Source organism: Podarcis vaucheri, assembly GCF_965113315.1.
Source record: "Podarcis vaucheri genome assembly, chromosome: 4".
NCBI lineage: Eukaryota > Metazoa > Chordata > Lepidosauria > Squamata > Lacertidae > Podarcis > Podarcis vaucheri.
Window position 1 is genome coordinate 60003054 of NC_138762.1, and position 144179 is coordinate 60147232.

At 42.3% G+C, this 144179-nt stretch overlaps 3 protein-coding genes and 1 long non-coding RNA gene across 7 annotated transcripts in view; 3 read left to right on the forward strand and 1 right to left on the reverse strand.

The window, feature by feature from the left end:
* Window positions 1-2438, forward strand: part of FUNDC1 (FUN14 domain containing 1) — a 9531-nt gene extending 7093 nt beyond the window's left edge. The window contains exons 4-5 of the mRNA XM_082221369.1: window positions 831-959; window positions 1823-2438. Coding sequence (XP_082077495.1) covers window positions 831-959; window positions 1823-1900 — 207 coding nt within the window. The 3' untranslated portion in view covers window positions 1901-2438. The remainder of the gene's footprint in view (window positions 1-830; window positions 960-1822) is intronic.
* A 17256-nt stretch (window positions 2439-19694) lies between these two features.
* On the forward strand, window positions 19695-75617 carry EFHC2 (EF-hand domain containing 2). The gene is made up of 15 exons (XM_082219831.1): window positions 19695-19847; window positions 25096-25284; window positions 30256-30406; window positions 41269-41492; window positions 49026-49277; window positions 50939-51049; window positions 51348-51486; window positions 55614-55779; window positions 57384-57526; window positions 60768-60964; window positions 62062-62195; window positions 64880-65077; window positions 66470-66562; window positions 73587-73692; window positions 75431-75617. Exons 1-15 carry the CDS (start codon window positions 19806-19808, stop codon window positions 75527-75529), a joined length of 2244 nt encoding a protein of 747 aa, XP_082075957.1. The 5' UTR covers window positions 19695-19805; the 3' UTR covers window positions 75530-75617.
* A 1025-nt stretch (window positions 75618-76642) lies between these two features.
* Window positions 76643-81393, reverse strand: LOC309530789. The gene is made up of 3 exons (XR_014218891.1): window positions 81306-81393; window positions 79876-80110; window positions 76643-77120 (listed from the first exon to the last, which is right to left on the reverse strand). It is a non-coding gene; the product is annotated as an uncharacterized lncRNA (long non-coding RNA).
* Window positions 81394-117163: 35770 nt separating this feature from the next.
* NDP (norrin cystine knot growth factor NDP) lies at window positions 117164-142481 on the forward strand. Of its 4 annotated transcripts, none has more exons than XM_082221294.1 (4): window positions 117164-117215; window positions 117865-118010; window positions 136216-136574; window positions 141590-142481. In XM_082221294.1, the coding sequence occupies exons 3-4, from the start codon at window positions 136356-136358 to the stop codon at window positions 141815-141817; spliced, it is 447 nt and encodes a 148-aa protein (XP_082077420.1). In that variant the 5' UTR covers window positions 117164-117215; window positions 117865-118010; window positions 136216-136355; the 3' UTR covers window positions 141818-142481. The 4 variants fall into 4 exon arrangements, with proteins under 4 accessions (XP_082077420.1, XP_082077418.1, XP_082077417.1 ...); XM_082221292.1 differs by having other exon boundaries at window positions 117176-117369; XM_082221291.1 differs by having other exon boundaries at window positions 117176-118010.
* The last annotated feature ends 1698 nt before the right edge of the window (window positions 142482-144179 follow it).

The following is a 144179-nucleotide window of genomic DNA, read 5'->3' on the forward strand; positions in this document are numbered from 1 at the left end:
AACATGAACATAGTTACCTTGTAACATCTAGCATCAAGAGTTTTCATGTCTCTTATTTAAGTATGAGACATTGAGGGGGCTATTTTGTAAAATATAACATAGCAATCATAAGTGGAAAGTGCTATTTGCTCTGGCCAGGGTGGAACATGGAAGGCATTTTTTGTTATTGGGGAGGGGGGTGTTCCCCTCACTGATAGTTTTAATCCCTACCCCCAGTGTTGGGAATGAGTTTCAGGCTGGCTCAGTTAAGGAGACTGACAAGGAAGAGAGAAGACTTTGGATTCAGCATTCCAGGGCAATATGATATGCCCCAGAATGCTGCTGAATGAGTCTCACTGCTGGTGGTACTTCTGTGCCTGTTGAGCTCTGGGTGGATGTACCAAGGGCCTCCAGTGTGGATGGACCATCCAACTAGTACAGCTTTTCCTTGCAAGTGGAGCCACACTTCCACCCCTTCCTAAATGCCTCCTCCCCCCACGCTGCAAGCTGGCCTTCAGCAAGGATTAGGATTCCCGTATGTAAATATACCATTAAAGACATTATGACTGTAAGCCAAAAATAGATTCTATAAACAAACTGATAGGTTTTAAGTGGCATGCCCATAAATACTATTCTAGCCTTTAAATATTTATTGCCGTCTCTCTGCTGATTTATCTTAAAATTAAAAGTTTAAAGATATATACAGTCTAGGGGGATTATGTTGTTAAAAAATGTGGAAGGTGACCTATTTTTAGCAGATAATAGTTTCCTAAATGAGTTCATTTCCTTAAATGCATTGAGAATTTTTTTTTGCTCTAGGTCTTCAGATGTCTGTCTTTTATTTTTCCTAGATTGCTAGTCATAGTGGCTATGTACAGGTTGACTGGAAAAGGGTTGAAAAAGATGTAAACAAAGCAAAGAAGCAACTCAAAAAACGAGCAAACAAGGCAGCTCCTGAAATCAACACATTGATTGAGGAGGTAAAGCATGTCTTACTTGCTTTTAAATATTGATTTTGCTGCAGCCTTGATGTGATGTTGGGTTTCAAGATGTTCCGTATCTTAACAACCTATGGTATGTTAGATGACCCTTGTCTCCAGGAAAAGGGGTTCTGAGTAAAGCTTTGGGCTGCACACTTCAAGTGCTGTGCCCCAGATGGCCTTTGCTTTACCCTGGACTTCAGCAAGAAGGGAGGGAATGCAGTCCCCACTCCCCATGGGAAGAGTCCTTCACTTGGGTATATTGCCTGACTTGAATGTTTGACTGTTTGGTGCCTGGAGGCCTTTTGACTGGTTCTATAGCATATTTTATTTATTCAATCTTCCATTGGCCCTTAAAGAGTCAGATGTCTGTATCCATGAAACAATTATATTTCCTTAGAAATAGGTTTTTATTTGAGAACAAATGCCACCTTAAAAAACTAAAAAAATGTACTTTGGCATAAATTCTGGTGCATCAAATGCACAAAACTGTATGCCACAATACATTTGTTAGCCTTTTAAAGGTGCCTAAGGACTGCAGATTTTCTTGCAACAGACTATTCCTCTGGAATTTTTATTTAGGGGTTCATTATTTAAAGTATTTATGATAAAACATTTTAAAGCATTTGAAATGTCACCGGGTGGTTGCAGATGCCTTCTACACAAGACTAAGGTAGATAGTTCCTTTTTAAAGCAATGAACAATCTTTCCACAACTAACAAAGCTCTACGTAGAGTTACAGTACTCCATAACTCTGGTGGTTATCCGAGTGCAAAAAGTATTTGTTTATTTTAAAAATGATTTTTTTATTTTTGCTGTAATGCCATTTCCACAGTCTATAGTGAACTCTCTTTCCTTTTCAGACAACAGAATTCCTTAAACAGAACATAGTTGTATCTGGCGGGTTTGTCGGCGGCTTCTTGTTGGGCCTTGCATCTTAAGGACATTTCTCTTCCTGCTGGCTTAACCATGATAATGAAGAAGGGTAGCAACACACAGTTCTTAAGTGAGGCAGTCTGAGTCGCTCTCTAATCACTCCAGAGCAAGATGGATGGATTTGCCAGACAAATCTTGAGTATTTTGCATTTTAGGCTTTTGCCTCCTTAAGCTTGCTGAAACAGGTTTGCTGAAAAATCTACAGTGTGTTGCATAGCATTCCTGAAGGAACAAGAACTGGCTAACTTTTGTCATGATTTTTATTATTGTATCTCCATGCAGAATTCAGCATATTTAATAAGCTATCTTTTGGCTCTACATCTTTTTTCCCCAATTTTAGGGATATATTTTTATTATTGTTTAAGACAATCCCATGCTGTGTTTAATTATGCCTATGACTAAATGTGTATATTGTGCTTCAAGCGCAGAACTAGCCATCTTCTGTAGAAACCACTGCAATAAAAATACTGTATACATCTGTAATACCTTTTTGCAAAGATGAAGTAACAGGCAATTGTGAACCTATTAAAGAGTGAAGATCAATCAATGTCTGATCTTTGCTTTTGTGTGTTTTCATATGTTGTATCAACTTGATGTGGTTCCATCATCAATCACACAAGCAGATTGTGGGCAATAGCAAATGTAAAAATCAGAGGAACAGAGGATCGTTTATAAGCAAATTGGAGGAATGACCCATTTCCAGGAAACATTTTAATGGTAGCAGCTTTTAGGATTGCTCCAGGAACAGCTTCAAGATGCAAACAAGTGTCCAGTGGAGAAATATATATGAAAGAGGGTTGAGGACTGGGGTGTCTGCAACCAGGCTGTACAGTTTACTTTCTCGGGTGCAGTACAGTGAGGGAGCATTCTTATAAAGGTGGCTTGGTCAGGACAAGTGGTGTTGGAAACTGCTGCCAATATACTGGGAAGACAAGGAGCAAGTGTTCAGAATACAAAAGGACATATAATGGACTTGCAAGCAAAGATGCAGTAAATGGACCGGTGACCAAGGATGCAGGTAAAACTGTGTTTTGTGTATGTAAGAATTGGCTTCTCCCCTGCATCTCTGTGGGCATTTAGCTTCAGCAGGGGGACCCAAGAGCTCCAAATCACACACTCCTTTTTAACTCTCAGAAGCTAAATAAGGATTAGCTGTTAATTTTGGGAAGCTGTAGTTCAAGAATCCAAGAGGACATGAAATGGTTGAGAGTGCAAGCTTGCAACAAACCAAGAATCTTCTGCCAAAGGACTTGTACAGAGCAAGCTACAGGCCAAATTATTATTTTTTAAGTCTACTCTCCAGCTCACAGTGATATTAAAGGGTACTGCCCCATTCTCTATTCTAGTGCTGCCATTGAGTTACAGTTCTTGTGAAGATGAAAAGAAAAAAGAAAAACAATCTGATGCCTTTGCTTAAAAGTTTTCCAGTTTCATATGCCACTTTTGCTGGGCACTCTTCATTTTTTGGTTCTTTGGGGTTTACTGGTCCTTTCTTGCATTTGCTTCTGTCTTGCAATACATTAGCAAATACTTTAGAATAATATAACGTTGTTTTCCCAGTTCTTGTCTCTGTTACCGTCCCTCAGGACTCAGTTCTTGGCCACCTTTTCTCTCTCTGGTTTCTCTAGTCTACAGACTTGATTAATTTATTTTGGCCTGCAGTATCATTGTGATGCTGATGAGAATTCAGCTCTTTCTCCTCTTCCTCTGCTCATTCCAACTGTCTTGCAGTTATTTCTATTGGGATATTGGATAATGATTTTAAAATACTCAGAGGAGAAAATTTGTGCCATCATCCTTTCTCCCCACCAAACCAATGGTTGGAACTCATGATAGGAACCTGGATAGCTCAATTGGTTAGAGCACAGTGCTGATAAGGCCAAGGTTGCAGGTTTCATCCCCATATGGGACAGCTGCATGTTCCTGCATTGCACGGGGTTGGACTAGTTCAGGTACCCCCAACCTTTGGCCCTCCAGATGTTTTGGACTACAGTTCCCATCATCCCTGACCACTGGTCCTGTTAGGGCTCATGGGAGTTGTAGGCCAAAACATCTGGAGGGCCGCAGGTTGGGGATGCCTGGACTAGCTGGTCCTCAAGGTCCCTTCCAACTCTACAATTCTATGATTCTATATCCCTCCAATTGCTGGACTCTTATTTACTATCAGCTGCAACCAACATTAGCAATGGATGATAGGTGTTGTAGTCCAAAAACATCTGAAAGGCAACAGACATTCCCTTGCTCTAAACACTTAATATGCTATCCTTCTCCCTCATAAGATAACATCCCTCTTCAGTTTCTCAGCAAGTTAAGACTTTAGGGGTGATAGCCCTTTCATTCTTGCATCACATTACTCCTCTGGTTAATATTGGCTTGCAGGTATCCCATAGGCATCTGGTTTGCCACTGTTAAAACAGAGTACTAGAATAGATCAACCTTTGGCTTGATCAGCAGGGCTCTTATTTCTTAAGAACTTGGAATGTTAGTTCAGCTCCCAAATATTAAAAATTACAAAACATGTAAAGGTAATATTTTATGATGGACCTACACCACAAAAAGATAGTTGATTAATAAATGCTTGGGTTTTTCTAGTTACTGAAAACCTATGGAAGTGTACACCATCACCCCTTGAATAAATACTTCTAAACTATCAATTGCAATCAAATGAAATATTTCAAAATACAAGTTATGAAATCCCAGGAGCCTGGCCTTGCAGGAACAGAAGATAGGATTTTGCTTTATAACTGCAATATCCCAAAAATTGGGATATGGTTTCTTGGAGAGGAAGTTGAATTTGGAAATCCTTATAAAGAGCAAATAGGCAGTTAGTACTACCGCTAGTTAATGAAGCACCCGGACTAGGTTGATCAGTATTCTTCAATGAGCTTCAAATGGAGAGAATTCTGTAATCTTTTAATTAACATTCATTTATTGCCCTGAGGAGCTCAGTTCAGCAGTGATGAGTCCATGGCTGCAGACCACCTGCTGAGTATTATTGTGCAGGGATTTGAACTTGTTTGAACCCAGTACTTAGCTGCTGCACTATCCAGGCCGACTGATGGTGAAACACACGCACACATGCACACACACATCTGAATTCCACATTCTTTCATCTTCTGGAGTAGTAGCTGCCTTGACTTGTATGCATCAAAGCAGAGAAATGGATTCCTGATGGGCTACTCCACCTTCGCCATCTGTCCATACTAATGTTCCCAACTGAAGGTATGAAAGGCTGCTGTACAATCCTGCATTTTAGCTGTAAATCTTTCAGTAGATAGCTGTTCTCTTGGTGGTTGTGACAATATCTGTTAAAGTGGAAGGATGCATCTGTTGTGTCATGTTCCAAGATTTTTAGGGTTGGAAGGGAAAGAACTTCCATCTTCCCGTGATATTTTGCATCTTTTGGAAATCCGTCTTCATCTCTTAGAAATTACATGTTAACTGCGCCATTTTGAAAAGTTTAGATTTATCAAGTAAGACATTTCCATTTCCTGACAAACTTGCCTGTATTTTTTCAATGAGGAAAGGTGCTGACATTCTAAGGCGTTTCTTACATTGAGCAATGATTTTGAGAAAGAAGCATTCAAAGAAATAAGACAACCATCATGTTTCCGAATCAGTGAAGCAAATCTGGTTACCAGATATTGGCCTCTGAGCACAGCTGCTTTTTGTTTTTTCTAATCTTGGGTCATTCAGATTACCACATTTACCACTTGATCCACATGTGAAGGAAGTACTTGGATTTAAGTTGCTTTAGCCCAATTGAAGCCGATGGGATTAAACTGACAGAGTGCCAAGTACTAGTTTAATTGGGCTATGGACTGTGTAGAAATCACTCATTCTGACTGCAGATAGAAAATCTATTGTATTAATAGGCACAGTTTACTTGAAGAACCCTTACAAGACGGATATGCCCTTGCAAGTTCAATCAAGGATTCTTATTACGTCAAAATGTGTAGACCCTGAGTTCATTGGGTATGATTCATGGCTTATAAGTGACACTGATAAATGAAGTGCAAAATTAATGTCTGACATACGCTTTCTTGGGAAACACAGTGTTGTTCTTCCAGAGTGGGATGAGGCTGGTAATGAACTAAATCTTTTACAGGACCAATTGTTGAGCTTCACTGTTTCCATTCATTTTGCAAGACTCGCTTACAACTCCTGTGGAAACTTCAGTGCAATTAATGGCGGCTTTACAGCGACAGTGCTCTCTGAACCCCCAACTTGTGTCCTTTGTGTAAAAGAGCGAAATCAAGAACAGTGTAAAAAATGTAGGAGGTACAAAGTTGCAGTCTTCCTGGACAACATTAATGATTCCACCAGCATGATGTCTACTAACGTTCTTTACATTTGAAATAATTTTCTCCCCGGATGCATAAGAAGAAAGGGCAACTCCTCCTGAATAAGACCAGGGGAGCATCTAGGCCTGCATCTTAGTAGTCAATTATCATATTTTTTGCTTTATAAGACTCACTTTTTCCCTCCTAAAAAGTAAGGGGAAATGTGTGTGCGTCTTATGGAGCGAATGCAGGCTGCGCAGCTATCCCAAAAGCCAGAACAGCAAGAGGGATTGCTGCTTTCACTGCGCAGCGATCCCTCTTGCTGTTCTGGCTTCTGAGATTCAGAATATTTTTTTTATTGTTTTCCTCCTCCAAAAACTAGGTGCGTCTTGTGGTCTGGTGCGTCTTATAGAGCGAAAAATATGGTGATTGAGTCCAGCAAGTCCCCAAACAGGGCTCAAATGTAACAGTCCTCCCCTGAGGTTTTCCCTCCAGCGATGGGCATCAATAGGGGGGAGCCCCCACTCCAGTTGAACCATAATCCCTATATCCCCAGCTTTCATGAAACCATTCTCCTTTTTAGCAATTCGGATTTATGATATGGAACCAGTGCTACATACAGTCTGGATGCAAACTGCTACTGCAGCCCACACCTTGCACACTTGCAGATAGGGCCACTTCCTTCAACTATTGCTCCAGCTATCTGAGAATTATATGGACTATCAAGGCCCATTGGTCCTTGCCAGTGTCCAGTTTACACATTTTTGACAAGTGATGGGAAGGAATGCTAACTGCCCATTGGGCGCAGATGTGTGTTGGAATGTGTGATATACGGGCCCATTTGTATGGATTCCATGACTTGCTTCTATTTCATGACCGCAATGCTCTGATTAACACCAATGTTAGTTAACATTGTCCTCCATGTTGCTTTCATGCATAATCCAGCTTTCTAATTTCAGTGCCTGCCTAACCCCCCCCCCTGGCTCTTTTATTGAAGCAGGAGAGAAACAAATATTTAATTAAAATTGCGATTGAAAGCGCTGCCGAGCTTGGCAGAGGCAAAAGCCCCTCAATTTCAGGTTGATGGTATCACATTAAAAACAAAGCAGGTCATGCGTGCCACAGCTGAAGCCACAGCTAGTCTTCAGCACAAACTGCTGTGAGTCATGTTTGTACTGACAGTGAGCAGTGTAATGTATTAATTGAATCTCTCACCAATTTAATTTTCAATTGACAAGCTAGTCTGCTTTAATAAAATTATGTAATAGGAACGGGAGGGCAAAAAACAGCTGACATTAACACTTCACTGATAATCTACCACATATATATACACACACACTCTCTTCTTCTTTGGCGATCACTCGTAGCCCAGTAAGATTGTCTTCCATAAACACGGTTTTAGCAATGAGTTCATAAGGGGACATTGGTTTCCGGGTGGGAGTTGATCACAGTGTGGATTTGCCAAGCATGCCTTCCTTTTAGCACGTTTCTCCCTTGCGTCCTGAGTTTGAGTGTCTTCAAAGCCCATGACACCTTTGGTAAAGGCTGTTCTCCAACTGGAGTGCTTGCAGACCAGTATTCCCCAGTTGTCAGTGTTTATACTACATTTTTAAAGATTTGCCTTGAGACAGTCTTTAAACCTCTTTGGTTGACTACCAGCATTACGCTTTCCATTTTTAAGTTCAGAGTAGAGTAGTTGCTTTGGAAGACGATTATCAGGCACCCGCACAACATGACCAGTCCAACGAAGTTGATGTTGAAGAATCATTGTTTCAACACTGGTGATCATTGCTTCTTCCAGTACACTGATATTAGCTCGCCTGTCTTCCCAAGTGATGTGTAAAAGTTTTTGGAGACACCATTGATTGAATCTTTTGAGGAGTTGGAGATGGCATTTATAAGTGGTCCATGTTTCACAAGCATATAGCAAGGTTGTTAGTACAATAGCGTTGTAAACAAGCATTTTTGTTTCCCTGCAAATGTCCCAGTCCTCAAACACTCTGCACTTCAGTCGGGAGAAAGCCACACTCGCAGAGCTCAGGCGATGCTGGATTTTGGCATCAGTCTTGGCCCTTGTGGAAAGATAACCGCCTAGGTAGGAGAAGTGATCAACGTTTTCCAATGTTACACCACTGAGTTGGATTTGTGGCACTGCAGAGGGGTTATTTTGTACTTGTTGGTGCAGCACTTTGGTTTTTTGGATGTTGAGTGATAGGCCAAGCTCTTCTTAAGCTTCTGCAAAGATATTGAGGATGGTTTGGAGGTCATACTCTGAGCGTGTGCACACTACTTTGTCATCAGCATGCTGAAGCTCTATGACGGAAGTTATGGTAACCTTACTCTTTGCTTTCAGCCTGCTCAAAATGAAGAGCTTTCCATCTGTTTGATATATGATTTCTACTCCTGTGGGGAGTTTCCCTTCGACAAAGTGTAGGATAATGAATAGAGTTGGGGCAATAACACAACCCTGTTTAACTCCTGATCCCGCTGTGAATGGTTCACTTTGAGAGCCATTGTTATCTGCGATTGTTGCTGTCATATCATGGAGAAGCCGAATGATGTTTACAAATTTACCTGGGCAGCCAGTTTTCAGAAGGACAGTCCACGGGGCATTACAATTTACAGTGTCGAAAGCCTTAGGCAGGTCAATAAACGCCATATACAGGAGTTGGTTTTGCTCTCTGCATTTTTCTTAAAGCTGTTGAGCGGTGAAAATCATGTCCACCATCCCCCTAGAAGGCCAAAAACCACTTTGGGAATCAGGAAGGGTCACCTCAGATATTGTTACGAGACAGTTTGCTAAGATCCTTGCAAGAATTTTGCTAGCCGCAGATAATACAGAGATGCCTCGTTAGTTTTCACAATCAGTTCTGTCACCTTTTTTAAAGAAATTGATAATTTCAGCATCCCTAACGTCTGCTGGGATTTCTTCTCTTTCCCAGATTTTTTCGATGAGCTTGTGAAGTTGTTGTGTAAGTTCAAGTCTGCTCACTTTGAATATTTCAGCAGGTATCCCATCAGGTCCACTGGCTTTGTTGTTTTTCATTTGCTATATTCCAAATATACCGTATATTCCATGCTCCAAAGTTCAATTGTCTTTTACGACTCCTAGGTGGTGACCACACTGGGCACGGTAATCCAGTCAGGGAAAAATGGAGGCAGACTATGTTTAGGGCATCTTTTCTAGCCCCTCCCCCTTTTTGGGGTGCGCAGAGTGGGTCCTAAAAAGGGCTGCTCAGTCATGGACACAGCTGCTGAGCTGCTCAACTGCCTCGTTCCTTGAGTCAGAACGGCTGAATCTGTATCCACCGCCCATGTGCCGGTTCATGACTAGGGGCTTCCAGATTTCATGATCCTGCCCCCGTTACCATTTGCCGATTGCCATGGGACTTTTTTTGGGGGGGTTGGGTTGGGTTTTTGGAAGACGCCTCTGCGTGAATTTGTTTTATGTGTGTAGACCAGTGAACGTTGACCAACACACAGCCTTCGTGGTAGGGCTCTGTTCCGATGGCATGAAGTAGTCATGACAAACCGGTAGATTCCTATCTGCTGCAGCCTTAATCTGCCTTCACAGCCGTTGTAACATACCACTTGTTATCATCCACCTGTTCTGCCATTGAGGACTTCTTGGGTCATACTTGGTCTAGCTCCTTCCCTTTGACCTTACCGCCTTGGGTGACCCTGCTGGGAGTACGAGATTCCTGACGGCTTTGCTCACAATGGTCATAGGAACATGCAAGCCCACTCATCACGACAAGGTGATGATCCAGCGTTAGGGACATACACTCCTGGTTTTAATCCAGCCTTGTGTGCAACTGTCAGATGTTGCAGAGGATGTGAGATGGTATTGAATGCATGATTATATCAACAATCTGGAAATCTTAACAGAATTTCAACTCTGACACTAATACCAGTTGCATTCTTTTTAATTTTCCTAAAATTCTTGCATCTTTAACCCAGGAGCTGCAACTTGAGATGGGGTGGTGGCGGCACATTATATATTACATAACAAAATTATTCCATCCAAGTTGCAGCAAAGCAGCTGCATTCTAAATTAATTTAGGCTTGAGGATGTCACTGATCCTGGTTTTCTTAGTCACATAAAAATTATTCGGCTGTAAAAGACCCTTCAGCTTTTGACATTTACAGCATCTATCTGTATGTCCAGTATATGTCTTATAAATTTCCTTAGGTCATAATGACTTGCAGCCCAATTCTATGCTTGTCTGCTCAAAAGTAGTTCCTGTAATGTTCAATAGTGTTTACTCCTGGGTATACGTGTATGTTGAGTGAACCCTTAGAACCCTTTAATGGCATCCAAGTGCAATCCATGGTTATCCCATAATTTTATACAGCACATGTTAAAGCTATTAATTCTCCCTGCACAAATACTATGCCATTTAGCTCAAAGCGACGAGCCAAATATTTGTGCAACCATTTGTAAGTAATATATGCACAACACGTAACATATTGACTCCCTTTTATTTAACAAGGATAGTTTTAAAAGGAACAATGTCAATCCCGCTAAGGTTTTAATGTACATTAACTTGTTTCATTTAACTGGAATTAGCCCTAAGGATTCTTTGCAGTTTATACGTATCAGAAGAGCTAGACCAAGTAACATAATTTGTTGGTGGTTTTTTTTTTGTCAACCTCCAATCTTGTGACTGTGTACAGGAAATAGTCGAGTGTTTTCACACCCACAAGAAGTGTGGCTTGGCTCTGCTGTAAAACGGAACTGTGAGAAGGAGTGCGGTGTGGCTTGTTGTGCTGACAACTCCACCCCAGAAACCTCTGGGCAACATTTCAGTGACCTGAACAAGGCAGCCCAAATTAACAGTGGTATTATATCACCGGGACAAATTGCCATTGTCAAAAGATACCCCAAAGGGCACAAGGAAGTCGCGTCAAAGATGATAACTTTAAACATAACCCTTTTGGCATGACACAAAGAAAGTTATACATGCACTGCCTTCTAGCTAGTGTCAAGCAAAGCTGCAAAGTAAACAGGTGTGTCTGTGGAAGAAAAGGTTGCTAGAGCTGATGGTCGGTCTCACCAGAGGTTCTGTGGCAGTTAAAGCAGTCCTTGGGTGTTTCAGACAAAGAAAGGAAGAATGCAACACAAGTCTTCAAATCTGGGGAGGGGGGAGTTGAACTTACCCATTAAGACCTTGACGTGGCTTGATGTACCAGGTTCTTGCCCCATGTCTTTCGTCTTCCTGTTCTCTTACAGTGCTGTCCTATACCAAGTCTCACTGAGTTCATTTGGGCTTTCTCCCAGGTAGGTGGAAATAGGATCATAACTTTATCCCCTCCATTTCTTGTATGTCTGCGACTGTCAGCAGGTTCTCCGCAACTCCCTGCGTTTCTCGTTTTCTTTATTCATTTAAACATTGGGAACAAATAATAAAGTCATTAATAAAGGTCATAAAGAACTTCTGGTTTAAGAAGATACCCCCACCCCACCGCCATGACGATGTTTAACTGGGACCAAAAGATCAGTGCTGAACCCATACACATCCCTAAGCAACACGACAGAACGTCTGGCAGTGGTAAAATGTGCAACTCCAAAGCAGATTTAAATCAAGCAATCTGAGTTGAAGGTGGAAACGGGAAAGCACAAAGCCCATTTTAGTAGCCCCCCCCCCGCCTTGCTATCAGCAAGGCCTGGAAAGGCCGTTGGAGTTTGTCTATTTGCCCATTTTTTAAAGCGTATGGCCACTTTTTACATTTCAGCCACCAGGTGGAGATGCTTTTCATTCATTCTCTGTGCCACCTGGCAGACCCTTCAGATCAATAATGCACAGGGAGTTGTATTATTAAAAGCAGTTAAAGGCTGTGTTTTCATTTTAGCATTGCATTTTTAAATATTTTGCTTTTAAGTTGTATGCTGAAAGTTTTGTGCATGTATATTGTGTTAAATGTCAGGACATTTACTTTTGAGTGAGATGTGGGATGGTATGAAAACTCACTATCAGCCCTGCAGCAATGGTCCGAATGGAATAGTCTTGGGGATAAGGAAAGTAGCCAGTGGGGGAAAACAGTTGGAGGCTGCAAGCATGGAAGATGTATTGTTTTACTGGGTGCTCTCTCTGTACCTATTTTTAAAAGTTCCACATCATGAGCTTCCTACGTGGAATGATTGAGGCTTCTTTTACTATGCAGCTCCAAATTGCCATAAGGAGAGATATACGGAGGAATTGTGAGAGCCACTCAACCTGCACAGTGTAAGCTCTGTTAGCAATACAGTGGTACCTCGGGTTACAAACTTAATTGTTCCAGAGGTCTGTTCTTAACTTAAAACTGTTCTTAACCTGAGGTACCACTTTAGCTAATGGGGCCTCCCATTGCTGCTGTGCTGTCGCCGCACGATTTCTGTTCTCATCCTGAGGTAAAGTTCTCAAGCTGAGGTACTATTTCTGGGTTATCGGAGTCTGTAACCCGAAGTGTTTGTAACCCGAGGTGTTTGTAACCCGAGGTACAGTACCACTGTAATGCTCACTACAAAGAACCATCTAAAGTTGTCTTTTTAATATAATGTGGCAGCTATAATGTATAAACCAAAACAAAGACTCTCCAAAGATGCCTAAATGGTTGCCTCAGCAGCTACATGAAGCATGTTGGAGCACCTGCATACCCTCCAACATATCTCCAATGAGAATAGGGATGGATGTCCTATTCCTTAACAACAATGACAACAACAACAATTTTATTATTTATGCCCCACCAAGCTTGCTCCAGCCACTCTGGGTAGCTTCCAACACATATGAAAACATAATAAAATATTTAAAAACTTCCCTATACAGGGCTGCCTTCAGATGTCTTCTAAAAGTTGTATAGTTACTTCTTCTTTTTTTTGGCTTGGGGGTCACATAGCTCCATACCCTCCAGCATTTCTCTGATGAAAATAGTGATGTCCTAAGGAAAACTGGGACATTCCGGGATCAAACCAGAAACCGGGGCCGGTTCTGTAAATCCAGGACTGTCCCTGGAAAATAGGGTCTCTTGGAGGGTCTGCCACTGATGGTCAGTAATCCCTTTAGCCCCTTTTATCTGAGGTAACCAAAAAATGGACACAGGAGACGATAAACAATGTCACACCCACCCCAACCTCAGAATGGTGAGGGACTCCAGGGGTTTCAAATGCTTACCCCGGGTTTCGGTTTCCTCAGAATGAAAATCAGTAGAGACCAGGATGTCTTTGGGATATATGGTTTTATTTACACATATATACAACCTGAGCATAGGACTGAGGAGCTCACACCATTAATACCCCAACAGAGTTCCCCATTGCTTTCCAGGGATGCCCCAAGCCACAGCTTTCCAGGAGATAGCAAGACATGGCTCTCTGTCTCCAGCTCCCTGCCTTCAGCATCCAGCTCTCAGTCCACATGCACACACAACCTTGGCTGTTGTTTGCCTACATAGCAACCAGCTGAAGAGGTGGGGGAAAGGCACCGCCATTTGCTCAACCTCTCGTGGGCCAAAGATTCTTCACCCCTGCTTCCCTATGGCATGTAGGCAAATGTACTTTGCCCTTCAAATGAAGGTGCATTCACCTAATTGCTTGTTGTTATTATTAGAAAATGTGCTTAAAAACCTAGTAAACATTCAGAAGGGAGGGGAAGAAACAAAAGAGAAATAAAAGAATGAAGAATTAAGGATCAAAGCCTTTGTTTTTTATCTAGCCCCATTGAGTTCAGTGATAAAAGAGCCTTTTGACTCTCTCTCTCTCTCTCTCTCTCTCTCTCTCTCTCTCTCTCTCTCTCCTATCTCCCTCCTACTTCAAAACACAATGTATATCCACTGTATGAATATCTTACATTGCATTATTGCATTATGCTGAAAATAGACTATCATATTCCAGGTATAAAAGATGATTTTTTAGAGCAGCTTTGATCAACAGATCCTCAAAGAGGCCTGCAAGGGCAGCTGAAATGCTTTTTATTAAGAAAAATAAGGCTGTTTCTCTCCTATTTTTCTTAATTGAAATAGATGCTGAATGTGGGACAGAACAGTAAAGCGGCCCAATTAGAGAATACTAGCACATCTTTGAAGAACCCTTGATCAATATTAGATTTTAAGACAAATTAGCAAAAGAAGACTTAATTTTAAAATTTGAGGGGATACTTCCCTTCTCAGAAAGATTAGAAGAGGAGGAGAAAGGGAACAGATTTTTTTAGTCATTTCCAGGGAAAATTGGGGGTAATGCCTGAGGGATTTTCAAAGCAGAAAGCAGCAGGTTAAGAGCTCTTTCTAAGTGGAACCAGCAACTGAGCTTTCAGTACTATACAAATAAGTATTATGTGTCTGTCAAAGTAAGCAGTATATAATTCAGGACCAGATTCTAGGCAAGTTGATTGTCTGGGCAACATCTATTTTTTGTTATAACAAATGCTCCACACACATGATTGACGAGTGGTCACTTATGCATTGTCGAAAAAGGGGAAACACAGCACCAAAAAAGAGAGGACACATATTTGCACATGCTAATCTATATGTAATAATAATAATAATAATAATAATAATAATAATAATAATAATAATAATAATACTTTTATTATTTATACCCCGCCCATCTGCAAGGCAGTAAATGCTATCATTTAAATATGAGAAATACCATAAATCTCATCACACTGGGGAAGACTGTGACTAGTGTGCTGTCCTGGTGCTAATTGTTAAGGTCTCTGGTCCGCTTGTAGTTCAGTTTCTTTATCTTTAAACTGAACTTGGAAGGGCCAGCCCTTGAAACAGAGGAGCTCAATAAAATAAAGTTCAGCTCTTCAAATACAGAACCTTTGGCCCTCCAGATGTTGCTGAACTAAACTCCCATCATTGCTGGCTATTAGCTATGCTTCCTAAGGTGAAAGAGAGTTATAGTTCAGTAATATCTGTGGGCCAGAGGTTTCCCATACCCGAAACGTGATAATCCTCTGTAAGACAGAAGGACACAGGAGTACCCCGCACACATCTGAACAGTAAATAACGTCACCAAGTATCTGTCACTGCTTCGTAGTCAGGGATGTCAACTTGAATAAAATATTGGGGGCCCCACCATTTGAATGGCAATGCCCATCAACTGTGGGGGGGGGGTCATATAATTTGTGGGAGCTGGATCCTATGACACCAGGGTTGATTCGGCTGATAGAGGAAGATTTTGTTCCTTATTTTACCAGCTGCCATTTGATATGATGTTTTACCTTACTTGTTGAGCTTTACCGATACAAAATTAAATCAACTCTTGTGTAGGATACATTCTTTAGTATCCTTGCTAAGCCTGTACAGTACTGCTTATAAAGCAATCTATTTAATTTAACAATTGGGGGGGGGAATAGTCACATCTTTTTCAATAACAACATTTGTGAACTGGAATTTGCTTTCATGCTGTTATCACCTGTCTATAAAGAATCAGATCCAAGCCCCCAAGGAAACAGACCATACAGGCGGTGGCGTGAAAAGAGACTTATTTGAGTTGGATTGTGTCTGAAAGGAAATGATTACTGAACTCTGGTTTGGAAATGACGCTGATATCCGAGGGCGGTTTTTTTCACCTAGACATTGTGCGAAGATGCTGAACAAGGAATAATGGCTTCACTGGCTGCAAAGGCTGGACATGAAATAAGTCTATTTGTGCTGAAAAGGTAATGAGTGAAGAGGGACTGCGAAAAAATAAAGCTAGTAGCTCAGTATGGACTAAAGTTGTTCCCTGCTTCATTGTCACTGAACAGGAATCTGTATCCTTCTAGCTGCTTTTCACAAGGCTCAACTAGTTAAACAGTGTCTTTTTTCTGACAATGTAATACAGTCAGATTCTTAGACATTAATCTGCAATTGGTTTAGTCTGGGGAAATACCAGTGCAAGTAAGGTGGTCGTTATTGCAAAATAAATATTTTTTTTTAAAAAATCACCTCACACATGCACACATCTGATTTCAAATCACAATGATTTCAAAATCAAGTGATGAAACAGGCTTCCCAGGATAGAGACACAAAGGGTCCACTTTTTTAATGTGTTGAGGGGGTGAATCTGATAATGCTTGATGTGTATTAGGCATGTATGCAATCATCTCCTAGTCTTTTCAGTCTTTCCGTTCATTGTAGAAAACTGTGGCCTGGATTTTGTCTATTAGTTCCTCTTCACTAGGATGAGGAACAAATATATTTCTAATATTGAAGAACGGATAAAGAAAAAATGATTGTTCTGATATGGTTTATGATTCATGCTGACTTGAGCTGGGGACATCTTCTTCTCTGGCAATCACTAGTAGTCGAGTAAGATTGTCTTCCATGAACACAGTCATAACCGTGAGCCCATAAGTGACTGTGAGGCCAATTCTGGATCCACATGTCCTTCCACAGTGGGGACGTAAGTTTCCGGGCGGGAGTTAATCATGGTGAGGGTTTTCAAAATGTGCCTTCCTTTTAGTGCATTTCTCTCTTTCGTCCTGAGTTCGAGTGTCTTCAAAGTCCATAACACCTTTTGTAAAGGCTGTTCTCCAATTGGAATGCTCGCACGCCAGTGTTTCCCAATTGTTGGTGTTGGGGACATAAAAAAGTAGCAGAAGGCATGCCTTCCATTCCGGGCCATTTTGTTGGCTTGTTTGCTACGAAGGGTTTTTTTTTTAATTCAACAAAAAATGGCAGCCAATAAAAATGAGCAAAAACTATGGTTAGCACTTGGCCAACTGGTTGTAAAGTTAGATCCTGTACAGCTGATCCATCCTAGGAACAAAACTACTGAGCAGTCCTGAATTACCGAATAGGCAGATTAAGCACATGCTTAGTAAATCAGGGGCACAAAAAGAGAGAATTCTTTTTCTTTTTTTAAAAGATATTTAACAAAAAGCACTGAAGGAGTCATCCTGGGGAAAATCAGAATTTTGATACACTTCCTTACATCTGCTCCAGCTCTTCTGCCATTTTTCTTTTCTCTTTTTATTATTTCTCCCCACCTGAAGCAGAGGGCTCCCTACTAATGTAGATCAAAATAATGTGAGAAAATCAGAGTCTGTCATTTGTTGCACATGACATACATGAACCTACATTTCAGCATATATGTAAGTCTTGTGTCATTTTGAAAAATAAAATTTTATTTTACAATTTAGCATTGTTTTTATTTTGAATCATATATATGTTCAGTGCTTAGGGCCTCAAAAGGTCTTGATCCAGCCCTGCTGCTGACTCATAATTCACATCGCAATGTCTTAGCATTATGTTCTGTCATGACCTACTTTTCTGGTAAAAAGCAAGCCTGAAGAGGCAGGGGGTTGGGAGTTGAGGAGGGAGAGGAGAAGTCCTTTGCATAGCCTGAGATCCTTTGGGATCTGCATTCTCTTTCCGTATATCGATACAGAGAGAAAAGAACCATATGGGCCCAAGCAAATAACATGTTTTTCCAGAATGTTAATTGTTGCAATGATGGCTTCTATAGTCTCACTTGCAATTTACTTAATAAGATGCTGACAAAAGTATATGTTATTTCTGTTTCCTGACAGATGAAAGCACACATTTTTCAAGTTGTTAGGAGGAAACTGATTTTTGTAAAAGCAAAAGGGTTTTTTTTTTAGCAATTTGACAATTTGCAATTATTAAGTGATGGATGTTATTGCAAAAAGGAGAAGTGTGTATGCAAACTTCATCTATAGTCTAGGTTGCTTCAGAACTGTGGATATTTGAGAAAGCACTTTTAAAAAAATGTTCAAATTCTGACAGAATTACTGTCTAAACATTAAATTCACTCCTTTAGGCATGTTATAGTCTCTACAAGACCAGTTTTGTAGTACAAACACGAAAGAGGCTTGTGGCATCTTCCAGGGATCAGAAACCTGCGGCCTTCCAGATGTTGCTGGACTGCAACTTCCATCACCATTGGCTATGGCGGCTGAGGCTGATGTGAGTTCTAGTCCAACATCTGGAGGGCTTACAGGTACCTCCCCCTTGTTATTGCCAAACAAATTTCATTAGGGCATAAGGTTCTGTGGATCAGAGTCCACTTCCTTCAGATGAGGTGCCGGTTGGGTTAAAGCTTGTAAAGTTTACATGGTAAAAGCCACCATTTACAGCAGCAGCATTAATTGCTGACAATGCAGACATGTTAGGATTCCTAAATTAAATAACACCTGTAGCAAGGTGTGGGCGCACGCATGTCGTTGTAGTTGTTTTAGAAAACCCCAACCGCTGTTACCATGATTCGCTTCAGAGGTGACAGAACTTGTGGCACAGAAGACAAATGTGTATTGATCACAGTAATCAACTAGAGAAGGCGAAACTTTGTGGGTTCCAAGGTCATGTAAAAACAGCTCAGGACATATCGCAGCTTGGATGATGACGGGAGACTAAGTGATGCATAAGAACAGCATCCTGTTCTTACAGTGGCCAACCAGATGCCTCTGGGGTAAGGTTACCAGAAGTCCCCGTTTCCGGGGACAGACCCCAGATTTACAAAACAGTCCCCTGACAAAATCCATCTATTCAGTAGGAAGTTGAAAAGTGTCCCCCGGATTTATTGAAAAAAATCTGGTAACCTTACTCTGGGGAGCCAGCAGGCAGAAGAGCACAGCAGCCCTCTCCTCCCTTGTGCTCCCCAGCCGCTGGAATTCAGGGCATACTGCCTCTAACAGTGGAGGGAAAGCATCAACACGGAGAGCCTTTTATTCTGCAAATATGTCTAATTCTCTTCTGAAAACATCCAGGTGGGTGGCCATTACTGCATTTTCTGGAAGCAAGTCCCATAGTTTAATGACACATTCTGTGTCTTTATCCTGGCTTTTGACAAGTGAGATGTATTGGTTTTTTAAAAAAATATTTTGATGATTTTACGGTAAGTTGCTTTACCAGGCAGAGGGCCTTTTCGGTAGCGGCGCCTGCCCTGTGGAACGCCCTCCCATTAGATGTCAAGGAAATAAACAACTATCTGACTTTTAGAAAACATCTGAAGGCAGCCCTGTTTAGGGAAGTTTTTAATGTTTGATGTTTTACCCTGCTTTTTAATATCCTGTTGGGAGCTGCCCAAAGTGGCTGGGGCAACCCAGCCAGATGGGCGGGGCAGAAATAAATTATTATTATCATCATTGTTATTAGTTTTTGTTGTTGCTGCTGTTGCTTTTATACCGTGTTTCAATACTCTAACCCACCCTGGGACCTTAAGAGTGAAGGGTGGGGAATAAATACAGGACGAATATCAACAACAACAACCTCATTTGTACAAAGGAAACCCTGGCCACTTGGCCTGAACTGCATTATGCTCTGAGACTGCCCGAGTCTCTGAGGTAGCTTTGGCAATACGTATTTAACGCGCGGTGAGAAGGAAGAGAGAGACTTGTTTCGAAGTTGCGCGTGGGACCTAAGCTGCGAGGGGAGCTGCGAGGGGAGCAAAGCAGCCGCGAAGTGAGGGGCGCAAAGGCTTCCCGCGTTGACGAGCCTGCAGGGGGCGGCAGAGAGCAAGGGCGGAGCGAGCGGCGGCCCCCCCTTCCCGGCCGCCCTCTGTGACGTCAAAGGGGGGGTCTCCAGGCAACCGGACTCCAAACAGCGCGCCGGCGCTTGCTCCGGCCTTGGGCAGCGCGGAGGGCGACCGGCCGGGCTCGGGCAGCAACACCAGCCCGAGGCGGCGGGCGGGACCGGGGCAGCCATGGCGCTACCGCTCCTGCCCGGGAACTCCTTCAACAAGAATGTAAGTGGGGGTCGGCTTGGTTCCCGCCGCCTCCTCCTTCCCCCGCCCGGGGGCTCCCCAGGTTCATGTCCACGGCGCCCCCCCCCCGAAACGCGCAATGCCTTCCTCCTCGCAGACGCCGCGCCTCCACGTGCTCGCGCGGATCCGGCTCAGGAGGACCCGCCACGGAGGAAACACGAGGCGTGATAACAACACCCCCCCTCCCGCTGCATTGGGCTCCCACTGCATGGCAGAACCACTTTCCTTGTATTCCCTTTATGAAGCTGGACCGGGAATGCCCGCCCCCCCCCGCCCCCAGCTTGTCATTTTAGCAGATAATGTGGGGGTGGGGGTGGGGCAGCACCAGGAGGTGAAATTGATTAAGACGTGGGGTGGGAAGGAAGAGAGAGGGATCACTTATCCCCTTCTCCTTTCACCCTCCCTGTGTGATTTGTAGCATCACTTTTACATACGACCTCTTCTTTTCTACGAGGAAATGCCTCATGTTGAGATAGATCTCCGTAGTTCATCTCCTGCTGTCTCCATGTGCTGGCTGCCTGTGGCTGTGCAGAGGCAGAGAGGTCTTTCCTTAACCCTCTTACACTTTATAACAACTTCGGTTGCACATGCAACATGCATTTTCAGCACGTGGTTCACATCAAAGGAATGGTCACTTAAGGGCGCTGGAAATTGTGGCTTGGTGAGGGATGGACTGCAGTTCCTGATATTCTTTGGTGCGGTGACATCTGCTTTAAATGCATGGCGTGTATGGGGCCTTTTGCAAGCTCAGTCTTCAATATACCCCAAGCATTACTGGCCACTCACACCTCCATATTCAATACAAAGGTACATGTATCAAAGGAATACTTCAGCAAGGGAGGAAGGTCCATTAGGGTGAATGAGGTACTGCCTTACCAACCTCAGCCTGCCCCCCTTTGTATTCCTTTTTACTTAAACATTCCAGGCTCTCATTTCCTTCTCCTTAGTATCATTGTTTCCTCTGTAGAACGAACCAGGGAAAATGATGGGGGCAAAGCTATAATTTGTTGGCTCTGTCTGTTATTAGCTCTGGCTCCACCCACTGTTTGTCTCCCTGCCTTCTGCACTGTCAGTCCCAATGGGTACCAGTTACTATTGGATTAATGTAAGGATTTTTGTGCCTTGAAAGCAGCATCATTTGCATGGGCATAGAATCATAGAATTGTAGAGTTGGAAAGGATCCAGAGCGTCACCTAGTCCAACCCCCTGCAATGCTGGAATTTCAACTAAAACATCAATGACAGATGGCCATCCAACCTCTGTTTAAAAATCTCCAAGGAAGGAGAGTCCATCACATTCCAAGGGCATCTGTTCCACTGTCAAACAGCTCTTACTATCAGAAAGTTCTTTCTAATGTTTAGTCAGAATCTCCTTTCTTGTAACTTTAAGCCATTGGTTTGGGTCTTACTGCCTGAAGCAGGAGAAAACAAGCTTGCTCCATCTTCCATGTGACAGCCCTTTAGATGTTTGAAGATGGCTATCATATCTACCACATTCTACTAGCTGTTCCACAATCTGGGGGACTGTGTCAAAAGCCTTACTGAAATCAAGATACAGTACATCCACAGCATTCCCCTGATCCACCAAGCTTGTAACTCTATAAAAAATAAGAAAAGAAAAAAAGAAATCTCTGGCAAGATTTGTTTTTTTGAAGCCCAAGCTGGGTCTAAATATGACAACATCCTGTTGATTTCAGTGAGCGCTGAAGTCAAAGTCATAGATATATTTGAGTGTGTTCCAAGAACATATTTATGAATGGATTTGTACTATTATTGGAAGAAGCATAAATCTGCAGGAACAATTTATCTTCAGGGATTATTTGTTAAATGACAGGTTCAGGAGTGAATCTTGCAAAATATGGGCTCAGCCACAAGACAATTATTTCTAGGGTTATCCAATACAGTAAGGGCTGGATTTAAACCAGGCTTCTGCTTTGCTCTTTATTGAAGTGTATTTCATCACTCTGTTCCTGAAGTTTGGAAGAAGTTTTAAAGGAAATGCTGCTTTTCCAGACTTTTTGTGAATACTGTAGTTTGTCTTGGTTATTAAAAATAGTTGGTTTGCTCAGCAGAATGCAGAATGCATTGTAAGGAACTGTTAAGTGTTTACTTGTGTTTCCACAGGCGCCTTGGTGATGGATTGTTAGCTAGGCAGCCACTTAACATTATTCCCTGCTGAATAGAAACTTCTTACGCCTTCTGTTTAGGCCAGGTTTGGGGCACTTTTAGATCCTGCCCCATTGTACAGTAGCAACAAACACCTCTGAATATCATATGCCAAATCCAGACAAAACAGGACTATTATCTTTGTGTTTTGTTTGTGAGTGCCCAGACTCAGAGACATCTGGCTAACTTCTTTCTGTTGGAAGCAGAAGAGGAGGCTAAGCCTTAAAATGACCCTGAAAAATGATTCTTTATCAAATAATAATGTTTCTTCCCCCTGAGGAAGGTTACCATTTACCAAAATGTGTCAGAGCATTTTATTGTTTCCCAAGGGGTATTATTATTTGATAGAGATTTATTTTCCAGTACCATTTTGAAGCTTTGCCTCTTCTTTTGTTGCCTCATGTCACTGCTCCTTTAGTATCTGTTAGAAACAGAATGGTCTTGGGTCAGATCCCACAAAGCAATTCTTACATTTTTATAATAAACCAAAATTACTAGCAGTCTGTTAGACCAAAAGCTGATTTTGGCCAGTTTCATTGACCATGAGAGCACTCATTCTTTTACAGTTCATTTTACAGCAGCCATTGACCTTGGTGGCAGCTTAGTGGCTGTTGGCCAGGCCGGCTGAGGCTGAGGGAAGATGGAGTCCAACAATGTATGGAAGAAAGACATATCTCTCCCCAATGAGCAATAATGCTGTATTGACAACTCCATAGGTTTCTAATGAGAAGAGCACTAGCTTCGTTTTCATAAGATACAACTCTACACCACTTCAGCAACAAAGTGGTGGTAGATCTCATTTTAAGATTGCTACTTCCCCAGCGAGTGTATTGCTTTTGTGAGTAGCGGGCATGCTGGTGTGATAACATGATCAACTTGTGTCTCTGGATGTGCCGGTCTTTGTGCTGATTGTTGCTAATCCAAATGTAACAGCCAGGACCAGCACTATTTAAAAATTCTGCCCCATGACCTTGCAAGCATGATCTACACATTAAATCATTTTGTTATTGGATGCTGCAGCTTGGTGTATGATGGTCATGCGTAAATGAAACAGCTTGTGCACACCCACCATCAGGATGGGGGTGATATGATGGGGGTGAGATTCTCATCCTCCTCACCTGCTGTTACCAGTCACTACTACCCATCTGTTACTACTTTCAAAAACTGAAGGCATAAGCTGCCCTTTACTTCCTGATATCAGTTCCTAGCCATTGGGGTAAGGTCAAGCGCTTGCTTAAGTCCCATTGTTTAAATGTGGCCCAGAGCTTTGTCAGCCTGGGCTGCCTGTGTGCAGTACTGTACTAGCCTTCTTATGGAAAAGCATTGTGATGGATGTGATAACTTTCAGAAATCATGAAGCATTAATGCTGTCACAAACTTGAACCAAAAATTGGTAACTGAATCTGAGGAAAATTCCCATGTTCCAGAAGGAGGTGCTTTGGCGCTGTGCCATCAAAACCAACATGCTGTATATTTTGAGTGTTGTCTGTGCTGGCACTACAGCAAGACCAAGCTGAAAATAAAGCATGTTGGTTTTGATGGCACAATACACACGCATCTCCTTATGGAGCATGGACACATGGCTCCTGCTCTTCTGCAACGCTCTTCTTTTCCTTTGTTTGTTATTCTGTCAGTATGTCTCCAAAAATATAAGCACACAGCTCTTTTTTATTTAACCCAGGCATAGGCAAACTCGGCCCTCCAGATGTTTTGGGACTACAACTCCCACCAACCCTAGCTAACAGGACCAGTGGTCAGGGATGATGGGAGTTGTAGTCCTAAAACATCTGGAGGGCCGAGTTTGCCTATACCTGATTTAACCCTCCTCCACCCTGAGTTGCCCAACAAGCCTAACCTGCATGTTCTGAAAAAAATAGCATTGACCATACTCCTCTGTAGTATTTAAGGTAATGTGTAGTTTGACTTCAGGTTGCCTCAAAGCCAAGTTTGGAGAGGCCCTTTGTCAATTTTAATAGTTCAGCTAAAGTCTGAAGGGAAAGTCTTAAGACTCCCTGCTGGAAACAGTGGTGGTGGTGGTGAAACTGACAAATAACTACTGTATGTTGTACTTTGAGGCTCCATCCATCCATCCATCCATCCATCCATCATTTTATTTGTATGCTGCCTTTCCATAGTTCAAACCATGCTCAAGGTGGCTTACAACATGAAAAAGATTACATAATTACAAACATAACCAAAGAAGTCAAACAATAAACGAAACATCAGAAAATACACAATCAAAATGAACAATTTCCACACAAATCGTAAGAAGATTTAAAATATATATACGGAAAGTTAAAATCAATAACAGCAACAACAACAACCCCCAATAACTCCGCCTAGACAATACCCATGTCCCAGAGTCTGTTCAGCAGCCTCAGCTTTTGCAGCTGGAGTCAGTCAGGGCCTTGCTCTCCTAGGCTAGGTGGAAAAGACTGCAAGACAAGAAGCAGGTCTTCCAGGGCTCACAGCCAAGGTGGCTAGCCAGATTTAGCTCCAGTGCAAACCCCCCATTTGCAGTCATAAATAAGATGCCACTACTTTTTCCACTTGTGATTTAGTTTTTGATGTAATGCAGTTGTGCCCTACCCCATGCACCCGATAATATGGAAGACTTTAAACTAATAATAGAGCTGAGTGCTTGTGTTTTGCCATCTTTGCTTTACTCAGAGCCATAGATTCCAGAGCTACAAGCACAACACTCAGTGGTTCCATTTATTTTTTCCTAAAGAGGGCAATCCCATTCATTTCATGGCATTCCATCTCAGTGCCACAGAAATCAGTGGAATTGTTCGGCAGATATGCCCAGAAAAACTACTTCCAAGATGGACTCATTCTGTGTATCACATCTGAGTCAATAAAATGTCCAAAAAAATTACATGGGTATTTAGATTGAAATTAAAATAGATTTAAAGCCCTTTAATTATTATTTTATCATGATTAATATTGCTTCATGGATTCTGAATTGTGTGATTCAGAATCCATAGGTTTTATTCTTGTAACTGCAGTCTAAAAATGCCCTTTTGTGTTTTCTGAAAACATTATTTATTTCCTCTTGGTTGCAGCTAGGGAAAGAAAAGTTCCATAAATCTCAACACTGGAGTTACTGCAATAAGGTTTCTATGTTGGTGGGAGAAGACAAACCTGGAATAGGAGGCGAACCTTTGCCTGGACAAAAGCTGAAACCAAAGTACAGTGTGTTTCCTAGAGGGGCTGGATGTGATGCGCCTTCGTGGGTAGCATTTGATAAACAGGTACAGCGAGACAGATTTGTTGGTTCACATTATTTGCAAGTTTCCAGTGGCTTGTGTGTTCCTTCACCCCAGCATCCTTAGGTGAAACCTGAAATATGCGTAGCACTTAGAAGGGTGTAAAGGGTGAGCAACACACAACTGGGTGATGTTCTGTTCTATTGACATCTGACAGTTTCATGCTCTTGGATTGGATGACATTTTAGGGAACAGGGGACCTTTATTTCAAATTATTTATTTGATAAGGTTTATATACTGCTTAATTGCCTAAAACCTCCAAGCGGTTTACTCTCTTGAGCGAGGGATTCCAAAAAATCACAGAATCATAGAATTGTAGAACTGTAGAGTTGGAAGGTACCCTGAGGATCATATGGTCCAGCCCCCTGCAAGGCAGGAATCCTTTGCCCAACATTAAGAGTCTCATGCTCTACTGACTGAGCTATCCCACCAAAGAGATGGGCTGCAGGTAGAGGGGTCTGGATTGCAATTTACCTGCCAGATCTTGTGCTGCAGGCTTCTAGCATCTTTGAATCACCAGAATGCCATTCCTGAAATTCATTTTGTCTCTGATATTGTGGCTTATTTTCAGAATTCAGAGGTTGCTTTTCATCTCATAATTGTCACCTTCAGAGAGAAGCATCTGTCTACATAGAAAAACAATTCCAGAGAGTATTTGCCATGTTATTGGCTGCTGTTTTATGTCATTCCCTGGGCACTTGCCTAATTCCAAAGAGCCCTACACACCTCACCTTGCCTTGCAATATTTTACACAATGATTTATTCCAAGGAAAACAATAAAAATGAATGAATTCCAATTTTCCCAAAAGTTCTTTTTGTCCCATATAATTTATTTCAGCTTCGAATTTACCCCTCCAGTTTGTAAAGAAATCAGAGGTTGAAGAGAATTTGCTATTTCAGATAAACTGATTATGCAAACATAGTGGCATAAATTTGCTGTAAGACTGACCCTGTGCTTTGTGAATGTGAAGGGCAGCAGCTGCTGGGCCACCCCATCCTGTGTACTAATATTAAGACACCTCTAGTCTTGGAAACATGGCATAAATGAATAACTGCGCTGGGGTAGTGGAGCAGTCAAGAGCCTCAACTGTGAACCTCACTTTAGTGTGAATGAATTTAGTGGATTTAGGCAAGCCACAATCTCTCATCCTCAGCCCATCATCTCCAGGATGAGGGCAATAATAGTGATATCCATTCCTATAGCATTTTTTGTGGGGATTACTTAATGACAATTACTGCATTGAGACATCATATTAACGGTTTGAAGGAGGATTGGGAATGAGCTCTGTGCTCATCTGCTCCCTGTGGTTTGTGCAAGAGCTCTAGTCCAGGATTGCTAACCAGGATCCAACTGTAGTTTGCAATCCTGGCCTTGACGGCTCACTTAGACAACCATGATTTGCTGTTACATCTAAGCCAGGAAGGCTTCTGTTAAGCTATGTATACAAGGAGAGAAGGGAATGGGGAAAGGGAGATCACATGTGGAAAGTGCAAGACCTTTGGTTGAATGCATGAATACTTATTTCTTATCCTCCAAATAATAGAGATGAGAGGCTTTGAACACTGAAGAAAGTGTAATGTGAGTGATGAATGTATTATTATTATTAATTTATTGAATTGATATTGTTACACTTATTAAATATTGCTATTAATGTGTGTTTTAAAAAAAACACAAAAAATGTTAAGTACCATAGGCATTGTGCTGTTATTCTTATGCCATCTAAAGGTACTTTCACTTCTAGGCTTGGTATTTCAGCATTGTAAATTTGTGGTTTATGAAGTAGTTATGCATTAAAAGAATTGTATCTCTTTGTCCCTCTTTTGTAGACTTCCTGAAAATTTAAAATGAAACTGAAGGAGAAGCGCGTGCTCATATTTCATTTTAATAATACATAAAATGGTGTGTTTAGTTTTTCCATTGTGTAATGCTTGCTACAAGGCTATAATGCTTGCAGCATGATCTACAAGCCAGTTCAGCCAACGTGCTTTGGATTTAAATCCTATCCTATCCTGTGAAAACCAGTGAGGCACAATCAGCATAAATCCAAATACAATTACTTAACTGGGCTTGGGATTAGGATGTTAAATAGTTAAGTTGCATATGGGACAATTCATGCTTGAAAATGTTCCTCGTAAAATTTGTTCATCAAATTATACTGTCCAAGCAAGCCAAACATAATGCATTTTCCAGAGTGCCCCACAGGACTTGGCTAATTTCCATTCTCTCTCCCCGCCACCCATCATCTCTACTTGATATACAACTTCTGTTAATTTTATTTAAAGAGAGAGAATAAACATTAACACAGAGACACTCCAAACACCAGGCAGCTGGTGATATTTTGTCACAAAAGTTATATGCGTACATGAAATAGGAATATTGCAGAAGTTCAGAGATCGGAATCGGAAGGTATAATCTGCAACATTCAGTTCTTTGCTAATTTGAAAATTCTTCTTGCTGAGGCTTATGGTTGTTCCCTTTTGATATTTGTAATGTTAGCCATATAATCAGTGTTTAATTATCTATGCACAGCCTATCTAATTAGGAGATTAAATCTGCTCATTAAGTGCAAATTCAGACGAGACTTTACTCTGCATTAATAGCTTCTCTCACCCCCACAGCTGCTGTCACTCTGTCTTGCTAGCAAGGCATACTTTGGCATTTTTTTGCAGTAAGCCATGCTACAGGATTTCATCTTTTCTGCAACATGGATATGTTTACTCAGAAGTAAATACTTCTGTGTTGAAAGGGATTTACTCCCCAGTAGGTGTCCATGCTTGGGGTCCCCTGTTTTAGGACTATATTAATAGATTTTCCAATGCACATTTTCAAAGCTGGAAAATAATCAGTGCTACACATCTCTGCAGCATCAGAGGAATCAGGCCTCACTGTGAAATTAACATCCCATAAACCTCCTGGGGAATTGCCAGAGTTCATACAGCACTATATTTATGTATCTCTGGCTTTTAGAAAGTTACTTTCCTACATTTATTTTTCAAAGCACAAATAGGAAGATGTAATGTTGATCACCATCCTTAGAGAGAATCGTCCACTCTTCTGTACCCTGATGCTGTCCTTTCTGGTCTGGATTCAGGAGTATATAGTAGATGCCAGTGGGGACTTTGAGGAGGGCTGCTTCTTGTGTGATATGTGTGGACTTTCTTGACAAATGAAAAAAGAAAATTACTGGAGGTTCTCTGCATACAGCCCCCCTCACAACTCATAACAGTATTATTGATTGAAATATTGGACTAATAATTCAGTAAATTTAATCAGAAAACAAATATCACTCTGGCTCACTCTAGGTTGCTGCTTTTCTTCTTGCTCACACCACTCCATTCTGGCTTTGTCCTTCTACCTGCCTTCTGACTAGCTGCAATTTGTGGGAGGGGCCTCGTACATTTGCTGTCTCACACAGAGCCCCTTTCCATTGTTCCCCCTAATGGCCCATCACCCAGGTGATCACCTCATCAGGAAGCTAGCCTGGATTACTTTGTAACACTTGTTGGCTCCAGAAAAGATCTGATTTAGGAAGGACCATTAATCATGTAACTATAATAAATGCATTTTTCTTATAGCCTTCCCTACCTCTCAAGAGAGCCCATGGTGGCTTAAAATAATAATAAAATGGCACACTAAAACAGTCTTAAAATTGCAATTAAAACCACAGATCAGTAATATGTACAATAGCAGATTGTACAGGAAATATTTCTTAAGTTACAAAGGCTTGCAAAAACAACTAAGAGTTTAGCTGATGCCTGAGCAGAACTAATGTGTGTTCGTGTGTGTGTACGGAGTGTGTGTGTCAAAATAACATTATTTTGTAATTTCTATTTTGTAGCATTTCTGCACAACTTTCACATACTTGCCAATCTTTTTCACAGTATGTGTTAGCTTGCAGACTGTTGTAATCCCACACATGTCTACTCAGAAGTAAGCTCCATTGAGTGGCATTGAGGCTAGGGATAGGAGAATCTGTGGCTCACCAGATGCTGTTGGATTCCCAGCTGCCTCAGCCAGCCTCTGAACAGTTGCGGGTTCCCCATCCCTCGTTTCAACTATTTTCTCAAGTGATATTCTCATGTCCTTTGTGCCATGTGTGAATGTTGTCAACGAGTGAAGCTGGGAAACAGCACTCGATTGTACACTGTTACAGGGATGTTGCAGAAATTGTCCAGATTTGCATCCATAAACAAATGTGGGGCTTCTGCCCTGCAACTACCCACCTCCCCAATCTCATATGCTCAATCATGGGGAATTAATGAGTGGTTTTTGGCTCCACGAAACATACACATACACACAACATAATTAGTGTATGTTATGTTGATATTGTTGCTTCCAAACAACGTCACTGACTATGGCAACACATCACCCATACTCAGCCAACTCTTTAATTATGCAAAGTTAACAAAAGAAACTGGTTTGTAACCCTCCTCTTTTTGGGTGATAAATATAAGGCCTGATTAAATGTGATTTCTTACGTAATGAAAGCGTGATGAAGATGAGTAAATGTAAGTATGATGATCAGTACAAGAATACAGCATAATTCATTGCGGGGGGGGGGGGATAAGGACCAGCAAAGCCCTGCTTTCACATACAGCATGGGAAAATAGAAGGGAAAAAATGAGTCTACACTTTGGATGATGAGGTAGGGATGAGCACATCACTACACTCTAATCAATGCAAGTTTTACAAGTGTATTGGACTTCTCTAAGTAGAAAACAATTCAAATCACATGTGTGACAGGATGACTCACACTGCAGTCCTACACGCAGAATTTAATTGGACTCACTTCTGAGTAGACATATATAGGATTGCACTATCAGAGAAAGCTCAGATGTTGAAATCCAAATCTCTGTGCTTACATTTGCTCAATGCACTGCTTTGTTTAATTTACAGCTTCACATTACTTGTTTACAACTAGTGCTTGTTGATTTTAATTTGTGTTTTTTGTATAGGTATTGTCTTTTGATGCTTATTTTGATGAAGAAGTTCCTGACAAAAATCAAGAGCTGTACAGAATAAGACATTGTAAAATATATTTTTATCTGGAAGATGACACAATTCAGGTGGTTGAGCCCCAAGTGAAGAACAGTGGAATTCCACAAGGTATTTTTTAGTTACAAATGCTCTCCTTGAAGCATCCCTCTTCATAAACTGTAATCTTTGCCTGTCTGGTACAGTTTGTTCTTTACATAGTATTATTATTGCTTACAAGCGGGAAACAGTTAAATGTTAAGAAGTTCAAGTTTAGGTTCAGCTACAACACAAGTTCCAGTGACTCAGGTTGAGGCCAGCTGTGAATCAGTAACCAGTTTGGTGTCTCCTAAACTTATTTGAATGAGATCATAGGCGCCGACTCCATGGGGCTTGAGGGGGCCCGAGCCCCCTCAAAAATTCGTTTGGGGGGGCTCTGCCCCCCCAATAATCTCGGGCGCCCCTCCAGCAGAGCGCCGCCGCCGCGCTGGCTCTGCCTGTCGACGCTTGGCGCGTCCGCGGCTTTTATAGGGCGCCCGGCACGCACCAGCTCGATAACGGGCACCGGCGCGGCGGGGGGCGCCGGGCCGGGGGAGGGGGGCGGCCGGCCTGTCTCATTGGCAACCCCATTGAGCAGCGCCGGCTCCCCCGGAGGGCCATCCCCCCGCGCCGCCGATCGCCAACTCCGCTGACGCTGTGGCTGCCCGAGCCCGAGCCCGTCAGTCAGTCAGTCAGTCTGTCAATCAGGAAGGAAGGAAGGAAGGAAGGAAGGAGAGAGAAATGGGGAGGGAGACGAGGGAGGAAAATTGCGCGCAGGGTGAAGAAAGGAGAAGGGCGAACGAGACGAGCTTCCAACCCAAAAAAGGGCTGGAAGACTGGGAGGATGAAGGATCGGGAAAGAAAGCGACGCCTTCCCCACCTGCGACGTCGCCCACTTGTCATTGGCAGCGCAGCGGGCGCCCAGAGGGGCTGGGTACCGGCGCAGGGCCGCTTGGCAGCCGCGGAGGACAGCTGCGCGGCTAGCAAGGTGTGCCGCGTAGAGCGCGGCACTTGTGTGGCCCGGTGGCCACGCAAGCTCGGGCGGGGACCCCCATGCGAATCTAAGACGGGAGAAGAGGGCAGAGCAAAGGGGGTCCCTTCCCCAACCTCCGGCTCTGAGACTTCCCTGCGCCCCAGAAAAGCGAAAGGATTTTCTCTTTTTTTATATATAAAGATTTTATTAAGTTTTCAAATACAAAGTTAGAAACATACACTGAAGAAAAAAGTAAAAGAACAAGAAAAAGAAAAAAAGAAAAAGAAGAAAAGAAAACCAACCATTCAACACATTTTTTCTATAACTAACTGGACTTCCTCGCATCTCCCTTACCCTGCATTCTTTATAATAAAGATATCAGCAAATTATTACCTTGTTTCGTACCTTATTTTGTACTTTTCAAATACTATACCTCTAAATTTAACATACTTTTCATCAGTTACTTATATCTTAAATTAAACATAGTATTACCTTAGATTTTGACCTTTTCTTACTTAAAATATAATTTCCTGTTTCCCAAATCTAATTGCTGAAGCTATAGTTTCCGAATCGTGTAAATTTTTAACATTCATACAACTTATATTGTTTTTGTAAATAGTCCTTAAATTTTTTCCAGTCCTCTTCCGTTGTTTCTTCTCCCAAATCTCGGATTCTGCCAGTCATTTCAGCCAGTTCCATGTAGTCCATCAATTGCGTCTGCCACTCTTCCAGTGTGGGCAAATCTTGTGTCTTCCAATATTTTGCGATAAGTATTCTTGCTGCTGTAGTTGCATACATAAAGAAAGTTCTATCCTTCTTTAACCCTTTCTGGCCAACAATGCCCAAGAGGAAGGCCTCTGGTTTCTTGGGAAAGGTATACTTAAATACCTTTTTTAACTCATTTTAGATCATTTCCCAGAAGGCCTTCACTTTTGGACAAGTCCACCGGAGGTGAAAGAATGTCCCTTCAGCCTCCTTACATTTCCAACATTTATTATCAGACAGGTGATATATTTTTGCAAGCTTGACTGGGGTCATGTACCACCTATAAATCATTTTCATAATATTTTCCTTCAAGGCATTACATGCCGTGAATTTCATTCCAGTGGTCCATAACCTTTCCCAGTCCTCAAACATGATGTTATACCCAATATCCTGAGCCCATTTTATCATGGCTGATTTGACTGTCTCATCCTGAGTGATTTTCTCTTCAACCTGCCCTCCATGCTCTTGCGGAAAACTCTTTGCCTGCCCTGCCCGTATCTCGTTTTTGCTTTTTAATTCCACACACGCACCCTTCGGACCTCGTGGCAATCGGGCGCACGGGTGCGTTTCCTAAGAGAGTGAGGACCCCCGCCTCCTCCCCACCTGCTCCCTCGCCAGCCAGCCAGCCAGCCGCGCGCCCTAGCTGGAGAGCCCCGGCCGTCCCCGTCGCGCAATCGGCTGGATCTCCCTTCAGCAGGCCGGGCTCACAACTCGGCCCAGGGACCCCCCAGCAGCGGATCTCCGGCCCAGCTGAAGAATCCGGCAACAAGCCCCCTCCTCCCCAATCGCTCCGCCGAAATACGCTCCAAAACCCCCCAGATAGGCCGCCGGCCGCCAAGTCTCGTGGCGCCCTGAGCGAGGGTCTCTCCCCAACACCGCCACCTCGAACTGCATTCTCCCGGCTACCCGAGCAAAGCAGCGGCAGGACCCCGGTATGGCCCCCCCCCAATATTTTTTATAAGTTGGCGCCCCTGAATGAGATAGCATGGCCCACACATTTCATTCACTTTTTTTGGAATCTTACCCAATCAGAACTGAGGCTCTTGATTGAAACTTTGCCAAAACCAAGGAGAGAGATTTATTTTTGTGTGTCTTTCCCAGTGGAGATATAAGGCTGCAATGTAGTGCTATGTTTCTTTCAGTGTAAGGATTTTCTGTGAGTGATGGAACCTTCTCTTCCCTCCGTGTACCCTCTACATTTGTTCCTGGGGTTTTCCCAACCCACAACAAAAGATTTTGGGGATGATGCAGTGGGAGGAGGGGTGAATTTTTGTCACACTAATGGGAATCCTTGTACTGGTTTCCACTAGTGTAGGGATTGAGATGAATACGGCCCCTTGTGCTATGGTTTGGCATCAACTCTAGGTGAGAGAGATGTCACCTTCAGCCTCTCTGTTCTCGTAGGAAACATTTAGGCAAAAAATAAAACATAACCATATGAAGTAAACTAGTTCAAACTGCAAAGTCAATGTGGGACAGAAATGTGTGTAACCTTGATCAGGACTAAACCACTGGGCAGAAAGAAAGCTTCAAATAGTAGTTCAGAACTACAGAGGATGCAAGATTCTGGACTGAAGGGGAGAATGATCACCTTGAAAGATAAATTCAAATCTCTATTACCTTCCTAAAGACAGAATGCATAACATAGTGGTAACAAGAAGGCGTCTGTGTTCAGGGATTTGACTGAATGGAGAAATTTTTGCATACGTATACTGTTTATTCTTGTTAACTGAACACTGGCTGGCTAATGTTTTCTGATATGGAAGGGTTATATCTATCCCTTAGGGTTAACGTGAGTTTCTGGTGTAGTCCAGATCCCACAATCCAGAGCACAGCTCAGAAGCGGCTGGCCAAGTTCTCCAAGGTCAGCCAGTGGAACAGGAGAAAGACGCGGCCTGCTGGCGGGCTTCCCTAAGGCCAGCTGGATAGGAAAGAAAAGTGCAGTCAGGCACATAAGGCCTCGGTCACATCCTCCAGCTTCAATGAATCACTGATTGTCTCAAGGCATCGGATGTTCCCAAATACTTTAGAAACTTGGCACTGTGTATACTCATGGTCTGGTTATCCTAGCTGGAAGAGGGCGATAGGGCATAAAGGCTGTTGGGTGAACAGGAAACATGTTCCAAAGAAATTGTTGTTCCACTCTTTAGGAACTACTCCTTCTCAGTGAATTTAGGTAGGGAATATAGCCGCCACTGACCTTGAGCTAGATGTTCTCTGCAAAATGTTCTGCAGTTTATTGTCAGGATGTATCTAAAGCCACAGATTGAAAACTGTGTTTGTGGTATAGTGGGTTAAGAGTTTAGGGCTGTAACTTTTTGCCTAATTTGGCACTGAGAGCACTGAAAATTGCTGGAGGAGATACAGATGTAATGAAATAATTACTGGAAGAATTGTGAAAAGATGCAGACTTGATGTGTATAACAAGCATTAAAAGTAAGGTTGTCTCTAATGCTCAGATTTTGCTTATGGATGAAATTGTTTATGGGGCCCAGAGTTTTGTTCATCTGCTGCATATTATACACCAGCATTTTCCCTGTTTGACCTGCTGTCAGTACTGTATAGTAATCAGTCACGTCTCTATTGACATCATGTTTCTGGGTCAAAACATTGCCCCTCTCCATCTTTGCCTATTAGCACCAGTATATTTCCTTGCAGATTCAAGTGTATGCAATTTAATAGAGAAGAAATGCATGAGTATTTTTTAAAAATATATGTTTTAAGGATTTATCCTTGTAAGATCCACCATTAATAATTGGTTCCATTAAGACTGTGATTTTATATTTTTCTATTTCATATTTTGTACATTGTTTGTTGGACAGCCTACCATAATAAATACTTTGCTTTGATTTACTAACTGGTTCATCCATCCGTGTATATATAGTGGCAGCTGTAGGTTGCTCTAGAACTGCAGTCCTTTATTCATTCAGTTGTTGTGGAGAGTCCAGGCAGTGCCATTGCTGTTAATTTCTGAATTCTTTTCTCATTCTTTTCTGATTTTTGTTGATTTTTCTGATGATGAGCATGATTGCTACTTTAGCCCATCCTGTGCAAGAGCACTGTTGAGGTACCTTGTGGGAGGAGTGCCTTGTTGATTGCACAATTGGTAATGCTCCAGCATTTCTATTTGCAATACTGCTACCTGTTCTGTAACGGTCTTCCTGTTACCTTTTAATAAAGAGTTTTGCCACTTAATGTATTCCTGTGATCCTGTGTCTCTTTGGGTACTGCTGAATACAGTAGGACTTACTTACGCATACACATGCATAGGAATGGGCTGTAAAAGTGGCTTGAAGGAGCATGAGTCAGACATAACAGGCAAGGAGAGATCCATCCAGTGCCAAGGGAGATATCCCCACATGTGTACTATTGCTTATTTGAGAACGGAGGTACAGTGGGATGGTAAGAAGGCAGTATTGCTTACTAGACAGTTATTTTATAATCCGTGGGACTTAGTTCCAAGTAAACATAGGGAAAGCTAGCCAGAACACCAGTGATTTTAATTGGTGTTTAGCTAAATTTGGAGGAAGAACATCTGCTTCAGAAATTTATAGGTTACACAAAGCACCACACGGCACTGTGCACCTTCTTAAAAATTGTTCATCCAAAGGGAAAGTATTGATTTGCAGCCTTGCTGCGAGGACATCACAAAACAATTGGGTCTGAGTTGTGTTGAGTCCCCTGCTCTTCCCTGGAGCCAGAAGAGCCAGAACGATCCCCTTTGCTTATCCTGGCTCCTTTGTTGCAAAGCAGTTCTTGGAAAAATGTGATGCAGAGTGTAGAAGTGTAGAACAGCATTCTGCTACTAAATGTTAAAAATAGTTTAAAAGAAAACTCAGAAAGTGCTCCATTCCTTTTTAGCAGAAGGCATTTTCTCCTTTCTTTGCTATGTGGCTGGCCACTTCAGGTTTTAATACCACTCGAATTCCCCTTCCAGATGATTGTAGACTCGCAACACCCCAACAGTGTTAAATGGAGTAGTAGGGATGGAACCATAGTGTACCCAGTCATAAGACAAGAATTATGATATCATGAAATTGATAGTTGAAAGACCTCACAGTCTGCGATCAGATGTATGCATTTCTCTGAGAAACAGCAGACAGATTTTAATCATGTTGATTGAGACACAGTAGAAAGATAGCATTTTGTACTAGATTAAGTTTTCTTGTTTTTATATTTTACGATCTCACGATACTAAGTCTGTCAGTTGTAAAGATCTTCGGATACCTTTGAATTTCAGATGTGAATTCAGGTGTGAATTCTATTGATATGGTGATATTCAGAACATAATTCATTGGCCTTGGGCAATAGTTTCTGATTTACGCAAGGTAAAATGTAAAATGTTAATTGGTTTTCCCCTGGTTCAGAGGGGGGAGTAAAGTTTGCAATAAATCTCACAGTCTCAGATGCAGAGCTCAAATACAGTCTGCAAGCTGTGAGTGGGAGAGGAGAGGGGGTTTTTTTTGCTGAAGTTTTTCCTGTTTTAATCGTGTAATGTGTACTGTTTAATGTTTTGCTTATTGAGTTCTCTCAAAATAGAGGACAAAACTTTTCAGGAGTTCACAACTGAAAAGTGCTGTCAGATATCGCTGAGGCGAGTTTGGCAGGGCTATCTATTTGTTTTTCTGCTTTGAAATGCAGAGTTGCCTTGAACAACTAGCTCAGTCTGAGTTTTATTTTGGTGTGCGATAGGCAGAAGCGGAAGAGGGGGGTTGATTTCCCCTCAGGCTCACAAGCTGGAAGTTTGCTTGTTTTAGTCTGTGTCTGCAACTAGGGAGGAGATGTGTAAGGCCTTCGACAGGGCATCAATCTCACTCTAATGGGACTGATGATGACTGGCTGGAATTGGGCCAGATTCAGCTACCTGACGTTTCTGGACTGGCTAGTTCCAGGTAACAGCTCAAATGGTTTCAGTTTCAGACCATGGTAAAGAGCTAGTGTCATCATCCGCACTCTGCTCAGCAAGGAGCAGGTGCTACTCCCACTCCCAGAGGGGAGAAGTATTGTCCTGAGGGGTGTTGCAGTTTGATTAGCTGGTGATGTTGTCGGTGGTTGACAATGTTTATTTAAAGTCTGTGCCAAGTAGATCTTGGGGTACCCAACAGGCGGGGTAAGCTTGTACAAGCTGTGTTTTCTGGGCTTAAGCTGGATGCTTAGTGTTTCCCATTTCCTGAGGTGAATTCAGGAGGAGCTGACTTGTGTTTTGCATAACTAGTTGGTCAATGGTTTTGCCTATGTTGTGGTGTTTATAGTCTAGTGGCAGTGAGTTCCATGGATGCTGTGTAGATGGTAGATGGTTTGCTCCATCAGCAGTCTAGTAATGGTGGTTAGCCTGAAGTCAGTTTCCTGCAGAGTTGAAAGCAGGAGTGTTTCGTATCCCTCTGGAGCAGTATGGGATGCAAGCGTGCAAGCTGTGCAGTCAAGTTTTGAGTACAGTGCCCATAGCTGTTAAATCTCCAGGAACATAGGGAGTGATGTCTGTTATTTACAGAGGGGGTTCTTGCTCTGTGCCAGTAGAGTGGACCCGGTATTCTGGGAGGAGAATTCCCAGAAGGGGAGCAATTTTCTCTGTGATCATTCTTCTTAGGCTAGTGAAGAAGCCAAGAGGTGTTCATCTCTTTCCTCAAAAGGCAGAGTCCATTTTCTCCCAAACCTGAAGTGAGGAGGGAAGCCAGCGAGAAAGAGATGGAAAGGTGGTGTTCTGTGTATCACAAGTTTCTATGTATTGTTGTAGCCTGGAGGGGGCTGGAACATGTTTTTGTTATTTGTAGTTACAGTGGCACCTCAGGTTAAGAACTTAATTCATTCTGGAGGTCTGTTCTTAACCTGAAACTGTTCTTAACCTGAGGTACCACTTTAGCTAATGGGGCCTCCCGCTGCTGCTTCACCACCGGCGCACGATTTCTGTTCTCATCCTGAAGCAAAGTTCTTAACCCAAGGTACTATTTCTGGGTTAGTGGAGTCTGTAACCTGAAACGTCTGTAACATGAAGTGTCTGTAACCCGCGGTACCACTGTACTGTCTTAAGTGGTCATCCTCAAGACCCGAGGAGCTGAAGTGCTTTGGATATAATGACTGGTCCTGCTTGCCTGACTGGGAGTCAGTGTCTAGTATGGTGTTTCAGTTTGGCGATTCCTTGGTGTGGTGGACATCCAGGAAGCAAACTGATCGCTGCTGGTGTGTAACCAAATCTTAGTTTTTCAGAGACATGCTGAATTGGTTAAAATGTTGGGGTTTTGCAGTGCATGATGTGTAAGTACTCCTTACATGGTCATGGTCTCTATTGTTTCTGTAAAAATGAGAGGGGGTGTTGATATTCTCTCTCTCTCTCTCTCTCTCTCTCTCTCTCTCTCTGTGAGAATCCTTTGTTCCAGAAACAGAAGAAGTTTCAAGAAGCAGCAGAAGGCTGAGATTGTTTTGTCTGTGCAAGGACAGTTTCTGTGGGAACTGTTCTTTGGGCAGGTGCAGTGTGACAGGAAATGCTGATAACAATGATTCTGTGTAACTTGTTGTGAGTCTCTGGCTTGCGCCTTGCGGTGAGAGAAGCAGAGAGAAAGTCTTGGACTCTTGTTGGACTCTAAGCATGCCTTGACCACGGCAGTGGTGAATGCCTGTATATATTTGCTACCAATGCGCTTTTATGCCTGTCAAGTAAACCTTCTACACTTGACTGAATCGTTCTGGTGTCCATGAGTGTTTATTGCTTACTTCAACCCTGAAGACACTTCCAAGGAAGGAGCTGCATTGAGATGTAACTCTGCTGAGTATGGGTACAGGCACACACAGGCAGCGAAAGTGATGCCGGACTCAGTCCTTCTGAATCATCCACCAGAACTTGATGAATTGATCCAACAATCACAAAGTCTAGCGTCCCAAAATCCTTTTTCCAAGCACATGTAAAAGAAACAAAAGAAGTGTGGAATTCACCAATAAATGCTATCAAATATCTTGTATAGCGTCTGCCCCATGACTAACTGTTCTAAGGCACTGTCATTTAGTGTCTCTAGAATATTTACCACTTTGTCCTGACTGGAACACACATGTACCCAGTCTATGTGAGGGTAATTGAAGTCACCTGTTACTGCAGCATTTCCTCTTTTGGATGCCTCCCTGATTTCATTCTCCATCTCAATATCACTCTGAGTGTTTTGGTCAAGGGGTGATAGCACACCACCAGTAGTAAATTAATCTTGGGGGGCTGCATCACCAACCACAGTGATTTTATGGAGGAGTTTTCCCCTTTGGGGATTTTTAGCTTGTTGGACTCTATATTGTCTTTTGATGTACAGACCAACACTTATTGCCTGTCTGTCCTCTTCCTGTAGAGTTTGTATCCACAGACAAGATGTCCCACCATTCTCTTCATTCCCCCACTATATAAAAACTGTATTCTACGACCAAGCATTCCAGTTCATCCATCTTGGCTTGGAGGCTTCTAGCATTAGCATATATACACTTACATATAGTATATCTCTCCAAATGTCTTCGGTGCTTGCGTTTTAGGCTATTGAGCTTTGGCCTCTCTGAATTGCTAACACATGCCCTGTAATCTGAATGCCTAGTTCTATCCCTCCGCCATTTAAACTATCATAAAGTTTTCCATCTTCTTTCTAAACCACACCCTCCTCAGCTCTTGTTGGCTTTCCCCCTGCAAGCAGTTTAAAAGCTGCCCTGCCACCTTTGTGATTATTCATTGTGTTCTTCATATTTTCTCATTATTCCGAAACCTTTGTCTCCTTGGCAAAAACCATGAAAGCTTTGTTTTGATATTATTATCAATTTTAAGTGTTGGAGGTTTATAGAAAAACTTAATGGATAATTCTCCCTGACAAGCGAGAGGGCCTTTTCAGTTAAGCTCCTCATCTGTAGAATGCTCTTCCCAGTGAAGTCCACCCAGCACCTTGGCTGACATATTTTTGGTGCCAAATTTAAAAAAATCACATTTTCCCCTGTGGTTTTTGATAGACTGTGATAATGATGTTGCAGTCAGTATGCTGTGAAAGCTTCCAGCAGCTTTTTCAGAGTGGGATTGCCATGTATAATTTTTCTGTATTGGCATGTGTTTTTGTATGAATGTGTCAATAGTACTGTAATGTATTTATGTTTTTGGTTTTTAAATATGCTGTATGTTGCTGGAGACCAAATAAATAAATAAATAAATAAATAAATGCTCCTAAATACTCTTACAAAATTATATCTTTCATAATCATTATGATGACTTATTCCCCCTGCCACTGCCATGAATCTCCTCCCCACTCACTGCAATGCTAATATTTCAGACACAGGGCCACTTTTTCAGAGCTTGGAGTTATTCAAATATCAAGCTGTAAAACCACTTCTAGTTGCATGTGGATGGTTGCATTTTATCTATGTGTGTATTCAGTTATTGGATTTATAACACGCCTTTCTACTCTTAAAAGGCAGCTCACAATACTATCTGAAAAATTCAGTTTAATGCAGTTTAAAATCAAACTATACCTTTACAAGCTAAACTAAAAACATAGCACAGCACCACTGTACATCAGGCAGATTAAGCACTCTGGTAGAAGGCAAACCAAATGGTTGCCTAAATGAAAACTTATGAACTTGGCGATAGAATGTCATAGGAGGTGGGGCCAGATGAGTCTCTTGAGGCAGGGAGTTCCACTGACCAGGAGCAGCTACAGAGAATGTAAAAGAAACACGCTGCACAAAGAAAAACAGCATGTTAATAATGAACCTAGGCTAAATCCTCTGATATGTTAATTTTATATGTTTTTTTCTTTTTTTAAGATGGAGAAGTATTCAAATATGTGATACTGTTTGAATTTTCTGATGAAGCCTGAAAGAGATTCAGCAATTGATTCTATCAAATGTATAAACTGGTCCGGTGATTTTGGGAGTTAGAATTAATTTCTTTTATTTGGCTGTGACTACTGTTAGCTTTTGGTTCACAGTTCATTTCTTAGGAATGCAGACTGATAGATTTCAGTAAAAGTACATATTTATAATATGTTGGAATACAAGTATTAAGAGAATATCATTTTTTCTTATCTCTTTGAAGTGCTATAACTTTATTATTTTTAAAAAACTGTTTTGTTTTCTGCTTTTAGAATTATTATTCTTTCGGGGGTCTCAATTTTTCATATCAGTAACAGTATTTTCCATATCAAGTAACTTTAGTGTAATGTTAGAGGTTGGAATATATGATATTAACTGCATTTCCTCTTCAATACAGGAACAATTCTTCGGCGTCATCGGGTTCCACTTCCGCCTCCTAATGAAGATCAGTTCTATACTATAGATAATTTCAACATTGATACAGAACTAATCTTTTATGGTCGAAGATATAGGATTATAGACTGTGATCAATTCACCAAAAACTTTTTGAGGAAAATGGGAGTCAGATTGAACTGTCCAGTAAAGTGTCCAGATGATCCCTATACCAAAGAACGTCAGAAGGTTCGCTCTAGCAGTGCTGGTTAAGTACATGCTTGGTTGCATTGCCCAAATAATCGGAATGTTTTTTTATAGCATGCTTATGATAAAACCCCTTCTCGTACAAGTGACAGGATGCTGTCAGCGGCTCCAGGCTGGTTGCCCAGGAAAGTATAAAGACGAGGAAAAGTTTCTTACCTTACCATACTTTTTTATTTCAATCTTTACAGAGAGAGGCTATAGAACCCAGTCTCTTGGATAATGTTGTTGTCCTGAGTGAATCTCTACCCCCCTGTCTCTCCCACTTCCTCATTCATCATTCTCATCATCTCCTCTATGGGTGCTGCTACATGCCCTCTGTCTTTTGCTTTCCTACTTTTAAGGCTTGCCAGGTTCTGGGAGATGGAGGGTCTGGAATAACAGCATGTCAGCTGGGTATTTTTCTGGATCTCCCATAATTTCCCAGCTTTCCCCCTCATCTGCCTCTGAGCTGCTACAGTGGTACCTCTAGTTATGGACTTAATTCATTCTGAAACTATTCTTAACTAGAGGCGTGTTTTCGCTAATGTGGGCTCTTGCTGCCGTTCTGATCCTGGGGCAAAGTTATCAACTCGAGGTAACTCTTCCAGGTTAGTGGAGTTTGTAACCTGAAGCCTTTGTAAGGAGTTTGTAACTCGAGGTACCACTGTACTTCCCTCAAACCCCTGTTGTAAATCTGTACTCTCTTCCTCCTCCTTGCGAGGGCCAGGGTGGGGAGGTGGTCTCCATCATTCCTCCTCTGCCCAGTCCCTGACACCAGGGGATTTCAAATGCAGAGTTGTTAACATTGTGAATTTATTTTATTTTAGAAGAAAAACAAATCCAGAATGTGCCGGTTAAGGTAAAAAGCTTATCTGAACTGGCCACATAATGTAATCATTGCACAATCCCATGCCTATTTATTCAGACGTTAGATCCATTGTATTCAATGGAGCTTACGCCTCCCAGGGCGCAGTAAGTAGTATGGTGGGGCAGAGCTGCAGAGCCATCCTCCTGACACCATCGTCACTGCTACTGGAGGGTACTGGGATGGGGTGGGATGGCAGTGGAGTTGAGTGAGCCGCTGAATTGAGTCTGCCAGTACATCCATGCAGCCCTGGCCTCAGCATCATCTAGGCAAGCTACAGTGATGCTTGTGTTGAGAAGGCTCTGCCCCATCACACAGGCCACTGCTGATCCCAGATAACTGTGCATAAGATTTCAGCCTAAAACTGTTGAGCATATTTCTCGACTTGAATTCTGTTCTCTTCATAATGGAGAGCAGAAGATGGAAGCAAAATAGCACACAATTTGTGTCTGCATAGTGTTGTTATATTTACCATTGATGTAAAATCCAGTGTTTTCAATACATCCGGTGATGAATCAGACTGTTAAAATCTGGTTTCCTTCTTTCATTTTGCTTTGTGCATAGCGTACTACTGTAATCGGTAGACATTAGTGGCTATTGTGAAATCCGGTGCATTTATGTAGTATACTGCTGTCATATGTAAATAAATATTGAACAGCAGATTAGTGAAAACTGTAAAAGTAGAAAAGAAAATGCTTATAATTATTTTTTAACACTGCAGCTCTGTGTACGTACCTGGGAATAAACTCCATTGAACACAATGAGGCTTCCTTCTGAGTTGAACTTCACAATCTTGTACAGTACATGTTATGTGAAATTGTTTTTCTTTGAATTTATTTATTTAAAATGTATATACCATATTCCCTGCTATGAACTTGTCATCCAAAATGGTGTTTAATGAACAGTAAACCCAAAGCTCCCTGAAAAAGCAATATGATTTGTTACTTTAATCAATTTATTGCTCTGGTCAAAGGCACACACACACAGACCCTATTCCCCATCTTTTTGAGACCTTTCAACCAATGATCAAAAAGGTTTTTGCAGTTTATTATTTAAGCTCCCCAGAGCCTTTGCAGAACTGGTTATGTATACAGATCAGTGCTATTTGAGCTGAAAATCTTGATTAATTCAGTAATAAATGTGACTAGTTGACATATAGGTGTTCTCATCTCATGTTCGCATAAATACCATTTGCAGAAAAGAAGGAGAGCAGACACAGGGATGTGCTCTCTTTCTAGTAGAGATGAATTCTAAAAAAAATAATCTTGAATGTTTACTGATGTCTAATGCCTGCTTGTCTATAATACCATTATATGGCAAGGGTAGCCTTGTCAGATAAGCAGTCATTTAGAATATAGTAACCCATATGGTTGAACTGATGGAGATTTAATGTGGGCTCATAAGATCTGGATTCATTGGCCTTAAGTGCTGGAGAAATGATGGGCTGTTGGCAGGATGGTGGGGCTAAGAGACTGGAGCTCTGGATAGGCAATGAGGCTAAGGAGGGGACACTGAATAAGGAGGGGACACAGGAGGTAGGGAACTGAAAGACAGTCCAGTGGCAGAGTGGGTAAAAGGATGAGGACCTAGTAGGCGACCCTTGGCCTTAGAAGCAGAAACCTAAGGGAAAGATGGATGGAAGCAAAAGGGGGTTGCAGTAAGGGGGGCCCCAAGGAAATGAGGTTGCTGAAAGAGCCCATCCAGTTCCCAGGGATAGGAATTGTTGTGTTCTGTTCACATGGGATAGAGTAGGGATTGATGAATAATAAATCTAGGGAGATGAGTGAGATTAAAGGTGCAAGTCAAGTAGCTGAAGGAAGAATGGGCTGATAAGCACAATATGAAAAAAGGAGAGATGAGGAAAGGTCACATGTCATGGCTGAAAACCACTCATTTCACAAATGCGCTAGTTTATCCTGCAGGATACCTGTAAGGAATCCGAGGGCCTGTGAAACTGAGGGAAAGGATACCTAAATTCCGTGGATTGGAGTATGGGACTAAAGATGGATCCTGAAGGGGAAATAAAAAGGAATTTAGCAAGCAGACACCAAAGGAAGAACAATGATGATGAAAAGGGTGAAGAGGGACATAGGAAATGGGTGTCAAGGGAAGAGGAGTAAGAGATAATGGAGTGGAGGAAAGAGGAGATTGGAACAGGAGAAAGTTCAGGATACAGAGCTGAAGTAATGGGAAGTGAGATATTGTTGAGAGGAGGAGGGAAAGAGATTCTTTGGTAACAGCTAGACAACACATGGTTGGGAAAATTGAACAATTTATGAAGAGGTACATATAGAAGCAGAGAGCTAAGGAAATAATTGTGGGGAAATGGGTTGTAGAGACGCGGGCAAGAAGCAGCTGGAATTTTTCCTACTGTTTCTGCAACTCGCTTGTGACCAAAGGTTGAGTAGCTGTGATGTCAGAGAATATTCTCATATATTCTTATTCCTGAGTGGACAGATTAAGTCATGGAATGTTGAAAATCAGGGTAGCATCCGCCAGGAAAAGTAGATAGTCATTGCGGTTTGCGGAAAAGCATACCTAGGTTCTAGGGTGCAAAAACCAGAAAGGCAGTGTAAAGTTGTTATGAAGATGTGAGATAGATTTTACTTACTGATGCAAAATTAGCTGCTGAGTGTAGGCCTTCAGGTCTCTAAAATAAATTAGAAAATTGCAAAAAAGCCCCCAGTATATGAAACTTTTGCTTTGTCCATCTATATATCCCTTGTAGTACAATTCCAATTCAATTGTTTCCCTGCTGATCCCACTGAATGTTTTGGTAGACATTTTGTTTTGCTGAATGAGGGTGTAATGTATTCATAGCAAGTTTGTTTTAAAGCCTGGGAGAGAAACACAGTGATAAATAAATACTCCAGAGAGAGATTAAGTAGAATAAATCTCCTGATCTGTCATATATTGGCCAAGCTTAACCTGCCTTCTATATTTTACTGATGACCTTCAGTGTCATTTGTCAGAAACCTAGCTGTAGTCTAAAACATTAGCATGAACATGCACAATTATTATAGTTCCAATTTGTAATATATTTTGGGATGGCAACAATCTAACTTTTGAATGGCAACCTTCTGAATGGCTAATTCTTTTGTGATCCTAGTTTAAGCATATTGATACTAGTAACGTTTAGATGCATTTAAAGCCACTTTCTGTGGTATTGTTTGTCCTGTCTTATGCCAGCATTACAGTTCTTTTGCAGGATGACATGAGGCAAAAGGAATCAGAAACTGTAGGAAGAGGGTGGTGATCCTTTGTCCTTTGCGAACTGCAAATTTTGATAAATAAACAAAAATCTTTTGCACTGCAAATGACAATAAATATTGCCTTAATTGGATTACAGTGCAATCTCCTGTATGTCTCTTTACTTCTGAGTAAGACATGTAGGTAGTTATTAGTAGACATGTATGGAATTGCATTGTTAATCTTCCTCCCTTATCCGTTCCTCTGTCTCTAAAAGGAATTGTGATGGAACTGTTTTTAGTTGAACTGCATATAACAACTGTTAGGGAAGCTATATTTCTATTTATATTGCCATTGTTATTTATTTACCATACTTGGTGTTTTAGCTGGCATGTAAAATAACTGACTGGGAATGTATATCTTAAGCCCAGCTAAATTGGGCAAATCTAACTGTGATCTATTCTCCAGGAGGACTGCTGCGTCAGTCCATGGCAGATTTAGAGAATTGTTCATCTCTCTGTTGTTATAATAATGCACTGTAGAATATAACTCCTTCAACAGTATATTTCACTGATAAGTGAGTGGCGCCTGTAATATCTTTTAGCTCTGTGTGTTGGCATTTACACTCCACTTTTCTTGAAAACTAAACTTAAAGCTGTTATCAATAAAACAGGCCCGTTACAAAGAACAATCCCCCTGAAAGACAACATAAAAATTAGCCACAGAAGAAAGACATGAAAAGCATATAAAGGTAAAGGTAAAGGTACCCCTGCCCGAACGGGCCAGTCTTGACAGACTCTGGGGTTTGTGCGCCCATCTCACTCAAGAGGCCGGGGGCCAGCGCTGTCCGGAGACACTTCCGGGTCACGTGGCCAGCGTGACAAAGCTGCATCTGGCGAGCCAGCGCAGCACACGGAACGCCGTTTACCTTACCGCTGGTAAGCAGTACCTATTTATCTACTTGCACCCGGGGGTGCTTTCGAACTGCTAGGTGGGCAGGCGCTGGGACCGAGCAGCGGGAGCGCACCCCGCCGCGGGGATTCGAACCGCCGACCTTTCGATCGGCAAGCCCTAGGCGCTGAGGCTTTTACCCGCAGCGCCACCCGCGTAGTAGTCAATAACACTGATGTGGTGTGTTGTTTAGGAGTGTTAGACTAGGATCTGGGAGGCTCAGATTCAAATCCCCATTTCACCATGATGCTCACTGGGTGAACTTGTCCCAGTGATCATCTCTCAGCCTAAACTACCTTACATAGTTGTTAGGAGGATGAAATGGGGTGGGGGTAAAAGCCATGCATCATGCCAACTTGAAGGGAAAAGTGGAGATGTACATGTAGCAATGAACAACGAAATAAACACATAATGGGAAACTTGCTCTGTGTGTCCCCACCAAATGAAGTGAGGGAAAGGGTCTTCTCAATGGTGGCACCCTAGATTCACCTTCTTTATGGGTTGTCCCCCCCCCAAGTGAACACCTACCATATTGTTACTTTTTATGTCTTCATCTCTTTGTATCTTGTGAAATATTTGTTTAACAACAGCAATATCGGTTTGTTATGGTCATCTATAATACAAGGTATAATGATTTGTCTGTCTGTGAAATTAAAAGTCCCTGCACTCTGTATACTCATTCCCTTTAGCAGCGGCATGTACTTTTAGGTCCCCAGGCCCTGTGAGAAACTTTCCTCAGAGTACTGACATCTTCTAGGTTATTACTTGCATCATGCTTTTATTCCATCTTTCCTTCAAGGAGCATAGGCTGGTTGACCTGGAATTTGTCCCACTTTTGCTTCACGACAACTTTGTGCAGTGGGTTAGAGTTAGACAGAGAGATAGTGACTTGTCCAAGGCCACCCACTAAGTTTCATGGCTGAGCAAAAAGATTTCAGTTCAGCTTCTCCTGGCCAAAGTCCAGAGCTCTTATTTACTACACTGCTTTGGCTATTAGCCTGCTATATCCACAGCTCTCCTACCACTTACGTCCTTCCCAACTAAACTAAATTCTCTCTTTCCTCACAGCTGTTGCATTAGTTTTTAATGTTTTATGATGATTACTTTTCGAGTTTGCAACATCAAGGCAGATTAACCAGTGGCTGGGACCCATGTGTTGATAGGGAGGCAAAAAGATCTCCTTTTCCATCCCTTCTTATCTTGGATCCCTGCTTCCTCCTCCACTCCTTTCCCAGTCTTCCTCTTGCCCCTTCTGCATTTTGCTTCTGTGATGTCACAATATCAGCAGTAAGTGTTCTAAAGAAATTAGAAGGTGGAGATAGTTCTCTTTGCTTTGTGCTTCCTTCATTCTTCCTTTCCTCTGCCCCCGATTCACCCAGGTTTATTTCATTGTAATTTGCAGGTAAAAGTTCAGCCTTCTGAAAGTACACAAGCTTATTCTGATGCTACTCGTACAATGCCTAGGGAAGGGGTAGGCAATGTGGTAACCTTCAGGTGTTTTGGATTACAACTCTCAGGTTATAATTTGCTGATATTTTTATTGTTAAGAATGCATTGTGAGGGAGATGTGGGGAAGTCCGATAGAATACTGAAATAAGCTTTGAAATGATCCATTTTTTTCTTCTTTCTTTTCTTTGTTGTTGATGATTCTTTGTATAAATTGACTGCATATATCTATCTGGAAAAAAAGCAATAAAAATATGGATTACAACTCTCATCCCTGGTGTTGACCATGCTGGCTGAGGCTGATGGGAGTTGTAGTCCACAGCTTCTGGAGGGCACCACATGGACTTCCCATAGGCTGTTTTGTCTCATCACTAGGATGTTCCAGCTCCGGACATGAACAATTTCTTCTTCACATATTTTCTTTGCCAGCCCCTCCACCCACCACTCCTGACTCTCCTTTGTCCTTATCTCTGCCATCTCCATATCATGCTCTCCCTGATCTAATAAGTTAAGTTAATAATTTTAAAGAATACTAACAGGTCCCCTTTGAGAACAGAAACACCCCCCAGTTGATTAATAAGGACTGAACAGTTTAGTTTATTGTTTAGTATTGTTTTATATGGGGAGGACAAACTTCAGGAAGAAAAAAAGCCATACTTTTTACCCCTTCCACAGGTAATTACATAGATAAAAATAAAAAGTCGCCTGGTGGTAAGGTAGTCATAGAAGTATTGCTATTTACTGAGGGTTTTCAGTTTTATAAATTGGTGTTAAAAGTGGATTTCAAGTACCTCACTTTACAGAAACTGTTTTAATGGTGAAAGTGCTATTCAGATGCTTGTTTACATTGAGCATATATTCTACCTGCTCTAACCCAATTGACATATACCCCAGCATTGTGAAAATCCTGAATGACTTGTCACAAGGGGCAACAGAGAGTGGGCGTTCCTGACTCTAACCCTTGTGGCTCCTGTAAGGAATACATTTTTAAAAGCTGCTGAAATGTTTAGAAATAATGCTTATTATGAAAACTAGATGTTTCTGTACATAAGAAAAGCTTCCACCTCTTCTCTCCTGACCTGCAGTTGATAGATAGTATGAAACCTTTACGTCCATATGAGCGCTTTGATACACTTCAACAATTTCTGGAGCATGACGGACACGTTTTACGTTTTTATGGCGTTTGGGATGACACTGAAAGCATGTTTGGGGATGTCCGAGAAGTGGTGCTACATTATTTTTTGGCTGATGACACCATTGAAATAAAAGAAGTGATACCACTGAATTCAGGTCGGGATGCTGTGCCTTTATTCCTCAATAGGAAGAAGCTACCCAAGGTAAATTATATATATATATCTGAAAACTATGGGTGGTAGTCATTATTCATTTGTTTCCTAAGATGATGGGGGTGTATTAGGTGCCAACTACCCACCTGTGGTCCATGTTTTATTCATTTCCATGGGAGAAGAACATGAGAAGAGCGGTGCTGAATCAGGCCAAAGGTCCAGCACCCTGCTATCCCTAGTGACTAATCAGTTGCCCTGAGTAAAAGTCAAGACCACTTTTGCAGGGAGGCTAAGAGTTTCCCCCCATGTTGGAAAGTTCTACTTTAGGAAGGGCCATAGTTCAGTGGTAGAGCATCTACTTTACATGCAGAAAGTCCTAGGTTCAATCCCCAGCATCTCTGAGTAGGCCTGGTAGGGAACCCTGCCTGAAATCCTGGAGAGGAACTGCTAGTCACTATTTATAGTACTGAGGTGGGTGGACCAATGATTTGACTCAGTATAAGGTAGTTTCCAATCTGTTCCCAGAGGTGGACTTAGGGGAGCAAGACTGGTTTGGTTGCACTGGGTGCAGGGCCTTCGGGGCACTGCAGGAGGAGCCTCTGCTATGATGTAGAATGGGATGCAAGTGGTGACACTAAATTTTGACTTTGCACAAAACTCTTAGTGGCTTAATTCATAATTCAGAAATATCCTTTATGACCTGTTAGTTCTGTTGCCTGCATAGCAACAGCCGCAGATCTCACCCATCTCTTCCTTTATCATGCTTGGCCTTTGATGTCAGTGGTAATACCATAGTGGATTCAGAAGCTCACGTATATTCAGCATGGCCAGGGCGTGGTCTGAAGGCACTTGAGGCTCCCACCTTGCTTATTTTAAACAGGTTTAGCTCTATTCAGTACCTGGATAGGTAAGGTAAAGGTAAAGGACCCCTGGACTCTGGGGTTGCGGAGCTCATCTCGCTTTTCAGACCAAGGGAACAGGCGTTTGTCTGCAGACAGTTTTTCTGAGTCATGTGGCCAGTTTTTCTGAGTCATGTGGCGCAACGGAACACTGTGACGGAAACCAGAGTGCACGGAAACGCCATTTACCTTCCCACTGCAGCGGTACCTATTTATCTACCTGTACTGGCGTGCTTTTGAACTGCTAGGTTGGCAGGAGCTGGGACAGAGCAACGGGAGCTCACCCCGTCGCGGGGATTTGAATCTCCGACCTGATTGGCAAGCCCATGGGGCTCAGTGGTTTAGAAGGGGAAACCACATTATGCCACCTTAGGTTGTAAGAGAATGCAGAAATGTAAGAAAATAAATAAGATAATATAAATATAAGAAAATATAGAAATGTATAATATAAATATATAAAAATAAAATATATAGAAATATAAGAAATATATAGAAATATAAGGAAATAAATAAGATAATAGTGATATGGAATAAGAGTGCAGATCATAGCTCAGTGGTATATGTGTTGCAGGCAGAAGGTTTCAAGTTTACTTTCTTGCATCTCCAGCTGAAAGTATCAGTGGCAGGTGATGCAAAAGACCTCTGCTTGAGTAGGCAGTGCTGTGCCAGGTGGACAGGTAGCCTGACCTGGCATTAGGTGACCTCCTCGTATTTTGTAGAGCCTCAGGTACCAGATAATGCAGGATATTCTTTTCCGTTGCCCTGATAGTTACAGATATTAACAGCCTATTCCTCTCCCTCCCTGGCCCCCAGTATGGTCCAATTGGACTGTACCAGCCTGGTACAATCACAGATCGGACAGTCCTGAATGTGTTTGGAGGATTAGTAGGAAATAAAGGCCGTTACATTCTGGACAATCGTAAGGTAAGCTAGTTTCTGTAATTATACTTTACAGAATGCAACTTCATTTGTTTCTGATCTCCACGTATGTGCTATGTGAAGCAAGGAAGATTCCTTTTTAAAAAAAATGCACACCACAAAATCCAATGTTTCTGTTTCTGTATTATAGCATTTGTTGGAATGAAGGTGGTGGTGGTGGTGAAATAAAACATTTTGTTATACTCACCTCTTTTATGTTATGCCAAGTTTCCACTCCCCCAAAAAGCTTTCATTTCAATGTGAGATTCATATAGAGTTTTGTATTTTTCCTTCCCATTGCTAGACAGGAGCAGTGCACCAGGAATTTTATAAAGACTGTGACCTGAGCATAGGGTCAGTAATCAATGTTTGGGGAAGAAAGATAGTTCTCTGCGATTGTGATGAATTTACCAAAGAATATTATAGGACAAAGTATGGAGTCAGTAAGTAACAGTACTGATACTTTTATGTACTAATTTTGAACTGTGGATTTACATGGAGTGGCTATTTTTTTTGGGGGGGGGGTCTTTTTTGGGTGGGGCAAAAATATTTTTGAGTAGTTTTGTATTCTTAGGACAGGTTTAGGTTTGAAATATACGTATACAATGTATTTATTAAGAAACAAAAATGTAGATTATGCCCAGTGAAGGAATAATGGAATTCCTGCAGTTTTGGCTGCCTTAGTTGCTTCAGCAAATGAAACAGCTCCACTTGTACAATGCAGATATGGGTCCACCATTTAAACGGATGGAGAAGACCTTACTAGTCTTACCACTGATGATACCAGCTGCTAGATTAGAACAGAAGGGTGCTATCCAGAACCATTAAAAGCAGTGAGTGGTATTCAACAACATTTTACTCAGACATATGGAAGTGAATGGACCTAACTTGGTCATGTCCATTTATTTCAGTGGCTCTACTTTGTGTAAAACTTAGTTGAATTCCACTCAGTGGTATTACATTTCTTTCATTGGAATCTGGACCAGTTCCTTGTATTGAGGCACTGTATTGAGTAATAACATACACAGAGAGAATTTGGACCAACAAAGCGTTTTAAAATATGCTAGGGGAAAAAATATTAATTATGTTGAACTGACTGTGTGTTTTAGGGATCATAGCCACCTCATACATTATTTCCTGTGGTGACCAAGTTTTTAACGGCTCACATGAGGGCTGTTTGTGTGAGCCAGAGTAACAGGAGGAAAGAAGAGAGCTTGAAAGATGGACTTTCTTGGTCTCACAAGCGCCAGCCAGAGTTTCTTGCTCTGCGGATCAGTTGTACATATATGACCTCTTTTTCATTTACCACCCCCCTTGGCAATTCTCTAACCTGATTGCTACTCTCAACCATCTCTTTACGCCAGGCATTTGTGACTGATCTGAGCAAGCTTACGTATTTATGACTTCTGTTCTGAACGAAGCCTTTTGTGGGCAGACAGCAGTTCTTGTGCCCTTCACACTTGCTGTCGGCCACACCACACACATAGGGCCTGCCCCGGTCGATAGCTTTGAAACAACATAAAAATGAGTTTTAATGATATGTGTACGTCCCTGCCCTGGGGGACCATTTGGCGAAAGGTGGATCATAAATATACGCAACAAGAAATAAATAACTCGTTGGGGACAGGAGGAAGAGCAGAATCTGCACTGTGCTCACCTCTGGACAGATTATGTCAGGGTACAAAAGATATTATGTAAATAGCCAGTTGCATAATTAGCCCACCATGGGGTTATGGGAAGGGGCCATAGCTCAGTTTTAGAGTACCTGGTTTGCCTGCGGAAGGTTCCAGGTTTAACCTCTTGTCATCTCTAGTTAGAAGGTCAGTTAGAAGGTGATGGGAAAGTCCTCTACCAGTCAAAGAAGACAATACTGGGCTAGATTACAAATAGCATAAGGCAGCTTCCTATGCACCCTCATGATTAGAGGCTTCTAGTGAATTCCAGGTGACAGGGGAAACCTCTGGAACACGACTGAACTCTAGGCAGATGTTATTACATTTCCCCACAAAATCTGGGGCTGCGTGGATTCCCCTCGAGGCATAATTTCCCAACAACTCTATTTTTAATGCACTATAAATTGGAGTAATCTTTTAAAGCCAATGTTTATGTATTTGCATGTGATGGATATATTGGAAGTTTTGCTTTGTTTTTTTGGCAAAATGCCATGCATTATCTCTCTGACAAGAAATTACTTGAGTTCAGAAATGAAAATTTCTCCACTCACCAAAAGACGACAGATGTGTTCAGCACAGAGATATATATTAACTAATCTTTTTAAAGCTGTTCTCTGTCACATTCTTTTAAAAACATCACTGCTTAGAGAAAATAACAAGTTGATTGTACTATTGTGAAATCCTAATTATCAGAGATTGCACTAAATCTACTGGCATTTCTGTTGTCTTTTGCTGCTATATTTTCATTACTTTAGAAAATGTCAGGGTAACTTTACAGTTTGAGGGGGAAAAATATTTCTCTGCTGACTTCACCCCTAATCAGTTTCTGAATATATTGCTGATTGGAACTACAGTTCCAAACATAATTCCTTGAATGTAAGTCTCATTGAAATCAATGGAACTTACTTCCGAGTAACTATAGTTAAATCTGCATATAATGCAGTTTTTCTTATGCAGTAATTTTACCTAGATTGCTCCTATCTATTTGTGGTAAATTATTTATATAAGTTAACCCAGCAATTATTTCAGGATTAGATTGACATAAATTTCGACATTGATTACTTAGGCGAGGAAGTATATGACATACTGGACCACATCAGCGGGGCCGGGGGGGGGGTCTTGTCGTCTGGACAGCCCAGGACCTCCATACACTCTGCCCAGGTTTGCGCCCTGGAGAGATAACTTCAGTGCTGCCAAAGCAGCAAAAACAATGTGGGAGGCAGCAGTTATGAGTTACTGGTCTCTGCAGCCACAGTGGGTGCTGTGATACTCCAGCAGTTTGACTTTGCCCCTGGAGGTGCACTGCATTGTCTTTTGAGACAGATGGATGCCAAGAAGTGTAAATAAGTATCTCCTGATGTCTGCTCTGAATCTTCCAACACTAAGTTTCACTGTCCACGAGTTCTAATATTAAGAGGGAGGGAGAAAATCTGTCTCTGTAACCACACCATGCATGATTTTATGCATCTCTGTATTAGGAGGAATGTGCACTAAAATGCATATGAAGTTTGGGGAGCACTTTAATAATAATAAAAAGCATAAACTGATGTGGAAGTGTGGGCATACTGCACTTAAGACTGAAAAATGAAAATAGCAGATTCATCCAGTTAAAGTTCAGCCCTTTTAATTATCACTGAATGCAGTTGGAGATTTAAGCATCACCCTAAATAATTCAGATAGGTAGTACTAAAAAGTTGTTAACTTTTACTAGGGTTTATACCTCCTTGTCTCTAACATTGCCTCGGTGTTTCTACCTGGCATCCTTCAGCTAAAGGCAATCTGCGGCTGCTTTGGGGGAAGGCTTTTGTCACTACCCACCTCCCGAGCAAGCAAAGTGGCAAAAATGTTCCTGGGGGAGGAAAGCAGCTTCTCTTAATTCAGGGCCCATTGAACAATATATCCCTATCTCAGACTGAAGCCAAGGTAGTCTGTGAATTGCCTGGTAGGAGGAAAGTAAGCTGTTCCCTAGTCCATCCGCTTTTTTGGCCTCCTTTGGGACGCCATTTCAACATGCAAGTTCTCTTTAGTGCATCCACTAGCGTTGCACTAGATGGCACTGTTGGTATGCAAGAGAGATTGTAATCAGAGTCATATTTGTTATGCAAGCCCTGAAACCCAGATGCACCAGGCTACCCATACACTGGAAAACGCTACATTTCTTTCTTCTCAAAGGACACATGCCCACCATTACTTTCTAATTCTGAACACGCATCCTTCTCAGATCTGGTTGTTTGTTTTTTTTCAACCGCCATGTGTGGATGTCTGTCCATGATTATTATTTTTAAACAGCAAAAATGTACTGATATAAACCAAGTGAACTCAATGGAAATGAATTGGCTTAACCCCCAAATAGTTTTATTTAACCCGGCAGTCACTATGTAAAAGGTTGGGTGCTCCCATGCAAATTATACATTGTTGACTATGGTAATGATGTCAACGAGTAAATTATGTTTATGAGATGAGTGCAGATCAATTCACCGGGATTAAGGCAGCATTTAAGAAAAGAACACAGAGTGGAAAAGACAGGTTTGAAAAGGCTGAGCCCATTGCAAAGATAAGAAGGACTTTTGTTTGTTGGCAGTCTCCCAAGGCTCACGGAAACATTTCGGTTTTTCCCATCCATAGAGAGAAGTTGACAGAAAGCAGAGAAAAATATCAATCACAGTATGCTCCCAGAGGAAACAACTTGAAAAATATTTTCAAAATTGGGCTTTCCTGTTTAGGGGAAACATTTGCTTTTCTAAAGTGCACACGTTAGTCTTCAGTAATATATCTGCCAAAAGGGGAGAACAATTTTGTTTCCTTAGATTGAGAACTCCTATATTGAAATGCAGTGCCATTCTTAACATATTCAGGAACTGAACAGTGAAATGTCAGTTGCCAATTTTGTGTTACAGAGGACTTTACTCCAATTCCGTACAAAGCGCCACCTCCTCCGAAAGTAGAAAGAAAGTTCCCACCGTATCATGGATTTGGCTCTGAAGAGGACTCCCTTTGCTCCTGCTCGGGCTTGCTTCCCAAACCACCCCAAAAAGACTTCAAGAAATTCATGGAAAAAGACAGGTATCTTAGCAAAAGCAATATTTGGAACCTACCCCTCCCCTCAATTCCTGAAATGGAAAGTGAGAGGGGGAGGGAAATTACCATTAAACGTTTTTATGTCAACCGATTTTACAAAAGGGCTTTGTAATATTCATAATTCTTATGAGTCAAGCAGATAATAGATTTTCAGAATTTAGAGTCTGTGTTCCTACTATACATGCCTGTTTTCATTAATCTCAAAGGCTTAGCTCTAAAAGAGATAACAAGAACCACAATAGTGACACACTAGTGTCCAGTATGTAATGGGGGAGAGAGGCTGTCCTCTCCTTCCTTTGTTTTGCCATTTACTTTTCCTGTTTCCACTGTCTAATCACATGCTGTGCTGCCTAGTGATGCTTTATCAGTTTTGTAAGGGATTCTGGGTTTTGTTAAACTTTTTTTGGAATCAGTGCTTCTGTGTTACTATGGTTTGCTTGGGAGTTTTTATTAGCAGAATGATGGAGGGAGAGCCCAGACATGTCCGCTTACTCCCTTTTTGGTGGGATGGCCAGTGCCTCCCCTCCTGCTGACTATGCAGGGCTGGGTGTCGGGGTCTGATCCCTGCCGGAGCACGAGCTTCAGCTCCCTGTCCTGGCTTGAAATCCTGCTCTGTGTCAGCCTGCCAAATTGGCCATTGGTGCGGAGGGCTAGGCTCTCAGGGGGCAGGCTCTTGGGACCAATCAGGCTTCCCTCAGGCCTTCTCCTGAGGGATTTAAAATAGCTCACACCAGCCCCCGATGCCCAGCTCTTCTTTGTGGGATCACAATTGCTGGGCTTTGTTGGCTCAAGCTTAGCGCAAGACCTGGGGGATTTTCAGCCTTGGTTGGAGGGGGGGTTGTACCCTCACCTTCCCCTCCAGAAATAGAATTTCCCGTTAAAGGGATCTGTGATGGAGTTGCTTCTGACCATTTGCCCAGACGGGGGACTTGGGCCTCAGCACTCTTAGAGGCTATTTGATGTAAGTCATAGGAATCCCTGCTGCTGGGTTGATCCTGATGTTATTTCCGGTAGGCAGCCCAGAAAAAAATGCATACCCAATGTCTATGTCAAACCACTTCATCTGTAGGCAATAAAGTCGTGGCCTGGTTTGATCCCATTCAACTGTATGGTCTCCTTTATTAGCAGCTCACCTGAGCAGGGGCGGCGGGTAGTATGTGGTCGTGTCCTGCCAAGTAACTCCAGATCCATAAAATCATGTGTTTCTTGTCTGGTGTGGTTATTGGAGTGCCATTTACAATTTATTGTTTTAGTTTGTAAAATCGTATGCTGCTTTTTTAATCAGCTACCTCACAGAGTGAACACTTTGTAGAATGTAAACAGCTTCTGATATTTTGCTACTGCTTAAGCTTAGGTTGGTTATTCTGCCTCACCCCCCAAACAAAAATGTGTTTGGAAACACAAAAACAAACTCATTAAAGGCAAAACCTGGGCATGGGTAATGGCAATCTTCTCAGTGGTTCAAACTGATGTAAAAGTTGACCAAAGACTGTTAACTTTTTAATTGTTTTACTAAGCAAATGGCAGGACTTCTCCATGTAAAAGAAAAGGAGACAAATATTGAATTTGTACCTCTTCTGCTATTACAGGCAAGGCCTCGAAAGTAATTTACTGCGATTTCTTGCACAATTTATTACTACTGATCCCATTGACAAAGACCGGAAGTTCATTGTTTCTTATTATCTGAGTGATGACACCATTCAAGTGTTTGAGCCTCCCCAGCGAAATACAGGTGAGAGAGCAGATTCAGTTCTAGGAAATTCTAGTGAAAAGGGCAGAGGGCCTTAGTTATTTATTTATATTAAAGGATCACAACCTTCGTCAGTTGGGTGGAAATAAATGCGAGAAATAACTCGGGCAGGGACACACAAGGCACACACATTTGAAGGCAAACAGACATGTTGCGTTAGAAATGGTAGCACTATCCCAGGATTACCTACCCCTAGCAGAGCTGTATTGGAACCAGCTAGTGCCAGCATAACAATGGATCATGCAGAGATGCAGTGGTCAAACTCCTTTGAGGATGAAGACTTGAATGTGCAGGAATCTTTAAACATTTGCTTATTTCTAAAAACCCAAATTGTTGTAGCATGTTTGCATGCCCCGGACACATAGGTTACTATTCAGTCTTGTCTACAAGCCTACAAAAGTCCCTGCCCTGCAGATTAATGTTTTGCTAGTCTGTTGGGGGCTAGCAGAGGAAAAAAGGAGGGCGTTTCTATGATGAGGAGATATCCTATGGCTAGCAGGCAAATCCTTAAATACAAGGCTGTGTATAATCACAACTTCATAGGCTGCATGTCCTCTGGTTAGTATCTGGGTGGTATGTAATTGTGGTAGCTGCCTCCTCCAATTTGGTCACCCCTCCCCCAAATTTGTTCTGATTCAGGTGTTCATCACCAATAAAAGCTCCTGCTGTCTCTGGCCATAAACTGCGTAACTGGATAGAGATATCTAAACTGAAACCCACCATTTTCCATGGTAGCAAAAGAGTACTTGATTTTGTATGGGCATTTAATATGCAGTATGCTGTATGGGGGGCAGGGGAAAGCAAATTTAGGTGCACTTTCCTGATGCTTCAGTAAGTAATGTATTGGTGGTCTGAGAATTTAATGCAGTTTAGCTTTTAAGGAGATTACGCAATGCAACTGCAATTCCCAGGCCTAAATGGATCGCAGGTGGTAGAGTCTGTTGGATTTGGATGATGGTTCATTGTTGGTACCGTAGGTGGGGCAGGGGTGATGGAAGGGGACTATACCCTTTTCTCTCCCAGTGTTTATGATAATTATCTGGTGCATTTTGTGGCCCCTTTTGCCTCAGAGGCAGCTGTGCATATTCTTCAAGATGGGGGTACTGCCTGCGGGTTGGGAGACTTGACAATAGGTTGGGTAGTTTGCTGGTGTGTGAAGGCTAGGGTGAAGGCTCCATTGGCATTGAAAATGGCAATCCTAAGGGATGTGTGAGCTGGCTTTTCCTAGACTCCTGTGCTTGGCTGACCAGATCCTTCTGGGAAGCCTGAAAGTGGGACCTGAACACAATACTCCTCTCCCCAACTTGTGATTCCCAGCAATTGGTGTTCAGAGACATTTACTGCCATCGGATAGCCTGGGGATTGGGAGCCAGTGCCCCTCTAGCTGTCATTAGACTCCAACTCCCATCAGCCCCAGGCAGCATGGCCATTGGTTGGGGATGGCGGGAGTTCAGACTAAGACCAACATATGGAAGGCCACAAATTCCCCATCTGTGATAACAGCTGATAAGACTAGTAGCCATTCTTTCTTCAGCTAGTGGTGATAGGAATGGGGACAGACTTGTTTATCATCACCCTCAAAATTCATACAAGAAGGTTGGGTCTGGTATACTCCAACATTCTGGGGAACTGCAACAAGAGGAAGTGATAGAAACTCTTTCCTAGGTGCTGTTTGTGCTCGGGTAAACAAGATGGTATACTTTGTGTTGGGCTGTATTTCTGAAAACAAAATACTGCACCTTCTCCAACCTCCCAGATCTTTACACTAGAGGGAGAGAAAGAGAGAGAGAGAGAGAGAGAGAGAGAGAGTAGTTTGGGCTGTGCTGTCTTTGTCAGTACCTTCTGAATAATTGGTTTTATTTTTCCATATATTTTTTCATTGCAAAAATTATTTTATAGTTGCTAAAAAGTAAATGTCTCTAAGTGAAGAAACCCAGAACCCATAATGGCATTAAAAGCTTTTGTTGACTAGATAATGCAGCTGTCTGCTCAAACTGATGGTCTTATATGCATCAGTAACTAGATGGGAGGAAGCTGTTGTGACCTGGCTTCTATTCTTGACTCTTAAATTTTCATGCTTTTACAGGCTTAAGTCAGATCCTGAATTTTACCTTAATGGATTTTTCACCTTTCAGTTTTATTGTGAAAGGAAGATTTCTGAACCAAATTCAGGTTGAATAAAGCATTATAGGTTCTGCATTTACTTATAATTTGGACTCTAAATGGAATTTCATTGTATTGCCCATCCCTTTTTATGACACTTATATCACCAAATAATACATATGAAACATTTTATGATGCCTAATGCATGCTTTGGGGCTTTTGGTTGGGAGTGCAGATATAAGCAGGAAATGAACCACAGGCATACCAGAGTTCATGTACTGCTTGTATTATATGTCCAAGGGAATGATCTGAGGGCACATGCTGCAGCTGCCACTTAGTTGAAGCTAAGAGGATCTCTGGTTGGGTCGGTGCCTGGATAGTGGACTCCCTGAGAGCATAAAGACTTCCATTCCACAATGGAAAATGGCAGAATATAAAAGTACTTCGTAAATCTGGGGTTGACCAGGTGGTACCTCCACATGTTTTTCAACTGAGCTTTCATCAGCCCAGCTTGCATGGCCCAAAGGTCACAGATAACTAACTTTCCCCATTGATTTCAATGACTTGGCTTCTAGGATAAACTAACTTAGGGAAGTTTATGCATGGAAAGTTTCCCATCTCCTTTCAGCCACAGGAGCCCCTTGAAAAACCTCTCCTGAGGGCCAGAGACACTCCTGAACAATGTGTGACAGGGTGTGGGAGACTGATGGGAATCACCCTAGGCTTGGATGATAAGATAACTTAAGGAAATTGATGGAAGGAAAGTTTCCCATTCCCCTACTTTCAGGAATTCATTAAGTTAACATAACGTGGAATCCAACCCATTGAAATCAGTGGGTCACGTTCATCTTCCTCCCCAGCAGGTTCCTGAATCGCATCCCACACCATTCCCAACCCACAGAAGAAACTTGATGAGCGATGCACTTAGCTGTTGTGGGTGGGAGGAAGGATGAGAAACTCCTTTGTCAGACACTGAAATGGCCATATCAAGGAATCGGCATTTAAAGGTGGAAATAAATATTGTGGTATGGCCAGTTGGCTGATAGGAAATTTGAGGGTGCAGTTTCGTTGGTTTCTTTCTGAAATATGCAACTTGTTATTTATTGTTCTCTTGTTACAGGGATAATTGGTGGGAAATTCCTGGAAAGAGGTCGTGTTAAGAAGCCTGGGCAAGAGCTATATAAGGCTGAACTGTCTGAGTACTACACAGCAAAGGATCTGTATGTCGGAGCTAAAGTGTGTTTCCATGGACACGTCTTTCTTTTGGTGGATGCTGATGAGTATGCTTTCAACTACATGGAGAAACATGCAAATGAGGCAAGCTGTGCTTTCCAATCCTTATTTGGCCTTTAAAGCATATGGAGTTTTATTATCTTGCTTAAATAATGGTGGCTCTGAAAACCACTGTTTATTCACCCCCAAGATCAACACAGAGCCACCGTTGTCTCATTTGAAAACGACCCGGTGAGAAAAACGGGTCCATGTTCTCAACCTGTTCTCTGCGAGATACATACCAAATAATGTCTTTGGTAAATGTCATGGAGTGCACTTTGTGCCTGATGATTCAGGCTCGCAGATTGACTTTCATAATGTCCTAATCCTGCCTTTGTTCCTGGAAGAATAAATCAGCAAAAGCAAAAAAAGAGAACTGCTGATACAGTCTGCACTGTACCAGTTAATTTCCCCGTGCAAAAGATAAAGGAGTCAAAGCTAACCAAACAAAATCCATAAGAACATCTGATAGTTGTTATGGTTCCTTCTCCACAAAGGAGTTGTGCAAGAGCCCTTGGGAGAAAGAACAACCAAATAGAGATAAAATTAGGATCCTGAAAGGGATAGTACAGCGCTAGGGGCACTGTTTTTAAAAAGGCGTATGTTATGGGCAACTACGTACGTAACGTATTCTAATGAAATAGCCATGTTTCAATAAAGTTGCATTAGGGTCACTTCCAGACAACCCGTTATTGAATGTTCATCCTGATGTGCTTGAGCAAAGTTTGCAGGGAGATTAGATGCCAACCACTATTTATTGAACATTTGTTCTGATTTGTTGTGCAAGATCCCCAAATGGTGAATGCTGTTCCATTTCCGGTGCTGAAGTAAGATTCTGCAACAAGTTCAATTGGCTTCTGTATGTGGAGGGGGTGCCACATCTTATGCAGCACAGTGTCTTTGACTGGCACTGATTTTCTCAGGTTGAACTTGGCATCACTTTGAAAACTTTTTATAAAAGCTACTTTGGGATTCAGTGCTGGTGTTTTAAAAATAATGCAAATATAATGCAACTAATGTATGTCTTTGTCATAAAGGATATGAATAACTAGCTACTGTAGTTTTCAAGCTGCTGTGCATTAGTACTTTGTATATATATATATACATGTTCTGTTAGTCTCACCTGGACCCTTTCTTTACAGTTTCCTATGGCCAATATCTGCGTAATTTTGGACAAACTGAAGGCAATAGGAGAACCTCGATCAAGAGAGATTAAGCAGATTTTTGCAGCTGCTGATCCTCAACACACCACCACTATTGATTATGATGAATTTAGGTAAGTCTCTGAATGCCTAGATGAAAGGCAGTTTAAGTTTAGGGTATCTTCTGTGAGGTTCCTATCATCAATAACAGAGAGAGAAAATCTACTAGGATGTTGGATATTGGCTTTCTCTATTACATAGAGCACAAACAGGTTAACTAACACAAGGTCCTTAGCAGTGGTACCTGTGGAGCACCTATGGAGTCTTGTTCTGACCTGAATTTGTACCTTTTGGTAGGATGGACATATTGTGTGGAGTTTTGGCAGTCTCATTGCTATAAATGATAGGTGCAGTGAATACACACAGGCTGCATACACACCCTACTCTTAAAGCACATTTTCACACACACACCCCGCCAACATTTAATAAGCTACAGTTCCCAGTACAGTGGTACCTCTGATTATGAACTTAATTCATTCCGGAGGTACGTTCTTAACCTGAGGTACCACTTTAGCTAATGGGGCCTCATGCTGCTGCCGCCGTGCCGCTGGTGCACTATTTCTGTTCTCATCCTGAGGTAAAGTTCTTAACCCTAGGTACTACTTCCGGGTTAGCAGAGTCTGCAACTTGAAGTGTTTGTAACCCAAAGCGTTTGTAACCTGAGGTACCACTGTAGTCTATGGGGAGGGCCGATGTGCTTTAAATCTATGGTGTGTATACTGCCTAAGATGTGTGAAGCTGCCTTACACCGAGTCACACTTTTGGACCATCTAGTTCATCAGCGTTTCCCACTCTGATTAGAAGTTGCTCTCTAAAGATTCAGGCAGAGGGTTTTCCAGCTGCCCGAGATCCATTTTTTTTAAAAGAGGTGTGAGGTCTCAAGCCTTGGTCCACACACCTGACTCTGGTTGCTGGCATGTTCTGATGATGCGCACCTCACCCTGTTCCTAAGGCTCTTGTTGGAACACAAAAGCCTCACTGATGTGTGCAAAATTGAAGCAGATGACAAACCCACTTTATTGTTCCTATATTCTATTCCTGATTTCCAGTCCTATTCTTTCATTATACGACAATTTCTGTCATTTGAAATTCTTAAGGCTGCAGTCTATGCACACTTACATAAATCCCATCGAACACATTTAATACATGTTTGCCTTTTTCTTGATACATGCAATAATTACAGACCTGTGTCCTGTGCAGAAACATTGTCAAAGTAAACACTAAACCTCCCTGTGGAAATGCAAACTTTTTTCACTTTCTCCTTGTCTTTTAATTAAGGGTATTTTCCTGCAAATCTGTGTTTTGCAGGACACTGGCCTGAAACAGTAAAAATGTTTAAACTAGGATCTTCAAACTCCACTTCCAAGTCATTTTCATCTGGGCAGAAAATATGCAAAAATTATACTCTGCTTTGAAGCTTCCAGTTACTGTGCTCTCCCCCCCTGCCCTTTATCTTATTTTCCATCTAGCCTGGAAACGGATGATTTGTTTGTTTTTTCCTTGAAAGCTAAAGTGTGATCCCAAATTTTGTTCTCGTAACGCCAGTTGATGATTTGGCATTACGTTTTAATGGCCTGGTTTGATCCATTTTCTACAAACATATTTTACAACTGGGCACTGTTTTGTAAGCACGGATGGATCTTTATCATATTCAGGGACTCAATTTGGATGTTTAAAGTAATGTGCATGGTTGTTGTGTCTTTGTATTGAAATGAAAATCAAATGGCAAAGTACCATGCACATATTGAGGTTTTATATTTCTGAGAATTTCTTATATCAGGAAAAGTCATACTGATTTTGAGCAAGCATCCATACATCTCTTTGAAATATTTGGCTTTTGTTATGACTTAAACGCATCCTGTGCAATGTTCTTTTTAACATGTGTAATAATTTGAAGAGAACTTTGCAAACCAACACTTTCAAATTATAGTGCAATCAGTTTAACAACACGATAGCTTTAAGAAAATCTTGACACAGATTGAGTTTACTTTTTGTTCTTATTGCAAAGCCACTTCAGAACACACTGGAAAGCAAAAGAAAAATAACAAAAAAATATTGTTACCAAATCAGTAGATTGTGCATCACCTAAATATAACCGCTTTTGAAGAAGGTTTTTTGGTGTGTTTTTTTAAAATATTATATTTGTTTCCATGTTATATGAATTAGTCATTATTTCTACATGCAGCTATTCAAAAAAGTGTTTATGCTGGAGGAGTAGATAAAACAGCTGCAAAAAGCACAATTATGAGTAGTTACGGCATTTTGGAGTTGGGGTATTGTTTAGGGAATTTTTTTTTGCTAGGGGGGTTGTTGCTGTTATTGATATTAATTTTTTGTATCTTTATTTTTATATCTTATGATTTATGTGGAAATTGTTGGATTTGGTTGTGAACTTTTTGATGTGATTCATTCATTGTTTATGACTACCTTTGATATTTTTGTAATTATGTTCTTTTTCATGTCGTAAGCCGCCTTGAGCATGGTTTTAACTATGGAAAGGCAGCCTACAAATAAAATGATGTATGCCTGTATGTATTTTTCCATTTCATTTTTTAATTTGCATTCCATTTCATTGTGTTGAAGCTCAACGAAAATAAGATTTAATGTAGATGCTAGTTAAAAATTAGCGGTATGTTTTGTGCCAACGCAGTTTTGTACTAATGCAAGGCCACTTCAGAAAATGCTGTATACATTTGTTGCTCTTTTCAGGTACACTTCATGCAAGCAATTATAATATACATTTTTTTTTCTTCCTCAGAAATTTGCTGTTGAATATCTCAGATAGAAATTTATCAGAACATGAAATTATGACCCTTGGGCGATACTATAGCTTGAGAGATAAGAATGAAATGGATACCACCTATCTTCTAGCAGTGGCCCAGGAACAACTTAAGAAAAATAGCTTTGAGAATTTTGGTCAACTCTTGGCAGTGCTTGTGTACAACGACCGGAGCAAGTAAGGAATGACTATGTACATAGCTAAGTACTTAAAGGGTGCAAGGGGGTAACAGAGAAGTTATAATATATTTACAGATGGTGTATGTTGTGAGTAGGATACAGCTTCTGAACTTTCAAAACAGTTGTTCTTATTCAGCTTCTGCATTTCTGATGCTAATGGCTTGTAAGCAGCTGGATGCAGATGTTTCCGTTAGGTATGAGGAAATAGCTGAGTTTCTATGAAGCCCCTCCTGGAAATGTGGTGGCCTCACCTAGTGAGGAAGGCCATCTCTGTCCATGTTGATTTTCCCATTGGAATTAGTGGGAATCACACTCTGATCCTAATCACATCTACTTGGAAGTAAGTTCAGTACTTCCTCTGCTTTGGATTGTAGACCTTAAAGTCCTTTGCTTTGCCTATGGTGGTTTGGGAGTGTCCTTCTGCTTTAAGTGATCGGAGAGCTTTGCTTCTACCCTTACATTGAACATAGGCAAAATATTATGTCTGTCTCAAAGTCCTTTGCAGCATTTTGGAAAGACCCAGTGTATCTTCTTTGCCTCCCTTCTTTGTCTGGCAGGGCATGTCCTTTTTGCTGCTCTGAGAACCCAGTGTCACTGTTATGGTCTGAATCTAATTACTACAGGGAACAATTTTTAAATCCTATTGACTTAATTGTTTTGGTCTGCAATCTGTTAATTCAAAGCTCCAGGTTTGGAAGCAAATATAGCAATCTGTCTCCCACTGGCCTTCAGCACATTTTAGCCTCCTGGAGGCAAAGTGCTTGAGCAAAAGGGATTTCTGGGGTGTGGGGGGTGTGGGTGTCATTTGGGTGGGCAGATGAGCCTGGTGCCTAGTGGTGGTTTCTTTTTTTACTTTTCTATCCTTTGCCAAGCAGCTGATCAGAAGATCCAGAGAGCTGCAGTCCTTCTTTGAGGGTGCATGAGGGGGAGGCCCTGGCAGAAGCACTGACATGGACAGGTTGGCTGGTGGCTCAGAAAAAAGAAACAGGAAGTCAGGCCAATGGCCCATCTAGCTTTTATTGTCTTTATGGGCTGGCAGTGGCTTTCTAGGAGTTTGAACAGGGTCTGGAGGTGCTGGGGAGTGACCTGGGGCCTTCTGCAGCTAAAGCAGATGACCTACCTCTGAGCTGCAGCCCTTGACCCTAATAAGTGGGCATGAGTATTAGCCTTCCCTGGTACTCAAAGCTCCACACAATGGAGCAGCTTGAAGGCAAGGAAGAGTCACTGGACTGCATTTTAAGAAGCTTTCCTTTCCAAAAGCTTTTCCACCATCTTTTCCAGGTTACTATTTTTTAAATGCAGGTATTGACACCTCTTAAACCAGGCATTTTACATTTTTCTATTTTCATTTAAAAAATGAATTCCATGAGAAACATTTTTGTTTGTGCAGATGCGGACTGCTGGCCAGCGACAAGTGCAGGACTATATGCAAGTCCTTCAGGCTACCAGTAGTAGATGATCTTTTGCGAGCGATATTGGCTGCGTAAGTCTCAACCTAAGATTATATGAATTTATGTAAATGGTGTGTTGAGTTAGGAATGCTGGAAACCAGGAACAGTTTTTGAGGAAGGCTTGAAGGAGGCATAGCCTCCTGGGGCATACATGTACGTTTCTTTTGTCTCACTGCTGTGGCTGGATTTGCTGATATCCAGAAGTAGAACAAGGGGTGCCTCAACAATCCTGTGCAGGGTTCCCAAAAGCAGCTTTCGTTGGGGCCAGCAAGTGAAATGTGATAGGCCATGACCCACGGTAGAAGTTAACAATCTTGCCACAGTGAGAGAAGTCCTGTTCCCTCTTAAAATTCCAGCTATACTGAAAAAAGGGAGCCTGCTGCACTCTCCTTCAAGCAGGAGTCAGTCCAGATCTTTACCTTTTCTCCCTCTCCCCTGAAGTCCAGCTTTGACAGGTGGGCAGGGCCACCCACCAGCCAATCACCTGACATCATGATGACATCAGGTGACAGCTAGCTGGGTGGCCCTGCCCATCTGTCTAGAGTTGACATGTGAAGTCAGCTTCACCAGCCTGTTTCCTGCAGGGGACAAACACTCTGGTGAAGCAGCACCCAACAGGATTGAACCCTCTGCTCACCAGCTGATGAATAGTGACTTCAGTCTTGCTCTCTGCTAGGCTCTGAGCAGGATTCAACCCACCACCCATGTATCAGAGGGGGAGTAGAGTGCAATGCTGTGCTTGCCAGTTCTCTCATCAGCTGCTGAGTGGGCGGGGTGTTAAATCCTGATGCTTTGGCTGCATGCACCAGTTATGTTATTGAACCCCACTCCCCCATCAGCTGATGTCACCCACCCATCAGAGTGATGTCAGCTGATTAACAGATGGGTGTGGTTTGGGGGAAATGGCCTTGTGGGCCAAATGGGCCCTGCTGGTGGGCCAAGAGGTTCCTCACTCCTACGCCAAAGGGTTGCATGAGTCAGCTGAGGAGGAGGCATGCCTGGTGCAACTTCAAAGCATTCCTGCCTGACTAGGGACTGAGGAGAAGCTCACTCAGGCTGAAGCAGACAACCTTCCCTCTCCATCTGGGGCTGTTGGGGAATACAGAGGGAACTGCCTCCTGTTGCAAACTTTTGAAACAGTTGGGAAAACCTGGAAAACCTGTTTATCTGAGGTGAAAATGAGATGAGTGTACACACAATAAACAGCTACCTTCAAATTGTCACCAGAATCTTTAGCCTGACTTGTATAAAATGGCAAGCTGTCCGCAGTTTGCCAAGTTGTGCTTCTCCCTGCTGATTGCTTCACATATTCATGAGAGTTTCATTTTTGTCTTCATTGCAAACAGCCTTTCTGTGGATCCCTTCTTAACTTTTTATTAACGAGATGGATCACATGAGCTCTGTGTGTGTACATTGCACACTGATTCAGTGTCTTAGAGATGCCGAAACAGCCTGGATTATGGTTTAGGAACTGTGCTGTTCAGACAGCTGTTTCAATAGTGACGGTTTAAATATCTATATAAGACACAGATTGCAAATGCAGTCTGAATCTGACAACGTTCAGTGAAAAGAGGGGCCTTTGTTATTGAGGTGTGGGGCTGCTCAGATTGAAAACAACACTGCACAGATGTCAGAGTTCCGCTGGGCATCTGTTGTACTGAGCAACCTGCTTGCAAAATGAGAGTGTAGTTATTGCTTTAACTTGTGTGACTTTAGGAATATTACAAGGTTTATAGCTCCCATATTTGCATTGAGGTGGGGGAGAATGAACCTGCAGTTTTACTGTGTTTTGGCATGGGCTTCTCAAGATGTGCTGTGAAACTCACGAGGGAAGCCTCTGTGTAAGGAAGGGTCAAAGCAGTACACTGGAGGAGAAGCATGCCGTCTCTTGGCCCAAGGCCACCCAAGTTGTCATCCCTTGCTGATGCCCAGATTTTCCTCCTCCTAACTAATCCATCTTGGGTTCTCAGGAGCTATGAGGCTTCTTGCTCAGGTCACTTCCTCCTTATCAAACAGCCCCCTCCTCCCCCCCATCTCCTGTTTTGCTGAGGGCTTTGATATTGAATTAAAAGACAATATAATGCCAGACTTGCCTTGTATTGCCTTGTTAAAAGTGAAACCTCTCAGAATGTGAAATGGTTCCTCACCTTTTAAAGCTCTTTGTGGCCTGTCATAGCAGTAGGTAACCTTTTGTCTTTTCCCTCTTTTCTGAAATGCCTAATAAAAAGAAGGCACAGTTATTAAAAAATCTGGTGCCTCCATAAAACAAGAGCTTTTCAGGGAGTTCCCTGCGGTAGGCAGATGGATGACTTTTGCAATTTGCTGCACATTCATCATTTCTGACACCTGCTCATGAGCATTAGTCAAAGGGAGTAAAATAATTCATTTTTAGAACTCCCACTAACCTGAACTGCCAAAAGTTGTTCTGGGACAGCTAGAATCCAGGAGTGAAATGAAGAATTCTCTCCTACTTCTGGAAAGCAGTAATTAAATAGATGCAACCAGAAAAGAGAGTTATGTTCTATCACTTATGATAAATGTAATAAGTCTTAAACACGGGGGCCTTGTTATCTATAAACCATGGAGCAATAATATGAAACTGTATTTGTGATGTGTACCCTGATCCTAAATGTATTTCATAAAGTGAACTGTATTTGCACCAGTTATCTGAAAGTGAAGCCCACCCTTGCTTTCTCTGAACAGTGTGTTTAAAATCAGCGTATTAATCTGAAAATAAACTACAGGGCTTCGTATCGCAAAATATGAAATGGGCCAAAGGAATGCATTACTTATCTAAAATACAGACATTAATTGAATTTGCTTTGGTTATTTGATAGCAATGAAGGCTAAGGGCTTGAATAGTTTCCCATGTTACTGTGCCACACTTGTTAGAATATTCTTTGAAAACTTGATCCAACAAATTTGAAAACTGGAGCATGTCCCCAACTATTTCTTGAGTTATACAGTACCAGTTTTACAGGGGTAGAAAAAGCATGTACTGTTTTTTCCACAAGCACATTAACACACAACTCAGGCTTTGATAGGAACAGTGAAAAAGGAGGTAGATAACTAGTGTTCAACCCCATCTTCATGGGGCCGCATTTCCTGTGAAAGATTAGGAACACAGTCAGGAGGTGCAGTTTGAGGTAGCTTTGACACGAGAGGCCCAACTGGTCCCTGTGGCCCATGGCTGCTTTTGATTTCCCCTCCCCACTTCACTTACTTCAAAGCTTTTTACGCCGTCTCTTAGGGCACAATTCCATTCTGCACAGAGCGAGCCTGGCCACAGTTACCTGTGCTCCGATAACCTTCAGTCTAGACTATTGAAGTGTGTTGTGGGGAGTTTCCTTTGAAGAGTGCTCAGAAACTTAAGTTCAGAACCCAACAGCTAGATTGCTACTTTTCTGGGAGCAAATCCCACTGAACATACTTCTGAGTAAACATGCATAGATCATACTGCAAATCAGTTACCAGGAAAGGAAGTGTGGGTGGAGAAGAAACTTGATGGGCGTGCAAAAGCACCTGAAGTTAACAGAAGGGGTAATCTGGGGTTCTGTTTGGAAAGGCATGCATGGAGCAACAATTCAATGTACAGTAGTTAAGAGAAGCACAGGGTCAAAAATACTGCCTTCTGTTTTGTTTTGTTTTTAAATACAGTAAAGTGCATACCCTTCAGTGGAAAATAATAAACAATTGGGTTTATATACCATATTTTTCGCACCATAGGGCGCACCGGACCATAGGGCGCACCTAGTTTTTAGACGGGGAAACCAATTAAAAAACTCCCCCCTCCAGCCCCAAAGAGCACAACCTCTCCCTGCCGGAGGGGTTGTTCACGGCGATGGCACAAGCCAAGGCAGTGAGCGGGATGGATCGCGCTGGCTGCTTTGGCTTCCTCTTTAGCCCCGCACAATCTCTCCCTGCTGGGAGAGGCTGCGCAGGGCTAAAGAAGCCATAGCCCCGTGCAGCCTCTCCCTGCCGGAGGGGTTGCACGCGGCTATGGAACAAGCCTGCACTCGCTCCATAGGATGCACACACATTTCCCCTCAATATTTGGAGGGGAAAAACTGCGTCCAATGGAGTGAAAAATACGGTATATCCAAATATTGCCTTCTATTCAAAAACCTATGACACAAATTAAGCCAATCTGCTTATGGGTGATTTGCATAATAGATTCTGGCTCTGAGATTCGGGTAGCCAGGTTAACTTGGACTGAGCGATTCATTTTGGGGTGATGATTTGGAAATGGAAGGTGAGAAGGGTCTGGAAAATGGAGACAGGTGGACTGTGGGACAGAGGCTGGAGAATGGTAGCTATTTGAGAAGAACAAGGCTTTTTCAGGGCATTGGACCATTACCTCTGCTTAACCACCAGAAGTCCCTTTCTGAGTTCTGAAGTTTTTCATCAGACACTGTACATGCGTTGCAAGCGTTTCTTCCTTAGAACATTGCAGCTCTTCCATTTCCCCCTGGTCTTTTCCGAGTCAGCCAAAAGAAGCATACTGTGAGCAGAGAATGGCAAAAACTTATTAATAAAATTGCAGGAGGTTAGCATAGTGTAGCCATCTAGTGTTTCCCCAAAAGATACTTTTGTGATGAAAGCTTGTAGTAGTAGCTGTAAAAAAAACGCACACGAAATATATTATAAGGGCCATAGAGCTCACTGAAAGAATACACTTTATTCTTGGACTGAAGTGTAAATCAGGTTTAATGCCTGTTGACTTTTATTGGGTGTGTTTGCTATTTAAACATAAGGGATTGGGAATAATTATTATCCAGGATTTTGGATATAATCTCTAAAATTCTGGCTATTTATTGGTTCAATATTTTTATGTGATAAGTGATTACTTGTCCCAAACCAGAAGAAAAAATAATAATGTAAAACATATTTGTGGCAATTTTCCAGATTCCCCATCAGCAAGCAAACACAGGAACATAATTACCATCCCTAAACCAGTTGCATACTTCTGATAAACAAATGTTTTTTAAAATTTTCACATAGGACGGTCGGATCTCATGGAATTCAGCAATGAGTCCCATAGGAATCAGCCTATAAGAAATATTCCGTTATGATAGATAAACCATGGGAGCTACAGGGACCACGACCTCCCTGCCATTAAATTGTGCTAGTAGCATCAAGGCATGGATTGCCTGGGGAAGAGAAAGCAAACATAAGCAGGCCAGCACAATATTCAGAAAATACTCCTGCCACATCCCTCCTCACTGCATACCCTCCCAGACAGAGGAGAAGGGAACATGAATACCAGTTCAAACGAGGTGTTCATCCTTTTTTCATAGGAGAATTCCAGATATAATTCAGTGTCTACTCCAAGCATATGAAATAAAAATAAATGAACAGTTTAATTTTCCTTTATTCTACATCATTTGTTAATTCTTATAGTAGCAGGTAGCTCAAACTAGACTTACCTAAACAGTTTCATCTGGCACTCTCACTTCATTTGGAATTTTCATTTGGTACTCCCACAGTGGTAAGCTACCGCCTATTTCCATATGAACCAACCTGGACCCTGATATCATCTTCTGAGGCCCTTCTTCATGGGCCTCTTCCTCAAGAGGCCCGGAGGGTGGTAACACAAGAACAGGCCTTCTCTGCAGTGGCTCCCCATCTATGGAATGCTCCCCCCAGGGAAGTTTTCCTGGCATCTTTATCATACACCTTTAGGCAACAGGCAAAACGCTCCTTTTTTAGCCAGGCCTTTGGTTGACCTGATCAACATTCCATATCCTTTTAAAATGTGGCTCTTTTGGGGGGATATTATTGGGTTATTGCTTTTATTTTAATTTTATATACTGTCGTCCTTTTATGTGAACTGCCTTGAGACCTCCGGGCATTGGACGGTATATAAATTCAATAAATAGTCATAATAATCATAACAGTAATAATAATAGTAATAGTAATAATAATAATAATAAACATTTCATACATTGCATTTGAGGTAAAAAGCAGAAACAGTTAACTATTGTAATAAATCACCATAAAATTATTTTTTACAAGGTTTTATTTAAAGGTAATATATATTGAAGGGAAAAGGGCCCACCTCAAACACCATGACAAACTTATATGCAAATCATGAGATTGTAATCTGTAGCACTGCCTCCATGCTTTGTAAAGTGGGTATATTCCCCGGGCCTATCTCCCTCTATCATACTGTTTAATATTAGCAAGTCCATCTGCCTTACAACTTTGGCTACTGTAAATATGATCTTTAGACAAATGGGAGGTACCTCTGGCTAAGTAGATATCTGGTGCCAGAATCTGATTGTAATGTGTGTACAAATTAACATCGTTGGCTCCCATACGTGTGTTAAAATCCTCTGCAATGATAAACACTGCAGTAGGATATAGGGATTCTAGGGATTCTATATAATTCTCTAGTTCTGTCCAGATAGTATTCACAGTAGATTTTGTTTTTACAAGGTGGTATGTAGATGTTAATCAGCATGAAAAATAGTTTCAAAACTATAACTGTTAAGTTGTGGGTGAACATATCAGAGGACACATCGATTCTTCAAACAGCTCTTCTTTATTCAGAGGCCAGAACAGAACTGAACTGAAGGGCTCAGTCAGCCTGCTTATATAGAGCTCCAGTACAACGTTACTGTAGCAACTTTCTAAAACTATCCAATCACTGAACGTCACTTTCGATCCTACATTTGCATAACTATCTACAGTATTCCCCTGCTGGCCCAGGGTGAGAACTTCAGTACATAACAATAACCAAGACAGCAGTTGCAAATGGGTTTCGTGGAATCATGGCTGTTGTAGTTTGCATTAAACTTTGTGGAGATGAAACATGCTAGACCCCCCACTGGCCCCACCGCCTTTCGTTGAGGGAATGGCTGTCAGTGAGTGACATAAGGTATGTTTTCCCCCTCTGCACACACACACACATACATACATCATGAATTCATGTCCATTTGGTTCTTATGGGTTCAAAAAGATAGTTTCTAGGTAAAGGATGAAAAATCATTGCTGTGTTAAGCAAAGTAATAGCCGGTCACTTCCTGAATATGTGCATTCCCAATCTGATTTTAGGTGTGAAGATTGCAAAGAGCAAGTAAATTATAAGAAGCTAGTCGATGGGCTAAACTGGAGAGATCATCCAATTCCAGTTTTCCAAACCATCTTGATGCCTTTACAGGTAAGCCAAAAGTATTTCTGACTGATGGACCTGCACAAACAAGAACCTCCTACTGTAGCTTTCAAAGGAAATCCAAAAATTTATTGCAGTCAAATAATTAAAAATGTACTTAGTAATGAATGAGAACAAAACATCCAAAACATTTTGTGGATTCTGGAACTTCACTACACTTATATTCATATTCCGAGGACCACATCTTACTTGACTGTTGAGGTTGCAAATTCTTCTGATGAGGCATAAGCCACATGTTGGGTGTCTCAGTACTTCAAATTTCCAACCTATTTCCTGCTGCTGCATGACATCTGGATTGAAAGTCAAAATCTATGTTCAGCTTGCCTCAAAGTATTTTTGGTGTATCCCCCCCTTGTTTTAATTGTTTAAATAACTGAAGATAATTTTGATGAGTACATTTTAATGAAAAGGGGGTCCTGAGGGAAACTAAAGGAAGGAATGGAATTTGAATCCCCCTGTTGGATTTTTGAACTTTATCCATTATATCTTCATCTCACTTGTGATTTAGGATTGAGTATTTCTGGAGTGCTTGATGATTATATCTGACACACAGAAACCTCAGGCTGCGCTCTCATTGACTAACTGAATCCAGAGAGTTTTATTTAATCTGTCTACCAGTTTCTAAGCTAACAGGTCCCAGGAAATAAATCTTCTCCTCGCTGGTCCCATGGCTTCATAGATGCAGTTTACTGCCCTGATATCTTCTCCAAGAATGCTGTACTGAAGATCACTATTCCCCAGCTAGCTTAATCTCTAGCAAAAACTAAACAATTTATGTCCCAAAATTCCAAAGCCTGGTTTAAAGATGAGGTCTTCTCCCATCCCTGACAGCCATCAAACTGTCAACTGGGTCATATTATATTGTTAGTGGGGTATACTGAATGTATTCTGTTTTTATAGCACTGATTCTCAAATGGAAAGAGAGATAGTGCAGGGAGCTTCTGGAGCAACAGAGACCTCATCCTTAAGATGGGCCTGGGCATGCCTCTGGAGCATTATACGCTGCCTGGGAAAGGGGAGTTTTCTGTGAGGCACTGGGAAATTATGTACCTCCAGGTCTGGTTTAAAGATGAGGCTTCTGCCACTGCTGAGCTCAGCTGTTTTTCGCACCAACACCCTTTTATCATGGTAAGTTTTAGGAAAGCATGGAGGGAGGAAGCACCGTGGAGAGCTTTTTTGGGTTTGGTCTTTTTGAGTTTTCTTGGAAAGCTCATGGAAAGCTCAAGCTTTTTCTGCAGGTTCTCTAAGAAAGTATGGAAACCCAAGTTGATTACAAGGTGGGCTGAGGAGAGCAAGCTCCTCACTAGTTGCACGCAACCAGTGGATTCTTGTGGTGGTGGTGTATTTTTAGGTTGGGCATGGGAATCAATATTCAGTTCTGCCTTCAGAGTAGCCTCTAAGATTTTGCTAGTCTCCTGTTACTGACTCTGCTCAAATTAAGGCTGATTAGAGTGATTTTGCATTCCCCAGGTGAGTTTTAATGCTGCTGAGGTTTTTCCTTGTCTCTGCCTCTGTTTTAAGGCCATTCGTTCTAGAAACTTGCATCTGATTTCTTAAGCTTAAACGTATTCTTGTTAATGTTACTCTATAATACCATAGTTCTGTTTGTATAACGATTTATGGACGGAAATGAGGACAGCACGGCTTCATTGTGTTTTGTGCCATTTCTGGATGCTTTCCATTTCAGCCCTAAATGTGTTTTGTCCACTTATTCTATTATTTTTAGTATGAAGATGAATGGAGAGGGGAGCCACCGACCCTTCCAGTGAAGAAGGTTCAATATTTACCTCTCATGGTGGATCTCTTTGGTAATGAAGATTCTTAGCACCTCTTTCAGATAAATGTTGCAACTTCCTTTCTCTTAGGAGACTTACTGTACATGCTTTTTTAAATAAAAGAATCACAGTTATAGATTTTTGGGGAAATGTAAGTTTTTGGTTTTTTTTACTTTATTGTAGAAATATAATTTAGATACTTTTGTAATTCTTTCAAACTTCAATAGACTGTACTGTACATGCACTTTCACAATTAAAATCATTTAAATTTACCTTTACTCTCGGTTGTTATATGTGCAGTGAGCACTGGATAACTGGTTTCCAAATGTTTTTGTGAAGTTTCTAGCTAAGGAGCGTGTCCCTCACCACCACCACATGCACACAGCCAGACTCTGCTGCCCTTCTGTTTTCTTACAAGTTACTTGGGGATAGTGGCCACGCTGATCCAGACCCTGACACGACTCCTGACCCTTTAAAAGCTGCATAGAAGAAACAATTTGACCAGCCTCCCATCGCTGCATATCTTCACTCAGAAAAGATGTGCCTGGCAAAACCCTTGCCTTTTATGCAACTTGGAAAAGATACGGACACTTTTGCAGTAGGATGGCTTTCATAATAAAAACATGATACGTTACTTTGAGCTTGGACACAGGCCTAGTCCTCTCTCAGATGGCAATCTTGTGCTTTGCAGTATCATTCCAGATCTGCAAGTAGCGGCTTACAGATCTGAGTGTTCTGAGTGATCTGACTTTGTGGTTGTAAGGGCTGCAAATTGCCCCATTATGATCTAGTTTTAGCAAATGCCAGATGAAGTGAAAGCACACTTCCTGGTTCTCCAACTTCAGATTCTGGTAAGGGCTTGTGTGCTTGAATGCTTCCCTGTGAAAGAAGAAAAAGGGTTCTTGCAAACAGACTTCTATCATAGTTGGGAATAAATTTTAATTATGCAGTCCCACGACAAATATAACAATGTTCTCTCAGTATTAATATCTATATGGTAATAGAAAACAAATCTAAAACATAATTTGTGGCATTTGAAACTCTAACTTGGAGATGTGGTAAGACTGTGGCAGATAAGATACGCATTTATGGTATTATCCAAAAACAAAGAAATCTCAAGGTGGGCAAATGATAGAAAGTAGAAAGGATATTGCAAATTATAAGTTTTCTTTTGACCTATTGGCCAACTGCTTGTCTGGTTTATTGGGGGTGGGGGTGGAAAACTGCAATTTGGTCATTTTTCATATATAGTTTGTGCAGCCAGGAAAGGGTCATGATAGCTCCTAACTGGAAAAGCACTTCTGTTCCAAGCATTTATGAATATACAACTGGAATTTGGAATGTGGGCAGATTTTTGAAGACCACTAATTACAAGCGAATTAAAGAAAGGTTTCCATTATTCAAGAAATTTAGAGAATTTTGCTTTTTTATTCATTATTGGAAACATAAAATTGACAATGTACTTTTATGCTTTGCTTTCTTTATATTAAGAATCATCTGGTGCTGTTTGTGTTTCTTTTTGTCTTGCTTTGTATCCCTTGCCTTTGAGTTCTTGTATCTGCTCTCTTCAAAGTTTTATTGATTGCGACTGTTTTGCCGACATGGAATTTTGCTTGGAAATAAAGTTACAAGTCCAGGAAACTAAAAGGAAGAGCACAAATAACAATAAACAAATATCACAAAAAATCGCTGGTTACAGTCCTTGGTTTATCATCAGCAAACTTGTGGAACAATTAGAGTAAAACAGCCTAAGGAGAAGCTCACAAATGTTTGTGTGCATTTGGTCAAGCAGGTTACCTAGCTAAATCAAATTCAGAAACACTATATGCATCTCTAGTTGATTGGACTGTGATCAGAAGCTTGAAGAGCTTCAAACTAGGGGATAAACTAGGCGATATACCATTGTTTTGTAGGGATTGGACTTTCTTTTCTCTCTCTTTTCATTGTAGATGTATTGTTTTTCAGTATGACATTAGCCACCTTGAGTGCATTGTATTCAGAGTGGAAAGGTGATAAAATAACATCACAACAAATAAGCCAGTGACATAGGTTAAGGAGATAATTTGGCTGACCAAGGGTGAGCTTTATGGTACTAGCCAATGTGATGCTTTCCATATGTTGCTGAACTACAACTACCATCATCCCTGATGGTTGGCAGTGCTTGCTAGGGCTGATGGGAGTTGGAACTCCAACCACATCTAGAGACACTACATCAGTCCTGCTGCAGTTGCTACATCACACTGACTCTCACACTAGATTGCCCTCATGAAATGTCATCACATCTTGTGTATGAGACGTTTAAAACTTAGGCATTGACCAGTTTCAAAGCCCACTGGAATCAATTTAAATGACACCAATTTCTCCAGAGGGCTTTGAATTTGGGCCAGACTATTCTGTCTGCTCCTGTTACAGAAAACATTCACTCCTGCTTTCTGCAATGCACTGAAGTACTGGCTTAAATGCCATGTAAGCCTCTGTTTATAAAGATAAGAGTTTGCATAGGGTCCAGGTTGATTTTTGTGACTGTACTATAGAAGTATAATATAAAGTGGAGGGAAATAGTTGTGTAAGGAAGTATATATGTGCATGCGCAACATATTGTACATTACTGCTGTAGTTTATTCACAGCATAAACAAGCAATTTGCAATTAAAGTCCCCTTATGGGATTTATGCCAGTAAATGGTGATAAACTATAACTATGCCACTATAAATAACCTGAACAGTAGAGGAAGCATATAATTTACAGATAATATCCCCATTAGTAAATTTTATGGACCAATAAACAGCTCCCACAAGTTAATAAATGCCAAAGCCATAAACACCACTGCTATTAACGCGGCAAGATTTCAGTCCCTCCTCCTTTTGTTGGTGGTCCCAATATACCAGGAGAAATGTTATCTCGGGAAAAACATTTATGCTGGCTGTATAAATAACAACGAATTCTTCAGACCCATCTGGAGCTCCTCCATCTTCTCCATGACCCAGGTGGTCTGGTTGTGGTGGTGTGTGCATTCTGCTTCTCATTGCAGCCCCCCCCACTGCATATATCTGATAGATATATTGGCAGAGAGAAATCACACCCCAAATTCCTCTGCCCTTGTCAATACACAGTTTGAGTTGCATAGCAGCCTTTAAACAACGAAAATTCAGATGAATTTATGGGTCCCCTTTAACTGTGCCTCACCATCCTTTCCCCACTTTCACAGAATAGTGAATGGTGTGGCTGAAGTATGGCCGTGAATGACAACCTGAGAGCTAATAAGACATCTCCTTTATAGGAAGAATGAATTTCCTTTTTGTTCAGAACAGAGAGGATGGTTAACGAGACCAGCTGAAAAGAAAACCAAGCCTTCTCTGATATTTAAAAACAATGATTGAAATAGCGAAGCATCTTCCATAACATGTCACAGCTTCATTCCATCAAGCAGTCAGTCAGCTAGGAATGTAATTGTGCTTTGCAAAAATACATTCATAATGTTGCTTGATGTGCTGATGACCCAAAATGACTGAGAGCTTTACAAATCAACCTAACTTCATCCCCCCCCCCGTTTGATCTGCGCCATTTCTTTCCATCTGATTCTCCTACAAACAATGCACAATGCTTAACACCACTGTTTCTGTTAGGCTTTGCCATTTTGGCTGAGCTTGTTTCCATGAAATAAGCCTTCTTTTAAGCTGCTTTTGAGATTCATGTTTTTGACCTCTGGGGCCTTCATGGCCTTTAGAGTATTCTTATCTTTACCATGGGGATTGCTCTTTTAGCAGCCAAAGGATTAACTACCTCAGAAGCAAGCCACCCAGAAATAGCCTCTTTTCATTCTCCCTGCCCCTGGCATGATTTAATGTACAAGTTTTTTTAAAAAAATTAATTCAACTTCTCTTCAAACTCCTTGGGTTTTATGTTCTGAGAAGAACAGCTGCATCATCCAAATAACTTGTTCCCAGGGCATCATACAAATGCATGCGAACACTTCACATTCAGTAACACTGGCTGATGTTCTCAGGCCTGCTCAGCAAGGTCAGATACAAACCACTTGAAAGGTCTCAAAGGTCCCACTCGGCATGCATTGAGATGAATTCATTGACTTTGCAGGGGGGGTAGCCAGTTAGCAGCTCACACAACCACATACAGCCACAGAGGGATTTTATCTGGTTCCAGATTTCAGTGCTGATATGGTGAAAGGCCAATCAGGTTTTCCAATCAAAAGTGAACCCTACAACCTACTATTAAACAGGACAGATTGGGTCTATTTGTGGGATGGGGTGGCTCTCAGCAAAATGGTTTTGGGACACCTATGCCCTCATCCTCCAAGTCCTAACCCACCAGTACCTCCTTCACGTCCCTTGAGTGAGCAACTGAATGACCATGGCAAGAAGCAGACTCACTCTGCTTACCTGCCCGCTCCATCTGGGTGATATGGCAGTGTGGCACAGAAGATGGGTTTACCCATTCAAGGAGGGCCATGCCAGCTTGGAGAGGCATTTTTCATTGCCAGTGTTGGCTGTTGCTGCTTCTCAGCCTGCTGGTGGTTGGTGCTGGTTCTGCTGGGTCTTCCACTCTTGACACCAGGCCTCCTATTAAGATTATGGGCAGTGAGAGATTGCCAAAGAAGCATCCACCCAGCAGTGACTGTGAAGAAGAAGAAGAGTTTGGATTTGATATCTCACTTTATCACTACCCGAAGGAGTCTCAAAGCGACTAACATTCTCCTTTCCCTTCTTCCCCCACAACAAACACTCTGTGAGGTGAGTGGGGCTGAGAGACTTCAGAGAAGTGTGACTGGCCCAAGGTCACCCAGCAGCTGCATGTGGAGGAGCGGAGACGCGAACCCGGTTAACCAGATTACGAGTCCACCACTCTTAACCACTACACCACACTGGCTTCCCTGTGGTGTGTGGATGAGGAATGGCTTATTTTTCCTAATCTGATTATCTGAAGAATAATGGGAGGAAAGTACAGGCTAGGCATGGTGGAGAAATACAATTTATTTCACGTGTAAATCTGGCTCTATCATACTTTTCGAAACAGTATGAGACCAAAAGCACAGCTGGCCTTCAGAATTCTCACCTCTCTGAATTTTGCAATGCAATTCACCAACCAAATGATGTTTTCAAAGATGCATAGATTAGGGGAAAGTGTACACAGCATGAATATATTAGTGAAAATAACATATGATAATGCTTTACATTTGGAGAAATTGCAAAGGCGTGTACATTAATCAAAACTACAAACAAATATGTTTATTAGGAGATATTTCATTAGAATATTTTTCGTGAGGATTTTTGAAAACAAAATTCTCAAATTGCGGCAGAAATGTGGAGAACAGAATTTAAGACTGGAAAAAATGAGAAATGGATAGACCCGAAATTGACATCCTGGACAATGAGAAAAACATGCATACATGGAATGCGTTAAATCCACTCTAAACTGTAGTGTGGACACATCCATAGTGTCATTAACACACAGGGTAAGACTCAGGGATGCTTTGTAAAACTCTGAGTTAATATTTGGATACTGCTAATAGGTTCTGAACAGCTTGGCAGGCCTCAGCAAGGGGCGCGCGCGCAATGTTCCCATTTTATGAAGGTCAGATGTATCTCCAATCCTACACCTGCCAAAGGATGTAAATTATTTTGGAAGGGCTGTGGGGTTATAACAGAAATCCTGAGCTATGACAAATTGTCTAAGAGTGCTAGAAGAACACGAGGAAGGAAACGCTTGCAGCAAGTCCAAAGCAAATTAATATAGCTAGAATCAGCACCGCAATATTTATGACCTGAAAACAGATAAGCAGCAGGATCTGACTTTATGCATGCCAGCTTACCTCAACGTCCATGACACAGAACAGTGGCAGCAGCAGGCGTGTTCCTGTTATGCATCAACACTGTGGTCTGTACCATCCGGCAAACAGGTCAAAATATAGTTTGTGTCTCAGGAGGGTTAGAGACCAAACATAAGTCTAGAATCACAGTGGGAGAGCTGGACTCTGCCGGTAAACTCCAAATTAGATTTTATTACATGTGGATGGTGATGATGTAATGTTGATCTGAACAGTATATTAGTATAAAGACAGCCTTTTATCTGGCTGCCCAGAACTTGTCAACATCAACATCAGGGAAAAGTGGGATAGAGTGCTCTTACCTTTTTGCAAACTTTGTTTTGAAGTTGAACTCATTGGCACTGCCTTATTAAAAAAATAGTGTCGGTATGGCCATGCTCGGAAGGAGGTTGGTGTGGGAGTTTGCCTCAGGCAAACGGAATCTCTGCTGATTGAGAAAATGTTGGCATTGGCTGAAACTACCTCCAGTGAATTCATTGGGCACTGGAAGATGTTTCTCCAGGTGATAGGGGAGGAGCTTGAAGAGAATTCCAATGAAAACAAGAGGAATATAAAGCCCATATTTCAGTTTATGTTCCCAGCAGTGCAAATGGCTAGCTCTGCTTCACACAGCGCCTTCTCTGCATCAAAAGGGTCGGCAGCCCAATGAATTAATATTCTGGTGACCTTTACAGCTGAGCAGTTTGCTGTTTTGCTAACAAGTTTGGGTTGGGGGGTGGGGCTGGAGACATTAACACATTGTTCATCCTCAACCCCAAAGAAAATGTGCCTGAAAACAGCGCTATGGCTGCCTAGCCTTTTACTACTGACCTTGAAGAGGGCATCTGATTCATCCTTTTTTTTACCAGAATTAATGACTGAGCTACACACTCAAAACTGGTGGGGGAGGAGGGAAACAAAATTCAGAGAAATATCCACATACTTTCCCCACAACTCCACAAATACTTGGGCATGGCAATGGAATTTGCGAATAATTGCTTGGCTGACACATGGCTTTTGAAAAGCCCCTAGAAGCCTATAAGATTCACTGCTCATTTCAAAGGTATTGGAAACCCACATTGAACTGTTCTCCGAAATCCATAATTCCCTATACTGCATTCTAGTACTTGGCTTACCAGAGGGGAAGCAACCCTTGACTTTTTGTGATTGCTCCCATAACAACTGTATTTTGAGGGATATTAGGAGTGCATGACCATGATTTGGCTGAAAATGGGAGGTGATGGGATGGGACATATGTGGATTTCTTTAAGGACCCCCTCCTTTCCCTTATTTCCACACACCCTATTCTCTTCTTATCCTTGTAGAACAGCACCCAGTCAGAGTCTGTTATGTAAACACACCTGAGGGCAGGCATCTTTTATCTGCGAAATTTCTATTTAAGCTTTGGTGTACAAAACACTTTATGGCTCTCTTTTTCTTTAACCACAAGGGTATGGTTCATATTCTCACAGTCATTCATCTGGTAGCTGTTGGCTAGAGTGGGGGAAATAAGGCAATCTGGCTGATTTCTAGCCCAAGCAGCCCTTTGATTAGGTGGCAATGAGAATCTAGCAGCATGTGTAGAATTTACTGCAAATTAAACGTTGGGCACAATACTGGAATTAAAGATGTGTGCAGTGCCCTGAAAAGGTAGAAAACCAGTGTTATAGCTTTGCCACTGGCTGTTTGGCATGTTTGGATGTCAGTCCTCATGGCTTCCAGGTCTGGAAAATACTTCTGAAGATATAGTGATTTTCCAAGGCCATTATGTGGATTTAATGGCCAGGGAGGGATTTGGTCTTATAATAATCCATCACTGTCACCATCACCACCATTAATAGGGTTGCTCCTCTCTTTTTTAAAGGCAAAGGTGGTGGTTTCAAAAGAGCTGAAACACTCATTAAAAAACTCCTATGAAATTATATGAAGTTCACCTTGTTCACTGATGGTTTGCCACTGTTTCCCCAACTTGCTGTGCTGCTTGTGCCACCATTTTGTAGCAAGTGACATAGGCATTCCCAGATAATTAGGGATCGTGTAGTAAATGGGATGACAGCCAATCTGAGCTGGCTGCAGGCTGAAGTTGCTTCTCTCCCCCCCTTCATGACCCCCCCCCCAGTTACCCAAGAAGGGTAATCGTCTCTCCCATGAAAGAAGGAAACCTCCCTTTGTTACAGCCCAAATTTTTAATCCTTTTTGTAGCATTCAAACCACTTTAGCATTTTTATTTCTTCCTCACAGTAGATTCAATTCGGCCAAATCTAAAAGCACAAGTTTCAGCAGCAATTTAAAATGCTTTCATTGCTTCATTGTTTCTTAAATCACTTTCCCACCCTGCCCTTCCTTCAACATGGAACACAGTTTGTGTCTTTTTCCTGTGTCCTGCCCCCTAAGTGATGTATGAACATTTTGGGGGCAATGTGCAAGTGACCACCTGTGTAAGAAATTGGAGTGTGGGAAACCAGGTCCCAGGTCTACTGGGGAGGACATGGAAGTTGCGGAAGAACTTGTGACTGGTCAGAGTTGTCAACTTTTTAGCCCCCTTTCCCCTCAAATACCTTTAGAAACAATTTAATCTGCTGATAATTAGCAGGCATCTCCATTCTGTGAAAAGTTTTACCCTGGCTGAGGTTTGAGATCAGGCAGCCCTTAAAGGCACCAGAGGAGGCACCGGAGGGGTTGCTATTTTTTCTGGCCAGCTGGCAACCCTATGAGGATCGCTCAATATATAGGTCCCACATAGCTGGTTAACTGACAGCCTAATTTCTCTCATGCTGAACCTTAAACTGTTTACAAAGAATGTTTGATAATGATTTTGATTTTCCTAAGGATCAGCTTGATTGTTAAAATGCTGCACTCAGGGAAGTCCTAGTAAACGGAAAGGGGTTTGTGTTGGCAAAGTCTTTTGGGGGCTGGCATTGAAGCAGCTCGTTCTGAGGCGTTCTTTTCAGGTTTACAAAGTTTCCACTGGAGCCAAACTTCCTTCACAGCCTGGAGGGGAAATATTTCAGGGGGACGGGGTGGGAGAAACCTCACAGTACCAGTGTGTAAAACATAATTCTAAATAAAACTCTCCATAGCATGTACTTTCTCAAGTTTTTTGTTTTTTAAAAAAATCATGTTTATATTGGGAAATATGCACTTTTCCCTTCTGGGCAAATTAAAACCAGCTGAAATTGCTTTATTCACCCCCCCCAAATACGTTTTTCTTTAGTCAGAGATAAAAGATTGAGCTCCCACTGAGAACTTTCCTCAAAGAAAGTAGTGCATGACAGAAAGGTAGTTATAATGCAGATCATGTTTTCTTGCGCCCTTAAGTTGAATTCTTGCAATTTATGGCATTTCTCAGCTATTTGCTTGCCTTTCAGGAGAGAATGGTCTCGCTCTGCTGGAATCTGGGTTCTATTAGAAGAACAAACAAACCTCCTCAATGGCCAAGAGGGATTGCCTAATATCCATGCAGCCCCTGTCTAAGCATGTTTACTCAGAGGTAAGTCCCACAGATTTCAGTGAGACTTACTCTTAGGGAAGTGTGCATCAAACTGCAGCCAACACCTCATAAAAAACCCCTTTCAACAGCCTCAACTGTGAGAGAGTGCTGAGCTCTTTGTAGGGTTGCTTGTGCAAGTGGGGTTTTATGGCACTGTGCACCTTGCAGAAAGCTCCCCATTCCTTGTGGCATATGTACATTACAAGGCTACCCAGGAGGGGGGCCAGATGCAAAGAGGGCAGGGCTGCTCCACATTTAATAGGCCACAGAAGAGGGAATTTCAGCAGGTGAATCTTACAGGATAGGTTACACTAGCAGCAATTCCCTCTACTACATAGCTATTAAAAGTTTAGGAGCCCTGTCCTCTTTTGCACCTAAACTTCAGAGTCAGGAAGAGGGTGAAATTCAACAAGGAAAACCGAGAGCACCATGTATGGCTAAAGTAATTTACACTTTTCATTGTTGCATGCCCCTCCAATCTCTGAGAGGTGCGAGATTCCAGAGGTCCCAGGCGTTTACTTGGAGTCTGTGGAAATGAGGCACAGCGGAGTCTGTGGTGTCATTATGATATTTGGTTTATTTACACGTATATACAACCTGAGGCCATGATGAAGGGGTTCACAGCATTAACACCTCCATAAGGGTGGCTGGACTGCCATCTTTCAGAACACTCGTGATCATATTTCAGGAGCACTGTTACCTATGGCCCTTACAAGGATCAGTCCAGATATGTGCTGTTGCCATTTCCCACTTCCTTTGATGGGGGCTCTTGCCAGCTCACTTGTGGGCCCACTTGGACCAGTGATCACACGATAGGCATTTTGTCTGAACCAAAACTACCGGGCAGGAAACACCACAATCCAGGGACAGAGATGGGATTTTGTATTTTTATTTTTTTGGCACAGGATAGCCCACTGCTGCGTAAACACAGGACTTGGCAGCCTCTTTAAGAGCAAACAACCAAATACTAAGTCAGCACAGGTTCCGTGAACCAAAACTGGGCAAATTTCAGCTGGACAAAGCAGTTGTGCAAATGAGTTCTCTATGTTGGCAGGCTAGCTGCTTTTCATTTGTTAGACTTTCAAAATCATACAGTGTGTAACTCTAGCTTAATATGAAAGGAAAACTTGGGTTTCTGGGTCCTGTGGTATCACAACGCAAGTGTTTTGTTTTGTTTTCAAGCTATCATCCAAGCCCCCAAAACCACCAACCTATATACCTGCTATTTTTTTCCTGGAAATCTTGCTTCTCATTTTAATTGTGGCTGCAACTGTACACACACTTCCCTTGGAGTAAGCACCATGGAATGCAGTGTGACTTATGTCTGAGTAAGCAACAGAACTTAAGAAAAAACGTTCCGCACCAGGCCAATGTTCCCATCTAGTCCAGCATCCTGTTTTCACAGTGGCCCCCAGATGCCTATGAGAAGCCTGCTGCAGTTTCCAGCAACTGGTATTCAGAAGCGTACTGCCTCCAGCCCTGAAAGTAGAACATCGCCATCATGGTGGAAATGAAATTATCTGCTTTGTGAAGAAGTACTTCCTTTTATCTGTCCTGAATCTTCCAAGATTTAGATTCATTCAATGTTCCCAAGTTCTAGTGTTATGAAAGAGGAAGGAAATATTTTATGTGTCTACTTTTTCCATACCATACATAATGTTGCCTCTTACTCACATTTTCTCTTAACTAGGAAGTCCCAAATGTTGTAGCCTTCCCTCATAGGAGAGTCGCTTCAACCCCTTGATCACCCTGGCGGTCCCTTTCTGAACCCTTGTCTAGAATATCCTTTTAAAGGTGAGGCAACCAGATGAGTACACAGTAAGTGTGGTCTCACCATAGATTTGTATAATGGCATTATGACATCAGCAGTTTTATTTTCAATCATTTTCCTTACGATCCGTAGCACGGAACTTGCCTTTTCCACAGCTGCTTCACACTGCATTGACATCTTCCTTGAGCTATCCACTGGGACCCCAAAGTCTTGTTCCTGGCCAGTCAATGCCAGTACAGACCCCAGGAAAGCACATGTGAAATTACGATTTTTCTGCCCTGACTTTACACTTGCTTAGATTTAATTGCATTTGCCATTTTACTGCCCATTCACTCCCTCAGGAGAGGTCCTTTCGGAGCTCTTCGCTATCCCTTTTTGTTTTAACAATTCCGTATTGTCAGGATGCATGGGGTAGCAATGTAAGAGACAAACACTGTATCCCCCATTGCTTTGGATTTCCTAGGCATGTCTGCTTTTACTTTGCCCCTTAGCCACTTATTCTAATGTTTATTTATGAAATTTCATTCTCACAGCTTCATTTGTGCTGAACCCCCTCTACCAAATTCCCAACACACTTCAATAAATTAACACAAGCTATGTGATGCATCTGGTGTCCCCCATGCAGATTTATTTCTACAGCAAAACACACACACACACACACACACACACACACTGCCCTGTTAATAAATGGTTCAAGGTAGATGGCTCCTTAGAGAGAAGATCCATGATGAATAGTTCACAGTTGGTACCCCACACAGCCCTGCATCCCCTTCAACTCCCTGAGGAGGCTGAAGCGAGAAAGAAGAGAGAAAGTCTTTGAAGGAAGCAGCTGTCTGGTCTGGACTATCTTCCATGGAGTGAGGGATGACTTTGATTTTTAGAGCCTTATTACAGTAATGAGAAATGGAGGAGCAATCAGCTTGTGATGAATAGGAAGCACTAAAAATGAACCAACTTAATCTACATATTCATGTGGGGTGGCAAGTAGGAAAAGGCAGTGGAGGGGGCAGACAGAATGATTTAGCAAAATTGATTTTTTTTCTTTATAAGTGCTGGTGACTTCTAAGTCTTCCAAGTGTAGTCTCTCTCACATTTCATATGTTCATAGATAGAATTACAGTGCAATAGTCTGCTGCATTGCTACTCTGGGGTGATGTAGCGGTTAGAGTGTCAGACAAAGACCTGGAAGACTAGGGTTCATGAACCCTCAGCCATGAAGCAGACAGGGTGACCTTGAGCATGCCATCTACTCTCACCTTAACCTACACCACAGGGTTGTTATGTGTTTCTATCCAAGGATGGCTTCAAGATCATTGGAAACCTTTAGCGGCAGGTGAAGACATTATCAGTCTTACCTTGGCTACCAATCACTCATAGGGGTAGTTCTGAATCTGTGGAACTGTTGCTTCTGCTATTGAGATACCAAGTGTGGTGATGGCGGGAAAACAGCTTTGGAATGACCTTTAAGGTCACCTAGGAAATAAAGGAATCAAGGAGTGGTCTTCCAACTCTGACCCATTTGCCTAAGTTAAGGATGCCATCTTTTTTATTGCCCTCCCCTTGTGCTTTTATTAGCAACCTGATATACAAAAATAAGCAGAGGAAGCTTTCTTCATTTCTCAATCTCCATTACAGGAGAAGTTTCACTCTCAGGTTGTTTTCTTCTTCTTCAGAACCAGCCTTCCTTCTGCACTTACAATGGCTGCCTGACATGGAAAGATCTAGCAAGAGGGATCTCACTGCTAGCATAGAGCAAAGTTTCTGCATGCTAAACTGTAGAGCTGAGGATGCTTTTTGATCAAAGCACAGTAGGTTTTCAGAAGCTGCCAAATGGCTAAAAGTCAAATATGTCTATTTAGAAGGCATCATTGACACAGGTAGCACAATCTACAAGGCAAGGCATGTTTTCCTAACTGCTCATTACAAGCAGGATGCAGGATAGCATGACTCATCCTTATTCTCCTTCCCAACAGTGTTTGTGATCTCACTAGAACAGGTGCGAAGGCTGCCTCCTTTCCAGGAACCAAATATATTGCTGTTTGATTTTGATAAACCTCCAAAGAAGTTCAGGAAAGACAAATGTCCCTTCCCACAGACTCTATTATCCAGGTTAGATGGATCATAGTATAAAGACAGACAATAAAGGGTAATGCAATGTTTACTTTTGCACTCACCTAATGCTCTTAGCCATCAGCACTTCTGCAATACATCATTTTGATAAGTGTTGCTAGGCACCAAGGGCTCTAGCTGAATCCTAAACAGCAAATATATCCCTTTGGCTAGAGTAATAACAGAAACAGAAACTGCCTATCCTTAGAAAACTTTGACTCAGCATCAAATGTCCTTTGAGAGGCATCAAAGTCCTAAAAGTCCACTCTCTAGGGCCAGTAGGAGATCTGAAGGGCGCTTGGAGGAAGTAGCAAGGCCTGTATCATCCACTGCCTCAGAGTTCTTGAAGAGACAGGCATAATCTTTGTGGTGACAGCTGGAAACCCAACTCAAATAGGTATGAATGCCAATGTGGAGCCCTCAAGATGTTTGTGGACTCCAGCTCTCATCAACTGCAGCCAATGTGGTCAAAGGTCAGGGATGATGGGAGCTGTAGTCCAACAATTTCCAGAGGGCACCATATTGACTATCCTTGTACTAATGCGTGGGGAAAAGCTGGTTTAGGCAAAGCCTAGTGGAGCTTTCAGACTGTCCCTATGTTTGGGTGTGATTCAATAACATACCAGCAGATTTAGGTTCTGCAATGAAAGCTGATTTAGAGTTCATGAACAACAAACCCATTTCCACAAAAGATTAGATTTTTCTTGTGGTAAGTAAAGTGAGTGGGAAACACTCAGGAAAGTGTGGGGTGACACTTGCTGTGATGCAGAGTTGTGTGGCGTTCCGGGGGGGGGGGGAATCAGAGTGAACACTCAATAAGCAGGCCATCTGGACACACCCTAAGTTCCAATGAAGGCAATGGGAACAAGAGCCCGGTCTAAAATACAAAGTTCCATTGCTGTGGATCAATTCTATTTGATGAAGTGTGTTCAGAATCTAGTGGCTGAATTATAGGTATACTGGCTTAAATCATTTGTGGTCTGAATGGATGATGAGGTGGCAAAGATTATGCAGAGAAAGATACAGTACTGAGACTGTGGATCAACAGAATCACCATTCTTCTAAAATGAGATATTTTTTTTCTGTGGTGTGTAGGCAAGGGCAAATGGAAATATTGGGGCATTTTTATGATTACAATCCAATGTACAACAAAATGGGACCCACAGGATCAAGCCATACAAAGGCTGAAGTATTATAAAAACCCATGCCACTTAAAAATCACAATTTATTTTCCAGCTGTGCAACCCACTCCTGGGCATGTTTTTACCCAGACATAGGCCCCATTAATTTTAGTGGGGCTTACTCCCAGAACAGAAGGGAAGCCCTAGACACACAGTGGCTTATTACCATTCTCACTCATGGTTTACTCTAAATCCTAAATTTCATTAGTTTAATCTGCTCTTCAAGGTTAGTGTCATGTATCAAAATCAACCTGTCTTACATCTGCTTCACAGATCATCAGTGGCATACCTCTCAGATTGTTATATGTTATAATTATTTGGTTTCTCCCCACCCATCTCCCAAACAATGTCAAGATTTATTCCCTGTGAAAAGTCCAACAGTGACCTTGGCTCTCACTTGCTAACTCTGGTGCTCATGGGCCCATAAATCATGGTGCTTGGTACAATTTATAGATGCGAACATCTGCTTATCATACAATATTTAGGTTGCAGGTGTATTCTGCTAGTAAAATAAACACACCAATTCACAATTGCCCGGGCTGTAGAACTTTAGACAGATGCTAAGGAGAGCTCATATGTAAGAAAAACACTTCATATGTAAAAATGAATGGACACCACCCATATTGCTTATGCAAAATGGGAATGATGAAAGGGGATAACTGAGTTATGTCTTGGATTTTGTTACTTTAAAGAAGCACTAGGTCTGAAAACAGGAGTTATCAATGCGAGGAGTATCTCCCCTTCACCACCACCCCGTCAGAGATCAAACAAAAACTGTTTTTTGCTCCGCAGAGGGTGGGGGAAGAACTGCTCCTTGCTAGCCCCACCTAGAGGCTGCAGGTGATGACTAGCCACCAATCACTAACTGTCAGTTATATTTGTATCCAGTCTGTCCTTCACAGACCTTTCCTGAACTTGGGAATTTCTGTATGCCAGGTACATGCTTTAGGCCTCTCCTGAATGCTGAAAGCACCATCTTCACCCAGGGGCATTTTCTGGAAGAAAGTATGGACAAACAGACAGCCTTTGTTTAGCTGGCATGCCCCTGTTTATTTTGCAACCCTGACTACTACTAAAATTCCCAATCTGCAAGTACCAGTACATATGGGCATATCTGTCCATTTCAGTTTCTCAATTTCCAAGTCTTAAGTTCACTTCTTCATATTTCCACATCAGTTTGCAATTTGTTTTTTTTAAAAAAGTCCTCATGAACATTCATGAGCATTTTAGTGAGGACTTCTTCTCGTTTACATATTATTCTACACATTTTTTATCTAATATACACATTTTCTGCAAAGCAATTTCCCCTTAATGTGATGCCTTTTTGGATGTTGTTTTCACTGATATGTGCATCTTTAGGCACACTTAGCATTTTTGTAGACATTGTTTGACTTGAAGTGCATTGCAATGCAGAGAAGAGCACATTTTGAATGGTAGCTCTGTTTCAGTTTGCGTACTGTTTTGGATAATGTGAGTTATGCAGCTTCCCCTTTAAATGTGAACTGAACTCTCCTACAACCATGTCTGTGAGAAGCTGCCCACAACCTGAATTCATTATAGGAGTGGGTTTCTAAGAGCAGCCACCCTGTTGGCTTATTTTCTAAAGTTATTAACTAGTCAAAAAGAAAGAGAAAAAGAAGAGAGAGAGAGAGAGAGAGAGAGAGAGAGAGCTTGCAAATGAAACGTTTCACAGCATTATCACCTGTAAATTTCTATTGGATTTTTTTTACAGAAAAGTTAAAAACCAGATTAAATGTAAAAACAGAAGCATGGGCTGACATATTATGTTGATGTCGCGTGGACACCACACAAAATTTGGGAGCAGCAACATTTCCCTAATAAACACCTGTCTGGAAGCACCCCAGGGTCACAGAGCGACTGAAAACAACTATTGTACAAGCAGAGGGAACAGTGAAAAGCAAAGAAAGCACAGAAACTTAATATTATCCTGATGTTTAACATGAATTATTTTGATGTGTCAAGACTGTTTACTGAGAAAAAAGCCAGTAATCGAAAGTGTGTATGTGTGTGTACACACACACACACACATTTTTGAATGTATTTTTCCTGTTTGGCTCATAAAACATTTAGGTTTTGTGAGGAAAACTGTGTAACTAGATATTGAGGCGATCCATTACTGGGGTCGCTTATTGGAGTTATATGCTTTTGTGCTGACAAGAAATAATTTGGTGGTAGCTATGGCCTGAATCGGAGCTGTGGTTCAGTGTCGTCTGTTAGAGGGCACAATGGGAAGGGAGGAAACTAGGCAATGGGAAAAGGGGGGGGGGATGAAAAGAAGCATCTTGTGTGGGAGAGATTCCTGGCTGACCGTCAAATAGAGCCAGAGCAAACTTTCTGCATGGCTTGGTGATAGTGTGGAAATAAGGACAGATTGATGGGCTGTGGGCTGCTTTTGAGGGCTATATATTTTCTGCTTGGGAAGCATTGAGAAAGGCCTGGGCAATAACAAGTAATAATATGGATTATTATTCCAGATGGGGATGGGGTAATATGAAAGCACAGGTGATAGTCTTCCAAGATCAGCATGATGCTGCAGTGTTTGACTTCAATGTACAGTGCTGAGAAAATAGTTCATGGGGCTAGCTGGAGATATTCCAAGAAAGCAGTTTTGTGAAGATTCAGAGAAGAGAGAGAATTACTCAAAGAGAAAGTGAAGCAAGGATACCATCATTTTAACTATTGCTGGACCGGGCTGGAGAATCTATCATCACCATATGTGTGATTGTGGCTATGTAACTGTTGGGAAGAAGGTGAGGCTGGTGAATACATTGCCACTATGCCTGCTGCTGAAGAAAGTGTGATTACATGTGCCACAATGATCTGAGCATGAGAAGCCCAGGGGTACAGCGTGTGCACAGGTTTGATTTCATGCCTGGGACAGATCTGGCCAAGTTACAGACTCACAAAGTTGTGGGTTGAGAGGATCCTTGAGAAGTCATTCAGACCAACCCGCCATCTTATTACAGAGTTACGGAGCCTCTTCCTTTTTCAGAAACATGACTGGGCATATCATTAATTAACTGAAATTAGGTTCCTCCCCATTTGTCCAGCAGAAGGCTTCAGAAGGTGGTGGACTCTTCTGCAAACTGAGGCAGGACAGCCACTTATCAGAGGTGATTGTAGTAGTAGGTTTCCTGCATCAATAAGGGTGTTGGCTAGACGACTTTTTGAGATCTCTTCAAACTGCATATATATTTGGTAACTTATTGTTTCACTGGGTTTTTTTAAAAAATAGCCAATAACACAAAAAACATGAAATGAAATTCCCATCCTTCCCTGCGTATAAACAAATTACACATTTTAGAGTCTTCTCTGTAGCAATAATGGTGGCAAATGAATATGTTGTCCCCCCCCCCACTACTGCATTTGTGAAGCTATTCTAAGTGGAACAAATCCTGCTCCAAGTAGTCCCTTCCTAAGTGATTAGAAGAAACCACTAGCTGGCCACTGTGTCATCTACAAAGCATTATGGATAAAATCACTTCCATTGATTCCATACTGGACACCACTTGAGATACAGGCGGTGATCGTTTCATGCGCATCTGAAAGACACGTGATTGTGCACGCATGCAGAGCGTCGAACCAGGAAGTGACCAAAAACATTTTTAAAAAAGGGTAGTACAGGGTGGAATGGGAGCAGGCATACTTGTATTGGCTCCACTGACAAGCATGGGGGCTGGAAAGGAAACCCCCGAGCAAAGTGGCCGTTGACCATACAGTACGAATTCTGAGTGTTATCAGTCAGTCAGATTTAATGGCCATTACAATAGAAATCACAAACAAGAAGAAGGCCACCCGAGAGTAAGTTAAAGATGGGAAATATCTTGCTGTTATTCTATGGATGAATTTCAATTGCTGCAGCCTCAGGCATCAATGTATGGAATTTACTGTCACAAGATACACTGATGGCCACTGGATTATATGGATTTAAAAACGGGTAGGCAAATTGATGGAAATCTATAAGCAACTGTTAGCCATTATGCTTAAGCCATTGCTGGAGGTATATGCCATTGAACGCCACTTGCCAGGGGGTATAGGGGCATCCTGGCCTTCATGGCCTGATTATTATGGGCTTCCCAGAAGCATCTTGATAGCCTCTATAACAGGTTGCCTGACTAGATGGACTTTTGATTTGACCCAGTAGGGCTTTTCTTATATGCTTAAGTGTGCAATCCTATATACATACCTGGGAGTAAGCCTCATTGTGGTCAATGGGTCTTATTTCTGAGGAGACATGCCTAGGCTTCCACTGTATGTTCTTAGCAAGCAGAAGGCCACCCTCATTTAGATAGGTGAGGAAGGGAAAGAGGAGTTTAGCCTAACATCTATTAAATACACATAAAGAGCTTCAGCAAACAGATCTCTCCATCCTCCAGACTAGTCTGTCCTCAGCTGTGATTTAGCACGAGACATAAGCATCCTCCTCTATTTTAACCATAAAGATGTAAACTTAGAATCTGTCCAGATTGCCAGGAATTGGGAATTTGATGAATGGACATTTGGCTGAACACAGTAAATTCCCAGCTAATTGAAAGCAGAGAACAAAAGTTCTGTACCCACCTTAGAAAAATATTGCTTTCTTAATAAATAATTGAAAATGGCAAACTCTTGACATATGAACTAAAAAAACCTCTTGTATAAATTTAGAAGTAATTCCTGTCATACACATTACCATGTGGTAAGCAGTTGTGCTACGGGAAGGCTAGAAGTCATAAATCATTGTGGATCACATTTGTAGACACCACAAAATCCAGAAAGAGTACAAGGGACCATGATATTATGTTGGTGCCTTGCTACTTTTTTCCTTTCTATTTGATGTGCCTTTGAAATGAGATCACCGAAGGAAAAGGGAATTGGTAATTCTCGTCTGGTGCTAATAGCAGATAGCAATTACAAATGGATACCAAGAGAAACCCTTTGGTTTTACCTGGGGCAATTATACCACAGCTGTAATGTTCTCATGAAAGCCTGACTTGTGGAAAACAGTCTGCCTAATAATGGTGGCCATGACTCAGAAACTCTCAGTGGCAGAGACAGAGATAGGTCAATAGAAAGAAAATACACTTTGAACTTGGTACATCTTTGTCATTTCACCAGATGCAGGTGATGTATAAAGACCATAGTGCATGGTCCAATAGTCAATGCTAACCAGCAGTAACTCAGAGTGCAATCTTATTCATTTTTTGTAATGCAGTTTTCCCTGATATACACATTTTTGCAGGTAATATGTTATTTTCAGCAATAAATGCATTTGGATGCTACTTCCCTCTAATATACACATTTCTGCACACTTTCGGGGTTGGAGAACTGCACAATAAGAGTTCAAAGAAGTGTGACTTCCAAAGGCTAGCTATTGTCTCAGTTTGAATATTGTTTTAGAAAGTGGAAATGAGGTACATTAAGATTAAAATTTGAACCAAACCAAATTTCTTGCCCATCCCTACTTATGAATAACATGTATAGGATTTTACTGTATGTGTCCATGAAGATTCAAGAGCACCTGTATATATACTGAGCACCTGAAATTTTATTTTCTTCTAAAATGAAACCAATCACTAAGTGCTTGTTTCTTTGCTTGATTACTGCATTCTAGCCATTCTTGGCTGACAACCTGGGCACAACCTGCCTTCTCTTAAACTGGACTGTCTGATGAAGCATGAGGTGGGCCTCCAGTAAACCAGATTGTCCAATAAAAGCAGGTTCAAAGTGGCTTGTAAATCTTGAAGATAACTCTGCAATTTATAGAGAATCTAAGGATATCAATTATTGCATATTTGTCATTCCAAAGCCTCCCCCCCCCCGCCCACAAATCTGCATCTAGAGAGATCATTCTCTGGGCTGAGCTGGGAAGTGAGAGATTTAAATAGGGAGGAACGTCAGAAACACATTCTCATTTCAGTCCTTTAGCCCTCTAACACGAGCACCATCAATCAAACAAGAGCCTTGTTTTGATTTTGTTTCATTTTTTGACTTAGATCCTAAGTATGCTTTTAAAGAAGTAAGCCCCATGGAAATATGTATTATATAAACCACTGAGCCTCTTGGGCTTGCCGATCAGAAGGTTGGCGGTTCGAATCCCCACGATGGTGTGAGCTCTCATCGCTCGGTCCCAGCTCCCGCCAACCTAGCAGTTTGAAAGCATGAAGTGCGAGTAGATAAATAGGTACCACTCCGGCGGGAAGGTAAGCAGTGTTTCTCTGTGTTGCTCTGGTTTCGGTGTTCCATTGCGCCAGAAGCGGCTTAGTCATGCTGGCCACATGACCCGGAAAAACTGTCTGTGGACAAACACCAGCTCCCTTGGCCTGTAAAGCAAGATAAGCACCGCAACCCCAGAGTTGTCTGCGACTGGACTTAACTGTCAGAAGTCCTTTACCTTTACCTTTTTAAAAGGTATTTAGTCTTGAACTTCCAGATGGAGGAAGGTATCAAACTGCACAGCAGGAAGGACCTGTCACTTCTGAGCTGGATATGCAATCCTATGCATATCTACTCAGAAGTAAGTCACATCGAGTTCAATGAGACTACTTCCAGGTAGGTATTACGTACTGGAATGCAACTTTAAACATCCTTTCTTGGAAATATCTATAAATCACTGAACAACCATTGTTACTATTAACTGGACTGTATCAGACATGTAATTTCTGTTTTGAATTTCTCTGGATCTAGAACCCTTCAGGATTCTATCTTTTCATTAAAAGGTATTTTTTTATTTTAAAAAAATCCTTATAAATGAATGAACCACATTTAATCTTCAATGACATGCTCGATCCAGTAAGTTTACAACTCTAGTCAGAGCAATAAGGCAATAACCCCGTGCCAGCCCCCCTGACTTTTCAGTACCTGAGGTGAAATGCCTCTTACTGCCCCCGCAACCGAGTGGGCACAAGGCTCTGCAAGGGCTGGCACCTTAAGGAGAAACCCTTTGCCTTCCCACTTGTTGGTGAAGCTGGGTGGCAGAACACTATGCTGCTGTGGCAGCGTTAAAACCTCCCTTACTCAGATTTGCTTCTGTGGCAGCGAGGCAGGGCACTTCCGGGAGTGCCGCCCCCTTCCACTTGAGGCAGCTCCTCACCCTGCATAATGGGTAGGCCAGCTCTGCCCCATGCTCACACTTACCTAGGAGTAAGTCTCACTGAACTCACTTGTGAGCAGACCTTGCACTGAGTTCAGGATTGGGCTGTAAAAGAAGCAAAGTCATGAAGACGGTTTTGCCTTCATTTATTTCATTCATTTAGCCTTTATCTCACATCATTAACACGTGGATCCCGCGGATCATTTAACCTTGCTGACGATTGGTAATGGACTTGGGAACCTTCTTCATGAAAGCACTGAACGGCGCCAGCTCATTTATTCTTTTCCTCCCTGTAGATGGAGGACACCCTAAATTAATCACAGAGATTTGGAGGGTAAAGGTAGCAAACTCCTAAGTTGGTTTGGCCTAAGCTGTTTAGCTATAATTGAATGCACTGGATGCATTTCAGGAACAGAAGGAATACAATCCTTCGGAAATTTAAAACATGTCAGTCTAGAGACCAATTTTGCACCCACACAGTCTTGATTGCACTGGTAGCGTCTTTAAAGTGTGTATAGGATGCGGTGCTCCAGTTACTTTTAGGAATGTGTCTGCATCCTGCATGCAGCAAACAAAAAGGCTATCTTTGTTTATATCTGGGTTTTCTGTGCTTGCATATGCATGCCTTCTTTTAATCCTCTCCATATGCCAATGCTACAACAGCCAGCTTCTTCCACTTGTTGGGTTCTGATGACCTCTGCTTCTCAGAAGGCCACAGTGTCTTGCTCGGCCTGTCTATCTCCCCATCTTTCTCTAGAAACACACACTCTATTGCATTTCTGAGGATGTGTTCACACATGTATGCTCACCACTCCATGACAAGAATGTCAGCTGATGACTTCTCTTTGTGTATAAGCCAATGCCCATCAAATATATTAGATGGAGATTTCATATCAAACACAATTGCTTTCAATGGATGCTGTTAATAAACTCATCCAAGAGGAGGCGTGTAGTGGTGATAGGGGATTCCCTACTGAGGGGAACAGAAGCAGTGATCTGTGGGCCTGACAAGATGTCTCGGGAAGTGTGCTGTCTCCCCGGGGCTAAGATCCAAGATGTAACTGAACGACTGCAAGGAATCATAAAACCCACTGACAAATGCCCCTTCCTCTTGGTTCATGTGGGAACCAATGACACTGCAAGCAATAGCCTCCAGAAGATCAAAAGAGACTACGAGGCTCTCGGCAGGAAATTGAAGCAACTAAATGCACAAATTGTCATCTCATCTGTCCTCCCAGTTGAACGACGTGGCCCAGGGAGAGAGGGGAAAATAGTGGAAGTGAACAGCTGGCTTCGCAAATGGTGTAAACAGGAACGGTTTGGATTCTTAGATCACGGACTGCAGTTTCTTGAAGATGGACTTCTGGCGAGTGATGGGCTGCACCTCACAACGGTTGGGAGAAATGTTTTTGCCAAAAATCTCAGAAACCTCATCAGGAGGGCTTTAAACTGACTAATGTGGGGGAGGGAGACAGTGCTCCTGAAGGTAGGAGTTTATCAATTAATGAAGATGATCATCCAAATGTCATAGACCAAATGGAGCAAACAGCACGCGGACCTAGTGGTGGGAGGAAAAAATCCTTAAATAAGAGACACGGGGGAATGATTAATGGACTTCAATGTCTGTACACTAATGCGCAAAGCATGGGAAATAAACAAGATGAGCTTGAGCTCTTGGTACAGCAAACTAAATATGACATAATAGGCATCACTGAAACCTGGTGGGATAAGTCCCACGATTGGAATGTAATAATGGGGGGATACAATCTATTTCAGAGAAACAGACCAGACAAGAAAGGAGGAGGAGTGGCGTTATATGTCAGGGATGTGTATACCTGTGAAGAGATCCAAGATTTAGATCCTCAAAGCCAAAGTGAGAGCATTTGGGTCAAAATTAAGGGAGAGAAGAATAACAGAGACCTCATTGTGGGAGTTTACTATAGACCCCCAAGCCAAACGGAGGACATAGATGATGCCTTCCTGGAACAGATGGCCAAGCATGCAAAAGGAAGGGAGATAGTAGTAATGGGGGACTTCAATTACCCAGATATTTGTTGGACGTCAAACTCAGCCAAGAGCATAAGGTCAAACAGATTCCTCACTGGCCTTGCAGACAACTTCATTGTCCAGAAAGTGGGAGAAGCAACAAGAGGAACAGCCATTTTAGATCTGGTCCTAACCAATGTTGATGACCTGGTTAGTGGGGTAGAAGTGGAAGGATCATTAGGCGCGAGTGATCATGCTCTTCTGAAGTTTACTATACAGCGGAAAGGAGCAGCCAAGCATACTAGGACTCAATTTCTTGACTTTAAGAAAGCCGACTTCATAAAACTTAGAGAAGTTCTGGGTGAGATCCCATGGACAACAATACTAAAAGGAAAGGGAGTTCATGATGGCTGGGAGTTTGTTAAGAGGGAGATAGTAAAAGCACAACGTCAGGCAATACCAATGAGACGGAAACATGGAAGGTGCCTAAAGAAGCCAGGGTGGCTATCTAAAGAACTTTTAACTGAATTAAGATTAAAAAAGGATGTGTACAAAAAATGGAAAAGGGGGGAAACCACCAAAGAGGAATTCAAACAAATAGCCAGCACGTGTAGACACAAAGTCAGAAAAGCTAAAGCACAGAATGAACTCAGGCTTGCTAGAGAGGTTAAAAGCAACAAAAAAGGCTTCTATGGGTATGTTCGTAGCAAAAGGAAGAACAAAGAAACAGTGGGGTCACTCAGAGGAGAAGATGGTGAAATGCAAACAGGGGACACAGAAAGGGCTGAACTCCTCAATGCCTTCTTTGCCTCAGTCTTCTCCGATAAAGAAAACAATGCCCGACCTAAAGAATTTGGAGCAAATGATTCAGCAAAGGAAACACAGCCCAGAATAACTAAGGAGATAGTACATGAATATTTGGCTAGTTTAGATGTATTCAAGTCTCCAGGGCCAGATGAACTGCATCCAAGAGTATTAAAAGAACTGGCAGATGTGATCTCAGAACCACTGGCAGTCATCTTTGAGAATTCCTGGAGAACAGGCGAAGTCCCGGCAGACTGGAGGAGGGCAAATGTTGTCCCTATTTTCAAAAAGGGGAAAAGAGAGGACCCAAATAATTACCGCCCAGTCAGTCTGACATCAATACCAGGGAAGATTCTGGAGCAGATCATTAAGCAAACAGTCTGTGAGCACCTAGAAAGGAATGCTGTGATCACCAATAGTCAGCATGGATTTCTGAAAAATAAGTCATGTCAGACTAACCTGATCTCGTTTTTTGACAGAATTACAAGCCTGGTAGATGAAGGGAACGCAGTGGATGTAGCCTACCTTGATTTCAGCAAGGCATTTGACAAGGTGCCCCATGATATTCTTGTAAAGAAGCTGGTAAAATGCGGTCTTGACTATGGTACCACTCAGTGGATTTGTAACTGGCTGACTGACCGAACCCAAAGGGTGCTCATCAATGGTTCCTCTTCATCCTGGAGAAGAGTGACTAGTGGGGTGCCACAGGGTTCTGTCTTGGGCCCGGTCTTATTCAACATCTTTATCAACGACTTGGATGATGGACTCAAGGGCATCCTGATCAAATTTGCAGATGACACCAAACTGGGAGGGGTGGCTAACACCCCAGAGGACAGGATCACACTTCAAAACGACCTTGACAGATTAGAGAACTGGGCAAAAACAAACAAGATGAATTTTAACAGGGAGAAATGTAAAGTATTGCACTTGGGCAAAAAAAATGAGAGGCACAAATACAAGATGGGGGACACCTGGCTTGAGAGCAGTACATGTGAAAAGGATCTAGGAGTCTTGGTTGACCACAAACTTGACATGAGCCAACAGTGTGACGCGGCAGCTAAAAAAGCCAATGCAATTCTGGGCTGCATCAATAGGAGTATAGCATCTAGATCAAGGGAAGTAATAGTGCCACTGTATTCTGCTCTGGTCAGACCACACCTGGAGTACTGTGTCCAGTTCTGGGCACCACAATTCAAGAAGGACACTGACAAACTGGAACGTGTCCATAGGAGGGCAACCAAAATGGTCAAAGGCCTGGAAACGATGCCTTATGAGGAACGGCTAAGGGAGCTGGGCATGTTTAGCCTGGAGAAGAGGAGGTTAAGGGGTGATATGATAGCCATGTTCAAATATATAAAAGGATGTCACATAGAGGAGGGAGCAAGGTTGTTTTCTGCTGCTCCGGAGAAACGGACACGGAGCAATGGATCCAAACTACAAGAAAGAAGATTCCACCTAAACATTAGGAAGAACTTCCTGACAGTAAGGGCTGTTCGACAGTGGAATTTGTTGCCAAGGAGTGTGGTGGAGTCTCCTACTTTGGAGGTCTTTAAGCAGAGGCTTGACAACCATATGTCAGGAGTGCTCTGATGGTGTTTCCTGCTTGGCAGGGGGTTGGACTCGATGGCCCTTGTGGTCTCTTCCAACTCTATGATTCTATGATTCTATGATTCATCTGCAGATAACAGAATGGTGAATCACTGAGGAATGTAAGTTTGGGTGTCATATATGTATGTCTTCTTGTGTCAGCTCATTGCCTCACCTTCTTTTTTCCTTTCACATTTCCTTATTTTCACTTCCCCTTTCATCAGTTTCCCCTTCATCTACCTTTCCTTCAGGTTCTAAGTCCATTGCTTATACCACACTTTTCCACCAGCTATCTTGCCCCTCTTTTCTCCTTCACTTCCTTACTCCCTGTTATTTTTATGGAGGCCTAAACCTGCCCTGGAAAAAATGCTAATGTCCCTCAAACCTGTGTGATGCTTTGATCCAAGCCAAACTGATAGCAGTTAGCAAATATTATCCCTGGCAAAAATCAGACACGTAGTATGAAGTGTTGCCATCAGTGTGCATAGGATTACACTGTGAATTATCACTGTGAAATATCCCCCCCCCATTTCAACGACACCTTTCTTTGTTTAAATGCCATAATACACTCCTCAAATGAATGTGGGAAAATACGTTTACCTCAATTGCCTACCTCAGATGCTGAGCCGTAGAACTTGGTAAATAAGCCTGGGTATAATCCCATAACATAGTACTTGCATGTAACTCTGCCTTTACATATTATTTACCCACTTAGATCCTCTCTCCCCGCCCTGCCCCCGTGTAATACAAGACAAGCATTCCTGTCAATGCTGCTTCTACAGTACAGTACCTACCTACCTTCCTTCCTTCATTCCTTCTTAATATTGAACAATTATTATGCTTTACAGAGTTGGTGCATACACACAGGTCCTTTAAATCAATCAGATAATCAGAGCCTTTAAAAAAAGCGACGAGTGACTGGCAACACAGAGGAAGAAAGAAGGATACAGACCACTTTTTTCTCTATGGCAGGGATGCCCAAAGTTTTTTCAAAGAGCCAGATTTGATGAAGTGGACATGCGTGAGGGCCGACCAAGGATTTAAGTTGATGAGCTTTTAAAAAGATTTTACCCCAGGAAATAAACTGGCACAGGGGCTGAATTAAACTGAACGGCGGGCCAGATTAGGCCCCCGAAACGGACTTTGGACAAGCCTGCTCTATGGGTTCTTCCCGGCATCCTTTTTATTATATATTTATGATGTGTGCTTATGATGGTATCAGGGCAATTATATGCTTCAGGGTTACATATGTTTTGTTTCCAGTCAGTGTGTCTCCTGTAACTTCCTGCTGAAATCCTGTAACTTTTAATATAACAAATGTTTTAGTTTTTTTTTTTTTTTTGGTCCCACTTTTGTTTCCCTGTTGTGTAAGGCTGCTCCTCCAGATGACATTAGTGCAAGAACACTGAGGAAGAATCACAGAAGAACTAACAAGGCAGAATGATGTGTGGATGGCCCAGTATAAACCCACCACTTTTGCGCTACCATTGCATGAGTGAAATGTTGCAGAATATACCAGCAAAAACGAAATGCCAGTAGGGAGGTCCCTGTGAGTATAGAAGAGAACAAGATGTCCATTTGCCTTTATTACAAATATATGTATGTACAGTGGTACCTCAGGTTAAGTACTTAATTCATTCTGGAGGTCCGTTCTTAACCTGAAACTGTTCTTAACCTGAAGCACCACTTTAGCTAATGGGGCCTCCTGCTGCCGCCGCGCCGCCGGAGCATGATTTCTGTTCTTATCCTGAAGCAAAGTTCTTAACCTGAAGCACTATTTCTGGGTTAGCGGAGTCTGTAACCTGAAGCGTATGTAATCTGAAGCGTATGTAACCTCAGGTACCACTGTATTTCCTTTAGAGGCTCTGTGTCTGGGATAGCCTTAGAGAGATAATTCTTTTTGATTGTTTGTTTGTTAATTTTTATAACCATGACACTCGCTAATAGTGAGATCAAATCAACACCACCACGTGAGGTGAAGAGGTTAACATGTCCAAAAGCCATTCCTAAATTTTTACTACTTTATGGTAAAAGGGGGGAGGGGGGAATACAAAAATGTGCTTCTGTTCATAGAGATGATACAATAATGTCAGGAAGGCTGACAAGCAGTTGTAAATGGGACTTCCTGCATGGTCATATATCAATATAAAAACCTGATACCAGAGCATTTAAAACTGATTTTTTTTTTGGGGGGGGTGTCTTTCGTGTAATGATACCAAGAGCAGGAGAGAGGTTCAGAAGCCCTTTAAGTGATATGTGAGTGAAACTGAAACTGATCTATACTCTTAATACACTGTGCTCCTTCCCAGGGGGGAAAAGTTGGGCAGCAGCAAGAGAAGGCGCTCACATGAGTTTCTGCTTGCATAGTGACAGACTGAAATGGCGCAGAGCTTGCTCTGTTTGTTGGAGTGGTTTCAAACTGTGCTCTGTGGAGCCCTGGGTTTCTTGGTAGCTTACCAGCGGTCTCCCAAAGGAGTCTGATGGTGGTAGACAAACCTCCCTCAAAAACAGTTTGACCTTTGCTAGGGATCTCTTCCTCTAGAATGTTCAGTCCTGGAGATTGCGATCTGAGCCTGCACCCTTAAGGGACAATACAGAAGATGGCAGCCAGGCTCAGTGGACATATTTGAACAGAACATGCGCCTTGATCCTCTCGTAACATGCAGGTTTGTGGCAAACACCAGGGAGCGTTTAATAGGGAAAGGGTCCCCTGAAGATAGATAGCTTTTGAAAAACAGCCCTCTGGTTATAAAGTCCCTTGTCACCAAGAAATATCATCCACACATAGCAGATCCATACAACAAAAGTGCCATAGTCACGAAGCAGGAAATAAACAGAGCAGTTACCTCAAGAAAGTGAGCCAAGCTATGCATGATATGTTTTACATGAACAAGGAATTAAACATGTTGAAGGCCTTCCAGAAGACTTTTTTTTTTTTTTTTTTGAGATTGGGAACACCCAGTGGGCTCAGGCAACAAAAATCTACAAGCACAACCCCCTTCTCTCTTCCTGCATAGCAGGTGCTGGGGACAAATGGCAGGGAATTACTGTTGCCCTCATGTCCCGCTTGTAACCTTTGCAGAGTTATTTGGTTGTCAGTGGCTGATCTTGGAAACAAAATGCAGAAGTAGAATGAGGCAAGTGATTTGCCCAAGGCCACGGGCTCTGCTAAATGACACGCCAGCGCTTTGATTAGACATTCTTCAATACAAAACACCCAGAGAGGAAAAACCAGCAAGATTATGAGACAAGTACACTTACCCAAGAAAGTGAATACAGCCAGAGGGGGAACTGAACCCCACAAACATTACTCCTTTGATGGGCACACATTTCTTTCTGCCCACTGGTGGGCGGACAAACCTATCAGGAAAATAGCCTAGGCTGCGGATTAAACAGTTGTTCCACAGCACTGTTACCATGATTCAAATACCCTCCAGCTTTTAAGTTTCAAAAAAAGAAGTCAGGAGATATAGTGATTAAAAATCCCCTGCCTACTGGCAAATTTATTCTCTAGAGCAGCCTTCTCCAACCTGTTGCCCTCTATATGTTTTAGACTACATATGCCCCACTCACTGTTGCCAATGGTAAGGGATGATGGGAACATAAGACGAGCCTGCTGAAGGCCCCATCTAGTCCAGCCCCCTGTTCTCACAGTGGCCAAGCAGATGCCAAGAGCACCCTCCCCTCTGGCAATGCCCAGCAAGTGATGTTCAGAGGCAGAGCAAAACGCCTCTCCAACACTAGGGTGGGGGAAAGCTGCCTCCCCCTTCCCGCCTCATGCAGCTAGGAAGCTCACCTTTCGCCTTCCCAACCCCATTTCCCAAACCACTTGTCTCTTCTGTTCTGCAGCCCCCACTTGGCACCTGTTGTCGCCTCCACCCCCTTGCCCACACCTCCCACCTTCTTTGTGCAACCTGCCCTGCACACTGCTCCTGCGCCTTCCTCTGCTTACACATTGCAACTACTATGCACCTTTCCACCTTCTGCCCAATTATGAAGCCACCATCCCCTTATTCTGCAAACCCTTTCATACCTCTCCACCCACATTCCCATGCTTCCAACTCCCTCCTTTTTTTGCAACTCCTTTTGCACATTTTCACCTTCGCTCCCTTCTCCCCTGCTTCCTCCCTTTCACAACTCTATCACCCATTTTCATGCCTTCTCTTCTCTCCTATTCTGTAGCCCCCTTTGCACACATACCATATGCTGAAATATGCTATTGTATCTTTACGATGAATAGCATCTGAAGAGCAAATCTTTCAGTAAGCTTGTTCAGTTAGAGAAGTTCAGTCTAGTTGCTGGGTGTTGTACCAAATGGGTGTTTGCTTGTTGATAAAATACCTGTTATATTTATTATTATTATTTTAGATTTTCAATGCTTTATTGTACTTACTAACATCTATACAACATAAAGTTACATCCATTGTTATCAATAAACTAAAAATCACAAAATACAAACATTTTAACAATAATTTTTTCTTCCAAAGCGTCTGACCTCCCGTCCTTTCCATATGAAAAATGAAAAAAATGAAAAATATCTATGTTTTTCCCTTTTTACATAAATTATTTGCAGAGGTTGTTCAAAGGCTGCTACCAAGTTTAAATCACAGCAACTGTTCTTAAGGTAGTTCTTGAAAATTCCCCAATTTGAAATAAACTCCTGCTTAGATTTATCTTTGATCTTTTCAGAAAGGTTATCTAGCTCGGCATAGTCTACACACTTCAATATCCATTCTGATTTAGAGGGGATTCTATCACTTTTCCAATACGTAGCAATGAGAACCCTTGCAGCTACTGTGGCATTTCTTACATTCCAAGGGATATCAGGTCCTGTAATGCCAAGTAAAAATGATTCAGGTTTTTAAAGAAGAGGTACTTTTCTGTGTTCAGACCCAGAAACCTACCCCCTAAATAAATTCACACTTGACTCAAATTTTGGTTTTGGTTTTTGGCAGAATTTAGGCCACAACTTTATTTATTACAGAAAGTGACTGGTTGCATAGGCTCTGGTTCGACTAGCTCCCTTGCAGGCAGCGCTGACCCAGGGCACTAGCATAGTCAGCCAAGGGTGAACACCTGGATAAGCGGAAAGCTGGGAAGGTGCTAACTCCGCCACCCAAATGTCCCCCTGGACTCAGGCACGGGCACAACCGCCTCTCAGGGGTTGACCAAACCATCGAGTCCCTGGATTCCTTTAACGGAATACCCTTCACATAGGGATGGTGAGAGCGTTCCCCTATCTCTAGCACCTGAACCAGACCCTATCCACAACCTTACAAGTTGTGATGATTTGCTACGCGGCAGGCGAAACCCAAATGGCAACAGCCAATCAGCCAAGTGGGGAAAATTCCTGCCATGCCCCGTCCCAATGGCAGACGACACATGATGGCATAGCAAGGTCAAGCGCAAGCCCTAAAAGTAGGAAGAGGTGGGCAGGTATTCCGAATGCACGTGCCGAAAGAGGAAGCTCTGGTCACGTGCATGGGCATAAATAGGTGCCTCGAACCATTTGGACTGCGTCCCATTGGCCAGATTGCACCCAGCTTCGAGGGACCTACCAATCGGGTGTTGTGGTTGACCAATCGTACCCACCCACAACACAGGGTATCAGTTTTCCGAGTCTCACCACAATACCTCTTTAAGGGAGGACCCAATTTAACATTTTTTAAAGTTCTAAATAAATCTTATTCCAGAAGGCTTTGATCTTCTTACACACCCACCACATACCTGTTATAAATGAATATGTTGACTCTGAAACTTCATGTTGAAGACAACACAGGGTAACAGGAGTGAAATACATTGTGGGAAGGTGCTATGGAATATTTGAGAGCACCATATTATTATTTTTCTCTTACATGAAACAGCTGAGGAATGGAAAGGGGGAAGGAATGGAAAGAAAGAAAGAAAGAAGGGAGACACAATGAAAGCAAAAAAGTTACTATTTAAACAACAGCAGAGGTTTGACTAAAGCAGGGATGGGAAGACACTGAGGGATTGTTCTCAAAAAAAGTTTCAACAAGAAATAGAGATGAGTACAACAAAGAGGCTAACACAAAAACATTAACACAACTGAACCTTTTCAAACTCCCGGGTTGCACTCAAGTCTTAAACTGCTACTCCCCTTCCAGTGCTACCCCTTGTTTGCTCGACTCAAACTTCTACCATTTTTAAAAATTGCTACTTGGCTCTCCATCCCGGCTTTACTAAAACTTCAGCCATTGTTTAAAATTGCCATTTTCCTCTCTGTGTTTTTCCACCTATGCTTTAGTCAAACTTCTGCTGTTGTAGTAAATCACCACTCACTGTTTCTGCCTTCTCACTCCCATTTCATGGTTACTGCTATTGTGCAACCTGTCTTCACTTTCATTCCTTTACCCCACCCTGACCATGCAATTCCAGGACTGTGATGTGCCGCTACAAATCCCCCAATGGAGGCTGCATGATGACATTCTTACATTTTTATTATAAAGAGAGACATAGTCTCCTCAAAAGATAAAGGGGCAGATTTTGACATTAGCAGACAAATAGCACAACCCTATATATTCCTACCCAGAAATAAGCACCAGAAATAAGCAATGATCTCATTTACAGGTAAGTGGGTATATTTGCAGCCCAAGTATTTCCCCCCACTAACTAGATGGTGTGCAATGTTAAGTGGTGTGAGTGATTCTGAGAATGGATTTCTACAACAGGCTATGCACACTTCTTAGATATCTTAGGCTCCTCCAGGGCATTTCAGTAATAATAATACCTATTAAGTTTTCACTGATATGTATAGATTGATATCTTTTGCCTTTTAGCACCAAAACCACCCCTGTTTCCTCTTACAGCTTTTCAGTATTTATTTCTGAGATCCCTTGTTGTTTTAAAAATACACTGGATTTGTATCAAAAGCTTTTATTTTTGCCTGACTTATTTTTAATATTTTTATTTTTAGCGTGCAATGTCCTGCCCTCTGCAGAGGCCACTGTTAGCAACAGGGTGGAATGCACAGAGTATTTTCCAATTGTCTATGTTTACATGCTTCCTCTTGTCCTAATCAGTTTGCCACTTTAGCACTTTGATGACAATCTCAAAAATTATATTGAATTTCAAGATGAGCTTTGTACTCACATTCCACTTCAACAGTTTACACATCAATAATACTCAAATCATTGCTTGCTATTTGTGTTTTCAGCAAGTCGCTAAACTGTTTGTTCAGTATCAGTTCCCCTAGTTTTCTGTATTTGTTTCATTAACTCGCTTACCTCCTGCCAAAGAAACATATGCTTCAAATTATAGCACACAATAACCATGGGGAATCTTGGCTGAATAACCATTGGCTGTATTATATCACCTGTAGGTAAATTATGTATGGAACTAATATTCCTGGTAATGATAGTACCTGCTACTCTAAGTCACTAGAGCCCAACTCATAGATTACTAAAAAGGTATAGAAGGACCTGTCTTCCTATTGCCTGATTCCATACCACCCCCACTAACATTTGTGGGGGAAAATCACATGGGCTGATGTGGAGAAATTGTGTTTGTGTGTGATAGTGAGAGAGTGGTGGCATTTCTCTTTTGAGAATGCAGATGTTTTGGCACAAAAGGGAATATTACAAGAATGAAAAATAGCACAAGACTACAGACAAATTGGCATGAAAAACTGAACACAATGAGAATATAATATTTTATGTGAATACATAACAGTGATGTGTGAGTCATAAATTTGTTTTCTGAACTCCTGGCAGATTTTTGGAAGGGCTGCCGGGTATCAAAATTCTGTGGTGATAGGGTCGAAAATACATTTGAACTGAATTTTTCATTTTCATTTTGGAAATCCAGAGATGAAATCTGTGCCAGTCCAATGGCGGCACACAAAGAAATTATATCCAAATGTGCTGAAGAAATAACTTTTCTTTTAAAAGGCCAGTTCCGTTTGAATCAAAAAGTTATTCCTTATGGAATCTTTCAAAGAAGAACAGATTTGCTTTCTTTCATCTTACTGCTGTCTCTCAGACAAATGTGTTAAAAATGTGTCAGTCATTGTAAGGATAACATTCTTTTCAATGTCATTTCTTTGGCTACTGCCAGGGGGTCTATTTGGCAGGCCTGTTGTACAGGCTTATTGGGCCAGATGCAAGAGATGTTTGCACAGTTTTCCACAGGCATGGGGTGTTGCATTAAAACACCCAAGCCTAAAACTTGGGGAAAGTGAGTCTCAATCAGTCCTTGATTCTGTGATCTGGCAGACAAATCTGGTTTTTTATTATTCAATTGGATCAAAGGCCTGAAGTAGAATTGTGGCAATGACTCTCATTCTACAAAGGGCATAAAGTTAGGCAGTAGTAAGCCAGGGTGGGGGCAAGATCCTTAGATTCCCCAGCCCTCGTGGGCCACTTTGACAGGCAGGTGGGGCCACACACCTGTCAGTCTCCTGACATTGCCATACCGTCAAGAGACCCATTTTTCCTTTGCCGCACAAGTTGGACTCAAGACATGCTGCCAAGGGACTTCCGGGTTAGCGCCATCGCCGAATGGCGGACTCCCTCCGAGCTCCGGAGGGAGTCGGCTCGGCAGGGGTTGGGTCCTACCGCGCCGGCGACGCGGGGACCCTCAAAAACCACGGGAACGGATCCCGTGGACATGGTGACTCGGCTGGCACCGCTATCGCCCTCCCGGCTTGTGAAGGAGCCTTTTTAAAGGCTACGGATCGGGCGCCGGGGAGTGGCGTGGTGCTTTGAGTCCTCCGCTTCCCCTGCCGGGCGCAGCCGCATGCCATCCGGCGGAGAGCGCTGGCTTCTTCCAAAGAAAATTTGGACAATTAACAACAACCCGTGAGTAATTGGGTAACCGGGCATAAAAGGAGGAAAAAAGAAAAAATTTTCCGGATTTGGCACGAGCGGGAGGGGATCCAAAAAGGAAGTCAGTCCCCTCCCTGATTGTAAACATGCTAAAACAAGGACTGAGAAACCAAGATCGATTCAGAAGTTTATTGACGACAAAAATTATTAACTCCACGATGTGAACTATAAGAACTGTGCTGGAGGAGAAGAGTCGAGGGTGAGAGGAAAAAGACAAAACCCCCCCCTGGGAACCGGGGCGATTCGGAGAGCCTGGCGAAGAGAGATGGAGAATTTGACAGCTGCCAAAGGAGCTGTCAAAGCTGGAAAATATAAAGAGGACTTTGCTACAAGTTTTTCTTTGCTGGTTAATTTTGCTACAATTTGACATAAATATGGATATAAACTGTCGGGGAAAAAGAAACAACAAATTGACTTTTGGATTAGAGGATACAAAGTTATTGCAATCCCCCTAGAGGGGTTTCGGGACATTACAAGTGTCGTATGTGGAAAACTACTCTGGGATGTGCATAGGTCTTATCTCTTGGGAAAGCTGCAGAACTGAAATATTATTTTGTCTACAGAGGTGACCATAATACAATAGAATCTTCTATTGAAGCAAGAAAGGAACTGGACGTAAGTCTTTGTCCCTGAATAACAAACCTCTGTAGAGTCACTAAGTTTTGAAACAAGAATGTTTTGACAGCTGAACAAGACAGAAACCGGAGAAAACAAGAAGCAAAGAGTAAATGACTAAATACGACACGGAAAGAACAACGGGAGGAGCAACAAAAGATTAAGGAAAATTAAAGGCCTCTATTAGACTGGATTTATGAAGTTAAATATTATTAAAACAACCAAATCTGAAGAAACCGGCAAGATGGACTGAGAAAATTTGGCTGTGGACTTAAGATCTCCAGGCCGACAACATACAGACAAATGGACATGGGGAATCAAAACCGGGGAAGGGAGGGGGAACCTTAGAATCCAAAGGCTTTGTAACCATTTTTTTGAACTTTTCTATATATTCTATCTTATATTCTTTATAACTTTGATCTTATATGTTTTCGTTTTTTTCTTTTTTAGAAAGGGGGAACTCGTGGAAGGAATGAGAGCTGATCTTGGGGGTAAATTTTGTTTTATTATAAGACGAGGAGTGATGTTAAGATTGTGTAAATTTAAATTGGTTTATGAGTAAAATATATTAGGCTTAAATTTAGGGATGAGAACTTGTGGAACCAACTTAGGGAAAGGGGAATACAGTCGGGACGGGAAGGAGGAAGTCCCAGAAAGAAGGTTATGAAAAGAAGGGTCTAAGCTAGTCTCTCTTTTTCTTTCTTTTCTTTATTTTTTTATCTTTTCTATTCTGTTATTATTGGAAACTTTAATAAATATGATTATAAAAAAAGACATGCTGCCAAGGAAGATTCCAACTGAATCAACGAAGGCTTGGGGGTCACTGCCAATCAGCTGATCAGAGCTGACCTCAAGCCCCACTTTTGCCAGGAATTGGCTCCACTTCAACCTGAGGCTCAAGAGAGGAACCAGACCCAGTGGGGCTTGAATTTGGCACCAAATTTAAAAGGCACCAGATATAAGCCCAGCTTGCCAAGGAACAAACAAGTTTAAGGCTCCTGGTTCCTTTGCAACTGTGCCTTTATCTGCCCCACACCTGATGTAATATATGATGTCAGATGTGGGAGGTGGGTGGGCAAAATTAGGACCCCTGCTGCCCCTAATTAGGCTCATGGGTCAGAGATTCCTCACCACTTCAGGAAGGCAATATGAGTAATTCAGCTATTTCCTGAAGAATCTCAGAGTTGTTTTGTTTTTAAAATGAGTTGAATCAAAAAATGCTGAACAAGAGACTTAGGCAAAGCATTACAGAAATGATCTCTAGATAATTCGCTTGCCTTTTGGCTCTTGGTCCCACTTAGCAAAGATTTATACTTGAATAGTCCAAGATCTGGCATGAGTGCCAAAGGTAAATCAGTCTACCCAATCCACAAATCTCCATTGGACACAGGTGTTGTGGATGTATCTTCCCCAGCCAGCAGGAGGACACCGCAAGCAAGAAGGAAGCAGAGAATTAGTAGCACACAAATCCTGGAGCTGAGAAGTGATGTGAGTAGCTGCTTGGCATTGCCTGCCACTACAATGGTAGTTATCTTAGTCATCCTTAAGTGACAGTTTTCCCACCAACTTTTTTGGCATATGTGATGCTGGCAGGGACTTGGAGCTAAAGTCATGGCTCAATGCCTCCTGGGAGGTGCTGAGCAGTTTTAGCTTTTATTGATGCAACTGAGCTGGAACCACAAAAAGACAAAAAAGTGGGATCAAAGAGAAAATATTATCTTTTTAAAAGTAGCAGTATGGCATTGTTTTAAAGAGGAATGGACTGGGTTTTGTGTGTGTGTGTGTGTGTGTGTTGTTGTTTTTTTAAGTTCAAACATGCTCCATTTTATAACTTCTTAGAGATTTATTCTGTTCTTTCCAGAAATCCTCTATCTGATTTATGTTTAAGGGATGCGTTGTACTTTGTAAAAAAAGTTCCTTTTTTTCTTTGAAGAGCCTTGTAAAAATTGCACAAGAGACTGAAACAAACCACGCTCACTTGAGCCAGAACAACTCCTCCTTAATTCATTGTTTTAGGTTTCTGCTATGTCACACGGTAATTAAAGTCTCGAGTTTACAATGACAGCATAAATTGGAAGAAACAGAAGAAACAGCATCTCCTCAATATTAGGAAATAGAAGGCATGAGTTTGGTTTGCTCTAGAGCAATTAATGGAATACAGGAGGACACAAAGCATGTCTGGTAAAAAGAAGCAGAAGCAGAAAGAGGAGAATGTCTGAAAAAAGCTGACTCTTTTAAATACTCCCTCATCTCCTTCGCCTCTGACCAACAGTTATTGGAACCATAAACAGGTATTTCACACCAATAGGACTATCTGGAGTGCTGACAGCTCTGGAGGGTAAGGAACAGTCAGAACTACAAATCAAGGATTGCCAACGAAGGACAGACTGGGGTCACAGCCAAGCTGGGGTACCTGGATAGGAGCAGGAATTTAGCAGGCTCCCAAACAAAAGCAAAGCAGGAGCCAGACAGTTGGGGGAACTCTCACAAAAGTTCAAAAGCAGGAGCAAGGATGGGTCAAGGTGAGAGCAGAAACCAGCCAGGCATCTGAGTAGCAAACAAACATAGCAGCTGTCATGTTGCTTAAATATTTTTTTCTTTTGCTTTCTATGTGCTGTTTTATATAGCCCCTGGGCAACCAATGGGGAACCTCAGAGGGCTGGTCAGTCATGGAGTGAGGGTGTTGCATGCAGTTGCTAAGGCTGTTCTGCAATAGGAGAACAAAACAGGCAGTGGAGAAGATCTGGGGGACGACATGGCATGGTTGCAAAGTCTGATCAAGCTTGGCTTTGTTTCATATTAAAACACTCATGGACACAAAACACAACAGAAGGTAACGCCCTCCATGCTGGTTAATGCTTTGCTTTAGTTTTGCTTAACAGCTGGGATAGCCCACTTTGTAGTAAATGAGACTCTTAATCTCAGGACTGCGGGTTCAAGCCCCATGTTGGGTGAAAGATTATTGCTTTGCAGAAGTCCAATTCTGTGATTTTACTATTCTACCCTGACTTTTTATTTATTTATCTGTTCATTCATTTATTAATTATTCTATCAAATTTTAACAGGTAAAATGCTATACTTCCATTTACAGAGTGTATAGAATATACACAGTTTGCTTGACAAGAACAGCTGTGACTTATAGCACAATCCTATATATATCTACCCAAAAACAAGCCCTACTGACTTCAGTGGGTTTTACTCACAGGTAATTGTGTAAAATTACCTTCCCACATGGTTGCATCTCCTTCAACTGCACCATTGCAAGGTCCTGGGTACAGATGTGAAGGCCTGGGGAGGAGGAATCAGTTTTTTATTGTTTCTTTTTTTTTGCAGGGCAGGAACCCAGAAAAAATGGTCCATCCTACCTACCTACTTCCCAGGTCTTTTCTGGGCCTTCACACATCTCCAGTCCTGGAAAAAAAGGCTATGGAAACCCTTTTATTTGGAATTGATTCCCTCCCCCTGGAATTACTCACTAGGGCTTACTTCTGTGTAGACCTGCATAGGATTTTCTATTAAAGACTTTAAAAGGTGTTTTCGAAAAAGGCCAAAAAAGAAGATACAATTTTAATGCTTTATTTATACATTTAATTATATGTCCTGAGCCCCAGAAGGACTCAGAATAGACAATGACCTTCTATAAATAACAATAATGTTGTGTATAGTTCAAGAGTCTGTGTGTGTGTGTTTGGATGGGAGGGATTAAAAAGGATGGGTACCTGCTGATAATGTACCGAAATGGATTCTACTTCTTGTTGTTTTTAATGAGACCTCCTCACTTACACTGGCAAAATTGCCCTTGCAGCCATTTGTGAGGGCTGGGCAGCAGCCAGCAAGCGGGAGCCAGAGCTGAGGACCAGGATCCAGGAGTTGTGCCAGTGATCTGAGCCAAGAGGGTCAAGTCAGAAGTAAGAACCAGGGAACAAGCCAAGAGCCCAAACAAGTCCAGAGCCAGGAAAGACTATCATTGCTCAGGCAAAGTTCCAACCTGAATAGGAAGGCTTTATAGCCACTCATATTGTGCAGAACCAGCCTGGATGCCAGAACATGGAAACTCTTCTCTGCTCCTCTCTCTAGTCTTGGGGGCTGGCCACATAGGGCAGCTATGCACTGAGTCACAGCCTCCTTCTTTTAGCCCCAGCAACTTCTGAAACAGGTCTGGGCACAGAGAAGGGACTGCAGATTGTCCGGCGAAGGAGTTTAGCCATCTCATACCATTTTTCTGCTGCGGCTACCTGCAAAATTATATTTGCTCCCGCAAATGTTGAATGACAGACTTATTCCAGGTAGATTCCTTCAGCCTGTAGGGCAGGCATAGGCAAACTAAGCCCTCCAGCTGTTTTGGGACAACAACTCCCATCGTCCCTAGCTAACAGGACCCGTGGTCAGGGATGATGGGAGTTGTAGTCCCAAAACATCTGGAGGGACAAGTTTGCCTATGCCTGCTGTAGGGTAAGGACCCTGGCAGCTGTATTCAGAAACATGTTATTGACACAATAATAGTGTGTTTGTCGTGGCTTTGTTCTGCTTCATTGGTAGTTCTGTGGTGCTTCCACAATGCTACCACATTATTGCAGCCCAGAGAGGGCTGTAGTGCAACAAAAGGGAGACAAAAAGACCAGTACAAAAGTTAAGGGATTTCAGCAGGGAGTTACAGAATGTGCACGGATTGGAAATGGAGCAGTTTAACCACCCCAAAAAATTTCCCACGCACAAATATTATTGGAACCAGGATTGTGTAGAGCTGCCCCTTAGCACCATGAGCAGAAAGCATCATATATGCAGTAAAAAGAACATTTGCAGCAGTCCTTTGTCTAAGGAGATTCTGACTGCATTCAGAGGAGCTATTGACAAATAAGTGGCTTAAAATGGGTGTGACTTTTTTGTAATCTGCTAGAATCATATTTGCTTAGACAAGCCTACCCAGATATGTAGAAAGCTGCTAACTGTTTCTAGCTTATTGTTGATTTTAATAATTTTTGAATGTTTTAAATTGTTGTTTTATTCTTTTGGCAAACTGCTATGAATTTTTGGTGAATATAAATTTTATGAAATAGAAATAAAACCATGTCTTCTCAGAAGTGCTGTATTTTTCGCTCTATAAGATGCACCAGACCACAAGACGCACCTAGTTTTTGGAGGAGGAAAACAAGAAAAAAAATATTATGAATCTCATAAGCCAGAACAGCAAGAGGGATCACTGCGCAGTGAAAGCAGCAATCCCTCTTGCTGTTCTGGCTTCAGTGATAGCTGAGCAGCCTACATTCGCTCCATAAGACGCACACACATTTCCCCTTACTTCTTAGGAGGGAAAAAATGAGTCTTATAGAGCAAAAAATACGGTATGTCCAGTTGTATTCGGTGGAGCTCACTTCCCAGTAATGAGGGTTGTGACAACAGACCATGCTTCTTACTTTATTTATATCCATTGCAGTTCTCCAGAGCACACTTTGGATAAAATAAAAATGGTTCTAGACAGAGATTCTGGATGGCTCCCCCCTTTTGCCACCTCGCCATCCCTCTTTTCAACACCAGAGTTGGAAGGCGAGACCCCAAATTGGTCACAAAGAGATCAGTGAAAAGCTGCAGAGAAAGAACAAACTGAACGTTTCACGAGGAGCTGGGTGGGAGAGATGGCTCAAACTCAAATTTAAGCCCCTCTAAAACCAAAGTGGCCCACTTGCTTTCCATCCAGCCAAATCTGACTGTACAGATCAAGCCAAAGAATGTTTCCTTTGTTGTGTTCATGATGCTTACTCATCTACCAGCCATTCCCCTTTTAGAGGAGTCTATTTTTACAGCATAATTTCCATCTGTCTTTTGATCTTTTACCACATAAGAGGCTCAGATATTAACAACACCCAGCCTGCCCAAACCTAAAGAGACGGTGACAGCATGGACTCAGGGGGACGTCTGCCTTTTGCAGGTCCAGCCTCCTGATCAGATAGGCACTTGTGAATGGCAAGATCTGCTCCCTCTGCGCTCTTCAGCCCTGGGTACAAGCCTTTATTTTTAACCAGCTTGGTGGCCCTGTTACCATTTGTGCGCACTGACATTAATCCTCCAAACACTACAGAAATATATGGTCTGTGGCACTAGAGCAAGTTGTATAACTTCCATCCCCCGTAAGCCCAGTGGGAGGTGATTTTACAGTTCCTGCATAATTTCATAAGTATAAAAGGAAGTGAGCTTAGTATTGGTTGTATGGTACTTTTTCTCGCTGTTTAGTTCCATTTTGCTCATCATTAGAAGCGGATTGTTAACATTATGCTCTTGGCACATAAAGCTTAAGCAAAAAAAAAAAGTTTTAAAGATTGGACACAGAGGGCGGAGAGGTGATGAGTTCACTCTGTCTTTCTGATCATTAATATGTGAGTCCCGGAGACAGCTTGCTTAAAGCAGACTTCCAAGAGAGCAAGGAGAAAGATGCAAATGTATGCATGTTCATTCAGTTGAATGACAAGGCAATACAATACGCCCTGTCTGACCAACTGCAATAAGTCAGTACCTCTTTCTCTCTCTCACACACAGGATTCAATTCATAAATCTAGCATCAATAACTTACTCTTCAGACAAAACCTCATCAAGGTGACTTTGGAAGAAGTTACACTTGGCAGATATTTTCCTGAAAAGTATTTCTCTCCCCCCCCCCCAATTTGAAATGGCAAACAATTAGCAGAGGTGCAAATGAGCTTGTCTCTGACCAAGTGATCTGGCAAATTTAGGTGGAACAGAATGAAGTTTGGACCTGAACCTCCATAGCCTTGTATGCCATCACAGGAAACATCCTGAAATTTCCGTGTATTTGCATCCAGTTTTCCAGTTCTCCAATGAGAGAAGTCTGTGCAGAAGAAGGAAGCTTGACTGGTGGTGTTTAGTGATTTCTCAGATAACAAGAGCTTCACATTTCTGTGGAATTCCCATTTGCTTGTGAGCTGCCGCTGCCGCTCGCCTGATTGATATATGACTGCAATGGCACTTTTCCATTTGACATTCTCTCTCTCTCTCTCTCTCTCTCTCTCTCTCTCTCTCTCTCTCTCTCTCTCTCTCTTTCTCTCTCTCTCTCTCCTGCTTAAACAACAGCCCTAACTTTTGTGTGTTGCAAATATAAAAGGCAAGCCATGTGACAGGGGGGCAGAAGAACAAAAGCATTTGGAAGTAACAAGACCTCTTTTTCGCTCTGAGTTGCCGGAGTCCAAAGGAAGGTGAAAGCGGCGCGTTTTGCAAAGGTAAGCAGGCAGGGAACGGAGAGATTGGATCAGAACGCCAAATATCGCCTTAATGTGCTTAATGAGAATGATTTGTCTTTTGACAGCCCCGCGCTCTTTAAATATCCTGCTTTATTGTTCACGATTTCATTAGCGATTGCCTAAAGATTGGCTGCCTACTAGATCTTTTTTATTTATTTATTGCCAGCGTGCCTTAAATTATGTGTCTCCTGAGGATGCCAGGGGGCAGTCAGCGGGGGGAAAAAGAATGAGTCCTTCTGGGGATAAAATAACTGCAGCATTAAATCCATCTCATCTCCGCGCAGGGGCTTCTCGGTTTGCACTGACCCTCGTTTGTACGAGGCTGAAGTGGAAGGGGGACAGGCAGCTGAGTTGTGCGAGTCCAAAAACAGGGCTGAGGGGTATCTCCAGCGCTGCCTTTGTCCCATTACAATGGGACTCCATGAACGCAGGCGTAGCTCCTGCTTTAAAACGGAGATGTGTTTACTTTTATGACAACTAATGTATGCTGATCCTCTGCCAGTCATCTGCTGGAGGGCTTGGAATAATTCGAAACAATAGGCAATATTTATTTCTAGGGTTGGGTGTCATCCTTTGCGAGGTTTTAGGTTTTGTTTGGGATCTCCCCCCCCCCTTTCCCCCTTTCCCCCCTTTTGTATTTATCCAAACTTCTGGGAAGTTTTGCCACGGGGTGCACAGCACTGGTTATGGATTAGGATGGATTTAATATGTGCATTTGATTGGTTAGGAACGGCGAGGGAATCCACAGTGTTTGTCTTGGCTGCAGAACAGAGGAGATATATTGAGCAGTCGGCTTACGCCGTCAGCACAACCAATAATGCAGGGGGATGTCTGTTCGGCAGATCAAACCAAGGATGCTCCGGCAGGGCAAAGCTCTCAGAAATAATTTGCCAACCTCCCCATACCTCCTGTTGAAAGAAGTTTCTGACGCTGCCCTGGAATCACTGGGTGATAGCTCACTAAACCATATTGCAAGCAGATTCATTGAAACCAATGAGTCTACTCTCAGTAAGACTAATGTGACCCCCTTTTTTGGAGGGGAAGGTTTCAAATGTTCTATTTTAGAGCAGCATAATTCTGAGAGATAATAATACAATGGGTTTTTTTTAACCAAAGATGTAATGGCAATTTCATTTGCATTATTATTATTATACAAATGCAGTGGCGTAGCGTGGGGGGTGTAGGGGGGCTGGCCGCACCGGGCGCAACATCTGGGGGCACGGGTTAGGGGGCGCAAATCCACGGGTTAGGGGGCGCAAATTACTTGCCTTGCCCCGGGTGCTGACAACCCACGCTACGCCACTGTACAAATGTATAGGTGGCTTCACATCATAAAGCCATAGAAGCAGTGCACACAGTAATAATAATAATAATAATAATAATAATAATAATAATAATAATAATAATAATAACAGCTGTAAAAGCAATAAGAGCAATTCAGCAAACTCCAGAACAACAAAACTATCCATACAAGCTCTAAAAACAATAAAAACATTTCACCAGATGTAAAATTGATCTTCCATAAATGACTGGGCTACACCTCAAAGAAAGCCTTCCTAAACAATAAGGTCTTCAGTAGGTGCCTAAACATCATCATCTTAGGTGCCTGTCTGTTTTTTGGCTAGTTGGTAATTCCAGAGAGCTGGAGCTGCAACACTAAGAGCCTGGTATCTTGCACAGGCAAAGTGCGCTTCTGAATATGTTACTCTCAGCAGTGTCCCATCTGAGGAGTGCTGTTGCTGGGCAGCAAGGAAACAAGGCAGTCCTTTAGATATTGTGGTCTTAAGTTATTTAGGGTTTCAAAAGCTTAAAAGCATGTTAAATGTAACAGCAACATCTACATCGAGGAAATTTAGTGGACAAATTCCTGAAGAAAACAGCATCACCAGACAGTGAGTTGAATGAATATTTAAAGCAGCACGCATGATTGTAGCATAAATTTCATGTGGGCATGAAAGTGTTTTCTAAAGGCTGCATTTGAGGGGAGTGCTGCCAGCTAGTCTAAGATTCAGAAAGGAAAAAAGTGAATGAAGCTCTCTGGCTCATCCCTCACTCTGAAGAAATAGGAAGAATAATAGTAGAATAAGTTTACTGCAAGTGATACAATAATATTTTAAAGATAACATTTCCCTTATATGAAGTGTGATGTTTGCAATGGAAATGTGTGAACCACAGCAAGGCAAACAGACATAACAGAAAATAACTTAGAAAATATGTTTGAAATTTGTGGCTAAGGACCATCTTCATTAGCCCTGGCCCAATAATGGAAGCAACCAACCCAACTGCATAGAAATATTGTGTCATGCAATAATAAAAGACTGCCGTGCAGTTGGATAATTTCATTTTTTACTGGCTCTCCCCCTTTGTTTGTTGGTTTTGTCCCAGAAAGCTAGTGAGTACCACCCATTGATCCAGAAGGGTGATGTGATCAAGATGGGTGAACACAGCAGAAGCATTTGGATTTAAGTGAAAGCATGTTCTACAGTTAAAACTCGTGCAGCCTGAACCTCCCCTTTTGCATGGACGTTGAAGGGCAGATGCTTGCTGTCATCACTGCTATGATTATACACTGGAAGGAGGCAAATGGCATCAGATTTGTGGATTCCAAAACAGTGTAATGTCATTCAAGAGGCTGGAGAGCCGAAAGACAAAGTCCTAATGCAGTAGAGAGATCCCCCACCTTAGAAAGTTGCCTTACATCAAACCATGTGGCTCAGTATTGTCTACGATGGCTGAGAGCAGCTCTCCAGGATTTCACACAGGGATCTTTCCCAGCCCTGCCTGGAGAAGTTAGGGACTGAACCTGGGACTGTTTGCATGTAAAGCTTGTTCTGTGACACTGAGCTATAACCCTTGCACTGAAGAATCTATTTCATTTATTGATTAAATTTGTATCCTGCCTTTCCTCCCAAATGACTCCACAATGGTTATTATATTTTCATCTTAGCTCTGTTTGGGTAGCTGAGGAATAATTCTGCAATAATTTCCCTCAGTTATGCTTACTGTCTGAAATGGCCTCTTCCACCATTTAAACGTTGACAGTGCCATAGATGCCTCATGGTGGCAATGAAATTAACGACTTATGCTACATAAGCTATGTGAAAATGTTTAAGAGGATTATTTTAGATGGGAAGGCTAGGGCAGAAACTCCTGTTACACGTCTCCTGTTAAGAGCCATTCACAGTGAATCACTTATAAAGAAGCACACCTGTAAATCTATCACATGCAACACTGAGGATGTATTTGTGGTTCAACAGACTTAAAAGCAGGCCGGTGTGGATTCTGTGTGATCCTTGCAGGCAGGCATAGGATCCAGTGCTATGAGTGTGCCGAACTGAGCCTTCAGAGGATCTCTGTTTTCTAAAACTGGCTTTTGGTTCCTATTGCTTTTATTATTGCAACGATAAACCTGCAAGCATGTGGGCAACACAAAGTGAAATTTTAGAAACCACAGTTGAGCTGAACAGGTTTCCAATGTTTCAGGGTGGCACGTTCAGTTCTCCCAAAGGGTTTTGCATAGCAGTAGCAGAACAAATTCTATGAAATAAGCACACTTTTTTAGTTAACACAGTTTGTTTAGGTTGCAGAATTCATGTGCCATAACCACCACATTGGAGTGCTAATGCAAAAGCTATCCAAGTTGACTGTCACTAATAGAATGCAATTTGCACATTGTCAGGGTGAGGAGACAGCTGCCTCTATGGCGTTAGAAACACAAGCACTGATGTACTCAAGTCAGATCTGGCTTGCTGTTGGCGGTCTGCTTCTACCATTATCAGCAAAGACACTGTTACATCAGTGGAAGGAAAGAACTGTCTCTTCTCAGATCTCCTCATGCAGCTGTTTGCTGGGTTGAGATTCCTCAGAACTTAGTGAGATTCAGGAAAGAGATTTCTTCTTTATTGTGCATGCATGATTATTTGTGTCCATGATGGTATCAGGACAATTATTCGTGATCAAGACTGTTTGTAAAACAAATTGGAGTAGTTGTGTTTTGTTTCCAATAGGCACATGCTTTATAGCAGGACCGGATCAAACGTTGTTGTACTTTAAGTAGAACTGAGCAACCACTGCAGTGGATCACCTTTGGAGAGGGACAGCGTATTCTTAACTTATGGAATCCAGCGCAGACAGATGTGATGATGGTTGCTACCTTAGATGGCCTTTTCAAAGGTTTAGACAAGCTCACGGGGCATTTATTAGCCATGGTGGCTAAATGGGCAGTATAGCTTTGAAGATCAATTGCTGGGCACAAATGTGGGGAGGGCTGCTGCCTACCTGGCCTGCTTCAGAGCTTCCCAACAGCATCTGGGGGGCTGCTGTTGGGAACATGATGCTGGTTTAGGAAGTCTCTAAGTCTGATCCTGCAGGGATGCTGTTCTTCATCCTTCTAAGATGTATTTATTTGCACCCCACCTTTTCTCCAAGGAGCTCAAGGTGGGCCCCACCAGTTTTACTCAGACAACAATACATTGACGTAGGGCAGGCTCAGAGAAAATGGCTGGTCCTAGATCAACCAGTGAGTTTCATGGCTCGGCAGAGATTTGAACCCTGGTCTCCCATGTTCTAGTCCAACATTGCGGACAATCCACCACAGTAGGAGTCCCATGCCACCTTTCAGTGTGAAAGCCTTGCAAGGCAGCTCATGGACACAGTTAAAATATAAAGTATACATGAAATCAATTCAGTAAGGCTGCAGTCCCATGCTCACATTCTATTGAACTCAGTAGGTCTTACTTCTGAGTAGACATGTATAGGATGCTCTAAGCTGATAAATTAAAGCAGCCATCTAAGTTCCCTTCCAGATGTGCATTTGGGATGATTTGTGCTCTTAAAGGTATCAGAGTGGTCACATGTGCTCCTGAATTTAAGCTGGTTTGCATCCTCAAAGTCTTTGAGATGGGTACATGGTCCATAGCTTCCAGGAAATACCAGCCAACTTTTCACACCAGAAATGTTCCTTTGGTCATGTGCCATGCTGCCATGGCAATGTGCCACACTGAAGCCGCTTCTTTCTGACGTAAGCCAGCTGATGCCGTTTTTGTTGTACTGAGGGGATGTTAAGCAAGCAAGCACAACCTGAATATTAAAAACTGTAAAAGTGAAAGCGTAGTGCTGTCTTGGTGAATAACTCCTGCTTAAATAAAGCGGGGGAATGAAGTGGACGACCCTCATGTTGCGAGGGATGGGGGAAGCTTTGCAGCTGGTGAGCCTGTTAATTTTCTTTTGGTCGGAGATGGGTATTTGCATGAAAGCAGAGAGAACCCAAATGGAGGATCCATGTGATCAGGCAGTGAGGGGAGGGCTGGGGGGGGGGAGGCAGAGAAAGAGAAACAATGGTGTAGGTGTGGCTGTGTTGGTAGTGGTCGCTCTTGCTTTATCCTCTTCCTTTCCCTGCAGGGGCTGAGTCAGCCCAGCCGCAGGGCACAAGGAAGGAGGGAAGGAAAAGGGGGAGAAGGGACTGGATTTCTTGCTGCCAAGGAAGGAGAGAGAAGAACTGTGGCAAGGCTGCTGCCAATGCTGCTGCCACAGCTGCAAGAGCCAGAAGAAAGGTCAGGGTGGCATGTCGGCATGGCATCACAGAGCAGCTTCCACTGTTGGGGGGAAAAGAGAAGGGGAGGGCAAATGGCAGGATTGGAGGAGTCAAAGGAGGCAGTGCAAAATCAAGAATGCAGAAGCCTCGAAGAGCTTTTCTGTACTGGAGGGGATAGTAATAACAATTTTAATATTATACCCCGTCCATCTTGCTGGGTTTCCTCAGCCTCCTCGATGAAGGAGCCACCACTAGAAAGGCCCTGACTTTGTGGGTTCCATATTACTGAGCAGAATATGCATAAGCCAATTGTACTTGTTCAAACCCTTTCAGGCAGGGATTACTATGAAGCCGGTGGGGCATGGCTAATAGAGTCAAAGAGTCTGACCTTTATGTAAAAGCTGCTTTGAGAACCATTCAATTCACAGGCAGGCTGTAAATCAAACAAACAAACAAACAAACAAACAAACAAACAAATGCCTCTTTAGACTTTTCTAGTTAAAATCTGCTTTTTGTCCCAAAGCACAAAAGGCTAGGTAGTGTCCTTTAAAAATGTTTCAAACTTTTCTTGTTTGGTCTCCTTTGTATTAATGTGAATCATTTGGCACTTGCTGTCTTTTAAAATCCTGCTAAGTTTCCGATTTAAGAAAAAAAAATTCTTGTGGCAGTGAGTTCCACACGATAATTTGCGCAGAAAAAGTGATTCATCATGTTGCTGCCTATTTTCAGTTGACTGCCTCTCCATGCCACTGACTATTCCTTTGTTCTTGTAATCTGAGAAAGGGGGACTGCAAAAGCTTTGATCTGGCATGCCTCTGTAATTCACTACTTTATGTGCCACTCTGGGTGGTTGCTGGGAGGAGCGAATACTGTACATGCTCACTTCCATAATGAAACATAGATGTAATTGTATGAGCTCGTTTGCCTGGTTCCCTGCCGATTATGATGTGGAATCCACCTGGGACCCCACAATTCTGGAGGGCCCACAATTCTGCTCCCACATGGGGAGAGCGCGAAAGAGAAGGAGGGAGGGAGGGCGATGCTGTCGCCTGGTCTGACTTATGATCAGCTGTTACTTCCTTTTTATGTGTGTCAGTGTGGAACATATTAAAATTTCTCAGTGACGGTATGCATGGAATCCCTCTGATGCCGCACCTCTAACTTAGCAGAACAATAAAAGCAAGGTTGTAGTAAGCCTTTGAGCAGCTGGTTGTCTATATATTCACTCTTTTTTCACATAATCTAATTCAGAATAGAATCCGGGTAGCACTGGCACTACCACTTCCAAGCTCCACCGGCTCTCGTTCTGTTTGCTGGAATGTTGTGGTGCAGCCTGCCCAATCGCGGAACTTTATCTAAATGGCAGGCAATGTATTCTTTCTCACCATTTGTCCATCAAATGCTGAAGCCAGCTCATACCAATGGGACTCTGAGCCACCAGGAATTCCGCTGGATCAATATTATTTTAGAGATTTAGAGACAGACAGCTGGATAGATGGATAGATAGATAGATAGATAGATAGATAGATGATAGATAGATAGATAGATGATAGATAGATGATAGAGAGAGATAGAGAGATACGTAGATAGATAATAGATATAGATAGATAGATTAGATAGATAGAGATAGATAGAGAGATAGAGAGATAGATAGATAGATAGGAATTGAATCATTGTTAGGGGAGTCTGCCAATAAGGTTCTCATGCTTATTAATACAGCAGAGCTATAATCCACATTTGCATGGCCTTGCAGGCAAGTTGAGTATTTGAGTTAATGTTCAGCGTCTGGTTTGGTGAAGGAAGGTCAGTCATATCATGATAGTAACCCACATATCACTATCACAGCACTCAGACTGGGGCTGGATGGGAGCTTCAGAGCATGCCACCCACCTTGTTAAAAGAAACAAGTTGATATCTGAGAACCTTTCATCCTTCTTCATCCAGTCCTTCCTTCAAGGAAATGACAAGTTTGACTGAATGAATCCAAAGGAAAGGATTTAATTCCTGACAAGGGTACACTGCAATGGAATTATATGAGGTTTTTGCTGGGTGTGTGTGTGACACACTGTTTTCTTTCATTATTATTATTTTCATCCTTTGTGGAAATTTCCCAGTGATTTCCTCAAGAGAAAAAGCAATGAGTGACTGAAAAACACTTGCATATCTACATATTACATACTGTCTTCTATTAGGAGCAAATCAACCATCCCTAAGGAGCAGAAGTGAGCGGTCTGGAGGGTCATCACTGCTATACACCTGGCCTTTGGTTGGTCATGTTGGTGCTGCTTAAAGGAAGGTGGAGAAACAAAGTGGTGGCAAGGTTAGCGCAGTGCAAATGCACTGGAAGATCCAATCTGGTGGGACCCCGAGTGGATTTCTGCCATGCGGACTTTGCTGCTGCCTTCTCCCTTCCACTCTACCAGCAGAGCTGCAACCAGCCAGAGATCAGGGGAGCATCACTGCCCCACCATGCTTTCTGCTACTGCTAAATAGTGATCAAGTTTTTGAGTTCTCCAGGCTTTTTCTTCAGGCTTAAGCAAAACAGGGAAAGTGGGAGAGAGCTAGACATTATGCAGAAACCTAGAGGTCTGCAGAAAATGACAGTCTTAAGACGGAGTGCAGGACACATTAGGCAGGCTTAATTTGATTAGTCTCTGGTAGAGCGTCCTGAAATCTGGAAACAGATTTTGGGTTGCACCAAAGTCTGCTGGGATAAAGAAACAATAATGAATGTTCTCCATATTTTTTTTTTATTAAAAAGAGTATAACATACAGCAGTTACTCAGATCCATTTCCAGCACCTGGATCCCTTGTGAGGCAGAGAACAGAAGTAAAGAGATGTTTGGCAGTTTTTATTTAAAGCAGCGTTGGAGGTTGATTTTGGGTGGCTCACTAAGAGTCAATAGAAGTCCAACTGGGAGACCCTCCATATGGGTGTTCCAATGTGGATGTCTTCTACAACATGCTGTTGACACAATAATAGTGCATTAGTGGTGAATTTATTCTACTTTGTTAGCTGTCCAGCAATATTTCCCTATTAGTACCACATTAATGTTGTCTGGAGGGGCTATAGTGCAACAAAAGCTGAACAGCAAAAACTCAGAGCATTTGTGGTATGAAAAGTTAACAGTAGTTTAGCAGGAAGTTACAGGATACACACAGATTGGAAATGAAACCGTATGTCTGCCCCCCCCCATGTAGCCACAAATAACTTTGAAAGGAGGATTGAGTATGATTCCTCTGATAGCATTATTAGCACAAATAATAACGAATTATTTGTAGGAACCAAAATGCAGATGGCATATCCCATCTTCACATAGTAAAATGTAATCTTCCTTCAGTTTTAAAAGTCTTCAAATAACAAAAATTGTAGGTGGTCATTTTGGTCTCTTAGGGAGAAAAGAATCCAAAAGCCACAGTGAGATTTTATCAGAACTCAAACTCTAGAATTCTACCTTCCAGCTTGTAGAAGAGTTCTGGAGAAATTGAAAGCTTGCTGTTTACCTTGCGACATGTTTGTTGGTTTCTGCATTGGTTTCTAGATATTTTTGAATGAACCAGCATGGCTACCTACAACTTTTTTTTTTTGGTCTTCTGTGTCCATTCAATAATCCTGTGCCAAGCAACAGTACCCATTCCACATCACCATATTAAGATGGCACTAGTGAAGCTTGTGAAGCTGTTGCCAGGCCAACAGGGAACAGAGGTCGGGGTGGGGGTTGGGGGGAAGAGAAGAAATGTTAACTGTGCCTTTTTCTATGGAGATGGGAAGAGGACAGTCCCTTCCACTTTGGCTTGCAAGCCAGAGCAGAACTCTTGCCCCAAATATCAGTCCAACTGACACCAGATATTTTAATTCAACTTTGTGGTCTTTCTCCTATATATCACTGTTAGGTGCAATTCCATGATTAGAGGTCTTGATGCTACTATGTCTGTTGTAAACAGTTACAATCAATTTTTCCCCAGTGCAAAGCTATTATCCTGCAATGCCCACAATCAAGTTACTATCCATATATTGCTGAACTAAAAAAAGCTTTCAGACAGAAAAGAAAATGTATAGAAAAATATCTGGACTTGTAAGCTTCTGACAGTGCTATCTTATGCATTTTTAAACATAAGTATGTCCCAATGAATTCAATAAGACTTACTCCCAGGTAAGCATGTAAAAGATTGCAGCCTGAATTGCTCTTTGTTTACTTTCAAAATGCTGTCTATTCTTCTGTGTTTGAGAGGTGACATGCTTGTCATATGATTATGATTACTTTTAAAAAGATAGTTAATGGGTATTTTTGGATAAAATTTCATCAGTGCCATCCCAAGTTCTCAAGTAACTAGTAAGGCAGTGAACTAGTTGTCTGATGACTGATGGTGCTAAGGTACAGAATAATAATCGACACTTTAGGCATACTGTGTTTATAGCTGAAATTTTATTGGTTAGTAACCTCATGGACGCGGGTGGCGCTGTGGGTAAAACCTCAGCGCCTAGGACTTGCCGATCGCATGGTCGGTGGTTCGAATCCCCGCAGCGGGGTGCTCTCCTGCTGCTCGGTCCCAGCGCCTGCCAACCTAGCGGTTCGAAATCACCCCCGGGTGCAAGTAGATAAATAGGGACCGCTTACTAGCGGGAAGGTAAACGGCGTTTCCGTGTGCGGCTCTGGTGCTGGTTCACCGGAGCAGCTTCGTCACGCTGGCCACGTGACCCAGAAGTGTCTGCGGACAGCGCTGGCTCCTGGCCTCTAGAGTGAGATGAGCGCACAACCCTAGAGTCTGTCAAGACTGGCCCGTACGGGCAGGGGTACCTTTACCTTTTTAACCTCATGGAAATTCTAGGCTGGGCATTTTCATGCTGGTTCCCTGTCCAGTTGCAGAGCTGATAGGGACATTGTGGAACCAGCATAGACCATGCAGTCTCTAGAGTCTCCATCCCACTATTGGCAATATGGTCTCTGGGTGTGAAAAGATGCTTTCTTTTCTAGTGGCATTGCAGTGTCCAACTGACTGTAGAGGCATGAGCCATATGGATGTTCTCCAAGGCGAGTAGAATCTCTGGGGGAGGGTCCCAACCAACAAGGTATCCCTCCTCCCCATTTCTTTGCTGATAAGCACCAAGGACTCTCTTAATTCCTCGCCAGTGGAGAAGTAAGCAGCAGGCGTTTCAGATGTAAACCTTTCTTTTACACCAAAAAAAAATCTATAAAACTAGAGCAAATGGGTTTTAGAAAATGTTTTGAATTTAAGACCATTTTCAGCTGCTCACTCAGAGGAAAAGAGGCTAAAGTGATAGCAAATTACATAGCAGAACTGGCTTCCAGAAAATGACAGTGAAATCTTACTCTCCGACATCCTCCTCAAAATGATGGGGTTATGCTGGAGAACTGACTACACAGGTGGATTCTGTCTTTGTATTGGAAGTACTCGACAGTTAAGAGGGGGCGTCATCGAGGACATAAGGGCCAGAAGTTAACAGACCCACCCTTAACTTTTGGACAATCTGACTACGGTGCCTCCTTGCTCTCGTCCAGAATGCTGTTTATATAACACTGGATTAGCGTGTGTGAATGGCAGGCCAAAGCTTCAACAGAAGTAGATCGCGTTAGTTCTGCTGCAGCCAGAGTTACTCTTGTCCTTTATGTCAGGCAGGATCTAGCCCCGAATGTTTAAATTTGGTATCCATACAAAACCGTGCTGGGTGGGGTGCAATTATTTCAGTTTGTTTGGAATTGACTTTTATGTGGCTTCAGTTCTCTATTTTCACCTCTTTCCCTCTGAGTGGATCACAGCTGCTTTATGACTTCATCCGGCATTTTTAAGTTGGACAACAATGCAGTTGCGAGGGTTTCAAATGCACTCACATCACTGTCTGCCTGCCCAGTCATCAGCCGTGCACAAATGCTTAAATAAGGAAGCATGAAGAAGGGGGAGGGAAACAATCCCACTGCAGAAATATTTATTTACCGACAAAGGGCAAGACCTACTGGGCACTTCTTCTCTCTGTGCCACATGGAAACAAAGAGGAGATGAGCCAAAGCACACTTTTTCTCTTGCTAAGTCCCTTTCACACTACTGTGCCAGAGCACGTTGGTTCTGTTTAAAGCAGCATTAGGGTGGAGCAATGTCGAATGTTGCATTAAATGAGGGCTTGATAGATTGCAAGGAAAAATGCAAGAGGAAATCATTGCCGTAATTTAAATTTTGGCGCTCGAGAGGGCATAGCACTTAGCATATATCCAATATCAATATAATGGCACGAACATTAGCAGAAGAGAAAATACTCAGTGCCAACCCCTGATGTTCTTTATCTAGCAGTTTTTCAAGCACACCCCCCCCCTAATTTCCATCTGATGTTCCCTTTCAGGCATACATACGGAACGGTGCCTAGCGCAGCCAAACCTTGCATGTGTTTCATATGAAAACCTTTCTCTAGTTTTTGGATATTTGGTAACAATGACTTAACCTCTTTTATGTGCTGATTAAGTTTCATTTTGCATGGAGGACTGCAATAAAAGTTATGGCTTCACAAAGAGGTGGTTAGAAAAATGGTTCCACGTGGTGGCAGACTGCATCGGAATTGCCCCAAAGAGAACATAGGTCAGGGCTTGGTCAGAAAGCACATTATGCTTTGCGCACTGGCTGGAGGCTCCAGATCACATTCCTATAAGGCAGAAAGTGGGGAACCTTTTCCAGCCTGGGGCCAAATTTCTTCCTGGTCAATCTTCTGTGGGCCACATGTCAATAGCAACTGGGCAAGAGGCAGAAGTGTGTGGAGATGTGAGTCCTACCTTTGCACAGCAGGCTATATTCCACCCATGCAAAAGTTAAAGGTTTCTGACTTTTGCCACACACTTCTTTTTCCTGTATCCAGGCCAACAAGAGCCATTGTCACAATTCAATGACATACCGTCTGCCTGCCAGACAAAGACAGTAAGCACCAGTAAGCACCAGCAAGATGTGTTTGGAAGCTGGGAAAGCAAGGCTGCCCCATAGGTGCTTCCACATGGACTTCATGTTCCTAGATCCCCTTGTTTACACCCATGTACACACACACATCCTAAATCCACAGTTACCAGGAAGGAACATGGCCCTTGTGTCTGCCTACCGTAATTTCCCCTGTAGCTAGTAGCACTAGCCCTCAGCTGCTGTTTTTATTTACTCATTCTGCTGGTGGTTTTATTATTGCATTATATTGCACTGCAAGATGTGCTGGGAGGGAGTTGTTCTGAAAGGCAAGGTATAAATCAAACCAGGAAATAGCACTGATATCGCACTATAGTGTGTTCAAACTACTTCAGATACATTACCTTGTTGAACTCCTTACAATCACCCCGTTGTTGTAGACCTCCTCCCTCACCACTGATATTGTATGTGTGTGAGAGAGTGTGTGTAGAGGCGAAGGGAGAGTATTGTGCTTAGGCCTTCCTAGTGGTTTCATGGCAAAAGGAAGCAGAGTGCTTGGAGTGGCCCATGAAGAGAGTCTGCCAGAGGTCCATTTGCTTGCAATTCTCCAGCAGGCGCACAGGTCACACCGGGATTAGTGGGAAGGGACTTGCTCCGAGCAGAGAGTCTGCCTCGTGCAGGGCTGCCATTTGCTTGCACAGCTAGCAGCTCCTTGAATTTTATGCCTATTATTAGATCTAAACCTGGCATCAGGTTGGCAGGCTCCGCAGCAAGAGCAACAAATCAATCAGGCAAACAAGCAGAAACTCTTCCAAATAAAACTCCAGCTCCGGAGATGGGAGGGCTGTGCTGGAAGCAAAATAGGAAGTTGCGTTGCCCCCCGGGGCGTCTCGCCCACTACAGACCGTAATAGGTTTAACTATTAAGGGTGTTTTACTCATTCGTCCTATATTCTGAAGTGAGTAGTCAGTTTTGCCTGCAGGCCCACTCTATGGAGCCAAGCCCAAGCAGATGCTTGACAGTGTTTCTGTAGAATAAAGAAGGCATGTGTCCTGCATGACAGAGGACAATTCTCTATTTGAAAGGCTGCCAGTCCTTTGTTTGAAGGGCCATCCATCCTAAGCCCACTTTAAACAGGAAGGTAGAGAAGAGACCTTGAAGTTGCCTATTAGATAGGTAGGAAACTGAGAAGGTACAAAAGTCACCTGGTCACCATCTTCCTCACTATGGTGGGATGTATTGTGTGTTTCTATTCAAATTAATGTGATCATTTCTAAATGATCACCTACTCATCAAAATCAGCACACACACATTTCATGCACATCTGTGCCCCTGTTTTAAAATGCTGTGCGAGTGGCCCTCCTACTGTAGAACATGGAGCTTTCTATCTTCCTCTGGTGCTACGATATGGCAGCCTGCATATGCAGATAACTATTGAGCGGTTTCCATAGGATTGTGGTTTAGCCTCACCTGCAACTGTTGCACAGGGCACACCCTAAAAAGTATGGTAGTTCATGCTAAGCATAAGCCCTAGAAGAATCCACCAGCTTCCCCACATACCCAGCTGACCTGGGAAACAGAGGTAGAGCTTTGGCCTGGGTGAGCAGCCAGATGCCTGGCATAAAAACCGCCCAGCTGTGTTGGCAATAGACACCCAGCAGCACAGCGTCATGTCTAGTGAAGGGGCAGCTTATCAGAGGGGGTGGGGAAGGTTATGGCAGGCCTCCATGGGAGCCGCTCCTCACCCTGTTCTTGCAGGGCCCGCAATTGTAATTTTCACTTTCCCACCACATTTCTTGCAAATGTATATAATCATCTTTATTGCAGTTTCTGTAATTTTGGCCTCTTTCTCATAGCAGCTTATTTGGAGCTAGTACTTCAAGGACCACCACAGAGTTGAAAGGAGGCTCTGTAGGATTCTCTGCAGAACCCTGCAGCCTCCTCCATCAGCCCATGCAGTCGCTGGTTTTTCTAAGTGCCACCATGCAAGTCAACCCTGCCCAGTTCACCACCAAGAAAGGCTTGTTCTCCAGTAGTGTTGGGTAGGGATGGGAGATGGGAGTAATTTGATTCCGTTCACCTCCAAAGGTGAAGCTTTCTAATCTGACACTTCCAGAATGAAAAGAACTGAGCTGTCCTTCCAAAATTTGTGTTTATCTGAATTTTGCAATGCCACTCTTCATCCAAGTACAGTGGTACCTCAGGTTACAAACACCACGGGTTACAAACACTTCGGGTTACAAACTTTGCCCCAAGATGACAACGGAAATCACACGCCAGCGGCACGGTGGCAGCGGGAGGCCCCATTAGTGAAAACACACGTCAGGTTAAGAACAGTTTTGGGTTGAGAACGGACCTCCGGAACGAATTAAGTTCGCAACCCGAGGTACCACTGTAATGTAATGCTAGAGGAGGATAAAATGTACATATAAATGCATATATTGGTGAGAATAGCATGCAAAAATAAATTATGTTAGCGGAGATTGTTTTATAAGAAAGTGTTTGTTAGACAAAGGTGCACGTGTTAGGAAAAATTCATACAAAGACGTTGGTGAATTTTCACAAGGCCTTTTTTTTTGAAAACTGATTTGGAAATGTGAAGAAAGAGAAGGGAGAGAAACTGAAATCAAAATTGGCATATTTTCCCCTGGTGGTAGAAAGCAGCCTCTGGGTGGGTATGCCACTACATGGCTCAGCAGTCCATTGGACAGAGCAGATGAACAATAACACAAGTAGGTCTTAGGAAAGACATGGAGAAACCTGTTCTCAAGCTAAACTAAACACGGTCTATTGCCATATAGTTTGCCCCTGCAGGCAGGTATTTCCATTCACAAATCGTGTTTGAGTAAGTGAACCAGATTGAGAATATGGTGGGGAGGGATAGGGGAGGCCACTTGGGAGGCTGGATCCAGCCTTCAGAATGTGGGCTAATTACCTGGGGTTATGTCCTTTAGCTTGCTTGCGAACAAGAGGCATGTCACTGTTCAAATTGCCTACCTGGAGCAAGGAAAGGTGGGCAAACAGCTAGTGGTTGGAACAGGGGAGCAGCCTTCTATGTCCTTCAGTAGCAATTCAATGGCCAGCCCAGTCCTACCATTGGGCAGGGTGAGGAAGCCTCCACATGCAGCTGTTTTGGGGTTATGAAAGAGCAGCAAATGGCTTTTTAATTCATGATTTCTGCGTTCTGAATTTATGATTCTTTTATTTTTGGTTACTGTACTCCACATTTATGATTCTTAAAATTTATGGTTATTGTATTTTAAATTTATGATCCTTTAATTTAGGGTTATTTAATTTAATTTATGGGTTTTGTACTTAACGGCTATTATTTCATTTCATTTCTGTTTATTGTATTTTGACAGCTAAGGAAGGGGAGAGGGAGAGGTGCTTGCGAGGTTTTCTGCGCCAGATGCCAAAATAACTTGGCTGCCTTTGGCCTTTATGCACCTAGACATGTGGGAAGCAGCAAAATGTCTTTGGCCAGACCTGCTCACTGATTAACATTATTTCTTCTTCTCATATTGGTTGGTTGGACTTGACTGACATATCTTATATGCTTATTGAAAATGAATTTGGTAGGTTTATTGGTGGGGCTGAAGTTGTAAGATCTGCAGCTGTTGCTATTTAATCAGGTGGCTCATCTATATATTTCACCTCTGTCAGCCTGTTTCTGTGTACCCATTGCTGGGAACTGTAGGTGGGCAGAGTGCGCTGGCACTTATGTCTTGCTTGTATGCTTGCGTGGCGAGTTCCCGCCTCCCCCCCCAAGGAAATAAAGACACAGGACGGGAGGGAAAGCCGGGTCAGCTGCAGCGAGGGAAAGAGGAGGAGCCTCGGCTGCCGTGGGTTTAAATGGCCGAGGCCCGCCCCCAGAACCAGCCGATTGGCTGGCCTGGGGTATGATGTGGCTGGGGATTCCTTTTGCTATCGCGGGGGCTGGAGCCAGCCCCTGCGAGAGTGGGGGAGGGGCGTGAAGCCCGCAACCCCACCTCCTATGGGATCACGGAAGTGGCTTTCTCACAGATATTGGGTTAGCTGGACTAGATGAGCTATTGGCCTGATCTAGCGGTGGTCTTCTTATGTTCTAATGTACATGTTATAAAACATATATAAAACAACTCTTGGTGAAAAAAGAGAAAGTACAACAGGACATCTATTCTTTCAGTGTCAAGAGCTTCAGATTTTCAAGCACCAGTTATCTTGAGCAGGAATATTAGGAGGTTTTAAAGAATATATGTTTCTAGCCCTCATCATTTGATGAAATGCCACCACTGATATTTCATGTCAGGAGTGGGAAACCTGGGGGGCCAAATTTTAATTTTTAATTTCTATACCGCTTTATATTTTTAATAAAAACCTCAAAGCGATTTAAAGCATATTAAATCAACAAAACAATAGCCACGCGATGTTCCTCCGACCTCATGAGGAGCCTCTTCAGTAGGGCTGGGTGAGTTGGGGCCTCGCCCCTAGGTCAGGTGGAAAAGGCCTTGCAGAGAGCGGCCTCCACGCCTCACAGCCCTTTGCATCTCTCTATCTGATCCTCACATGATATCCCCCATTGAACCTGCTTGGTACACTCCTTGAGAGCGTTTGCCTAGCTGGAATGTGTTTTTGAACTGTGATAATGCCGCTTACATGCCTGGGTAAAGGATAGAGAGATGGATAGACGTGTGTCTGTGTGTAGAAGCCTCTGGCATCCGTAGTGCTGGAATGTAGCCTACTGTGCAAAAATCAGAGTCTCGTCCATTGCCAATAAATTTGGCCCTCAGGCTGATAAAGGTCCCCAACCTTTGGTGCACTATGTGATTTGATCCTAGTGTGACTTAAAGCAAATGAATGTGGCTTTGGGGGTTATTTGCTGGAGCTTCTTGGGATTTATTTATTTTGGCTTAATGCAAGTAAATAAACATTTCCATACAGGTGAACAAATTTAATATAGTCAAGTAGTGGCTCCCATCTCTTTCTTCAAGATGGAAAAATCTGACTCTTATAATGTGCCCTCCGTATGGGCACAGAACCTCCTGTTAGTAAAATCTCATTCAGATTTGTTTAGATCAGTATTTCTGAAACTTGGGTGCCCTCCTACTTATGAAGGCAAGCACTTTTTCCCCTAGCTCCAGAGACTCACCCTCAAACTCATGCCATGTGTGTGCTCACGCACCCTTTGTGGATGTGTAGGTAAGATCTCTTTGCTAGCAGCAAGACTGCACACTTATTTTCACATATGTTCCCTACATCTCAGCCCATTTCAGTGGACACAGCTGTGTGCAGAGCACAAAAAGCAAGTCTATCATTGGGGCAATCACTGATTAGAATGGCTGAGCAGATCACTGGAGAGAGGGATGAGCCCAGTGAATTAATTTTCGTTTCTGCTTTGAGCCAACATTTCCATCTTTAATGTAACTCTCTTTAATCCTCTGGAACACACCTTTCAATTTTTCATGCGAATCCTCAGGCCTTTTAATGTTCAGAAATCCTCAGGTGCCTTGCTAAATAATTGACATTGAACGGAACCGACTGGAGACTTCATTGCATAAAAACATTTTCTGCAATATTAAATGTCCTTATTATTAAAACATTGATAGAAGAGGCTTTGACCTCTTCTTCCACCACACCTACAATGGGATGATGTTTGCTCAGCAAGTTTTTCTTGGCCGACACCAGTCTTTTGAGCTTTATTATTATTTATGCCTAGTTCACTCTAGAGGCCATTTTGTTGTTTTTCCAGGATCTTAATTTATTTATTTTCTATCCCAGCAGCCATGCAGGAGATGTTCTGATGGATTATACCCTCCACAAATGCCTAACTCAAAACCAGCAATGACAAGCCAGAGACTTAGCACAGAGCTCTCATTTTCCTCGAAAGGGACTGGGCCTCAGTCTTTAGAGTGCTTCTGATGCTCTGCCTCCCTCTACTGTATTTCCTGAGAAGTTCTCCAACGATGGGAAATCATGTATTAGCCGCTTCCATTTCCATGCTGTCCCTTCTGGCAATAATGGGAGACACAGACAGTAAAACAGACAGTACTTTCATGATCGATTCAGACCCAGACCGTTGCATGAGGCACCATTATGTGGATTCCATCAGCCACCCTTTGTACAAGTGCAGTTCAAAGGTAAGTGCTATCTTAAACTTCTCGGCCTTTCTTACATGCAAGCACCATAAAAAACCAACAACATAAGGGAGGACAATGTGTTGTGTACACATGTATCTGAAGCACACAGAAGCCGATTTTTCACAGTGCAGTTTTGCACATGCTGATTCGCAATTGTACACAGCTATGTGTGATGACATCATCTAAAGTGGCAGCTGCTATTCATCTTATGTGCAATGGTGTTATCTACTCCTCTCCCCTCAAACAGAGTGTATATAAATTCTGTGTGTGTGTAGTTTGAAAGAGAAGGGTTGGAAACTGGTGTGTTGAAATATTGTTTTTATTATTTATTATGCATTAAGTTTATATGCTGCCCTTCATCCAAAGATCTCAGGATGGCTCACAAGATACAAATACAGGATAAAAGCACAAAATAAGGAGGAGGAAGCCAAGGAGGAAGGAAGGAATTTGTAGGATGTGCTGCCTCAGGTGCTAAAGTAACTTGGCTGACTTTGTGCTCTGTGAATTTTGACTTGTGGGTGGAGTGGAAGGCACCATTTGCTTCTCCACATCAGGTGGCAAAATGTTTTGAGCTGCCCTGGTAAACCAGTCTTTATATTCCTAAACTTTTTTTTAAAAAAATCATATTAAATCCCAGTACTGCATATGCAGTGTTTCTCAAACTTGGGTCTCCAGCTATTGTTGGAGTGCAACTCCCACCATCCCTAGTTAGGAGCTTAGTGGGCATAGGGCTGTAGCCGAAGTGAACTTCTCCAGCCATGACTGGTTGCATTTGAATTAAGGGAAATATGACATCTAATCCTTTGCAAAATAAATGAATTAATAAAGCTGATACCTCCGAATACCACAGACCGAAAATCAGATGGACATCCAGAAAACTGATGGTGTAATTCGCCCTTTCCCAACCTATTGCCTTTCAGGTACTCCTGTCATACCAAGTCAGCATAGCCAATGGTCAAGAATGATGGTCAAACATCAACATGAGTGCCATTGCTTTGCCATCCCTAGTGTAACTGATCACTCACACAAAGAACGCTTCTTCTGCAGGAGAAGCAGAGGAGATGATGGTCCAAGGAGATTCTTAAGAAGTCCGACTTTTATTTTTATTTTTAAATGAAAAGGGCTGATTCCAGGACAGATCATAGAGATTTTTGCTTCCGGAGTGAAATATTGAAAAGATGCCTCCTACAAGGGGCTGAGCTGTCATTTTTTACTCCCCACCCTTTGCACTGCAGACCTATGTGCCATATCTCAAAGTGTCCTCAGTTTCAAAAACAATTTGCCACAAGGCCTGAACTGCTGTTCAGTGTTTGAAAGTAGTCACACCGTTCTTTGGAGGCAAGAAAATCATCACTCTTTCTGGAAACTTGTCTGAAGTAACTGCCCCATGACGATGCCAGTTCTGATTCATGTGGTATAATTTTTGATACACCTGCTTGAAGAAATTTATGAATTGGCCAATTGCAAATCTAGTCAGCTCATCTTCCCTGGAGTGAGGTGGCAATTTTTCCAACCACTCCAGTCACAGAAATTGCTGCTGACATATTTTTGATCTGTCAGTTCATATATATTAAGTTTCTCCACATGAGCACATTCCTAGAGAAGGCATGGACTGCCTGCAGGGACACAAAATAGATTATGTGAATAGGCACTCAGCCTTTATGGCTGCAGAGTTGTGTTAGAAAATGTGACAGCAAGAAATGCTCTGAAAGGTACATTTATAAATTGAAAAAATATACCATTTAAAAATACTAACATGTTCACCAGCTGCAACCAGAAATCTACCAGAGTGCAAGCAAGCAAATACGTACAGCTAAAATAGGGAAATTAGCCACACTCATCCAGATTATATTTTCTTGTGTGCTGATTGAGTTGCTGCATTCACTGAAAAGACACAATGTATTGTGTGGGAATTTTCCTGACTCAGCTCAGTGTTCAGGACTGTCATTGTCATTCAGGTTGTTTTAAAGTACTTCATCTAGTCATTCCCTTCTCAGCCAGACAACTTCATTTGTTACAGACTTCCTGATATGTTTCATATTGTGAATGTATTAAGGGGAAAGTGTGACTGACCATGTAGACAGTCTTTCCTTCAAGGTGGTGGTACTACCACCATATTTTAAAGCAGAACTTCCATAATGAGTGGAAGGACCAGAGGTTTCCTCATCACCATCAGAAATTTCTGTAGCCCTCCTGCCGAGTCCATATGATTTTTAGCATCTGTGAATTATTAGCAAGGAGGAAGAGGAGGAGGAGGAGGAGGAGAAGAGGAGGAGGAGGAGGAGGAGGAAGAAGACCTCAAGAAGAATTTTCAAAAACAAAAATTTATAGAATATGAAAATGTCCCTAGAAAATTGTGTTTCAGTAGGGCACAAGAATCCATTTCCCCCTCTTACAATATTCAAATTGTTCTTATTATTACAGGACATGAAAACTGTAATATTGTACACTTGAGGAAAGTTTTTTACCAGAATGTATCAGGCATTTTCTAAAGACATTTTACTATTCAATACATTTCAATTTTTCAATATAATTTGAGTCCTTGGCCCTCTTTTGGTCTCCTTCTGTTTGGTGATGCCCCCTTTACCAATTTTTATGAATTGCTAATATTAGTATATATTTCATATATTCAAGACAATATCCCCCAAAATAAAAATCAGTGTATTTTTTGTGGTTACCTTGTAGACCTCATCACAATGAGACAAAAAGGTGCTATTGAGAAATAATCCCATGTGGATTGAAAGTAGGGCAGTGGGGTGGAATGGCCCTTCAGTAATTGGGGATGGGTAGAACATCAGCTTTGCATACAGAAGGTCCCAAGTTAAATCCCTGATAGCTTCAAGTCAGGGTTGGAGAAGACCCTGGTCTGAAACCCAGCAGAGTCACTGCCAGTCATTGTAGACACCGCTGAACTAGGTGAACCAATGTCTGATTCGGTATAACACAGCTTCTTATATTCTTAATTACATTCAGTTGGTAGCAAAATTGAGGTAAAAACACACCACTTGCCTTTCTTAAGGGATATGAAATTAATTTGAGTGCACACACGTCCTCCTTCCATGACAGCTTCAGATCCAGTTTTCTTTTTATCCAAATGTAGTAGATGTGGTTTACATATGGTTTCAAGTGATTTTTGGCCAACCTTTCCTTTTTCATTTAGAAACATGAGAAAATGCCAAAAAAGGTGTTTTTGCTTGAAATATTGTACTTGGAGAAACTTGCTGTGGCTTAATAGCAGCTGTTGAGTTTTCTGCTGTGTTCTCCTCCATAGAAGTGGGGAAGAGAGGCAGCGCCATCGATTGTAGCTCCAACACCTGCTGCTGTTGCTGACCATTTGCCCTTCTTTTCTCTGCAAAAACCAGCTCAAAAATCCATACGGAGATTTGTCCCCATTATTGCCTGTTAAAAATGAACTTGCCTTCTCTGTTCAGCCTTTTAAAAAAAGCAAACGACTGATACCAGCCTTATATTATACTATATATAGGATAATGTAGACTAAACATATAAAAATATGTAAGATGCATAAAAGAAATGCATAAAAGAAAACTGCAAAGCATAATATACTGTAAATCCTTCATAGAAGATTATGTCAACTGCAAATTGAAAACAACAATTCAGCTGGAGGAGGGCTGAGTAGACAGAGCAGTAGAAAGAACAGCGCTTAAAGCATGGGTAGGCAAACTAAGGCCCGGGGGCTGGATCCGGCCCAATCGCCTTCTCAATCCAGCCCACGGATGGTCAGGGAATCAGCATGTTCTTACATGAGTCTGGGTTATATGTGGGGCATAGGAATTCGTTCATCCCCCCCCCCAAATATAGTCTGGCCCCCCACAAGTTCTGAGGGACAGTGGACCGGCCCCCTGCTGAAAAGGTTTGCTGACCCCTGATCTAAAGCAATGCCTGTGCAACTGCAATGAAGGCCCTCTTGGTGGTACCCACATACTGAATATGTGACACCTCCAACAAGGGCTCACCAGCTGAGCCCAGGGGCCAGATAGGAATATAGGGCAAGTGGTCTCTAAAAGCATTACATACAACAAGTAAGGGATTTCCAGAAGGATAGCAGTGTTAGACTATTGCAGAGAAATCAGCAAAGAGTCTTATTTCACCTAAATACTGTGAAGTTAATTATGGCATAAGCTTTGCTTGACAAAAGTCTACTTGCATTGTGTGTCACTGTGTGCCACAAGACTCCTTTATATTATTATTAAATCTGGAAGGTATCATCTGTGTCTGGGGAAATATGGTCCATAAAAACAAGAGAGAGGAATGAATGCCAATCAGTATTTAATTCTATAACAGTAGCAAGCCTAGGGTTGAGAGAAAATTCTCCATGCTATTCATGGGCAGTGGAAAGAGTGAGGCATTTCATTACCCATGAATAGAGCGGAGAATTTTGGGAGAGAATCCCAAAGGGAAGAAGAAATTCTGTAACAGCATCTTGGGGCAGAGCTCACCATTATCAATGGCAATAGCATGGCTTCTTCTTCTTCTTTTGCTAATAATGTTTTAATTAGACTGCTGTCATATCTATAATATTATTGCACACATACATGCCTCTGCCTCGGAAGCACTACAGTAGATTACTTTTTCTGCTTAAGTGCGTTAGAGGAATAGACAGGAAACAAGTGGACTAGGAAAAGAACTCATGTGAAACAAGGGGTCCAAATTGGCCATTTCCAGGTGGCCACGGGTTCTAGATCACATGACTGGGTTTGCAACACTTCATATCTTACCCCTCCTGATCCATAACCAAAGCATTCTATATCTAAAAAACCCCCAATATGATGAAAAAATGTATACAAAATGTAGCTGATGTGATAGAAAACTTAGGCCCAGAGTATATATACCCATAATTAAATTATTAACACAATGCAATGAGGCCTAAATGGGTTGTGAAGTGGGCTGCTTAACAGGAACCAGGTAGTTATGAACGATACAATTTCTGCTGGCATCACAAATTTGCACTGCTCTGGGGCTCCGTTCCTTGATTCCTTTGTCTCCTTCCTTTGCAGATGGTGCTGCTAGCTCGTTGTGAGGGACGTTGCACTCAGACATCACGCTCCGAACCAATGGTGTCCTTCAGTACGGTCCTGAAACAGCCCTTCCGCTCCACGTGCCATTGCTGCCAGCCACAGACTTCCAAGCTGAAAGCCATGAGGTTGCGCTGCTCAGGTGGCATGAGGCTCACGGCCACCTACCGTTACATCCTCTCCTGCCACTGTGAGGAGTGCAACTCCTAGGAGCAAACCTTCTGCAGCAGAAAGAGTGGGAGAGACACATGGTCTGCAGCAGAATTCTCAGAAGCAACAGCAGCCAAGGCTCACCTTTTCACCAACTTGCTATTACAGGTCTCACACAACCAAGGCCAGTTAAGCATGGATTTAATTTTCAGAGCTGCAGAAAGCAAATCATGATGTTGCTTGGGAATGTACCAAATCATGAACAGACATCAGAATGTATATCTATGCTGAAGAAGAAAAAACCTCTTGTGGTGGTGGAGGACTGGTTTTTAGAAACCTGTTTTTCTTGGGAAAATACTTTGGGTAGTTTTTCTGGTTCAGTATTTCTTTAAATCCTGAATAAGGGCCCGTGAGAAATTATGACTCTTCATTTTGAGCGCCCTGGCAGTAAAAGTAAAAAGAATGAAAGACATTATAGAATATGTACATTGGATGCTATTATGTGGGAAATGTTTTATTTTAGAAGAAGAGAAAGACTCCGTCCCTGTATGCAGAAGCCTATTGTATCTTTTAAATATGCCCATTAGTTTATATTGGCCTTGGAAATGGACTGTATTGATGGTAAAAGTTATATTTTATCTGGTCTGGCAGCCAAGTGCTGGACAATTTATTGTGGTTTAGGTGCAGTTACAAAATAAATAACAGAAAATTTATTGAACAACAAGTGCAGCTCCTCCAGTGTTGGGAAGTGGTGTTTACGATCCGGGACTGAAGCTTTGAAAATAGTTGTTTTCAGTTGGGCCTCTTGGCTACTATTGTAACTTCTATGCAGGGTCCAGAGCTTCCAAAATAGTAATAGCTAGTCTTGTTTTCCTTCACAATAGGCACAAGTTTAAATGAAGGATTCTCTTATTGGTGAAGACATGGTTTTCCATTACTTGGTAAGTGCATCATTGACTGATTACTTACATGGGTGAAATGGTGTCACCCATGTCATGCCCCTTGATACAACTTTGAGCATCATACTTTGTGGTGGGGACTGTATACAATCTTCTGCCCCGCCAAAAAACCCCTAAACATTGTGGCATTTGTAATCAACAGCTTTCCTTCATTAAATACAAAGCAATGACACCAGAGTCTTACTTTAACTCATGCATTTTTCCATTTTCCAATGGATATAAATTTATGTTTCCAAGATGACATTACAGTAGCACAGGATAGGATTATAAGCAGAAATACATTAGAGTCTGATTTAGTCTAATGGTTTATGAATTACTTCTTGTTGAAAGTTTAGGAGCAGGCGAAGCCATTGCAGTTACAGCTTTCTATGCCTAGCTTTCTGTGGTTAATATAAGTCCTGCCTTGGATGGCAATGTATTCTTCAGAACAATCAACCAGTTTTAGAAACTCTTTTCCTCCGCAGAAACCCAAATAGATCTACCATATGAGGAAATAATGTTCGCCCTGAATTCTTTGACTTCCAACCCAATCCCCCAATCACTTGTATTAAAGATCTAAGAGCTGCAGCCAGGCTAATTTAGTTGGAGCAGTTTTACTGCACCGCTCTAAATATGAGAAAAGAGTAAAGTTGGGGGCCAGAAGTGAGCAGGCAAGCAGCCCATCTGTTCTATGTCATCTAATCTGTCTGGAATAATTGCCATATATAGCAACCAGGATTTTGACAATTGCATCACAGAGATTCCACTAAACGCACTGAAGGAGTCCCCAGTGTCTCTTGGGGAATGGTTGCCTGGCTAATGAAAACAACAAATGAAATGGCCCGTGGAGTTTGTAGCCAAACAGCTTTATGACCTACATGCCCATAATTGTGATCATCCAGGGAACGCCACAGCTCTTTGTTATTGGCTTTCCATCAATAAGCTAAAGAAAATGGAGATTAGTGGCAGGTGTGAGCTGTTTTGTGCAGCTAAATTCATAGACAGGATATCATTCATGACAGAAACGTGAAGAACATGAGGTCATCATAGATAGATATACATTGCTTCATCTTGACTGATATTTCTTTCACCCCTCTGAAATTATTATGAACTCATGAGCAAAGCACTTAGGAGAGTCAGTCTCTCTCTCTCTCTCTCTCTCTCTCTCTCTCTCTCTCTCTCACACACACACACTTGCTTATAATGGAAGCCTAGGCAAGTCTACTCAAATGTAAGTCCTATTGAGTTCAAAGAGATGTACTCCCAGCTAACTGTGCACAGGATTGCAGCATTACTATTTTAGTTATATTATGGTTACAGCTACCAAATTTTCATATCTATGGCAGGATTGCCATATTGCAGACCAAAGACCCATCTAGTCCAGTATCCTGTGTTCACAGTGGCCAACCAGATGTCTATGGCAGTCTATAAGCAAGAATACAAGTGCAACAGCACTCAGGATAGCTTAGCTGGTAGAGCATGAG

Bases quoted from the DNA above. Each gene is read 5' to 3' on its own strand.
- EFHC2 (XM_082219831.1), top strand. From the start codon at position 19,806: ATGGCGCTACCGCTCCTGCCCGGGAACTCCTTCAACAAGAAT. The intron at 49,278-50,938 runs GTAAATTATATA...CCTGGCCCCCAG, and splicing joins ATAGGAAGAAGCTACCCAAG to TATGGTCCAATTGGACTGTA. The intron at 57,527-60,767 runs GTGAGAGAGCAG...CTCTTGTTACAG, and splicing joins GCCTCCCCAGCGAAATACAG to GGATAATTGGTGGGAAATTC.
- NDP (XM_082221294.1), top strand. From the start codon at position 136,356: ATGCTCTGCCTCCCTCTACTGTATTTCCTGAGAAGTTCTCCAACGATG. The intron at 136,575-141,589 runs GTAAGTGCTATC...CTTCCTTTGCAG, and splicing joins TGTACAAGTGCAGTTCAAAG to ATGGTGCTGCTAGCTCGTTG.